Here is a 144,179-nt window from a genome sequence, read left to right as displayed (position 1 = left end):
GAACAGGATAAATGCACTTCATCCATTGGGATAGACTTTTGACAAGCAGCGCAGGTGTTTGCCATCAAGTGTGTACTCAGCAGCAGAGTTAAATGGTAGAGTTCAGTTGCATAGAAAAGGGATAAAACCACTTGCTGCAGCAGCTACTGCAAGACAAACGCCTAATTCGAATGCAATTCACAGAAGACACTAACCTGCGAAAGCGTCCAAAAATATTTAGGCGAGCATGCTGCACAGAGCCGTAACTGCTGCTGCACAGTGATGTTGGACCAGGAATGCCGCCTCCTTTTGCCGGAATTCGAGCGGGTGATCTTCGCAGAAGATCAACGCAGTTGATCCACGATCCACGCAGGATAGCGCTTAATGGCTCTCGTGCAAAGGAGACGAGTGAACTGGCCATGTCAGGCGGTACTCGGCCCGGTAAGCTGGAATGGTCAGTAGTTAGGGACCACTGAAACCGCGGCACCAGCCGTCCAACAGAAAGCTTGGTTCCATGCGAAAGCGTCCAAACATGTTTAGGCGAGCGTGCTGCGTAGAGCCGCTACTGCTGCTGCAAAGTGGTCGAGATATATTGGCTGGCGTGGACAATCTGGCACGTTGCCAACGGAGCGAAGTGTGAGGCGACTGGCTTGCCCTTGCTAATCAGATCACAAAAAGCAGCGCATGGGTGACGCGTGGGCGCGATTCTCAGCAGCCGCCGTAGAGAGACCTCCACTCATGCAGCGCTTTGTTTCCATACAGACGCGCGCTACTCTGGCGCCATCTGGTAACCATTATCGCTGCAAAGACCCTCTTGTCGGCACTACGTTTTTCTTCTCACTTCCCCATACTCTCCTCCTCCATTTTCCTCCTCGCGCTCTCCTCGCTATCGCCGTGCTTCATCTCCCGCTGCGCTCCACGTTCATTTTCTTCCTTCGCTGTGCTCGTTCGCTCGGTTCGGAAGGACAACAACAATGCTTGCCGCAGGAACGGGCGTCTAAACGCTGCGCTCTAAAAAGCCGTTCCTAGACTTAAGCGTAACGAAGCTTCTTCAGGACTGGGCAGAGCATGATGTAAGGAATGCACAACAATTTAGGATCACATTAGAGGACAAAGAAATCCCAATTGAACACCTCATAGTTACCTTTTGCAGAATCGCACTGGCCGAGCAAATTCAAATGGGTTGTGTTAAAATACACATTCAACCGGTTTTGAATGTGAAAAGTTCGGTCTAAATTTTCAAAGTTGCCGAGGCCTTTTCAGCTGTGCGAAATGTAGTGCGTACGACCACCCTGTAGACAATCATGATTGTCTACAGCCTTCAGCCAAGAAAACTGTCACTACGGGCCCCGGGCATACACTCGGTCTTGTCATCCATAGAATAAGAACAAGTAGAATGCATAACTCATAACTCTTAAGGAGAAAGAGACGATTTCCTTCAAAGAGTTACACAAACATGTCACTGCAAGAGGCAGTAGCACAAAGGCCACCGGTGGCGAGAATGTTCTAGAATGTTCCGCCATTCTAGAAAACGGTCAGTAGACCTCCAGGGCTGCAGGCCCTAGGGTCTGCAACCCTGCTCGAGAAGCAGTGCTCGAAATACTCACGAGTGCACTCCGCAAGAGCTATCCATCGCCTTATGGGAGGCGTTCGACATATCTGCCAGCACATCGGCGTCTGAGGCGCCGAAGTTACGGCGTACCTTGACGTGTCAGTTCACAACGCACAATAAATAATTTGTTAGATCTCATGCTACACATAACACATCTTCTTTACATACTAATTATGGCCGCATAGATATTACCACGGATTGTGAGAGCCACGCCCCGCGGTAGCTCTATAGCTATGCCCTTTCGCGGCTGAGCAAGAGGTTGGGGGTTCGATCCCTGCAGTGGCAGCCGCATTGCGGTGGGGGCAGAATTCAAATACACTGGTGTAGTGTGCATTGGGCGAAAGTCAAAAGGTTCAAAGGCAGTCAAAATTATTCCGGAACGCTCAAGCACGGTGTCCCTGATATTCAGATCGTGGCTTTGTTCAAACCATAGAAATGGTATGGTATGGTAAAGCTTTATTGAGATAGGGTTGGCTCATCGGCCTAATAATGATAATGGAGTTGGGGAATTGCAAGATGAGGACAGGGCCAGCCACTATTGAATGCTTTCCCGCATAGTTACAGAAAGCGGATAATTCCCGTTTCCGCAGCAAAGGGGAACCGCACTCTCAGGACACTGTCGTCTCTGCAGAGGGACGGATCCACTCCTTGAAGCTGGCCACTTGCCCCGGTGCTTTCGTCGGAGAACGGCATACTTTGGACACTTCCACAGCAAGTGCCTGATGGTTGGCGCAGCTGCCGTTTTACACGCTGGGCAACTTGTCTGTATAGCTGCATGGTAGCTCCTCCGTAGTGTTGCCCGGAAGGCGTCTTCTTTCCTTGTGTGCACGCCATAAAAATAAACTTTTTCATGGGGGAGACGTGGCAAAAAGCTTATTGACGTTGAAGTAAATCCCGTTAAATTACAAAAAAGGCGTTCTGGGTGCAGAAAAGCCATCTTACTTCAAAACCAGAAAGACTCTCGGACAGTGTGTTACATATCGAAAAGACCGCGACAATGCTGCTGCCTCGTGCAGCAATGGTTGTCGACAAGACTAGCTTCTTAATATTTAGCACTTCGTACCACCTCGAGGGAGTGTCAGTACGAGCGATTCTCTTCAGCAAGTTGGTTAACCTTTGCTCCGTTGTCATAGCACCACGTTATTAGCTTAGTAAAACACAATTCTATAGCCTAATCTAACAGCTCCCGGAAACTTACAATATCGTGGTCCACTTAAATCCTCGCAATAGTCTCTCAGAAAGCTACCATAACAACACCAGAGGTTGGCTGATAGAAAATTTACTTATAACCTTTGCGGAACTCCTATTTCATGAGATGTAGCCAACCTGTTACAATGTTCATCATAATTCCTAGTTATTGTTAGACAGCGATTGGGTCGGCTGCTCTTCTTAATTGCCCACAAAAGAAAGCCACCCAGAATTCTTTTGGGATTTCAACTAGCATTAAACTTAACAGAATATATGATTCTTCTCCACGTTTCCCTTGATGGAAACTAGCATCAACTAATTGGACAATAGTACAAAATAACTCTACTTGGCACGAGATTTGATCATGGAGGTCAATATTGATAGCGTAAGAGGGTATGTTGTCGCTTTTATTATCGACGCACCAGAGAAATGCATTCTACAAGCGATTCGCCATTGAAGTAAAATGCATGTCAACCAGAGATGTGCTGTCGAAATAATATAAAGCATGCGGCATACTGCATCGATTGCAAAATGCAGAATACTGGTCTCATAGAATTTAATCACATGAAATCACAAGGAAGGCGGATACGATGGTAGGCAAGGAGATTAAGCTGCGAGAGTTTTTTCTCAGGTTTAAATTCCTACACGCAGCAGACGAATATATGAAATAGGATGCGGAGGCGCACCTTATCAAGTCAAATGAAATTTTGTTTTCCAGTAAAACCCCTACGCGGTCACTTTCCGGTGAAAGCTGCACAATCCATCCGTTGCTTTTGGTGAATGGCAAAAGGAGCAGTTTGGAAGACTAGGCAGATGCCCTTGGGGAACACTTTGAGCTTGTGTCTGGATCTGCACACTATTCGGAATCATTTGTAAATTCAAAGACATAGCAGAACATAAGACACTGGGCCATGAGTGCCCTCAGAACTAACCGCTTAATCGCCCTTTTAACCTGTACGAACTGAGAGCTTACTTGAAACTTCGTAAGAGCTGTGCACCGGGAGCTCAGAAAATTATGTACACTATAGATCAAGAACCTCCCCACCACAACGCGAATGACACTGCTAGCACTTTTAATTGCCATATGGGCATCCGGGTATTTCTGATTTATAAATTAAAATAAGCTATACTTGCCCAGCCTTGAATCAACGTAGATTCATTCTCGGTGAGATGTCACCGCCCGGTTATAAATTGCTTTCGCAAGCTGGTCAAAGAAACGATCAATTGCCGTCTTTTACATGTCCTTCAGACAAACAATATATGATCTATATCACAATACGCGTGACACCGACTGTGTCACGCGTATTGAGGCAAACATTCCTTATGTATTTGTCAATAAGCAGTTCTCCGTATTTATTGATACAGGAAGGGATACCGCGTGGCCCGACAGAATTCTGTGATGTCTGTGGAGAATGGGTATCCGGGAGAGCATATATAACGTTATAGAAAGCTACTTGTCCAAACGTGCCTTCGGGTAAAAAAAATAAAAAAGACAGTTCGTTGTGAAGGGAAATTTCACTTTCGCAGAAAACTGACGTATCTCACGAAGTGTGCTTAGCTGTGCTTTTTTGTAGTGACGATGAACTCACTGCGTACATAATTACCACCACCAATTTCCTGTTCTGTCTACGTAGATGATGTACAGATAAGCACAAATATACATACAGCATTGGGCAGTGACATATAGTGTCTTATTACTGGATTCATTTCGTCTTCTCAGTCTGACAGGCTCCATCCGTAAAACAAAGGAACAATTATTAATGCTTCAACAACCTAATGGGGCGTTGCACGGTGGACGCAATCTGAGTGATGATCACGCATGTAGAGCACGAACGACAATGTGGAAAAATTACTCCCCTTACTACAACCGAGCTACACTTCATTAAAACACATTTAGAAAACTGGTCGCCGATAACAAAAGCTCAACAAACTGATGTTTTCCTCGGTTTACTGAGAATAGCGTAGACATATGGGACCTATACTTTGTGAAGCTCTTATGTGTGGCATTTGTGGCAAGAGGCTGACCGTCCTCGACGCCTTGCTATAGTGTCGGGAAGCAGAAAGGGAAAGAGAAAAGTACTTCGCACTGGGGATGCAGACACCACGGCCCATTTCGCCCAGGATTATTCCTAAGCTCAAGAGCAATAGCCGACACAAATTGGTCGCTCAATTCTCAAGTGATGTGGGCGCTTTGCAAGTTATCCGCTCACGCAATTCGTAGCGCAGCCTTTCATCGAAAGCGGTTGCTGTGGCAGTAGCATTGGTAAAGCACACACCTACGCTCTTGCGCTTGAGGGCCCTGCTGAGACGGTGCTAGAGAAAAGAAATCTAACTACAATAATTGTTTTCTTCTAAAAGTTGGCACCATATATGAACGAATTTATTTAACATTATAACAGTCCTCACCGTAGCTATTGCCATGCTTTTATTACATATTGCGTAGGCAATTTACGCCGACGGCTCTAGCCATTAGTAGAGCCATATTACAACCGCATTTCATATTCCATTAACAACTCATCATCATTGTTTGGCGCTCCTTGGCCATTAGATCTACTAACAAATCAATCAATTCAACCATATGGACGAAATTCATCGACAGTATTAATTAACTAATTGAAGCTAAATTAATTTGTTGATCAATGGAGAAAGAACTCATTGATATTATAAGCATGCGCTTTTAAAGTAGGTGTTGGTGGATGTCGCAAAGTTTAAACAGCGGGGAACCTAAACGAAAGCCAATTCTTGCGAAAGGAACGGCCTTTTGCAACGCCAAGATAAGGATGACGCGCGCATTCAAGTCTCATCTTTCAAGTTTCTAAGTGCATTGCGCACTTCGGTCATGGTGATTTTCTAATTTTCAAATGCTGCTGTCTGGCAGTCAACTGTTTGCAAGCGCTTATGAATGCCAAATACTGTGGAGGAAACAAGCTATTGCAAAAGTTTAAAACGAGTGCTTGCCTCTCACATGCCAGCTTGAACCGCTTTTATTCGAAGGCAGCGCTAGATAGATTGTTTTATTGGGTTAAGAAATTTACTAAGAGCAGCATTATCATCAGTACCGGAATTGGGGTCGAATCCACCGAACAAGAAAGCCGGCAGATCCCACGCCCTGTGGGAATCGATGTTATGCGAAGCAGTGTGCGGGGAGCCTACCAAGTTAACGAAATGACCATGAAAGCCCCAAGATGTAGCCGGCTGTTTCCTGACCTACATGAAACGCATGACATTCATGTCATGACCTATCACTTATGTTCGTCATACACGCGTGTCATACTATGCCAATGTTGGTAGATACCAAGTTAACAAAACGACCATGAGAGCATCAAGACAAAGGCGGCTGTTCCATGACCTACATGACACACATGTTATTATATTCATGTCATGACCTATCATTTATGTTCGTCATGCACTCTTGTCATACAATGCCAATTTTGCTGCCTACCAAGTTAACGAAATGACGATGAGCGCACAATACGTAGGCTATATACATAGATAGATAGATAGATAGATAGATAGATATAGATAGATAGATAGATAGATAGATACTCTGAAAGTGGCGAATGTTCAACAAGAAATGTTTCGCATTTAACAAACCACGCAACGGCACGCAACGGAACTTGATCCCGAAACATTATGCGCTCTACTAATGGCTAGAGCCGTCGGCGTAAATTGCCTACGCAATATGTAATAAAAGCATGGCCCTATTAGGTGTTAGTGTGAAGAAGTCACTATATCTCAATGGTTGAGTGGCTATAAAGTGCCAGTAGCTACTGGCACTTGATCCCGAAACATTACGCTCTACTAATGGCTAGAGCCGTCGGCGTAAATTGCCTACGCAATATGTAATAAAAGCATGGCAATAGCTACGGTGAGGAATGTTATAATGTTAAATAAATGCGTTCATATATGGTGCCAACTTTTAGAAGAAAACAATTATTGTAGTTAGATTTCTTTTCTCTAGCACCGTCTCAGCAGGGCCCTCAAGCGCAAGAGCGTAGGTGTGTGCTTTACCAATGCTACTGCCACAGCAACCGCTTTCGATGAAAGGCTGCGCTACGAATTGCGTGAGCGGATAACTTGCAAAGCGCCCACATCACTTAAGAATTGAGCGACCAATTTGTGTCGGCTATTGCTCTTGAGCTTAGGAATAATCCTGGGCGAAATGGGCCGTGGTGTCTGCATCCCCAGTGCGAAGTACTTTTCTCTTTCCCTTTCTGCTTCCCGACACTATAGCAAGGCGTCGAGGACGGTCAGCCTCTTGCCACAAATGCCACACATAAGAGCTTCACAAGGTATAGGTCCCATATGTCTACGCTATTCTCAGTAAACCGAGGAAAACATCAGTTTGTTGAGCTTCTGTTATCGGTGACCAGTTTTCTAAATGTGTTTTAATGAAGTGTAGCTCGGTTGTAGTAAGGGGAGTAATTTTTCCACATTGTCGTTCGTGCTCTACATGCGTGATCATCACTCAGATTGCGTCCACCGTGCAACGCCCCATTAACATGTGCAATATACACGATAAAGCCATCTCTAGGACCACATGTAGAGCAGACTTGAAGCATTGTAGGCATAATAAAAATTTAGATTTTGCGAAAATGTTATGCCAAACACGCCACATCCCCAATCCATTTCGGTGCCGTGGTGTTTCGGTGGTCGTGGGTTGTGCCTTTCGTTATGACGTTGCAGCCGATTTATGAGGGCTTATGCGCTTCACGTCTCGAAACACACGCTAATAAGCAGTCAAAGAGTTGATAAGTATGCCAAGGAGTGACGATGAGTCATATGGATCTCATCACGGTTGATAATGGTTCGATACGGATGGACAAGGTGCAAAAGAGCGATTAGGGCTTATAATTGTCGGCGAGATTCTGACAACGTTAGCACCAATAAGGGTTTATAAAGGTCGGATCAAGTCCGACAAGGCTGATAGGACCGACAAAAGTTTATAAGGGTAGGATGATGTCCTATAAGGTTGATATGGGCAGATAAGGGTTGATAAATATCTGATCAATTGCGATAAGATTGATACAGACCGATAATGGGTGATAATGCTCGAAACGAGTCCGATAAGGTTGATAACAGCTGACAGCGGTCGGATCTAGTCCGATAAGGATGATAACGACCGATAAGGATTGATAAGGGCTTATACTGGTCGGATCAAGCTTCATAACATTGATAACGACACCGGGCTTCATGGAGATGAGCAAGTGGCACAATGCTTAGGCATATTTAGACAACTCCCACAGGAGTTTCTGCGTGAATGTATCTTTTGCCTGTGTTGCCGCCGAACCTTGTGTAATGAGATTGCATGCCTGAAGCAAATGGTGTCGTACTTTCTGGAACTTGTGCAAGCACCAGTGATTACGCTGGAACGTTCAACCACCCATCATATATTTTGACGATCGGCGAGTGTGCTCGCCGGTATTATTGTGTTGAGTGTTACTGTATTGCTGGGCACAGACTCGCCCTGTAAACAGTTAGTTTCGTAACTTTCGTTGTGCCACTGTAGTTGTTCACAGTCACTGCAATGTGACAGTATTTGACTAGCAGTTGTGACTAGGCGCACCTTGCCGACACGTTTTCACTGTGTATATTGTTTTATGTCTTGATTATGTTGATAGAGATTTTTTGTTGATCCTTGTTATAATTCAGACAATTTTTTCTGTTGGTTTCGGTTGGAGTATTTTACTTTTGTTGTGCCCTTGGTTTGTTTCTAGCTTTACTTCTGGTAGATGATCCTGCTATCACTGTTTGATCTGTTCGTAAATTATTTAAACTGCCTTTCGATGCCGGCCGGCCGAGTTACTTAAAGTGTTGTGCCCCTTTTGTGTTATACCTCATATACTGACTCCGAATAAAATTACTTGATAGTGAATTCTTCTGTATGTCTTACCCGTTTTATCATCTGCGCTGTTTCGCCATAATGAAACTATGCTCATACTACCTTTCTGACGATCACAGTGATTGGGACACTGCTTTGCCGTATGTCATCGCCTACAAATACTCGCGTTACGACTATGATGGGAATCTGCCATTTTTCTTGTTTTTCGCCTTAGCCGCCTTCCGTCCTTCAGCACACTGCTTTCGTCTAAACAAGCGTCAAACTCTTTTTACGCTCATGCTTTGGCCGCACTGTCACGGCACGTATGGCAGTCCGGATTGAGCTCTCTTCATCGCAGGACACACAAAATTCCTTTATGATCGTCTACAGGAGGACGCAATTACTTTCCTACTCGCTTCCTCGTCCTGTTCTGGCACCAGTCTCGTCGTGTCCCTGTCGCGCTTAGTCGGCTCCTATAGCGTCTTTACTCAAACAACCGCTGTCACCTATGAAATATCTCCAGTCACGCCTCAGTCACCTACAGCCACAAGGAAAATTTGGAAAAGCTTTCCCGCCTAAAGCCATGACATTGTACAGCGTTTTCTCAGCCATAGCAGGCACCGCGACAGTTCCTGCTATGCCGTTACACTAACGCCCTATTAGGTGTTAGTGTGAAGAAGTCATTATATCTCAATGGTTGAGTGGCTCTAAAGTGCCAGTAGCTACTGGCACTTGATCCCGAAACATTATGCGCTCCGGGCAAAAATGTTGGCCTCGCGTCTGCACAGTAGAGCGCTGTTTTTCTGAAATATTAATTTTCACTGCATTTACTGCGCTTGCACTGCTTTAGCTTACCTGTGGATGCTCACTTTGTTCACATCTCTATTGGAAAGCTACATAAGTAATATCCAGTATCGCTTGTATATACAGAGCTGTCACATACTCACTGTCATCATTGTGCCGATATATATATATATATATATATATATATATATATGTCTTGGGAGTCATGGTTGTAATAGCAGATGCATGAAGCACGTGTCTTAATGACTCTACGTAAGGACAGGCTCACAGAATATTCCCGTATCCTCTTTCTTTCTCTCTAGGGCATCGTGGGTGCCATCGCATGAAAAAAGACTGCAAGAAGGTCTCCATGATATTCTTTTCCGAAAGCGTATTAGCGCCGATTTAACCACCTCCATTTTTCAAGGCTTCGCAATTTTTGACACGAAGCTGACTGACATTGACTCGTACTCCCAACGTCACACCACCGACATGGTACGAAAATTTGAGCATTACGAGACTATTTTGTCACAGCTTCAGCAAACCAGTAAACCAATTACTAATGAAGGACGGTGCATGCCTTATAACATAGCGACATAGTGATAGAGTCAGCCCACAAGACTTTGCAATAATAAACTTAAAAGTGTGGTGCTGTAGACGCCTGGTTATATTCAGTTATCACCACGCAGCATCAACAATCATGTTCAAAGGATGCACTATGAAATTGCTTCATAAGTAACAGCAACGCAAACCACACAGCAGGAGGAAGCCGCAAGAACGGTGGAATTCGGTGCTGTGTTTGTTGTTGCGCCTTTCTACGTCCCTGGTTTTTTGCCTATATATATATATATATATATATATATTGTTAACTAGCCCAGTTTATCATTTTTGTATGTAAAATTGCATGTCAGTGGCGCATGCCAGTGGGTATGCCTTTAAGTAAACCGCAACTTGGGGCACGGCGTATTCGCAACTGGGCAAGTGCCACTGGGTATGTTTCCGAATAGACAACTTGGGTCACTGGTTATATGCAACGGAGTGTGTGCCACAATGTGGGTGCCCGAACAAGCCAGTAGAACAAGTGGCAAGAATCGAATAAGTCATTAACCAAAGCAGAGTGTGCAAATAGAAACAAAGTGAACAAACATGGACCAGAGCATGCTGTGAGCGAGGAGTGCTGAGCTACAAAGCAGAGAAGGCGAAGCCGCTACAGAAAATGGAAGAAGTCGGCTACAGAGAAGCCGGCAGCACAAGCAGCCGAGCGTAAAGAAAGAAGTAAATAAAATGAAACCACACCGTTCGTTGAGAGAGAAGAGTTGCGCTACATTGTAGTGAAGTTGGAGAACTGGAATGACAATTCAGCGAACAGCAAATAAAGCTTGGATTATGAACGATTCCCGCATACGCATGGTATCCGCCTATCTTTTTTTCTTGGCGTCATGTTGTTGGCTCGTGTGTTGCCGTGTGAGCCGAAAACACCAGTCAGTTTCCATGGCCAAGACAAGTCATGACATGACGTCACATCCTTAGTGACGTTTCTTCGGCTATGTGGTCCTCGTAGCGTGAACCATATTTGCGGCTATGGTAGAGCCAGTGACGCACCGGCACGAGACAACGCCGCGGGGCGGGAGGATACACAAACTGCAAAGAAGAAGAGAAAAACAGTTATTTGTACAAGGGTGGAGCATCTTCCTCATAGGGTGCACGAAGCCCTTAGTTCAGGGCCCTACTGGCTCGCGTCAATCTGCATGCACAACTACCATATCTTATCTGCAAGAGCCGCCGTCGGTACTTCCGCAGAGACGAGATTTGCCTATGAGTGCACGTTCAAATATGCCGCACTAGTGCCATACATATCATGAGTCACGAATAATTTGAGAACGCTTATTCTAAACGTGGAGATTTGTTACGAACATGTATCACACCTCCTAAGTGTAGGTATATAGCGCACTTTCATTACGCGAATAGCAAGCGTGTAAATGACGTTCTTGGTTTATTTTTACAAGCGTATATAAGCGTGCTTTTTAACGTGCATATGAAATGCTCTTTCCGTACTTAGAAAAATAAGCATATATGGAGAATAAGCGCAATAAGGCCCTACAAACTCCACCACTCTAAGGCGTCTCAATGCATATACTTTGTAATGAAGAGAAGCAGACAGACAATCGGCCTTCCGCCAGAACGCCTCGTTTACTTCTGCTTCCTCTTCCTCGCTCGCGGTCCGAGCGCTCCAGCCCCAGTGCACATCTTTGTCTTAACACTCGGCCACGCTGCGGACCTAAAAAAAAAGAATCGACAGTTCATTTTAAAATTGGCAGTTCAGTTCAAGCGCCGAAACCTTTTCTTGAGGCGTGACACGTGCACGGCGAAGTTGTTTCTTTTACGCCTATCGAGGCTAGCACCTGGAATTGCGGTGCTCACCCGCCAGGTGTTCTCTCCTATGCGTTCAGTAATCCTGAAGGGCCCGTGAAACCTCGGTAGTAACTTCTTGCGCATCCTTGCCCGGTGCGCTGACTCCCCTTTGTACCCACACCTCGCCACCGACGTTATGCACCGGAGCAGGTCGATGTCGGCGGTCAGTGTCGTTTCTGCATTTCTTGCGCTTGTGAAGCTCTTCTGAGCACTGCTGTTCTAATCTTTTTAAAGGCGGACGCTCGGTCCGCGGAGCTGGCGATGGTAACTGGAGTGTCTAGGCTAAGGACCGCTTTCAGCTGGGGCACCTTCCCGTAGACGGCTTCATATGGCGTTGTCCCGGCCGATGTCCGGACATGAATGTCGAGCATTCCCACTGGAATAGCGCTGCCTCCGAGTCCGTAGAGCGGAGGTGGCGTCCATGGGCGGATGGTGTCAGGAGCATGACGTTGGTGTAGCGCCGTCCTCGCAGCACCGGTATCTACAAGCGCCAGCAGGTCGCCTATCCCTTCCACAAAGACCGGTAAGACGGGAGATTGGCAGGCCTGATAATGGATCCGGGTTTTAGTCGACTGAGGGCAGTCCTTGGCATTGTGGCCAATACGACCGCAAGAGAAGTCGCCGCGCCGTGTAGAGGCGCTCGGTGAAGGTCCAGCCTCCGGCATACCCACAGCAATACGAGGGCGAGTGCTCTGCTGCAGTTCGGCTGCCTTTCGAGCGAACACATAGGGTGACGTTTCCGCAGGCTGAGTAGAGAGGATGGCTGCATGCGTAGAGTCGAGCAACCCGTCGACCACATGCTGGCGAGCAGCAGGAGAAAGCCAGGTGATGCCACAGTCCTCGAGAAGCTTCGCCTTTTCATAGACGCCGCTTCGGTTGGTGCTTGTCGGCGTGAGCGCATGCGCATGAAGCGATCGTCATAAGCAGAAGGGAGCCGGCTGAAAGCAGTCACTAAAGCCGCACTCCATTCGGCACAGGAAGGTTAGGCAGAGCCGTCGTATCTGTGCCACGCCTTGGCGGCATCACGAAACCAGCTTTCGGCGAGTGACATCGTCACGTCTTCCGGCCAGGCGTGTCTACGGGCCAATGAATTAATTGCGTGTACCCACAACGTTGGATCGTCCTCGAAGGCACGAAACTCTGGAACTTCCAGGGGTGATGGTAAAGGAAGTGCGCTACGCGCAAAGGCTGTAGTGACAGATACCGTGACGTCTTCCAGGCGCTTGGACAGCGCTGCTATGGCCTGTGTGAACGTAGTGATATCGCTGCAGGCCGCAGTCGAGGGGTTACGGACAGCGTCCACCGACGATGCAGTAGGCGCTGGAGTCGTGGCAGCGGAATCCACGTCCAAGGGAGCGTGTACGGCGTCCCTTGGCGGCAAAGTGGTTTGCATAGACACGGGACGTGACTCCATGACCTGAGTAGTCGGGACGAGAGGCACGGTACCGACGAGATGCGAGGCCGAGGAACCGTGGGCGCCGCGTCCGAGTGAGGCGGCCGGCGCTGGAGCAGGCGCCGCAAAATGCCGGAGGACGCGCCCGCTCCGCAGCACGGTGGCCGAGGACGGGTCGTCGAGCAGAGGTTCGTTGAGCGGCTGCGCCATTGAAATGAAGAGAAGCAGACAGACAATCGGCCTTCCGCCAGAACGCCTCGTTTACTTCTGCTTCCTCTTCCTCGCTCGCGGTCCGAGCGCTCCAGCCCCAGTGCGCATCTTTGTCTTCACAACTTGTAAATTAACACTGGCGTTATGCGTAGCATCAGGTCTGCCGGCCGGTATTCAGGCATAGTTGGTAAACTATGGATATAAAGTGGCAGCCTGAGACAAAATGAGCGGAATCCTTTATTAAAAATGACACTTTCATTACGGGCGAATTTTCTGTGCTGTAAGTATTAAAAACTGTAACAAACAGTTATTCCTTTCTACATGAAATTCATTCTGACATGTTATCGCACCTACAGAAAGTTTTATTAGTGGTCTGGTCGGGTAGCGGTCTGTACTTCTGTTGAGAATTCTCGTAGCTCGAGGGTATCTCACTGGTCCGAGGCGATGTCAGTGTGATGACTGTGATGAACCAAACACTGCCAGGAATATTAGTTGGGGAATTCAAATATTTATTCAACATGGAATTTTTTTTACGTTTCATTGCAATGATGTGAAATGCCCTGCGTAGCAAAGCAAAATGTTATTCAACACAATAAATTGAGCGGTTTCGTGCTGTCTGCTTCAACATAACAGTACAGTGTTAAGGTTAAATTTATGTTTGAGTATTACTTGCAGATTTTCCGTTCAGAAGGCACTCGAGCGTTGCCGTACGGTTGGAAATTCCTGCAAACGTACGCCATACGAGACACTACAGATGTGCAGACGTACAAGCTATTTTTCTCGCACCTTACCAGGTAAGGCTATTTTTCACGCCTCAGAGCTCACCTCTATAGGCTTTCCATTATGGTTATGGTATTCGGTCACCTTTTAAATGCGAAGTATTTTTGGCGAACATTTGCCACAATGACAGTATCTATCTATCTATCTAGCCGCCTACGTCTTGGTGCTCTCATGGTCGTATCGTTAACTTGATATTTACCAAAATTGGCATACTATGACAAGCGTTTATGACGAACATAAATGACAGGACATGACATGAATATCATGACATGTTTGTCATCTAGGCCACGCAACAGCTGCCTACGTCTTGGTGCTTTCATGATCGTTTCGTCAACTTGGTAGGTACCGAAATTGGCATAGTATGACAACAGTGTATGACGAACAGAAATTATAGGTTATGACATCATTGTCATGACATGCGTGTCATGTAGGTCATTCAACAGCCGCCTAAAATGACAATGACCCAGCGAAAAAGCATTAACACTCAGAAAGCACTGAAATGGTTTCGGACGTGGGTACTAAGTGAAGTCAACACTAAAGGATGGTGGTAGAACCCACAGTCATGACCATGACTCAACAAAAATGACAATGACTCAGCGAAAAAATATTAACATTCGAAAACCACTGAAATGGGTTCTGACGTAGGTACTAAGTGAAGGAAACACTCAAGGATGGTGGTAGAAGTCACAGTCATGAGCATGACTGGGCAAAAATGGCAATGATTCAGCAGAAAAACATTAACGCTCAAAAACCACTAAAATGGGTTTGAACGTGGGTACTAAGTGAATGAAACACTAAAAGATGGTAGTAGAAGCCATAGTCATGAGCATGACTGCCCAAAAATGACAAGTACTCAGCGAATAAAACATTAACACTCAAAAGCCACTGAAATGGGTTCGGTCTCGGGTACTAAGTGAAGGAAACACTAAAGGATGGTGGTAGAAGTGATAGTCATGAGCATGACTAAGCAAAACTGACAATGACTCAGGAAAAAAGGTTAACACTTGGAAACCACTGAAATGGGTTCGGGCGTGGGTACTAAGTGAAGTCAACACTAAAGGATGGTGGTAGAAGTGATAGTCATGAGCATAACTAAGCAAAATTGACAATGACTCAGGAAAAAAGGTTAACACTAAAAACCCAATGGAATGCGTTCGGATGTGGTATTAGGTGAGAGAACAGGCTAAAGGTCAATGGTTGAAGTAATAGTCAAGAGCATGGCTTCCTAGGCGTTGCAAAAGGGACTCCTGAGGAATCATGACGTGAATGTCATGACATGTGTGTCATGTAGGTCATGAAAAAGCGGCCTACATCCTGGTGTTTTCATGGTCGTTTCGTTCACTTGGCAGGCTCCCCGCACACTGCTTCGCATAACATCGATTCCCAGAGGAAGTGGGATCTGTCGGCTTTTATAATAATGTGATTAAAATGCATACCGTTTGAAAAATACTGGAGCCGTCGAAATTTTTTTTTTTTGCTATCCAAGAATGGGGTAAGCCGGGGGGGGGGGGGGGCATATTTCCCGACGGTGTTACACCCGTGTCACACGTACACTTCTGACCGCGATTGGGGCCCATCCGGATCGAGCTCCATCCGGAACCATTGTTGCTACGCGAGCATTTGCGATCGCGATCTTGCGGGATCCGGATCTGGACAATCGCAATCCGCGAATGGCGATTAGGCCGCTTGAGCGCGACCGCAGGCTGACGTGTGCGCCCTCAGCGCACTAGTCTGAAAACGCTTAAAGCAAAAAGTGAAGACAGCTGACTAACAAAAAACAAAGCGTTTAAAACATTTTATCATCAGTAGTAAGCTGTAAAATTGAAATATTGTCCAAATTTTACTATATTTTGCAAATGTGAATTTGTAGCCCAAAGCATTATTATGATGGCTAGATGGGTAGGCGTGCCGACCGAGCGTAGTTCACCACTTCTCCGCATCATGACGCAGAAGTGGCGCTGCGGACAGTATAAATGTTCAGCTGCGAGTAACGTCGGCTGCGCTGTGTAGACGAGCAGCGTGTTTAACAGTGTTGCTGCCTCTGGCTTTACCTTTGATGTACGCGTTATATTAGCCTTCTAAGCAGTGGAGGCGAAGTCAAAATGAAGAACTTGTTATTGTCGTCTAATCAGAAAACACGAAATGCTGAAGACAATTTTCTATCTGGGCGATTCGTCACATTTACGGGTATAAACGCGGCGCTCTAGCCCATTGCATTAGACGTAGGTGCATTTTTCCATTCATAAAACAATACTGCAATGATTTTATATTGCATATGGAAACGTGTGTACGCGATATTTAGCGAGTTGTTATGTTTCAATTTCGAGAAATCCAGTTATTGTGTTTTATCGCTTGGTATATGGCAGCATTTATACATGGCGGTACCGTTATGGCATGGCGGCAGTTTGTTGACTTCCACAAGGAGGCAGCTGACTTCCTCTGCAGATATAATAAGCATTCGTTGCACCACCACAAAAACATTTGCTCGCACATTTGATCACACACTTCCCGAGGATGACTTTAGCGAGCGTGATGCTGTTTCCGTTTTTCACGCAAACGGAAAACGCGGCAGCCGTTATACCTTCCACTGATGCCGGGTCCAGCGGCCGTGAGGCAGAACACACGGGCTTTCGATCTCAGCAAGCGTAGGTGTAGAAAACTGAAGGTTGTCGCCATGTGTGCAGGCTTCATTAACATCTCGTTCCTGAGATCTCTCCGCATTCACAGAAGAGCTTGCGGTCTTATGTTGTGATCGCATTTCAAAGAATTCTACGTTTTCATTTTTGGGGCATCACTTTAGAGAGGTAGGCGGAAGCACCTGGCAGAATTGATGATGCTGTGTCGATGGTAAGCCGTGGACGCTCCCTTGGAATCAGGACAACCTCTCCGTGCGCTGAATGAAATGCTCTTGAAAGTGTCGATCGCACAGAACTTGTCTCAAACGCAGTTGCTTGTCCACTCGATGGAAGCCCAGTTCCCATTTCCTAAAAAGTTCAGAGTCTTTTGGGCACCGAAAACAAGGCTAGTTGGGCCAGTTTGTGAGAGATTTAGAAATCGCTTGCAGTTCAGAGTGAAGCAGTAAGAGTCCTTGGTGGTCTTCTTTGGTGGAGCAATACTGCCGCTGATCTCGTCGGTAATTTTTTCAACCAGAAACATTCCAAATCTCTTAGGAACTTTCAAACAGAAAGAAAGACCCGGAGTTCTTCACCTTTTAAGCTGACACGAACAGACGACATACTATTTCAATACGAGCTTTATTTTTTGTGCGCCGTCTGCCACCTGTAACAGATGACGCGCGCTGCGTAACCGGTATACTGCCCGCAGCGCCAATTGTGCGTCATGACGCGGAGAAGCGGTGAAGTGCGCTCCAGATGCGCTGGTCGGCACGCCTACCCCTTTTTAGACACCGTAGCATTAGGCAGTTCTGCGAGTTACCGACGATAATCAGACGATAACAACATGATCCGGATCGTTGGACCGTGTAGCAGCAACCATTGTCGATCGCGATCAAGAAATCCAATCCGGATCGGCCCCAATAGCGATCAGAACTGTACCTGTGACACTGGTAATACAACAGGCATAACACAACACGGCTGTAAGCTACTCTTAATATTAGCACCCCCGCGTGTCAGCCTATTTATGTCATTCTGTCAGACTTCTGGCAAAGAAAGAGTGAGCGAACAAACTCTGCTGTGCGTCGGCATTTTGGTATTGATAAGACGTGGCCATAACGCTTGCAAATGCGTACTGGTTTGTAAAGATGCAAATCCTTGGTTTTGCAGTTTTATTGTTTACTGCGTGAAAAAAAGCAGCTTAACGTTAATTTTCATTTTTTTTCGTCGCACGCACGGCTCTTTCAGCCCGACTTCATGGGTCACTATATTGACGCCGTCATTTTTTAACGCGATAGCGTTAAAGGGTTACGGACACAAAAACTGGCGGGTGGTTTTTTTTTTTTTTGCGTCGGAACAAAAGCTGAGCTGTCGAAAATGACGAATACAACAAGCTGATTTGAAAAAAAGAATGCGAAAGAGCTTTTTTGCGATTTTCTGTTGCACCTTGCGTCCAAGCGGCCGCCGGCAGAAGCTGAACTTTGACGTTATTACACACACGCATGGCCAAGGTCGGCCACAGCCTCCGTAGTCTTTCGGGGGTGTCGGTCCCTTGCAGCGTTTATCCCCATCGGCGATTTTCGCACGTGGTCCGTCTGAATCATTATCGCCGTCGGCGCTCCACGCAGGTGGTGCGTCTTACATGTGCCTTCCCGCGTTCGTCGCGGCAGACGTAAATGCCCAGACATTGCTGCGCCCAAGGCTGTTATAACAGCATCGTCGGTCGTGACAGGCGGTCGCACACGTTTTCTAGAGATGAAAAGGTCCGTAAACTTTGGATACGTGCCTGTCTGCCATCACGCCTAGCCTGGAGACCTCTAAAAATGACTTCATTTGCGCGGACCACTTCGTCCACTTCATGCGACCAGCCCGGTTGGGCTGATACGCCTCGGCAATGCCTAAAGCCTGACGCTGTGCCCTCGGTCTTCTCACGAAAACGCAAGGCAGAAAGGATCACCGGCGCGTTTGAAAAGCGGAGGCGAAAAGAGGTCGGTACTGTTTTCGCTCAATTGTAGCCTTCTTGTGCAGTTACTCACGCGGGCGGCATAAACTACTATTCAGTCATCCACGCAGTGTGGAAGTACCCCGCAGCTGCCGCGCCTGCGTGAGCTCTTGAAAAAGCAAGTGTAGAGTGGAAATTACAAATAATTCTTGCACAAGTGTCTGGTGCAGAGCGAAATTTTCAGGCTAAGGTTCGCGAAAAGCTGACCGGCACGTCCACGGCCTCCTGCTCTTCTTCGTCGCTTGACGCAGAAGGCTCATAACCGTAAGCGGTGATATTTCTTGCTAAGTTGGAATGGTCCTCGTCTTCAGACGTGTACTCATCGCTGGCAGAGACACAAGAACTCGAATCCATGCTCGCGATGGCGGCGTCGGCGCGCTTCGAATGACCGCGGCCGGCCGGCTAGCTATCCGACGAGGGTGTCGTGACGTCACACGCTTCCAACTTGCGCGGGTCGGGTGGCGTGGCGCGGCTCACGAAAGCGCCAAAAATAAAGCCATCGGCTGAAAAAATGAGCTAAGGAACGGACTTCTATTCCGTGTAATCGCACACTGAGGATTCAGTTTCAGCATTTTCGTAAAATTTTCAGATTCTGTGTCCGTATCCCTTAAGGGCCCCGTGTTGCAGAAAATCCGGCGTCGGTGTTGGTGTCGGTGCCAACGTCGTGGCTGAGAAATTCATCCCCAACCACACAGGCCCTCCGAATATATTTAGGTACATGTATATACCACGCCTTCTTATATGACGTGCGGTATATGCGGGCTATATTGCCACACCATTCTATCACTAATGTTGCTCATACCTTGTCTTACATTCTTGACAAAGCTATTCCTCGGAATTTTTAGAATGACAATTCACAAACAAATGTAATGAAACAAAACATCCACAGCGCATACCTTTTGTGTTGAATCTCCTCAGACTGAAATATTAAAAATGCGAAAGAAAAACGGAAACCTGAAAATGATTAGTTTTTTGGCGTGATTATGCACTATGTCCGGGATCAGCCAACGCAAGAGGCCGCGTTTCTACTAGAAAGCGCGCCTTCGTGCATAGCGTTCGCCGCCAGTGTTTCCCGGTAACCATTACGGTTGAATAAGCTGCAGTTGTCGCGAAGCATGAGAAGCAGTCAGGGATCTCTGAATGCTATCGCGTTCCACTCTTAAAAGCGAAGCTTTAGCGTCTTCCAATTTTTTTCAAGCGAAGCTTCTTATAAGGCACAAATTTCGGCGGCGTCTGTTTACGCAAAAAAAAAAAAATCACCGCATATCCGCGACGTGAATGATGATGAGTGGGCGAAGCACCGGGGGATCGGTCGGGTAAACCAGAGCTACGGACGAGAGAAAAAGAGGGCGCGCGGCTGGAACGAACGCTCTTGTGCACCGCAGTGCCCCTAGATACGGACGAGAGAGAGAGAGAGAGCGTCGGGAATGAACGCCCCTGTGCACCCCAGCACCCCTAGCTACGAACGAGAGAGAGTGAGAGAGAGAGCGTCGCGAACGAGAGAGAAAGAGAGCACGCGTCGGGAACGAACGCCCTTGTGCACCGCAGCGCCCCTATGGATTGAGAAAACGTTATTTCCGGAAAAGGCATGTGCGGACGATTCCGTGTTAGATGGCCACCGACCCATGGTTGAAGGCAGTGGCGCACCGACGGGGGGGGGGGGGGTTGTAACCCCTCCGCTGAGGCCGAGTTAACCCCCCTTTTGTTTAACCCCTTTTGTTTCCTTGCGCCTTTCAGTATTGCAACGAAAATGTCAGACACGCAATCGTCTGCACACTCGCAAACTTGCACAAAACGTGCATTTTTTGACAATTTCCCGTGAAGAAATTGAAATTAGTGCTGTTTACATGGTAATGGCAAACTAAGGCAAACTGGCCACACCCCCCCCCCTCCTGGCAGAGATCCTGGGTGCGCTACTGGTTGACGGCAACCTGGGTGGCCACCTCCACGACGCTGGTCTGTACGACCGGGTCTGAGCTGGCCAACATGGCATCCCACTGCTCGAGAGAAGGATCAGGCATAATATCCACCGATGGCGACAACATGCTACATTCCCATATGATGTGGTCAAAGGTTGCCAGTTCCTGGCACCATCTGCATTCCGGCTTAATCTGCTACGGGTATATTTTGTTCAACACGTATGGATTCGGAAAAGATCTAGTCTGCAACCTTATCCATATGAAAACCTGCGCCTTAGTCATCTTCTTGTCTGGGGGCGGGTAAAGCCTCCGCTCCAGTTTATAAGGGTTTGTAATGTCCTGAAAGGACACCAGCCCATCTCTCGTGGACCTCCCTGGAACGAACAGCCCACCTGCTCGGCTGACAAAACCTCGAGCATTTATGTGAGCCGCCTCGTTACCAGGATTCCCAGAGTGTGCTGGTACCCAGACAATTTCCACCTCCCTAGTCCCTCGTCTCGTGGCCCGATTCAGCAATCGTGCTGCCGTGACAGATATTCTGCCCCTTGCCAAATTACGGATGGCTGTTTTTCCATCGCTGAGAATCAGGTCAGATTCAGTACTAGTTATAGCTAGTAGCTATCGCCGCTTCCTCTGCAGTTTCCGAGGAGCGGGTTTTGACTTTGACCGATCCAGAGGCGGCCGAGCATCTCCGTCTGTCCACCGCCGCAATCACAAATGCGTTCTTGTCCTTGTATTCCGCGACGTCTAAATAGACTGCCCCGATGTCCTTCCCGTCGTACATAACATGTAAAGCTCTAGCTCTTGCTTTCCTGCGTTCCTCATGATGTATCGGATTCATAATCTTGGGCAAAGGCTTTATGTATACGGTCTTGTGGTGTTCCCGCCGCACCTGAGTTTTCATGTCCCCGGCAGGAGCCTCAACCCCAATGCCGATCCTCTCCAATATGTCCCTGCCCGATTTCGTTTTCGAAAGCCTAGCGAGCTGCATCACCAAGTGTGCCTCCCGTAGTTCTTCCAGGGTGTTATTCACTCCTAATCTCAGCAGCCTTTCGGTAGGCGCATTGTTAGACAGCCCAAGGGCCGCCTTATACGCCTGCCTAATCATAGCATCCACATTGCCTTTTTCTGTCGCGTCCAATTTCATATAAGGCGTCGCATAAACTATCCTACTGAGCACAAACGCCTGTACTAGCTTACACAATTCCTTCACCCCTCTTTTGCGATTGACGATTCTCCTGATTAGTCTCACGGTAGCGTTGACCGTATTCTTAAGCCTTTCCAAGGCCTCGCTATTCCTCCTGTTAGTCTGCAGACACAGACCTAGGATCCTAATCGTTCGGGCCTCAGCGACCGGCATACCCCCGACCTTCACCTCTAGCGGCGGTGGCGGAACATAGTGCCTCGCATGTAGTCCTCTTGGTTTGTACCTAACCACAGAAAGGTCAGACTTGGGCTGAGAGGATGCGAGTCCTGCCTCCTCCGCTCGTTCTTCCGCAATATCCACTGCTCGTTGCAGTGTATCCTCCAGTTGTCCGTCACTACCCCTGATAACCCATATAGTAATATCGTCCGCATAGAATATGCGTTTTAGTACCGATATCTCTTCCAGCCGCGGCGGTATCGTAATTAAGGCGAGGTTAAACAGGAACGGCGAAAGAACCGACGCCTGCGGTGTCCCTCTGGCCCCCAAGGGGAAGGAATCCGATTTCACTTCTCCGATCACAATCTCCGCAGTCCTGCCCTCCAAAAATGATCTGATGTAGCGGAAGATTCTACCCCCTGGTCCTATGTCCGATAGGTTCCTCAATATTGCCTCATGGGCAACATTGTCAAAAGCTTCATTTAGGTCGTCCCCCAAGATAGCCTCGGTGCCCGTACGGTACCGAGGATCAATCACGGCCGTTTTCATCTGTATCATGACGTCCAGCGTAGACAAATTGGCCCTGAAGCCAAGCGTCGTAGCAGGCAGAAACTCCTTGTCCTCCGCATACCCCTGAAGCCTGTTGAGGACCAATTTGCCCACGCAGGATGTGAGCGAGATGGGGTGCTGATTCTCAATACAGAGCTTCCTCCCTGGCTTAGGAATAAATATAATCCTAGCATGCATCCACTGTGCCGGGATCTCTGCGGCCGCCCAGTACTTGTTCATCAATTCGGTGAGCACCCCCACCGACTTGAAATCCAGGTTTCTTAGCATTTTATTAGTAACCCCGTCCGGACCCGCGGCCGACGTAGTACGGAGCTGCCCCAGGGCAAACTCCACCTCCGCCACCGTAAAGTCCTCATCTAGTACCGAATTTTCCTCTCCCGAGTAATGCGGCAAGCAATCGCCTGCCCCGCCGTTTATGTAACGATCCCGGAGTTCCTGCATAAGTTCTCCAATCGTGCCTTGATATTGATGCACTAATCTAGCTATTTGTCCCCTTTGCGCCGACTTAGTTACCGCCGGATCTAAAAGGTGCCTCAACAATTGACATGTCCTTTTGCATCCAAATTGACCATTCATCCGATCACAAATCTGCCCCCACTGCTTTCACTGCCAGTCCAACGTGTCAGTTTCGATTTCTCGTTCTAGCTTGGCCATCCTCCTACGGAGGATCCCATTATGTTTTTGTTTCCTCCACCTCTTCAGGAGACTCGCGTTTGATTCCCACATGTGTAACAATCTAGAGTCCGCCGTAAAGCCCTCCTCCTCCATCGGAACCTCTTCCGTGGTACCCTTTACATCCTGCTTGAGCGCCTCAACCCAGGCTTTCAGGTTCTCGATTTCCGCATTCGCAGTGTCTGCCCTGGTTTTCCGCAATCTGTCCCAATCCGTCACTCTAGGTCCATTTACCTTGTCGTTATGCTTCGCAGCACTAAACACCGTGGACAGGATATAGTGATCACTCCCCAGTGTCTGTCCCGTGTTTACCCACTTTGCAGCCCGGATACCTTTCAGAAATTTGAGGTCTGGAGAGGTATCAATGCTCACGCTGTTGCCTATCCTCGTATGACCTTGTGGGTTGTTCAAGAGCGTCCAACGCAGGTCCTGGGCCACCTGCCAAAGCCGATTGCCCTTTGGGATGGCTCGGATGTAACCCCACTCCGGATGCGGCGCATTGAAATCCCCCGCCACTATAAGCTGAGCTCTAGCCGCTAGCCGATGGGTCTTCATTAGGAGCTGTGGCAAGACGAACCCCTTATCTTTTGGAGAACTATAAACATTAAGTACAAAGAGACTCTTATCTTCCTTTGGTTTTGGCACAATCTCTAGCAGGACGTAGTCCTCTCTGCTGATATCTATGGTATGCTGAATTGCCATGCTGTTGCGATGGACTATCACGGCCGTGAAGACGCCCAATACACCCCCTGGATCAATCCCTGGCGGTGTAAATGCCTTAAATCCCGGTAATTCCATAGAGCCACTAGCCTCTTGCAAAGCTATAATGTCCGGTTTACTATCCAGATTTTGTATGTGCTACTGTAGGTTCCCCGCTTGCGACGGAAGCCCCTGCAGTTTCACTGCCAAACCTGAATTTGTTGGCGCGGGGCCATGATGAGGCACTAAGATAACATCGGCGCTTGGCCGAATACGGCAGGCAGTCGTGTCTCCAATAAAGTATGGAGCTGCCGAAACATGCCCATAACCTGGGTTTAGAAAGCCCGAGATTTGTTGGTGAAGGCGTCGAAACGCCTCTCAATTTTGTCTAGTCTGGCTTCGATATTCCCGACCCGAGCCTCCAACCTATCCCGTCTGTCCTCCAGTTTCCCTACTCTGTCCACAAGGACAGTCACATCCGCCTTAAGAGTAGTGACTTTAAACACCGGCTGTGGCGTGTCCGCCGTCGACGTCTCTGCCACCCTCTTTGCATTAGTTCCCTCATCCGCCGGCGGCGGCCTTTTGACCGGCTCCCGATTCTCCACTTCCATAGCTGTGCTCTCCTGCACGCGAGAACCCTCCGCCTGCGCCACTTTTTGTGGGGCCTGCACCACCGGTGCCTGTACCCCTTGAACTTTGCCGCTTTTAAGCGCGCGTTCTATCTCTGCCATTCTGGCTTCCATCTTTTTAATAGTATAGCCCTGCTGCTGCATCTGCCTTTTCAGCTCCCTCTCTCGAGCAGTCTCATTCGGGGCGCCCGTGTTTGGCCAGCTCAAATTTTTTGTCGTGTCGCTTGCACTGTTTGCACTCCTTTCATGACTGGAACCTTGTCCTCTTGCTTTGCCACCCCCGGCTCCTGGCAGTGGCGGGAAGGAACCCGACCGGTCCCTGCTCTTGTTTCCGTCTCTCGCACCGCTCGATGACCGCTCCGTGAGCCTCGAGCGCTGCTCCTCCCTGCCGTGGCTCTTGTCTTCGCTGCTCTGCTGCCGGCCCGGGGCTGCTTGCTGGCTAGACGAAACTTGCTTTTCCGAGTCCCCGTGTTGTGCGCCCCATGGCACACAATGCAGTCCGGTGTGCACGTCAGCGAGCCTATTTCAGGTGGTGCAGTATGGTCCTTCCCGCAACGGCGACATAGATTAGTCTGCGGACGATGGCACACGTCCGCTCGATGTCCCACTTGTCTCCAGTTGTAGCAGGTCCCTACTAATTCTCTATACGGAATCACAGCGTACAGACAGTTCCCGTAAGTGACTTGGCAGGAAGCACATTTCTCCCCAAACGTGATCTGAATGCCTTCGACTTGCCCAAAGGTCTCGCGTCCAGAATTTCCATGCCTTCATTCTTCTTCAGGAATCCTGTCCGAATTTCTTCCACCGGGCATCCGTCGTAAGCATTGTATATGACTCCCCGCACGGAGTTATCTATCGCCGACACGTACAACGAAACCGGAAGGTCGCGACTGCCCAGCTTAAGCGTTTTTACACTCGCATATGCCCCACTGCAGTTGTGGCGTGGAGTAGAGGTGGAACACCCGACTTCAAATCTGAAGGTCGTAAGTTCGAATCCTGCTCCATTCCACTACATTTTCAGGCATGGAGTGGTGCCTGACACTGGCAAAGAAAAAAATACATATTGCCGAGAGCTAGTGGGGCTATACTAGTTCAGGTGCAACCAAACTAGGCAGGCCCATTAAGCTTCATCAAAGTCACTCCCTCACCAGAACAGGAATTGGCCTCCCTGGTGCAGTATTCGGCCACTACCTCCCTGATGACTCCGACAATTAACCCATGGCCCTCAGTCCCCAGTGGCTGCGGAGCACCTGACCAAGGCGGCGGTCAGACCTGCGACGTGGCAGAGGGTGCTAAGAATCTCTGGGTCCGAACAGGCTGCCAATGGAAACTGAACCTGGAGTGAGGCTAGCTTAGCAGGACTATTTGATATTATCGGGCATTGCCTGGGACATTATTGGCCTCAGTGAGGTTAGAAGAACTGGTGAAGCTTACACAGTGCTGAATAACGGCCACGTCCTCTGCTACAGAGGTCTTCCAGATAAGAGAGAATCCGGGGTAGGATTTCTAGTCCATAACAACATAGCGGGCAACATTATTGAAGTTTACAGCAATAAGTGAGAGGGTAGCAGTCGTCATAATAAAGCTGAATAGGAGGTACAAAATGAAGGTAGTACAAGCCTACGCCTCAACTTCCAGTCACGATGATGAAGAGATAGAACAGTTTTATGAAGATGTGGAATTAGCAATGAGAAAGGTGCAAACTTAGTATACTGAAGTCATGGGCGACTTCAATGCAAAAGTGGGGATAATGCAGGTTGGCGAGCAAGCAACTGGAAACTACGGCATCGATTCTAGGAATGCAAGAGGAGAGATGTTGGTAGAATTCGCGGAAAGGAATAGGCTCCGAATAATGAAGACATTCTTCAGGAAGCGCACCAACAGGAAGTGGACCTGGAAAAGCCCTAATGGAGAAACAAGGAATGAAATAGATTTCATGCTCTCTGCCGATCCAAGCATAGTGCAGAATGTAGAGGTGTTAGGTAAGGTAAAGTGCAGTGACCATAGGTTAGTGAGGTCTAGGATTTCTCTCAATTTGAAGAGAGAAAGAGTTCAATTAGTCAAGAGGAAACAGGCCAACCTAGACGCAGTAAGGGTGAAAGCCGACCAATTCAGGCTGGTGCTCGCAAACAAATATGCAGCTTTAGAACAGGGAGATGAAGATAACATAGAGCTAATGAATGAAACCTTAACTAGGCTGATCTCAAAAGCAGAAATTGAAGTGGGAGGTAAGGCACCAAAGCAACCTGTAGGCAAGCTCTCCCAAGAAACAAAGGACCTAATAAAGAAACGACAAAACATGAAAGTGTCCAACTCAAGAGATCAGATAGAATTCGCTGAACCATCAAAACTGATCAAGAAGAAGAAAGTAAGGGATATTCGAAATTATAACGTGGGAAAAATTGAGGAAGCCGTAAAATATGGACGCAGCATGAAATCAGTAAGAAGAAAACTAGGCATACGACAAGGCAAGATGTATGCACTGAAAGATAAGCATGGTAATATCATCAGCAATTTCGATGACATAGTAAAAGCAGCAGAAGAATTCTATACTGACCTGTACAGTAGCCAAAACAGCCAAGCTACTTTCATTCGAAATAGTGATGAACCGGATACAGAAGCTCTTTCTATAACTAGCGATGAAGTTAGAAGGGCCTTGAAAGACATAACCAGGGGAAAAGCGCCTGGAGAAGATGGAATAACAGTAGATTTGATCAAAGATGGAGGAGATATCATGCTTGAAAAGCTTGCGGCCCTTTATACGCAATGCCTCACAACTTCAAGTGTACCAGAGAGCTGGAAGAACGCCAACATTATACTTATCCATAAGAAGGGAGACGTTAAAGAATTGAAGAATTACAGACCCATTAGCTTGCTTTCAGTATTGTATAAAATATTCACCAAGATAATTTCCAATAGAATCAGGACAACACTTGACTTCAGTCAACCAAGAGAACAGGCTGGCTTCAGGAAGGGATATTCTACGATGGACCATATCCATGCCATCAATCAGGTAATCGAGAAATCTGCGGAGTACAATCAACCTCTCTATATGGCTTTCATAGATTATGAAAAGGCATTCGATTCAGTAGACGTACCAGCAGTCATAGAGGCATTGCGTAATCAAGGAGTAGAGGAGGCATACGTGAATATCTTAGCAAATATCTACAAGTATTCCACAGCTACCTTGGTTCTGCACAAGAAAAGTAGAAAGATACCTATCAAGAAAGGGGTCAGGCAAGGAGACACAATCTCTCCAATGCTGTTCACTACATGCTTAAAAGAAGTATTCAAGCTCTTAGACTGGGAAGGATGAGAGTGAGGATCGACGGCGAATATCTCAGCAACCTTCGGTTTGCAGATGACATTGTCCTATTGAGCAACAATGGAGAGGAATTACAACAAATGATTGAGGACCTTCATCGAGAAAGTGCAAGAATTGGGTTGAAGATGAATATGCAGAAGACAAAGATAATGTTCAATAGCCTGGCAAGGGAACAAGAATTCAGGATCGCCAGTCGGCCTCTAGAGTCTGTAAAGGAGTACGTTTATCTAGGTCAATTACTCACAGGGGACCCTGATCATGAGAAAGAAATTTACAGAAGAATAAAATTGGGTTGGAGTGCATACGGCAGGCATTGCCAAATCCTGACTGGGAGCTTACCACTGTCGTTGAAAAGAAAAGTGTACAATCATTGCATTCTACCGGTGCTAACATATGGGGCAGGAACTTGGAGGTTAACAAAGAAGCTCGAGAACAAGTTAAGGGCCGCACAAAGAGAGATGGAACGAAAAATCTTAGGAGTAACGTTAAGAGACAGGAAGAGAGCGGTGTGGATCAGAGAACAAACGGGGGTAGACGATATTCTAGTTGACATTAAGCGGAAGAAATGGAGCTGGGCAGGCCATGTAATGCGTAGGATGGATAACCGGTGGACCATTAGGGTTACAGAATGGATACCAAGAGAAGGGAAGCGCAGTCGATGACGGCAGAAAGTCAGGTGGGATGATGAGGTTAGGAAATTCGCAGGCGCAAGTTGGAATACGCTAGCGCAAGACAGGGGTAATTGGAGATCCCAGGGAGAGGCCTTCGTACTGCAGTGGACATAAATATAGGCTGATGATGACGATGATGCCCCACTGCGATTTATACACGGCGTGCTCACCGTCAACGTGTTGTTCGGCTCGTTAACCCGCAGCAGGTCCTCTTCCGCTGCAGTCGCACTCGTCAGCTTCGCTGCCGCTCTCATTGCAGATCCTAGTTTCATCGGTGTCACCACATTCAAGTCCCAATTCTTGGGTCTGCACACAACCTTGAAATCCTTGGCCGGCATCTTTAGAAACGGTCGCCGTTTCTTCCGCACTGGCGCTTTCCCCCGCTTGACTTGCTCCGCTCCGTGCGCCTTGCGTCCGTCGCTGGCCGCATGCGTGTCGCGAGGCGTACTCTCGGTGTGGTCGCCGTATAGAAACTTCTTGAATTGGTCTTGCGGCTTGAAAACCAAGGCCCATTCTCTCACCTCGAACTCTTCGGGCGTTATAGACTGTCCCTCAACCGAGTACTCCAACATCTTCAGCCTCACAAAGGCCCACAACCACCAAGTACGGCCCCGAAGCCCGGCGTCGTCGGCTCGGCCTAGAGGTTAGTCCTATCTTGTAGCCGCGGGGTTCAGTGGAAAAACCGTGGAAAGACGCCTAAAAAGGGGGTAAACTTGCCGACCTTTGGTGTCCGCAGGTGCAGGGCAACTTCCTGCAGATGAGTGAACCAAAACAAATCCAAGGTAGAGCACGATCCGCCGAAAAACGGTCGCAAGGCGGGAGCCCATGCGAAGCACGTCCGCACAGCGTCTCACCGTGGCAAGCGACCTTACACCGTGGTTGTCCGCAGCGCCCCTAGCTACGGACGAGAGAGAGAGAGAGAGCGCGTCGGGAACGAGAGAAAAAAAAATGTCACAGTTTCGCCCTAAGGGCGAAGCAATGAATGCGATAGCAACACAGCAATGTCATACGAAGTAAGGTGAGCGGCTTTGGCAGCAATATGAATTGTAGTAAACATGAGCTGATTAAGTAAGCAGGTGTGCTGCGGCGTAAGTAGACCGACATGAAGAGAAACTCGATGACCACGAGAAGGCGCGTGTGAAACGGTGGTGTTGATGAGAAGCGCTTCGCGTGGGCAGCGCGTGCGAAGGAACACACCTGTAGCGCTGCACTGCTGATCCGGGCAGCATTGCATGTGTAGCGTGCGTTGGAAAATGTGACCCGACTATTACTAACTGAATGAATAAGCGTGGTGTGAGCGCGCACAAACAAACGCGAATAGATCACACTGAATGACTGCAGACAGCGACTGTCAAAACGCTGGGAGCAAGCATACGCCGCTGCGGGCGAAGGTATGTGCGGTCTATCGCTTCAACGGAAACTGAGCGGCGAATGGACGGCGCATAAAGGTCAGAACCGTGTGGAGATAAGAGACGGTGCGGACGAGCGACGAGCGCGGTTGTTGGCGGAGTAGAAGTGCGCCCCCCCCCCCCCCCCGCTCTTTCTGGCGCTGGCTTCCTGCTTCCTTGCTTGCGCGTGGGAGATTGAGTGCGTTCGCTCTCCGTGATAGCGCGCGTCCCCGCACGCTTCCGCTCGGGCATACGGCGCGCGGCGAAGATTTTATCTATAGGGAACCTCACGACGACGGCGACGCCGACGGCAGAAATCCGGTTGAAGTGTCCATATAATTGCTATCGCAATAAAAGAGAGCACAGCTGCGCCTCTAGCGGGAGCGGCGAGTACTAGCGTGGGTACAACGGCGCGAAGGTGGACAAGGCTCGACCCTAAGGAGCTTCTCCCCTAAAAATATCGCCAGCAGCACTGGCTCGAGTGTCGTCGCCTTCTTCTGCCGCAGGCTCGTTGGCGCCTCTCAGTTTGCACTCGTGCTCGTGCTCAACACGCGCTCGTGCCACTGCTCCCGTGTTCGTCGTCGTCGTCTGCTTCCACAGTTGGCTGCGTTGCCGCTATCATTCCAGATTAGAATTTCACTTCTCTTCGGTCGTCGTAATGGGGAGGCCGCGTTTACGGGGGTATGAGTCATTGCTTTTTTTTTCAATCAATAGAAGTTTAACAAATGCGAAGCATTTCTTGGCGAACATTTGCCACATTGACAGTATCTATCTAGCCGCCTACGTCTTGGTGCTCTCATGGTCGTATCGTTAACTTGATATTTACCAAAATTGTCATAGTATGAGAAGATTGTATGATGAACATAAATAATTGGTTATGACATGAATATCATGATTAGTGTGTCATGTAGGTCATGAAACAGCTGCCTACGTCTTGGTGCTCTCATGGTGGTTTCGTTAACTTGGTATGTACCAAAATTGGCATAGTATGACAACAGTGTATGACGAACATAAATGATAGTTCATGACATGAATTTCATGACATGCGTGTCATGTAGGTCATGAAGCAGCCGCCTAAAATGACAATGACCCAGCGAAAAAGCCATTAACACTCAAAAGCCACTGAAATGGGTTCAGACGTGGGTACTAAGGGAAGGAAACACTAAATGATGATGATAGAAGTCATGAGCATGACTCAGCAAAATGACAATGACCCAGCAAAAAAGTTAACACTCAAAAACTACCTAAATCCGTTCTGACATGGTTACTAAGTGCAGAAATACTAAAGAATTATGGTAGAAGTCATAGTCATGAGCATGACTCAGCAAAAAAGAAGAACACTCAAAAACCACTGAAGTGGGTTCGCACGTGGGTAATAAGCGGGGGAAACACTAAAGGATGGTGGTAGACGCAATAGTCATGACCATGACTCAGCAAAAATGATTGACACAGCGAAAGAAGATTAACACTCAAAAATTGATGTAATTAGTTCAGATTAAAGGAGAAACCGAGACATCCACCCAAATGTAGCAATTGCTACAATGGAAACCCAACCGGGTTCCTCGAAAGAAAGCCTCGCAGTTGAAGAAAAATTCGTCCTGGTCCGGGACTCGAACCCGGGACCACCGCCTTTCCGGGGCAGCCGCCCTACCATCCGAGCTAACCAGGCGGCTAGCAGATGGCAGGGTGAAGTCGAATTTGTCGACAACTCGAAGCAAAGGCAAGTGTATTCGTCCGACTGCGACAACTGCGAGGCTTTCTTTCGAGGTACCTGGTTGGGTTTCCATTGTAGCAATTGCTACATTTGGGTGGATGTATCGGTTTCCCTTTAATTACTTATCTCCACCTAGCGGATTTCCGCTGAACTATTACGTCAATTAGTTCAGATGTGGTACTAAGTGAAGGAAAAGCCTAAAGATTGATGGTCGAAGTCATAGTTATGGGCATGATCCAGAAAAAAAATGACAATGACTCACCGAAAAGACATTCACACTCAAAAACCACTCAAATGGGTTGCGACGTGGGTAGTAAGTAAAGGAAATACTAAAGGATTATGGTACAAGTGAGTAATGAGCACGACTCAGCAAAAAAGGTTAACACCCAAAAACCACCGAAATTAATTTTGACGTGCTTACTAAGTGAAGGAATCACTAAATGATGACAGTAAAAGTCATTGTCATGATCATGACTTGTCGAAAATGACCATGACTCAGCCAAAAACAATTAACACTCAAAAACCACAGAAATACGTTCTGACGTGGTTACTAAGAGCAGAAAACACTAAAGGATGATGGTAGAAGTCATAGTCATGAGCCTGACTCAGCAAAAAAGCCTGACTCTGCAAAAGAAAATTAACACCCAAAAACCAATGTAATTTGTTCGGTTGTGGTACTAAGTTAAGGAAAAGGCTGAAGATTGATGTCATAGTCATGAGCATGACTAAAGCTTTATCCTTATGGTCTCTTAGGCCTAGCTAAAGGGACTCCTCAGGACTCAAGACATGAATGTCATGACATGCGTGTTATGTAGGTCATGAAACAGCCGCCTAAGTGTTTGTGCTCTCATTGTCGTTTCGTTAACTTGGTAGGCTCCCCGCACACTGCGTTGCGTAACTTTGATTCCCACAGGGCGTAGGATCTGCCGGGTTTTTTTTTTTGTTGAATGTTTTATGTTTTTTTATGAACAGAAACTGTATATGTATACAGCGATTATATGGACCGATAGCCTAAAATGGTTAGTGGCCGGTCCAATACAATGTGCAACAAAGAATGTACCGAACAGCATTGAGGAAACAAAAAGAAAAAAGCCGGCAGATCCCATGCCCTGTGGGAATCGATGTCACGCGAAGCAGTAGCAGGAAACTACAAATTTCTTGCTAGTATTCTGGTGCAGTCAAGTAGATATTAATATCCTTTTCGTGATCGTTACCCTAGGTAGAGGTGTTCAACAGATCCGACTTGCCGTATTGTCTCTTTGCATACTGAATGATTTCAAGGTGCCTATTACGAAGGCAACAGTCCGTTCATCTATAGATTGTGATTCAAATATCTACTAGGAGGAAGAAGAAGCCGACTAGTGCGGTCGTGCAAACATCGGCTCCCGCTTCGATCAATGTTTTTGTGCCGAAATTTTTGTGCCAACCCTGAGAACCTGGTGTCGATCGACGCGTCTTATCGCAAGGATTACGTAGATGCCATTTTTTGCCGGTGGGTCCATTTTTCGGCTCGTTGCAAACTGTTTTGTGCGTGCCACGTAGAAAAGGTGCTAGCCCCTAACTCGCGCTGTAGGCCTTGGCCTCACGCGCACGACGGAGTGTAGGCATGGCCTCCACCTTAGCTGTTGAAGGCATGGATATCACCTCGGAAAAAGATAGCGGATGGACGACAGCCATCACTCGCCGAAGGAGATGTGCATTAGCCGCTGGCGGAAAATCCGTTGCTATTAAGGATACCAACCATGGCGGGAAAGGTAGTCGCCACACGGCCACCTCGCAGAACGTGCTTAAGCGCGTCGCTACCGCCTCTAGGATCCGGATGCTACCGAGGGATCACATCAAGATAATTGTACGCCCACGCGGCGGCCTCGACATTAAAAAGATCAGCATGGTACATCTCTCCAGAGCGCTGGCCATGGCGGCAGCGTTAGCACCGGAAGACACGGCGGAGGACACGTACTGTCCGAACGGCTGTCAAAACATTTTGGTGGTGTCGACTCCGCGGGAAGAAAACGCAAGAGCTTACGCCAAGGTACGCAAGATCCATACGAAGGATGGACCCTTCGAAGTGGCGGCCTACACAGCAGCAGGAGAAGATACATGCAAGGGTGTTGTTCGCGGTATCGACCTGGACATTAGCGACGCGGAACTGAAAACTCTTTTCGTCAATCATCGAAATCCGCACCTCGTCGAGGTACGTCGGATCAAGCAAACTACAACGGTGGTGGTACTTTTGGGGGGATGTCATGATGTGCGCTTAGTCGTCATCGACAGATGATCAAGGAGTTGCAAATTTACGGCGCCGCGTGAGCTGTGTGTGCAATGAAGACGACGACGACGACTTGCGATGTGGCTTTGGCGCGAGCGCGCTGAGCGGCGCAAGAAAAAAAAAGGAATCTGAAGAAGAAGAAGAAGTTCGGAAGAGACACGTCAGCGGGGTGGTTCGAGAATGGCAGCTGGGGTGCGGAGGTGTACGCGCGTAGGGCCAGAAGGACCCGAGCGTACAAGGCCTTCACCCAACCGCATCGATGTTTCCCCGATGCCCTGGTGTCTACCGGGCACGTCTTAAGCAGGGACCGTTCGAGGAAGGCTGCTGGGGTGCGGAGGTACGGGCTTGATGGGCTCCTGGACCCGGGCTCACAGAGGCCTCCACCCAGACGCAAAGCGCTTTCCCGGCGACCTGTGGCGTCTCTCTTGGTTTGCGAAGACGGGGCGGCGTTGCTACGACCAGACAGCTGCACGGCTCGGCCGTCCTCGAGCGTCTGTGAGTGTCGCTCCTATACCTTGTCAGCCAGACCATTTCGAGCAGGAACTTAACACCGGTGAACTTTCTTTCACGACTTGAGTGAGCAGAACCGGACTTTGCATAGCCTTCGCGTCCACCGCGTTCAGCTTGAGAGCGTTGTGCTGAACCTCGCGCTGTTTGTTGCGTGCAGAGGGTTGCACTTTAGGTTGGTTATCATAGTATCAGCCAACTCACGCTTAGATTCAGTGAATTAATATCTTGTCCCTGCTCTGTATTGTTTGATGTTGTTTTTTATATAAAGTGTGGTTTTTGTGCTTGTTAATTTGCAGCTGGCTTTGTTTCTTTCTGCCCCGAGGCAACACCTCGGCCGGTTAAATAAGACACGAACCTAATTCGTTACAAATGGCGTCCGCGACAAGACAAAGCCAGCTGTAAATGAAAGATTGTAATTGCAAAGCAAATACTCGTACCTGCGTCAGTATGAATGCCGTTGAGTTGACCCAAATAGGACTCAGGTTGGGACTCACGGGAGAGGAACTCAAAAGATGGGTTCAGAAGGAGCTGATAGCAGTCGAGGAACAGGTGATAGCAATCGAGGAAGAACGAATTGCTCTAGAATTGTTTACAAAAGAGGTGAAAGAGAAAGAGGAGGTGGTGGCGCAACTGCGGTTAAAGTTGCATGAAGTGTTGTTGCGCAAGAAGTTCGCGCAAGTTAATGCTAGGAGCGAAGCTGCTGCATTGTGTTTTGAGTCCAGGGACGCTCAAGGTGACAAAAATGATGTGAAAGGGTCGATAGCTATAACGGAGCTAGCCTGCTTGGAACAAAATGTTCCATTACTTACAGAAGTCACTGGTTCAGACCCAATGCTTCTAGATACCTTTTTATGGGATAGTAGTGAGAACGGAAAAAGTACAATGGGCTCTGTAACAACACTATCTACACCAGGCATTGATGACAACCACTCAGTTACTTCAACGAAAGTGGACGCTTCAGCAGCATCTGATGCAGATAAAGATCTCCAGACATCTAGTCTCGTCAATGCAGAAAAGAAGGTATTGTCGAGAAATGACTTCCTGAAATCCGACAATGTGGTTGCTAATTCGGCCGGTCCATGGCCAGAGCACAGTCTCTTTGAAGAAGACAAAATGATTGGGACTAACATTGTAGGGAACGACAATAGTGTGAGCAACACTAGACGTGGTCTTATGGCCAAGGGCAATCCTGCATCAGTGGCTGTTACTAGATCAATAGTGGATCTTCATTCCCTTGTTCGTAAAGCCCATGGTACTTCTCCTGTTGACTATTCCCATTATTTCAATGATATGACTCAGCTATATCGCAGTAATGTGATAACCGTTTTCTGCAATAGAGTACCTGATGCAAAGAGTGCAGCTGTTCCATACATTGAGCTGAGACAATCTCTTAAAGAGATTACTAGGCATCCCTTCCAGTCTCGCATGAGAGTATACGGACTACAGGTGCCATTTGATAATGGCTAGGCGGCTTACACAATTTTCAGTCGCGACATTTGTGTTTGGTGTGCCATATTATATGTGTGTTTTTCGCGCCCAAGTTTGATTTAACATGGTGTTATGAAGTGTGTAGTGTAATTAGATGTGTGCAGTGAGTGTATCGTTACTTGAGATAGGACTCTAGGAACTATCATCAGCATTCCAGCGAGGGCTGACTGCTGACGTTATGGACTTGTGAACCCCTTAAACATGTCACGCACACATGTACAGCGTTTTTTCTGCCGAAAAATCTTCGAAAAGGGGGGCTTATGTCATGATGTGCGCTTAGTCGTCATCGACAGATGATCAAGGAGTTGCAAATTTACGGCGCCGCGTGAGCTGTGTGTGCAATGAAGACGACGACGACGACTTGCGATGTGGCTTTGGCGCGAGCGCGCTGAGCGGCGCAAGAAAAAAGAAAAGAATCTGAAGAAGAAGAAGAAGTTCGGAAGAGACACGTCAGCGGGGTGGTTCGAGAATGGCAGCTGGGGTGCGGAGGTGTACGCGCGTAGGGCCAGAAGGACCCGAGCGTACAAGGCCTTCACCCAACCGCATCGATGTTTCCCCGATGCCCTGGTGTCTACCGGGCACGTCTTAAGCAGGGACCGTTCGAGGAAGGCTGCTGGGGTGCGGAGGTACGGGCTTGATGGGCTCCTGGACCCGGGCTCACAGAGGCCTCCACCCAGACGCAAAGCGCTTTCCCGGCGACCTGTGGCGTCTCTCTTGGTTTGCGAAGACGGGGCGGCGTTGCTACGACCAGACAGCTGCACGGCTCGGCCGTCCTCGAGCGTCTGTGAGTGTCGCTCCTATACCTTGTCAGCCAGACCATTTCGAGCAGGAACTTAACACCGGTGAACTTTCTTTCACGACTTGAGTGAGCAGAACCGGACTTTGCATAGCCTTCGCGTCCACCGCGTTCAGCTTGAGAGCGTTGTGCTGAACCTCGCGCTGTTTGTTGCGTGCAGAGGGTTGCACTTTAGGTTGGTTATCATAGTATCAGCCAACTCACGCTTAGATTCAGTGAATTAATATCTTGTCCCTGCTCTGTATTGTTTGATGTTGTTTTTTTATATAAAGTGTGGTTTTTGTGCTTGTTAATTTGCAGCTGGCTTTGTTTCTTTCTGCCCCGAGGCAACACCTCGGCCGGTTAAATAAGACACGAACCTAATTCGTTACAGGGGACAAAGAGTGCCAAACCACGTCATTTGTGGTAACGTACTCATGCCCTGTAATCTCTACCGACGACAGATAGATGTGTGCTACGGCTGTGGTAAAACCGGACATAGATATGACGTGTGTCCCAATCCGGCAAGTGTTAGAAAATGTAGGGGTTGTGGAATAACTTCCCCACCTGAAGATCATCAATGTGATCCCCAGTGTGCCATTTGCGGTGGTGCACACCCAACTGGGGACCGAAAGTGCAGTCAAAGGTTCCAGATGCCTTATATCGTGAGATGAAGGCGTCGAAAGCGTCAACGACAGCAAGAGCGCTACACAGGGGGCCGACGACATTGACGACAGCGACGATTCCCAGCGCAAAGGGGTGATGCGAAAAAATGACGCCAACTTGCGCTCTCGCACGAGAGGGCGCTCCCGCTCCAGGGGGCGTTCTCGATCCAGAGGACAACCCAGCTCCGGAGAATCTTCTGGTGTCGACTCGAAACCACGAGGGCCTGGGACAAGATCGAGGTCCCGTTCACAGTCAACCCCAAGAGCAACCTGGGCCGACCGAGTCAAATATGGAGGCCCTGGGAAACCAGGACAACCGACAAGGACAAGGTCTAGAAGTACTAACGGTAGGGCACAGCCGGAACGTGAGTCAAATCGAGCCCTGGGAAACGAGCCCTGGAAAACCAGGACAACCGACAAGGACAAGGTCTAGAAGTACTAACGGTAGGGCACAGCCGGAACGTGAGTCAAATCGAGCCCTGGGAAACGAGCCCTGGAAAACCAGGACAACCGACAAGGACAAGGTCTAGAAGTACTAACGGTAGGGCACAGCCGGAACGTGAGTCAAATCGAGCCTGGGAAACGAGCCCTGGAAACCAGGACAACCGACAAGGACAAGGTCTAGAAGTACTAACGGTAGGCACAGAGGAACGTGATTCAAATCGAGCCCTGGGAACGAGCCCTGGAAAACCAGGACAACCGACAAGGACAAGGTCTAGAAGTACTAACGGTAGGGCACAGCCGGAACGTGAGTCAAATCCACGAATATTTGCATTAGAATGCGAAAATCGGAAATTGAGGCAAGAACTGTCTGAGACACCCCATAGTCAGATGGAGACGACGGCTCCAAAACCCTTGGCCGGCAACCCCAAACGTAAAGCCCCCCACCCTGATCCCATTAGCGAAACGGAGGAGGAGGAAGATTTAGAAACCACTGAGGCAGAGGAGATGGAAGAGGGTGAGGCACCCCCCAAACTAAAAAAAAGTCAGAATAGCCGCAAGGTTAGCAACATAGACAAGACTCTGGCGGAAATCATGGAGCTATTTGCATTAGAATGCGAAAATCGGAAATTGAGGCAAGAACTGTCTGAGACACCCCATAGTCAGATGGAGACGACGGCTCCAAAACCCTTGGCCGGCAACCCCAAACGTAAAGCCCCCCACCCTGATCCCATTAGCGAAACGGAGGAGGAGGAAGATTTAGAAACCACTGAGGCAGAGGAGATGGAAGAGGGTGAGGCACCCCCCAAACTAAAAAAAAAGTCAGAATAGCCGCAAGGTTAGCAACAATAGACAAGACTCTGGCGAAAATCATGGAGCTCATCACTAATCTAGATGCTAGAGTGGGTCAACTAGAAAGGCCCAAAGTTAAGGCAAAGGCAAACGCAGCGGCTGCATCGGCAGTCCATCGGAGGCACAAACGGTTGCCCGAGCGCGGACTCTAGGCGTTCGGGTTAATGAACCGGTGGTATCATAATGGCTACAAATAACAGCAATAACATTAAAATCTGGCAGTGGAATTGTGCGAGTTTCCGAAGGCGCAAGGCTCCCCTGCAGCAGCTCATTAGATCGGCCAAAGTTAAGCCACACGTTATTCTCTTACAAGAAACACTAGCTAAGGAGGATATCTCTCTACCGGGTTACAACTCCGAAACCTTGATCATTCCAGGGGGTCGGGGAATAGCGACTTTGGTTAGAAAGTATACTTCCTATGAAACTCACGAGCTTCCCAAGTACAAGGTTGGTCTAGAAGCACAGATGATTGAACTCATACTGAAGAACAAAAAGCAGCGAACGTGTTTATAGCTAACGTTTATAGCTCTCCGGCAGATAGGAAAAGAGATTTTAAGACCCTCTTGACCCGCATTTCCAATAAGGCGGATACAGCCCCACTCGTAGTGGTTGGGGACTTCAACGTTCCCAACAAAGAATGGGGCTATGGTCATCAGAGCGTGAAGGGCAGTAATTTAGCAACATCGGCCAGTGAGTTAAAATTTGCTCTTATTACAGATGCTAACTTCCCCACGAGAACTGGTACCTCCACTACCAGAGATACAACACCGGATCTAACATTCCTTCGGGGAATTGAAGGCTCGTGGGACAATCTGCAGGAGAATTTAGGAAGTGATCATTACATAATTGAGGTCATCTTACAGACGCAACCACCACCACTAAGGAAATATGAGTACGTGGACTGGGATCTCTTTCGTAAGTTGCGTAAGGAAACCAGTATAGATGGCGAATCTTATGAAGCGCTTTTAGATCAACTAAAGGTAACGATTAAAAAAGCTGCTAAAGCAGTCTCAACAGAAATCGAAGTCCCGAAAATGGACTCCAAGCTAGCTCACATGCTGGAGGCAAAGAATTCCCTTCTAACCAGATGGAAGAATCACAGACTTCATAGAAGACTTAGAGCCAAGATCGCCCAAGTTAATCGTGATATTGAAACCTACGCGGCTCAACTCTCACGTCAACAATGGGACGAATCTTGTTTGGAAACAGACGGCAGATTGCGCAGAGGAGGAAAATGGAATCTATTGAAGAGCCTCCCTAATGACAAGCTCTCCAGAGGTACCACAAACCTCGCCGTAAACAGACTCGTCAATAAGCAGGTAACTATAGGGCGGACAGCAAGAGAGGTCGTAAACGACCTCGCACACATGTACCTGCCACTTAAAAATGAATATGAGAACGAAGAAGAAATAAGCGCACCTTACTCCGGAATATCGCAACTGGACTTAGACAGTGAGTTCACTGCAGCTGAGATAAGGCACGTACTCTTTAATTTAAATGGCAGATCTGCCCCGGGTCCGGATGGCATCACAAATAAGCTTTTGCGAAACCTGGACGATGATGCCATAGACATAATCACGGTCAAAATTAACAGTCACTGGAGATCCGGCACGGTCCCATCGGAATGGAGGGAGGCCACGATGACGTTTATACCAAAACCTGGCAAACCACTAACAAAGGAGAACCTCAGGCCCATATCACTTACATCATGTATTGGCAAGATAGCCGAACATGCTATTCATAACAGGATAGTACAGTAGCGCACCCAGGATCTCTGCCAGGGGGGGGGGGGGTTGACAGTTTGCCAATACCATCTAAACAGCACTAATTTCGATTTCTTCACGGGAAATTGTTAGAAAATGCGCTTTTTGCGAGTGTGCAGACGATTGCGCGTCTTACATCTTAGTTGCAGTACTGACATGCGTAAGGAAAGAAAAGGGGTTAAACAAAAGGGGTGTATAAGTCGGCCTCAGGGGGGGGGGGGGTTACAACCCCCGAATCCCCCCCCCGTCGGTGCGCCACTGGGATAGTAGAACACAGAAAACCAGGAGCTTTTCAGGCACAATCTCATAGGTTTTCGGAAGGCATTATCCACAGAAGATGCCATGCTCATGATCAAACGTGCTATTATCGACGACCCTATCAGGGACGTAAGGGGCCTCCTGGGTCTGGATCTTATCAAAGCATTTGATACGGTGGCACATAAACATATCCTGCATGAAATCTCAACCTTGAACCTGGAAGCAAATTTTACAATTATGTGAGGTCCTTTCTAGCTAATCGGACAGCTCGGGTCAAACTCGGGACAGTCACAGGCGGTCCATACAATTTAGGCAACAGTGGCACACCATAAGGTTCGGTATTGTCCCCATTCCTCTTTAACATTGCCATGCACAGGCTCTCTGAGGAATTGGCCAAAATCCCGAGCTTGGGGCACGTCATATACGCTGACGATATCACAGTGTGGGTCCCCAGGGGGTCACTCGCTGCACTAGAGCAGACACTACAGGCAGCCGTAGACACCACAGAATCCTTCCTTAAGGGCACCGGACTCAGGCTATCACCTAGTAAATCTGAGTTGCTGCTGTTTAGACAGGGGATACAGGGTGTTAGGAACCTTGCGCCTTTAGAAACTCTGCCGATTAAAATCACAGACAACACAGGACGGGTCATACCAAGAGTGGACAAAATTAAAATTCTGGGTCTTCTCATTGACGCAAACAGCTGTAATGCTACGGCTCTAAACCGTCTCACAGGGCAGGCCAACAGTACTTTAAGGCTCCTTGGCAGGGTCTCAAATCGAAATGCATGTCTCAAGGAGGACAATCTCATCAGAGCATATCAGGCATTCTTCATCAATCATGTAACGTACATTGCATCATACCTGAACTGGGGGAAAGGAGAGAAGGCTAAGCTGAACGCACTTATACGCTCCGGACTCAAAAGGGCTCTGGGGCTCCCGCACGGAACGAGTACCGAACTCCTCAACAAGTTAGGACTTCACAACACTATAGATGAGCTCATTGAGGCGCATTGGATGTCACAAATTGCAAGACTATCCAACACTAAGTCAGGGCGCAAAATTCTAGATGAAGTCGGAATTCTGCCTCGTGGAGGAGACGTCTCTAAATTCAAACTACCCAAGGAGGTGGCGACATAATTACTTGTCGACCCCATACCTAGAAATATTCATCCTGTCCACAACAAGGGCAGAAGGGACGCCAGGGCCAAATGCATTCTGGCTAAATTGCACCAACAGCAAAGCTCAGCTATTTTTGTCGGTGCAACTATTTAAGGATCGGGCAACCACTACGCTATTGCCGTGGTCCATGAGAATGGTAAATTAATAAGCGCGGCGTCACTAAGAACGAGCTGAATTCGTGCCGCCGAAGAAGCAAGCATAGCACTTGCAATTACAATGAGGAGAAGCTCCACGATTTTCTCCGATACCCGTACAGCTATTAGGAACTACTCCGCCGGCTTCGTCTCAGTGGAAGCACACAAGTTACTTATACACAGTGTTAATACTCATAATTACCAGCAACCGGATAGCTCACACTTAGTCTGGTTTCCGGGTCATCAGGGCCGCTCGGTCAACCCCAATGCCTGCAATCATAACGAGCAAGCTCACTCTGCTGTGCGAGATCTCACATGCCGCGCATCAGATTGGGAACTGCTCCAGGATGACTGCAGCTCCTACAAAGACCCACTTAGCACTTTTCACGAAATCACCTCAGACTATAGGGACGGCAGGTCGTTTTTTCCTCCCCCCCCCCTCATCAGAAGCTGAACAGAGCTCAGGCAGTCACATTAAGAATGCTTCAAACTAAATGTTATCCTGCACCTTTTGTGCTTAACAAAATTGACCAGGAGTTTCCCGCGGAATGTAAAAGTTGTGAACACACTCCGTGTCTATTTGATCATATGTTCTGGCTGTGCCCCAACCAAGGGGCTTCGGACTTGAACAGTGAGGAGGACTGGAGTCGACGCATATCCAGCGAAGTCCTCCAAGATCAACTCCTGGCCATCCGGAGAGCTCACGACATCGGGAAAGCCTTTGGCCTACCGGTGCCTACGAGGGCGGAGCCACTGACTTAGCCTGAGGGCTTTTGCCCTCGGGCCCTAGTTTCTCTGGACCAAAGTAAAGTTCTCGCCATGCCATGCCAAAAAAAAATGTCACAGTTTCGCCCTAAGGGCGAAGCAATGAATGCGATAGCAACACAGCAATGTGACACGAAGTAAGGTGAGCGGCTTTGGTAGTAAACATGAGCTGATTAAGTAAGCAGGTGTGCTGCGGCGTAAGTAGACCGACATGAAGAGAGACTCGATGAACACGAGAAGGCGCGTGTGAAACGGTGGTGTTGATGAGAAGCGCTTCGCGTGGGCAGCGCGTGCGGCGGAACACACCCGTAGCGCTGCACTGCTGATCCGGGCAGCATTGCATGTGTAGCGTGCGTTGGAAAATGTGACCCGACTATTACTAACTGAATGAACAAGCGTGGTGCGAGCGCGCACAAACAAACGTGAATAGATCACACTGAATGACTGCAGACAACGACTGTCAAAACGCTGGCAGCAAGCATACGCCGCTGCGGGCGAAGGTACGTGTGGTCTATCGCTTCAACGGAAACTGAGCGGCGAATGCACGGCGCATAAAGGTCCGAGCCGTGTGGAGATAAGAGACGGTGCGGACGAGCGACGAGCGCGGTTGTTGGCGGAGTAGAAGTGCGCCCCCCCCCCCCCCGCTCTTTCTGGCGCTGGCTTCCTGCTTCCTTGCTTGCGCGTGGGAGATTGAGTGCGTTCGCTCTCCGTGATAGCGCGCGTCCCCGCACGCTTCCGCTCGGGCATACGGCGCGCGGCGAAGATTTTATCTATAGGGAACCTCACGGCGACGGCGACGGCAGAAATTCGGTTGAAGTGCCCATATAATTGCTATCGCAATAATATCTACTACCACGCTGTGTGTCCTTCCTTCTACCTTCAACGTGTTCTTGTCCCGCTGTAGAGACGCCTAGATGGAGCCGAGCAGAGTGGTTGGCTCTGCATGAAGCTCCGCGATTTTCCATCTTTTGACCACGTTTTCCTATGATGTGCTGAATTTCATGTGGGATACGCGATTCGGGAACATCTAAGGACTCTGCGGACACCACTGTTACTGGTGAGCTCTTGGGCTTTTCGTAAATACGGGACCAGGTGCCCGCCACACGTGTGCGGATTGCTAGCACTTAGCCCGATAACGGCGTCGGCTGCTGCGTGGGAGACGGCGGGCGCGCTGCCGTGACAGATGGCGACGGCGGGCGCTCTGCCGTGACAGATGGCGACGCCAGGCTGCAGCCGGAGCAGCGACGCCGACGGCGGCGAACGCTACAACGGACGCGCCTGAACCAAGCAACACTCAAGCTACAAGCTCGCTCGAACGACTAAAAGCACAAGCCGCACTCTCGGACTTGGACCGGGAACAAATGGAGTGCCAAGACACCGACGAAGGGGATGACATCATCCCATACGACACCGATACGCCTACCACACGCATCGAGCAAGACGAGGACAAATTAGGAGACTGGCTAACGGTGTTAACCATTCGCCAGAAGAAGGCTCTCGCAAGAGCTGGAAGGAACACCGTGGGAGTAGCGGGTGGCTATGACTCGTCGAGTCAGCACCTCGGACCACCCAAGAAACCGCCGTTGAAGAAAATAATTACGCTATCTTCCCGTAGGGGAACTCTGAGTAGTATGCGAAGCAGCCATGGGGTCGACTCAAGCTCCCATTAGTTTTCAGTTCGTCGTTTTCGTTAGGTTGAGGTACGTAGCTACCGTCTTCCCGAGCCCGAAGTTCGGGATCAGCCTGTCGCCGCTGCCGTTTCGTGGCAGCGGCTCGAGCCCTCTTCTCCGCGGCGCTGTCCACGGCGCTGCCACTGGCGTTGACGCTGGCGCTGTCCGTGGCACTCATCGCGGCGTTGCGGGAGGAGAATGAGAGGAGCGTAGCGCGCGCGCGCGTCATTATACCGCGAGCTACAGTGGCGCCCCGCAGCGGAGTATGCAGCGCCTACCGTCGCGCCTCTAACGTAAGCTGCTTCGCATTATCGCGCGCGGAGCCGCAGGTGTTGCCATTCGTTGCGCAATCCGGAGAGAAGAGCAGTGCCGGAGAGAGGAGGAATGCCGAGAGGAGAGGAGACAAGGAGAGGAGGGGGAGGAGGATGCGCATGCGCAGTGCGGGTGTGGTCGCCGCACGGCGGATGGATGGAGGGAGGGAGGGAGGGAGTGACATAGCCCCGACCATAAGCTGCTTCGCATCTAAAAGTCACGAGCCAACAGACTACCTCCGTTACCAAAGGAAGACTTCAAAATAATAGTCCGACCACATGAAGGGCTACCAATCGAACAGTTGCCGGCACCGCATATCTCCGAAGCGGTCATCACGGCCACGCAAACGAAGGTGAGAGGGGAACACTTCCTTCTACTACTAAAGCCAGGATCAAACATCTTTACATATCTACCCACAAACAAGAGGTAGCAGATATAGTCAGGAAGATAACGACGCTCGTTATCAACGGCAAACAATACGCAGTAAAGGCTTACGTGATGGCCGGAGAAGACACAAAGAAAGGCGTCGTGCGCGGATTGACACCGCACACGAGTCCGGAAACACTCCGAGCCAACCTGCGCATCAGAACGCAAGGAGTGGAGATACTACAAGCGCGCATGCTCGGGCAATTAAAGACAGCGGTTATAACTTTCTATGGCCCCATGATACCACGCTTTGTTTACTACATGGGAGGAGAAATGCCCTGTTACCCATTCAAGAATACCGTACAATTCTGCAAAGCGTGCATACAAACAGGCCGCCGGACGGACGTGTGCTCTCAACCTCATACCTCAGTATGCAACAGATGCGGCACTAAAGAGCCAGAGCCGGAGCACGAATGTAAACCAACGTGCACCATTTGTGGAGAGGAGCATCTTGCCGGCTCGAATGATTGCAAGAAAAAATTCAAAAAGCCGCAGCAGAACAAAACCCCAAGGAAATCATCATCCAGAATATCCACAGCTCCGGGCAAGGAGTCTACACCAAGGCCACGCTTGTACGACACGGACGACACGAAAGACGAGGACTGGCCACCTTTAAGGCGACAGGAAGACCTACAAGCGGCATCGCCACGGCGAGAGCGATCTGGATCAAGAGAGCGACGAAGAAGACGAGATAAGGGCTCTAACTCTTCAGACCACCCCACTTCCCAACGCCAACCCACTGATACAGGGTCGAGACAAAGTTCTTCCACTCCAACAAGGAGGAAAGAACCCACCAACAACAAGGTGAGCTGGGCGGGGATGGTTTCTACCACGGCTCCCATAACATCCAACCCAGAATACCAAAAAATCGTATTCGAAAACAAACAACTCAAGCTAAGTTTAGAAGAACTTAGACTTGAAATCACCGCACTTAAAAGCCAACTCACAACTAAGGCAGTACAAGTAAAGCCCACATATGCGTCAACAAGAACACACGAAAGCGACGCCCTCTATGGACAAAACACTACAACTCCTAGTACAACAGATGCAAAGCATCCTAAACCTCCAACAACAATTATACGCTGATTTACAGGGACTTCAAGGATACGTAGAAGAAACGCTAGCCCGGCAAAGGCCAATAAGTAAAAGAGTGAATTGCAACCCCAACGCACCGTCGGCGAGAAAAGCCAAGAATGGTATAATCTCGGACTCGATGGACGTGGAAAGTGTGATCAACAATGTCTAGTAAATTGCCCAGAACCGCAGACACCGCTGAGATATGGCTCTTTCCAAAGAAGAGTGGCAGCGCTACAGATATACATCGATTCGGCCATCAGCAACCTGATATTATATGCCTCCAAGAAATAGGGAAGGGGACAGTCAAGCTGATGGATTACTACACAGTTACGAATCAGCAATACCCGCGGGTTGCTACATTAGTGCACAAATGGATAGCGGTGAGCGCACACTGAGCCCCTCAATGCACAACAGAGCATGAAATCATTGAAATACACACAACGAAGAAAGGAGAGCAAACACCTTCATTTGCAACATATACAGCCCTCCCAAGGAACGTCGACCAGAGTTTGCGGACATTCTTGAATACGCACTCGGCCACCTAGAAGTAAAAGACAAATTTGTACTCCTAGGCGACTTCAACGCTCCCCACACAAATTGGGGATACCGACGAGGTACGCCCAAAGGCAGAAGCCTGGTAGAAATTACAGACAAATATGATCTAGACCTAGCAACCCTCCCACTAACACGCACTAGACTAGGAAATAGCACGTGCGGGGACACCTACCCCGACCTAACCTTTCCGCTAAACATAGCGGGTGGACAATGGATGAATTTACACGAAAATCTGGGTAGTGACCACTATGTTATTAGCTATTCAATGACCACACCCCGGCTAAAACGCGCACCAAAACAGGCCAAAGTCACAAACTGGACGGTGTACAGAAAATATCCAATGTTCACAACACCCCCCAACACTGCCGAGGACTTGGCAAAGAAACTCAAAGTCGCAGACAAAGCCACAAAAAGAAACATATAAATTAACGCGAAAACCGCTGCAGTCGACCCACACCTGCTGCACCTGTGGGAGGGACGGCGCAGCTTAACCAAGCGATGGAAAAACCAGAGACTGAACAGAAAACTTAGGGCAAGAATTCCAACCGTAACGGAACAAGCAAATGAGCATGCCAGACAGCTGCAAGCGGAAAATTGGCTTCAATTTTGCGATTCATTAAGAGGGACGCTATCCACCGCTAAAACATGGGCTATGTTACGTAGTATGATAGACCCGGACTCTACAAAAACGGCAACGAGAACAATACGCACCCTAGTATGTGAATACAAAAGTAACACCGTTACACTGATCCAAGCCCTCAGGGACAAGTACATCATAACAGGGGGTGGTAGCGTCGGATCTCTCAAAGGGCCGACAAATGATCCTCTAGAGTCGCCCGTTACGGTTGCGGAACTATATGCAGCGGTAAAGGACATCAGACGAAACACAGCAGCCGGAGAGGACGGCATCTCCAACGCAATGCTGCGCAACCTCAGCAATGATCAACTCGTACGACTAGTCGACTACTTCAACAAGGACATATGGGAAACTGGTACGATTCCACAGCAATGGAAGGAAGCAACCATAGTCCTTATCTCTAAACCGGGAAAACAGAAAACTATTCAAAACCTGAGGCCAATCTCACTTACGTCATGTCTCGGGAAGCTGTTTGAAAAAGTGATACTCACGAGGTTAACCGGTTATATCGAAAGACAGAACCTCCTGTCGCTGTACACGTATGGCTTCCGCAAACATCTTGCGACACAGGATGTCCTTCTCAAACTCAGAGACGAAGTTATCAACATCGTGGCGACTGGAGAAGAAAGCATAGTGGTGGCGTTAGGCCTAAAGAGCGCATTCGACAATATATCTCATAAACTAATCATGGAGGGACTAGAAAAAATGACGTGTGGAAAGAAAACTTTTTACTACGTCAAATCCTTCCTAACTAGCAGGACTACCACGATAGGATTGGAAGATATACGATCACCCATGCTAAACCTCCCCAACAAAGGAACTCCATAGGGAGCTATACTCTCGCCATTATTCTTTAACATTGGCATGAACAATTTAGCAAGATGGTTACATCAAATCCAAGACCTCAAATTCGCGCTCTATGTGGATGATATCACCTTATGGATGCACAAAGGCTCGTTAGGCCACAAAGAAAGCACCCTGCAAGAAACCATCAACACTGTCCAACACTTCGTGGCAGAATACGGCATACGAACTTTTCTGTGCACCAGAAAAGTTCGAATGGACCAGAGTCCATGGACGAAACTACCGTAACAGGCCGAAACTGCACCTCCAACTAGAAAACAGCATGCTTCCAGAAAAGAACAAGATTCGTGTCTTGGGCCTCTGGAAGCAAAGCAACAGGCGAGCTGATCACACTATCGTGACCCTGAAAACGACAATGAAGCAAATAGCAAGACTAATCAGAAGAATCACAAAGAAGGGCTCAGGCCTTCACGAAAGCGAAACAATACGACTCGTTCAAGCTTTTATCATCAGCAGGATAACATACGCTCTACACTATCAAAACTTCAATCGTACAGAAACAAATATGGTGGATCAGATTATACGGGGCGCGTAGAAAGCGGCACTAGGATTACCGGTGAACACCTCAAATGAAAGACTACACGACACAGGAGTTTACAACACCTTTGAACAGCTCAAGGCAGCAGTTCTGATAAATCAGATGGAGCGCCTATGTCTCACAGAAGCAGGACAACTACTGACTGAACTAATATACCCGGTGAGACCCAATATTGCAGTGACCAAATCCACCAGATCCGAAGCCACATCAGGAAGCAAATACAAGCCACACCGATACCAAAGTATATGAATCCCGAATACCACAAAGGCAGAAGACAAGCCCCAGCCAAGCAACTTATCAAAAGCTTTGGGAACAATCAAGAAGTGCAATACACAGACGCCGCTCGGACCACCAGAGGACACGTAATAGTAGCAGTTCGCAACACACAGCAAAAAAGAGCCGATATAACGGCTTCAATAAGAACAACTTGCACAGCCACTGCCGAAGCCTCAGTGATCGCGATGGCAATCAAACACAGCGACAGCGCCGGGCACTCGGCACTGGTTATCTCCGACTCTCAAGCGGCATGCAGAATGTACACGCAAGGCAGATTTCCACGAATCGAGCTAAGAATCGTAGGCGACGCACTCCCAGAACAACATGCAATCATATGGTTTCCAGGACACGAGGGCATCCCAGGCAACCTAGCTCGAGAACTCACAAACCGAGCAGGGAACCACAGCCCTTGCCAAGATAGCCCAATTACGACCCGAGACATCCTCGAGAACCAACGTCGCACAAAAGAGCGCCTGCCCCCCCCCCCCCCCGCATCGGCAACTGGGAGTACAAGAAGCCCCCACATACAAAAGAATACAAACACACACCTATCCCCACTTAGGAAGAGCACACCACATGAATCCCACACTGCATGCCGGCGCTTGTCCATGGTGTGGTGCATGGCCTTCACTGCCACATGTGACGTGGGAATGCACGAATAGACCACGGGAAGCAAACTCGCGTCACATACTTACCTACAGTAAGAAGCCGTGGGAGATGCTCCTCGCCCAGCCGGAGCTGGAGGCTAAAAGGGGCCTCTTGGACCAGGCGCAGAGGGTAGCAAGGATCACTGGTGTCCTGGACTAAGGACCCGCCCACCAGCACCCTTTCACCCAACCCCTTCCCTTATTCCTCTTTTCCCCTCCCTCGATAAATAATAAAGTTTTTCCATCCATCCATCCATCCCACTGTACCATCAAATTGTATGTACGTACGTGCCCTCGTGAAGCTCTGAACTTTGATGGGACTAATGGTTCTTTGCTTTTATTTATTTTGCAGAGAGGCGACTACTGTAGGTTATCGGGTACTCTTCAACAGCGAGGCCGCCGATCACGTGGAGCCTGGCCCACCTCCCCCATCTAACGTACGTATTTTCTGGAAATATTCTTCGAATTTTTGCCGCGCAATCTAGGTCAATCACCTGGAAGCTTTGTACGTGCACTTATGAGACAAGACTTTTTTATTTCTTTATTTATGCGTACTGCATGATGAACAACATGCTGAATATGTAAGATAATAACAGAAATTTTGGTTACTATACTTACGAACAGTAAATACAAATTGTCTGTAACACAGAATTATTATGAGCTTGATACATGCCAAAGTTTATGTCTGCTGTGATATTAAATAAAGAGTCAACTCAAGTAAGACGGATAGCTCTGATAACTTGTTCCAGTATGTTATGTCGGCTGCAAACAAAGAATACTTGTACGAGGTAATGTGACCACCTTACTGTGTCCCGTGCGGAGCGAATGCCTTGCGAGTTCGGGTAGGTAAGCAGAAATACTTATTTTCAAGTGGCCAGGAAAGAGTTCATCAATAAACTTCAACCTGTATAAAACTCGACGATCAGCCAGTACCCGAAGTTAAGCTTTCAGAGTTTACTGCCTAACCCTAATCCACCTGGAATAATCTGAGAGGACGAAGTGTAATCGATGCATTCTTTATGTTTGTCGGGTAAATATTTGTGATACGTACTCCGAACTATATCAGACGCTTCTAAGGTGGGTCGTACGTGAGATTTCTATGCTTTGAACTTAAGAGGAGGTGTTGCTGTGCGCCGCATTTCTTTCTGTAGTGATAATTTACCTTGGGCTTTGCGACAATCTTCATTATTGTGGTGTTCCTAACATAAGTTATTTAGTAAGTTATACTGCTTTGGGTTTAAAAATGCCAGCTTTGTATCTTAACATCTTGTAATTCGCTGACACCAGGAAGTTAGCAGAGCCAAACAAATTAATTGTGGAGCAAGGAAGAAGAAGGAAAACCAAGAAGGAGACAGGATAGGGTGCCAAATCCTGTCTGTTGGGTGTTGGCGCCCAACCTGTCTCCTTCTTGGTTTGTCTTCTTTTTCCTTGCGCCACAATTCATTTGTTTAGCCATGCGCTAGCTCGCTCAACGCACTACCTTGCTAAAGCTAGTAGAGCAACTTGTGAAATATGCGTAATGAAGCGGGAAAAAACGAAAGAAAGCGCACTAATAAATAATGCGTCGCTTTCTCTAATTTCTAACGGGGTTCTCCTGCAAAGTTTTAGTGCAACAAATATTGACTCAAGACAGAAATATTTAAAATATTTACGGCAACGCCACAACAGACGAGTATACTCACACACGCTGCAATCATGGTGGGTAATATACGTTCATTCTTTTATTTGCCTACTCTAGAAATTACCAAGTTTCAAGCTTACAACCCCTGAAACTAAGCTGCAGACTAGTGTCTCCAGATTTAATTATCATTGTTGAACGCGAAAATCATTTAACAAACACCGTCTTCATGTTTATTTTTCTCATCACTTGTGTTATTTTCTCGAGACACCAACACGCAGAATTTTAAAATTGTCTTCTGGTCTTAGGAATCGCATGAAGAGAGAACATTAATATTGCAGGCGCATAGGTGGCAATTTGCAGGCGATTCCAAAAAATTTTAATTGGAGACAAAGAATTTCACTGCAATATCACTGTAATAGTTTATGCGAGTGTACATCTATATAAATCAATTACTCTCAGGGAATCCTGATCACGAGAAGAAAATTTACAAAACAAAAATGAGTTGGAGCGCATACGGGAGGCCCTACCAAATCCTGATCGGGAGCTACCAGTGTCATTGAAAATAAACGTGTACAATCATTGCACCCTACCGGGGCTAAAATATTGGACAGAAAGCTGGAGGTTAACAAAGATGCTCGAGTACAAGAACCGGGCAAAGAGCGATGGAACGAAAATTGTTAGGCCTAACGGTAAGAGACATGAAGATAGCGGTGTGAATCACAGAGCAAACGCGAATAGCCGTTATTCTAATCGACCTTTAGAGGGAAAAAATGGAGCTGGGCAGGCCATGTAACACGTAGCACAGATAACCGGTCGACTAGGAATGGGTCCTAAGGGCAGGGACGCGCAGTCGATGAAGGCAGAAAATTAAGTGGGGTGATGAAATTAGGAAATTTGCAGGCGCAAGTTGCATCGCAAGACAGGAATAATTGGAGATCACTAGGAGAGGCCTGCGTCCTGCAATGGCCATAAATATAGGGTGATGAGACCCTCGGTAGTGACCACAATATAATAGAAATGCATCTAATAACACCGCGAACAAAAATCAAAGAACGTAAAATACGAATGAGGGGTTAGGACAAGTTCCGACAATGGCACAAGCAAGAAAGCACCAAGGAAGCCTACGAAGGCGCCTTGAAACCAGAAACTCTGCAGGAATGGATCCGACAAATTCAAACAGACTTCCGTGCGACAATGAAAATCATCGACACGTCACCAGAACATCCCGATGTCGAGAGACACCTAATACACATTTTGGAGGCTCGCCATTGCCTGCAAAAAAGGTGGAAAAAGCAAAAACACAATCGCAAGCTAAGGCAACGGATATCCGCCTTAACAGCCCAGGCGGAAAGTTACGCAACCCAACTAAGGCTAAACACTTTGAAGAACTTATGCAATCAAATGCAAGGTACCTTGGGCACCGCCAAAACGTGGGTACTGCTTAGAAATCTCATAGACTCCAATCAAACGAAAGCAGCGAGCAGCAAATCCCTTCAAGAAATCTTGAGACAGACAGCTGGGAATTACGCTGCCATAATAAAGGAGCTAAAGGACACTTACATAGGTACAGGCCCCAGACCAGCTTACATAAATTATCCGCATGTAGAGCCTTCTAAATCAGACAAAGACATCACACAACATGAAGATAGAGCGGCACTGCATCGAATAGTACACAACACCGGCCCGGGAGCAAACGGAATACAGTACCGGCTTTTAAAAACCTCGACAACAGATCGATGAAAGAACTTGCGGATTATTTTTAATGCCACTGGCTAAGGGGCACGCTGCCGCAAAAGTGGCGGCAGGCCGATATTACAATGGTGCCAAAACCAGGCAAGCAGCCCTCTCTAAACCAACTGAGACCCATCTCGCTCACATCATGCATAGGAAAGTTATTCGAAAACGTCGTCCTGGCTAGGCTAGAGCGGTATCTCGAAAAACACGCTTTATGGCCACACACAATGTTCGGTTTCCGACCGATACTATCCACTGAATACGTCCTGCTCCGAATTATTTAAATATTTGACCATATCAGCACCAAACAAACCAAAGCCATCCTTGCATTAGACCTGAAAGGCGCGTTCGTAGGCAACCAAATGTGGCAGACGATTATACAATTACGCCCGGGCGTTTCTTAAACATCGAACTGCAACAATAGATGTAGGAAATATACGTTCGGACTTCATCCCTCTTGTGGTAAAAGGCACGCCACAAGGGTCAGTGCTTTCCCCCGTGCTCTGGGCAGACTACCTGCACTACTAGATGTCATAACGGGAATTATGGACGCGCTTTATGCTGATGATGTCACCATCTGGGCCACCAGTGGCTCATAAGGTGAAATACAGGACTCACTACAAGCAGCAGCTGATGTAACCCAGCAATAGGCACGAGTAGCGGGACCTACATGCGCAGCTCAAAAGTCAGAACTGCTTATAGTAAAAAAAAATAAACTTCAAAGGGAACATCACCTACCGCCTGACATCACGGTGGCTATCGAGGGTGAACCTGTAAAAAAGTCACAGTTTCGCCCTAAGGGCGAAGCAATGAATGCGATAGCAACACAGCGATGTCATACGAAGTAAGGTGAGCGGCTTTGGTAGCAACAACACGCAGAACTGTTGTCGACGCCATCGGCGTTTTGCCCGCGTTAGCTCAAAATGCGTGCGGCGTTGGTGACTGTTGCTGGAGCCTCTGATATAAATAGGCACTTGGTGCCGCAGCTAAACGTCGCCTCCCTTCCCTCCCCCTCCCCCACGGCCTCTCGCGCGTCTGAAGAAGGCGCGTTTGCTCTACATATATGGTGATTGTAAAGGAGAAAAGAGACGCCTACTTCTGCAGCCATTAAGCGGGCACGGCGCAGAACGCGCGTTTGTTCTCCGCCGTGCGTTCACTCCCCGTGAAAGACGCGCCCCTCGCACCCTTTCACTCGCACATACAGCGTTCGGCGCGTTGGCGCTGAGCCGTGCTCCCTCAAGGGCTGCAGAAGATAGCGCCAACCTTTCCCTTTCCCTCAAGAACCACTTATCATCATCATCGGCGATGATAAGTAGTTCTTGAGGGAAAGGGAAAGGTTGGCGCTATCTTCTGCAGCCCTTGAGGCTGGTCAGTGTGGTTTCGCCACAACGACCACGCATCTGCGTTTCCAGCACCACCGCGCTGAATTTAACTACCACTTCGAGTTTTTTTTTTTTTTGCGCAGGTAAGGCGTGCAGCGCCTTAGACATTTTCACGTTGCCCCATCTATTCACGAAATTAAATATTTAGGTATCACTGCTGCACAATTTAAGCTGGTTAGCTGGTTATTTATGTATTACATCTTTCGTAACGTTAATGCGACATGAAATCGAAAGGATGAAAATACCAGGTACACCGGTGAGCCAAAGTATACAGACCACAGGGTCGCCGAAAAAAACTCATTTTCTTCGTAATTAACATGCATAAAGTGGAATTGACCAGTACACGTTGAAGCTCGCAATGCCAAGATTGGACTGCAGTCCTCAATTTCAAGTTGCATTCGCAGGCAGTTGAAAAAAAATCAGCTTTATCGCGCAATCCCTAGTCCGTATACTTTTGCTCACGGGTGTACATTTATGCAATAACAATGTTTATTTACAACGAAATAAAGAATGATCCCGGAAGCGACGGGAGCAGCCGGTGAGAACTCCGAATAGCTACTGTCTAGTGCGCTTCGGCTTTTCTTCGCCGTTGCTTGGTCCCTTTCACACCATTTCCTTTTGTTCCTGGGCTTCGGTGTCGTCTTCGTCACGTACTGTGGTAAATTCGGAAGAATCGTGGGAACAGCGTTTTCTGATAGCAGTGGCAATTGTCACGAGGAATTCGCACCTCTTTTCATTCTATATTTATAAGGTGCACAGGTCCCTAATTATGAATCGCGGTTCGAAGTGTAAATCACAGACTCGCAAGATTCATCCAGTGTCTTATCTGCGCGGTTGAGGTTCCTCTCCCATTCCTTTCGCCGTTCTTCATCACGTGGAACGCTGAGCAAAGACGCCTTTGGTGCATCTTTCACATGACTGTAGGCAGATCTGCACTCGGGTTCAAAGCAGTATTTTCGACGGCGGCTAGCCATTCTCCCTCACTAAGAGTGCACATTGAGCAAAGCTCTTCTGCAGCCCTTGAGGAGCACGGCTCAGCGCCAAATCATCATCATCATCGACGATTTCATCTCCAAATGACGTCATACGGAACCTCACGGCGACGGCGACGGCAGAAATCTGCTTTTTAGTGTCCATATAATTGCTATCGCAATAATAAATTAAACAAATTACGGTTACTAGGACTCCACGTTCAAGCCAATGCGAAGGCGACATATACGCGGACGCTACTGAAGAAACAGATTAATCAGGTAGTGCACATGATCCCGAGGATCACCAACCGCCGCCGCGGCCTAAAAGAATCCGACGTCATGTGCATCACACACGCTTTAATCGCAAGCCGCATTACCGATAACGCCCTTACTACTGACTCACCCAAAATCAAACAAACCAGATAGACAGCCTCATACCCACAGCGGTGAAAGTGGCAATAGGCCTTTCTATCTACACCTCAACAGTCAGACTATTACAGCTTGATCTGCGCAACACCACGGCCAAATTAATCGAAGCTCAGAAAGTTAATCAGATCGAACGACTGAAACGTACATCGACTGCAAGGCACTTACTTAGGCAATTAAGATACCAAACATCAGAGTTTGCACCAGGCGAGCACCTGTCAATGGCACCAAACATCCGAGAAAACATTACACTGGCCCCCATACGTCGGAATATGCACCCCGAACACCATAAAGGCAGGCGCGTTGCACGTGCAATGGCATTGCACCACCAAGCATACGACAACGACCTCGACACCTTCTATACAGACGCCGCGTGCTGCCCCGACATTACAGCTAAAGTGGTAGCGGTAGCCGACTGGAGGGGCGAAGCAGTATTATTAGCCACAATACGCACTGACAACTGCACGGAAGCGGAAGAATGTGCCATAGCCCTCGCCATCAACGCTCAACCCCCAGATAAGATCATATATATTCTTACAGATTCCCGGCAAGCATGTCGAAACGGCGCACAAGGGGGATTTTCCCGATGGCTCATCAAATGCTACCGAAGAAGCAACTTGTTTCACTAGTTCACCTAGTCTGGTCACCTGGGCATGCGTCTCTCCCTGGCAATGAGCGCGTTCATGCGACAGCCCGAGGCCTAACGCTCCAGGCACCGGTGGAAGGCCAGTCCAACCCAGACAAAGTGCAAACGATACCACTTACATACATGCATATACTACAACACCACAGACTATCCTATAGAACATTCTCCCCACCACACACGAAACTAAATCATGCAACCGCTTGGCGCCAGCTCCAAACTAATACGTTCTCCAGCCTTGATCTCCGCCGCACTTTTTACCCTACCCATTACGCCGACGAATGTCCTTTCTGTGAAGGGCACCCAAACCTCTACCATTCTACGTGGGAATTCTCTAAACCACCCGGCCTACCTAGAATACCCAACGCCTCCCCATCCCAGTGGGAAGCCACTCTTTCCAGCACACCCTGGGACGATCAGCGATACCTGATCAACAGGGCCATTAGAATAGCAGCAGCAAATGGGGCCCTGGACTGAGGACTCCACCTTCTTGGACTTCATTACAAAAAAAAAACAAATAAAGTTTTCTGCTACTACTACTACTACGCAGCTCACGTTCGCAGAATAGCTCCTCGAAAAGAACGTTAGATTTATTATGTACACACGGCATAAGCAGTTGCCGTGTTCGTGATAGCTTCTCTAGAGAAATATCAGTGGTCGATGTCACCTTCGTCGCCTTGGACAGCGGTTTTATTGACGGGCTTCTATTTTTGTTGCATATTTTTTTTCTAACGATCACCTCCAAAGTCGATGCTAAAATGTCTGACAGCTCAGCAGGGAACTGTGATGAGCTTACATACCTGTATTTTGCGCCTATGTAGGGCAAGGGGGATAAATGCAGGTATTTATGGGCCGATTGTGGCAAGTGCTTAAAGAATACCATTTACCCATGGAGGAAGGAAACCCCAGGAGAGGCCCTGGCCAGCACGAACGTATTGGAGAAGGTGTGGCGGAAGTCACGTGCTGTTTTTCGCACAGGATCACTGGGACGGGTACACCAAATGTCAACGTTGCTATGGCAACCGCGCTCCTGAAGCATTCGCTGCTACTCTCGGTCTCTGAAAAGTAAGATAAGATTTTCCGCCGGTGTATTTCCCGCAGCACCTTTTGTTCACTAGAAAAGCTGACTGTGGAGTGTTGTGTGTAAGCTTGAAAGTTGGGTTTTCGGTCTGTGAGTGTGAGTGTCAACCAGCAACAGATACACTCAAGCAATCACGGCGCGGGTATTCGTGGTCTTCTTCATCGTGCCACGAAAAAACACAGGAGCGCGTCTGCTTCACTAAAACTGCTACAGAAGTTTTGTAGGCTTTGTTTTGACGCGCGTCGGCAGCACGCACTTCCGGTGGCTCGTAACGATGCAAGTTCAAAGTTCGCGCCCATCTGCTCCGGCGAGCTGCAGAACCCCTGATTGGAGGCCTCAAAGAGAGGTGGCACAGCAACATGGCTGCACTTCCGGCTTCAAAAAAGTGACGTCAGGGCCTCTCCTGTTTCGTTTCCTTCCTCCATGCATTTACCTATGAAAATATTGACGCGAAGTAAGCTGCCCACTACAGGACCGATCGTCACAAGTCAGCTGCCCACTACAGGCACAAGATCGCCAGAGAGAAGACGTCGAAGGGCGCAGGTGTGCGCGCGTTCTCTTGAGTGTCGGCCATCATTAAAGAAGTCTGTTCTCTTTCGGCAAGTTCGTATTATCTTCGTGACATTTTACTGGTGGAGGTGCTGGGTATATGATACCATTGCTGGAGACGCAGCGTGCCCCTGACTCATCCCCAGTGAGTAGTCCGGGAGAGATTACTCCTGTGCACGTACGCACCAGCCGCCGTCTTCAAGGGCTCCAACCTGAGCACAGTCTGTTGCCCGATCGTATCCGGACGATGAACCTGAGCCCACAGCCTCCTGTTGCTGCGGCTGTTTCGCCGGCGCAGATCATCTTCAACCAGCCACAGACGCCGATTGCGTTCCACGGAGATGCTACTGAAGACGTGGAAGATTGGCTAGACCATTTCGAGCGGGTCGCCGAATGCAACGGATGGAACGAAGACCGCAAGTTGCGCAACGTGTACTTCGCGCTCCAAGACTCCGCGAGGACGTGGTTCCATAACCATGAAACGACATTGACTTCGTGGCACGAATTTCGACAGCAGCTGGTCGCCACATATTCAAACATGAACAGGAAGGAGCCAGCGGAGCTAGCAATACAGGCAAGATTCCAAGCCCCGAACGAGAGCGTCACCACGTATACTGAAGACATGGCTCGTCTGTTCAGACGTGCGGATGCCTCAATGGCCGAAGACAAGAAGGTGCGACATTTGTTGCGAGGTGTGAAGCAAGAGATCTTTGCTGGACTTATTCGGAATCCGCCCACAACACTTGCAGACTTCCTTGCTGAAGCGACAGCAATGGAAAGGACCCTTCGACAGCGTACCAGACAATACAACCGCAACGTGATGGAACTTTCACACAGCCCCTCTATCATGACCTCGGAAAACCACCTCGAGGACTTACGCGAATCGATCAGGGCTGTGCTAAGAGAAGAGCTCCACAAAATGCAGGTAACCGACGCGCCGACAGCCCGAATTTCTGTGGCGGAGATAGTGCGTGACGAGATTAGGCAAGCCGTCCAAGCTCCTGAACGCTACGAGGTACCACAACAGCGGGAGCCAGTCCGAATGACTTAGGCGGACGCCGTACGACGACCGTCGCTGTACGGCCCTTCAAACGTCATGCGCCCCTCCGAACAGACTGAAGTAGTGTTCAGGCGTCGCAGTCCACCATCCATCGAGGAGTCGAGGCCCAGAAAAAGCGACGTTTGGCGGGCTCCTGACCTCAGGCCACTATGTTTTCATTGCGGAGAGGCTGGCCACGTCTACAGGATGTGCCCCTATCGACGCGTGGGCCTCCGCAGGTTCCCTGCAGGTGCACCTCGTCCACGACCTGGTCAGCGCCCGATGGAGATAAAGAACTTCATCGCGAGTCGCGACAATTCATTCGAGCAGCGAAGGCACGAGCCCCGTTCTGCATCGCCTGCTCGATACCGATCGCCAAGTCCTTCATTTCATCGAGACGCTCGTAGGCGTCGTTCACCCAGCCCTGCAAACCCGGAAAACTGAGTCCAGCGACCTCCGGAGGTGAGGCCGCTGACGCCGAGCGCATCGAATATCCTCCATCACGACGACAACGACGACGAAGCACCGACGTTCAGTCACACTCCAGTGCCCAAAGGCAAGTGGTAACGTCAGACATACTGTTTACCATAGACGACGAAGAAGTTACCGCTTTAATTGACACTGGTGCGGACAGCTCGATTATGAGCAGAGAGCTTGCGTCAAAGTTAAAGAAAGTTTTTACGCAGTGGACTGGGTCACATGTCCGTACTCCTGGAGGGCATCTATTAATTCCCGTGGGCAGATGCACCGCTCGGGTAAATATTCGTGGATTTACGTACGTCGGGGTCTTCATTATTCTGCCCAGCTGCTCGAGGGACTTGATACTCGGCATGGACTTTCTTCAGGCGAATGGAGCCATAATTAACCTGGAAAAATCGAGCGTGACGTTCTCTACGGCAAAATCCATAGCAAGCGACGCTGGCGACGAGAATCCCACCGAAAACGCCTTGCGCATCGTCGAAGACAGCATAACGGTACCGCCAAGAAGCAGCCTACTAACCCTGGTAACGTGCGACGCATTCGACGGCTATGAGAGCATCGCCAAGGCAAACATTCCGTTAATACTTGAGCGGAACATCTGCATTGCACGGGGCCTCGTTTAGCTTCAGCACAGACGCTCATTAGTCCTGCTGACAAACTTCAACAACGAATATCAGCACTTACCGCAAGGCACAGCTGTCGCCTTCCTCCATGAAATTGCTGCCTTCACTGATGTCGCCTCGCTAGAAACCGCTTCCCCTAATTCATCGAAGGAGGTCAACCTGAGCGATCGCATTCAGAGTAACTCCTGCTTATCGGAACGACAGAAACAGCAGCTACTGGACCTTGTCAATGAATTCTCTGGCTGTTTATCTACCGAGTCTAAAGTATGGCGCACCTCCGTTACGAAGCATCGCATTCCTACGGACGAGTCAGCACGCCCCGTTCGTCAGCATCCTTACCGCGTGGCGCCTACGGAAAGGGAGGTGATAAAGCGCCAGGTTCAAGAAATGTTAGATGATGACGTGATTCAGCCGTCCATAAGTCCATGGGCGTCACCAGTCGTTTTAGTTAAAAAGAAGGACAACACACTACGCTTCTGCGTAAACTACAGACGGCTTAATAGTGTCACCAAACGCGACGTTTATCCTCTGCCACGGATCGATGACGCTCTGGACCGTCTACGCCACGCCCAATTTTTTCACCTCGTCGGATCTTAAGTCTGGGTGCTATCAGATCGAAGTAGATGAGCGTGACCGCGAAAAAACGGCATTTGTGACTCCTGATGGATTATATGAATTTAAAGTCCCCCCATTCGGTCTGTGTTCCGCACCCAGGGGCGGATCCAGGTTTTTTCTGAGGGGGAGGGGGGGGTCAGCTTCTGTCAATGATGATGATGAAGATGATGATAGTAGTCTTTCTTATTTACCGAAATTTGCCGTTTTTCCTCACGATAAACCCGCGTTTTATACGGCTAAAGCAACACCTGTAGCCCTCTGTGGTGGCTCAGTGAGCTCAGGCGTTGAGCGCGAGATCGCGGGATCAAATACCGATGGAGGCGAAATGCAAAAACGCCCGTGTTCTTGCGTTGTAATGCAGGTTAAAGAACCCCAGGTGGTCAAAATTAATCCGGAGCCTTCCACTACGTCGTGCCTGATAATCAGAACTGGTTTTGGCACGTAAAACCCCAGAAAGAGGAAGAAGACCTGTAGCGAAGCCAGGAATCGGTTTCTCCGAGCTTATAGGAAAAGGACGTTACCCAATACAGCCATGTGCTTGGCGGCTGCGCCTGATAATACAGGGTGTTAAAAACTAAGCTTTATGGTTTTCTTAAAGTTAGGCACTGGGAGGCATGCGAAGACCACCTGTGCAAATAAGTTATGCGGCTAAGGGGGCACAAAGTGAGATAATAATTATCGCTGTGAGCAGCCCAATTAACTAAAATTGAACAATTATTTTTGTTGACTACCGTAAGTGGGTATGTTTGTATCGAAAACTTAGAGACCGTCCAGTTTCTACACAGTATCAGTCGGAAGAATTATTCTAGCATGTCCGTGCTCCGAGATATCAGACTCCAAATTTCAATTGTCGTACTGCGCCGAATAATCGAGAATAAAGACGCGACAATTCTCATGAATTCCCGTGAATGATCATGAAGCTCAGTGACCACTTCTGTGGAGGGATGGCGGTGCCATCTTCTCTCTTGAGTCGTGGTGGTGTGCTGACTAGAGGAACGTTCTTGAATACGGGCGTAACGGTCCGCTCCAACGCAGCAACCAATACGCGGGTTGTTTACGATATGCGAATCACCGTGTATGAAGACTCACGACGCCACCTACAAGAATAACGATGTGGCGCAGTAGGCGAGAGCGCGAGCCAGCGTCTTCATGTTTTGTTTCCCACGCGACGTCATCCTTTTACACAAGGGGGGCATCTGCTCCCGTTTCTCTAACCACGCGACGCCATCCTAGGCCCGCGCGCTGGCGTTGGCCGCTGACGTCACGCTCCCCCACTTCGCAGTCGCGGCTCGAGGCTTCGCCCCGCTCCGCGAGAACGCCCACTCAGATAAACGGACCCGGTGGGCTTGAGCCTCCTATTCTTCATGTACGACAATAAAACTGCGAAGTTACAATGAAAAACTTGTAGCGTACGAACGGTACTGTGCACGTACTGGATATTGTCAACGTGTAACTGTGATCACAATGAGTGCTACAGTCAAAAAAAGTTGCCTATGTGTAGTTCTTAGTTTAGCTGTTACTTGTTATTATTTATATATGAACACTTCAGCAAGACATCTCTTCCATTAAGCAGGTTGATCGCGGAACCGATGACGGCCAATGAGGAAACCGTTGACACCTCAAGGGGAAACTAAGTTAATCAGGTGCGAAGGCGCTCGAGCGGACCTCGGCGTGTTTGGCAAAAGGGACGTCCCCTCGTTCATTCGACGCCACCGACGGGACGAGTAAGGCACGGCAGGCGCCAAGAGGTCCAAGGTGTTCATGAGAAAAAATAACTACGGCAACTTCGCGACACCACACTCCTACGGAATACAACTAAGCTTGTGAGCGAGCTAGCTTTACTTCTACATGGCTGATACCACTGGTACTCGCGAAAAATACTTTTGAAGAATGCTGGTGGCCATATTTTTTTTCTTGCGACAGGGTCATCCCCCTGTCAGCGAGGGGGCGCTGCAGAAATCTGAGGGGGGGGGGGGGTCAGGACATCCGGCATCCCCCCTGGATCCGCGCCTGTCCGCACCTGCCACATTTCAGCAGATGATGGACACTGTTCTCCTTGGACTGAAATGGCAGACGTGCTTAGTCTACTTAGACGACCTTGTGGTGTTTTCCAGAACATTTGATGAACATCTTGAACGACTCAAGAATGTACTCCTCGCAATCAGCAAAGCAAATCTGACTATCAAGCCTGAGAAATGTCATTTTGGCTTTCAGGAGCTAATGTTTCTCGGACACGTAGTCAGCCCCCGCGGTGTTCGGCCAGACCCCGAGAAGCTAGCTGTAGTCGCTGAGTTCCCGCGTCCAACAGACAAGAAGGCAGTTCAGCGATTCTTTGGTCTCTGCGCCTACTACCGTCGTTTTGTCGGAGGATTTTCAAGGATCGCCGAACCATTAACGAGACTAACACGCCAGGATGTACCCTTCGAGTGGACGGAAGAGCAACAGGAAGCCTTTACAGAATTGCGGAAGCGACTGCAAATAGCCCCCGTACTCGCACATTTCGACGACAAGGCTGACACCGAAATCCACACAGACGCCAACAACGTGAGGCTCGGCGTTATAGTCGTTCAGTGGCAAGACGGCGCCGAACGAGTACTAGCCTACGCGAGCCGCAGTCTCACAAAGGCGGAGGTGAACTATTCCACGACTGAAAAGGAGTGTCTAGCTGTCGTTTGGGACATCGGCAAGTTCCGACCCTACCTTTACGGCCGCCCTTTTCGCGTAGTAAGTGACCACCACTCACTGTGTTGGCTTGCGAGTCTTAGGGACCCTTCAGACCACGTCGCTCGTTGGAGCCTCCGCCTTCAGGAGTACGACGTCACAGTGGTATATCGATCCGGACAGAAGCACGGCGACGCTGACTGCCTCTCACGTGCACCTATACCTTGGAAGCCATGTGACGCAGAGCAAGATTTCCCGTTTCTTGGTGTAGTGGACACTGTCGAGATGGCTGACCTCCAACGTGCAGACAGTACATTGCTTCCCCTCATCAGATACCTTCAGGGAGCCGACGTTGTTGTCCCACGACCGATGTCACGAGGTCTGACTTCTTACTGCCTCCGGAACGACGTGCTCTACAAAAAAAAAACTTCGAAATCAGCCAAGAAACGTTCCTTCTTGTCGTCCCGGTTTCGCTGCGCGAAGAAGTACTGCAGGCGTGTCATGACGACCCGTGTGCCGGACACTTAGGCTTCGCCAGGACGTTAGCGCGCATACGCCAGAAGTATTACTGGCCACAACTATTCTCGTCTGTTCAGCGCTACGTGAGAAGCTGCCGTGATTGTCAACGGCGCAAGGTTCCACCTTTCAAACCTGCTGGTCTTCTGCAACCCCTGGACCCTCCTCCAGCACCGTTTCAACAGGTGGGAATGGACCTCCTCGGCCCGTTTCCTACGTCGTCCACAGGAATCAAATGGATAGTCGTCGCAACGGACTACCTAACGAGGTACGCAGAAACCAAGGCTGTGCCCCGCGGAACCGCTACAGAAGTCGCGATGTTTTTTGTCCATGAAATCGTACTACGTCATGGGGCCCCTTCCATCTTAATAACCGATCGAGGAACTGCGTTTACTGCTGACTCAATGCAAGAGATTGTCACGCTGACTCACACTAATCATCAGAAAACCAGGGCCTATCACCCACAAACTAATGGACTAACCGAGCGCCTCAACAGAAGTATGGCCGATATGATCTCGATGTACGTTGACGTAGAGCACAAGTTATGGGACCAAATTCTACCATACGTGACATTCGCATACTATACGGCTGTGCAGGAAACGACCCGATTCACACCATTCGAACTGGTTTATGGGCGCTGCGTAACAACACCTTTAGACGCCATGCTCCCGGTAGACAACGGAACAACAAGAAGTGACAACGCTGACGACATCATCCAGAAAGCCGAAGAAGCTCGACAGCTTGCTGGCAACCGCATCCTCAACCAGCAGAGTGCCGACGCCCGCCGTTACAACAGTGGCCGAAGGAACATCCAGTACGAACCCCGTGATTATGTTTGGGTGTGGACACCCGTCCGTCATCAGGGGCTGTCAGAAAAATTAGTGCGCAGATACTTTGGCCCGTACAAGATCGTCAGGCGACTCAGCGACGTGAACTACGAGATCTTCCCGCAGAGTACTACTATGAGCTCGAGCCGACGGCGAGCACGAGCCGAGATTGTGCACGTATTACGTATGAAGCCGTACTACGCCCGCGAAGAAGTGCCCCTCTGATCAACTCTCTCCCACGCCCTCTGTCGCCCTTTACCCAATCCAAACGGCGACCGGGACGGTCGCTTTTCACGTGGGGAGTAACGACGCGAAGTAAGCTGCCCACTATAGGCACCGATCGTCACAAGTCAGCTACCCACTACAGGCACAAGATCGCCAGAGAGAAGACGACGAAGGGCGCAGGTGTGCGCGCGTTCTCTTGAGTGTCAGCCATCATTAAAGAAGGCTGTTCTCTTTCGGCGAGTTCGTATTAATTATCTTCGTGACAATATCAACTACTTTAACTAAGCTGCCACGCAATGCTGTAGTATTCCATAAAAGCAGCAATTTTATAGAAGTGCTATAGGTACCGTTCTAGTAACGCACGCAAACATGCACACTGTTATTGTGGTCGAATGCGCTATAAATGTAGCGTCGTTCTTTTACGCTGCACTGTTCAGTACATCGCATACATTCTCGAGCATTCCGTATAAGGCTGTTTTTGTCCAAGCAGTCGCTGTTGCTGCTTTTACCTATGGTTTCTTTTAAATAAAAAAGTACACCTGAAAGATTGAGTTTTCTGAGTTTTCGCTTGTGCACGTGTCTTGAAATTTTATTTGTCTTAAAAGCACTCGCCTTGCAGACGTGAGATTGGGGCAAGTCTGACACATTGAATCGTAACTTCTGTACTGCCCCGTCTTTCGTTATTTATTAGTCTCTACGTCAAGTGCAGAGGCAGTTTCAAGTCATGCTTGATGCGTTAATATAATATGGTGTAGACGAGCGTTGTTCCACTTTATTGATATTAACACTGCACAGGAGCATTCTGGGTCGATGATGCTTCTTTCGGATACAACATGCCGTATGTGAGTTAAATACCCGCGGATCTCCACTTGAATTGTACGCATTGGTAGCGATAACTCTTCTGTTTACGTGTAGTGTTTCTTGTATCCACCTTCAACAGCAATGTGTTCGTTGAAGGTGAGAAGTACTAGATACCGGTGTGACTGAATCGTAAAATCCAGAAATGCGGTAAATGCTAGCTGTCAGTGTGGTCCTGGGTACAGCTGCCATCATTTCCCATCGGAACACTACTGCTCTGTCAGTGAAATTCGCGGATATATGTTTGACTTGATTCGAGCAAGTTCCCTCAAGCAACGGAATTAATAAGACTTAGCAAAATAATGATAACCTGCAAATGTTCTGCTTTCTGCGAGGGTTGTAGTTAATCGGAAAATTTATTTGTTGCTTTTTTATTTCAGGCTGCAAAATTTAACAAACCATATATCAGTGAGTACTGGCGAGAACAAGACGCCTGCATTGTTATTTCATCGTTTATGGAGATTATGGGCAAGAGAATATCTAGAGCAATGGTAAGTGTAGCCATAATAAAAGCGAACGTTTCTGTTTCGTACTACCGTCGCAATCTTGTATGCATGTTTGTAGAAAGGAACCGTTAGAAACTATTTTCTTGAGAAGTACAATGATTTCTCAGGCATCACTTTAACTTATCTATTGCATCTGTGTTTTTTTTGGGGGGGTGGGGGGGGGCAATAAAATTTGTTGCATCAATCGTGTAAGGCGCATGAGCTCAAATAATTTCTCGAATCAAACAAGTCAGTCGGGAAGACTTGACGGTACTTCCACTACAAGCACTGTGACCGCGTCAACTACACAGAGCACATTAGACAACCAAATCATAGAAGCAAAACTGCATATTCGCGCATACAGGTCCTATATAGTCATAATTCATGTGGCGAAAATGGCTTTCAAAACTTAATGTTGAAACGTACATCGGCTCCTCAGAGCTTTTCACGCCCATGCGAAGGTTGTGAGTTCGACTCGCGCCAGCCACAAGATGTTTCCTCTCCAGCCGCCACCACCTTTCCTTCGTAGGCTCTATAATGCGCACATAACGTTACGTCACATCGGGCTCCGATTTTCTATTTAGCTTTGTGATCCGGTAAGGATTGCGTTCCTTGTGATCTGCACCTGTTCCCTCGCTTGGACATAATTATAATAACAATAATAACAACAATAATAATAATAAATAGCTTTAGTGCAAAAAATACCTACACAAAGGTACGTACACACAAAGCCCCGAGCACAAGCCTGCCTGATGAGGCAGAGGCTTGTGCTCGGGGCTAGGCACCCCCAGCGGTCGACGTTCAAATTAAAAGCAATTACATATTGCCAAGGTAACAAAGATGAACCTTAAGATAAATAGAAGACACATTCGCAAAGAAATGAAGCGCACTTATAACAGTCTACTGACATGATACTGAACAGAGCAATAAATACAAGTACGTGCAAAATTTTCATTTGGTACAATAGTTGTGCATCTCTAACCCATGATTTTAGAAAAGCTTTGCCCCAGCAAAAGAAACGATGCCACTGGGTGGCTTTATTTTATTAAAATAATCTGCAACGCAAACATCTTGTTTTTTTTTCATCATAAGTATACACACGAGATATTATTAATCGCTTCATCATCGCAGTGACCGCTGTTTTACATTTTTCTCTGTGAATAGGGTATATAAAAACATTTGGCCATGATATCCTAAACGAAATAGTTTTTTGGGGATACAAAATCACATTGCATTATACTGTCACTGATCAGTTAAGTTGCCAACAAGTTAAGGACTGCGCAAAGACCGATGGCACAAAAAATTGTTATGCCTAACGTTAAGAGACAGGAAGAGAGCGGTGTGGATCAGAGAGCAAACGGGGATTATCGATGTTCTAGTTGACATCGAGGGGAAAAATGGAGCTGGGCAAGCCATGTAATGCGTAGGATAGATGACCGGTGAACCATTAGAGTTACAGAATGGATACAAAGATAAGGGAGGCGCCGTCGAGGACGGCAGTAAACTAGGTGGCGTGATGAAGTTTAAAATTTGCAGGCGGAAGTTGGAATCAGCTAGCGCAAGACAGGGGTAATTGGAGATCGCACGGAGAGACCTTCGTCCTGCAATCGATATAAATCTTCTTTCTGTGGTTTTACTTGCAAAAACCAGTTCTGATTATGAGGCACGCCGTAGTGGAGGGCTCCGGATTAATTTTGACCACCTGGGGTTCTTTAACATGCACTATAATGCAAGTACACGGGCGCTTTCGCATTTCGCCTCCATCGAAATGATTAAGCACTACCAAGTGATGATGATGAGATGATGATGATTAGGCACTACCACGTCATACACAGCATTTTCCGGAAGTTATTGATTACTGATGTATTAGCTATTGATTGGCTATCGATTGGCTATCGTTGACTGACTAAGCTTTAGAAGACCCAACCATGCGTAGCTAGACTTCACCAGGCTCAGCTTCGCTAGTTCACAGGGATATGTGCCATTGCACATGGATCCTTTCTGGACTACCGCCTGATCGGCCCACATTTTAAGCCCGCATGCTGAGAAAGACCAAGACGGCCGTGATCACGTTCTGCTCTCACGTAGTACCTCGATACGTCTACTACTACGGAGGGGAGACCGAGTGCCACCCCTACAAGCCCACAAAACAAATCTGCTACGTGTGCCAGCACATGGGACACTGATCGGACGTTTGTCCTCCCCGAAAATCAAGATATGTCTCGCTTGCGGTACGCACGACCCCTCGGACGACCACGTGTGCTCTCTCAAGTGTGTCATCTGCGGCGACGCCCATGCCACGGGATCTCGCGAGTGCAAGCAAAGGCTCAAAAACAACAGCGCTACCGCCAAAAAGCACCCTCCGCCCGGAAGGAGGAAAGAAGACGACGACAATGATGGAGGAAGGCCTAGGCAAAGTCGCCTGCGGTGGTTCCGCTCGAAGTCCTCGGCGAGCCGTTCAAGGTCCCGGTCCAGGTGCCAGTCTCAGTCCAGGTCCAGGTCCCGATTCCGCTCGGAGTGGCCAAAGCCAGGAGATAAGCAAGGGCAGCGGCAGCCTTCTACCTCGTCATCCACGCCGAAGCAGAAGAACCAATCGGGCAAGAAGAACCAAGCCAACAACAACATGAGCCGGAATCAGTATAGTACCTCCTCCGCTCAGAATACCAGTGACAATAGTAAATGCTCCCCATAATGCGCGCGCATCAGGTAAGAAAATAAAAAAGTCTAAGATCAAGTTCACGATCTAAATCAACGCATTGAACGCTTAGAAGCGATGCTAAGCCAAACAAACAGCAACACACCGGCAGGGCCGCAAAGCGAAACAATAGGCTACCAGCCCGCCACCTCCATTTCTCCCCCCTCAAAAACCAATACGCCCTCCTCGCTCCCCGGTGCGGTCTCGGCAACAGCAGGCCAGTCAAGTGTAGTCACCCTGGAAGGCATTTATGCTACGATGCAACAGGTGCTTTACCAGACGGGCGAATGAAATAATAAAGTCAAGGAGCACACACTACGCAGTGAAGACCTTGAACGAAGAATACGCACGGTTGAGTTTGGCTCGCGCAAGCGGGTCGACGACGAGAGCAGCAACCCACGCATCAATGCGTACAGGCGCATAAACAACATGGGTGACGTCAGCGACGCCGACAACTGCGACGGTGGCGGCATGAACGTCAGCAATGGCTAACACCACTGGCAGCGCGCACTAGCACCTCGAGATCTGGCAGTGGAATTGACGCTCTTTTAACAAGAAGGCAAGTTCGCTCCAGCTCTTCATCCAAAATAACCCAGAACCTTGCACCACTTTTTGTTCACCAGAACCTTGCACCACGTGGAGGGCCTGCGCGGTTGGGGTGGTTGGGGATGATTTTCTCCGCCACTCACCGACATCAAACGCCGACACCGGTTGCCGACGCAGGATTTTCTGCGACACAGGGCCCTTTAAAAGCCGGCATCAGCATAAGCGAAACGGCTCATAAATTCCCATTGGCTCCGATGTCACGTCACGTAGGCGCCTCGACGGAGCAGAGCGGGCGAAAGGAAACACCTGCCACGCTGGAGTGCTACGTTTTGGGTGAGGATAGACGACATCGCTGCGACGGCACGTCACCCTTGCTCTTGGAAGCCTGTCTTATCCGCAAGTTCCTTGTCCGCGCAAGCTCTCACCTGCATTATAACTTCACCTCGGTAATCGCTATAATGAAATGAATGCATAAAAAATTAAATAAGTTCGAAAGGACCAACGTTGGCGGTAGCGTGTTTTGACCCTACGACCCACCGCTTAGAAGTCGAGCGTCTTACCCACTGGACTAAGCCAGAGTTGTTGCGCTAATAAGCACGAGGTCGTGGGATAAAATCCCGCCCACGGCGGCCGCGTTTCGATGTGGGCGAAATGCAGGAGCACCCGTGTACTTAGAGTTAGGTGCACGTTAAAGAACCCCAGGTGGTCACACTTTTGCGCAGTATTTTCTCATCAAAACGGATGAGTACGCAGCGTGGTCAAGTGGCATTATTTCTTCTAAATTTCTGTCGCAGCCGAATCTAAGCAGGCTCCTCCGTCGTAAAGGGATTAAGTAAAAAAAAATTGCAGTTCCGCCCAAAGAGCGGAGCACTGACGGCAATAGGAAGGTTTAGTGATGCGCTTGAACTTCTCGGGCGGTGTTCCAATTATACGCGAATACAATTAACGGCGACGCGACATACGCGGTTGAGCTAAAATTTCTGGCACCTTAAAAGCTTTAACACGCTGTATAGGGCCTATAGAATTTCATCACACAGGGCCCACTACGCTGCCTATAAAGGGCCGCGCCAGTAAAATTACACGACTTCCAGGTTTTAACACTGATATTGTTTTGCATTTCTATTATAGAATAGTCTGAGAAGATTTAGAATACACAACATGCATTGTTAATGTCATGTTTCATGACTTGTTTGTGGGCTGCCATTCAAAATATTCTGAGCACTAAGTCAAGAATGCAAGACCTGGTATGGGCAACTTTAGTGATTGAATAGCGTAGCAGGATAACCCACATATAAGGCATGGATAATCGCATAGTATACATCTACCTAAATACAGGCGGAGCCCCACGGCTACGCCGACGCCCACGCTGACGACGACAGTTCGCTTCGAGAGTCCATAGAATAGCTGTAGCAATAATAACAATGGAAGCTACCAAGGATGCTTACGCCTAATGCATTTCCTTTGGCCCTGTAGGAGTGTTACGAAACTTTTGAAACGAAGCCCTAGGGGGTGAGGTGCGCTGCAGTACAAAAAATTGGAGAACGCTTAAGCGTCGCTTTTAAGAGTGGAATGCGATAGCATTCAAAGATCCCTGACTGCTTCTCACGGTTCCCGATGACTGCAGCTTATGCAACCGTAATGGTTACTGGCAAACACTGGCGGCGAACGCTATGCACGTAGGCGAGCTTTCTGGTAGAAACGAGACCTCTTGCGTGGGCCGATCCCGGAGATAGTGCACAACCCCGCCAAGGAAATTACATCATTTTCAAGTTTCCGTGTTTGTTTCGCACTTTTAGTATTTCAGTCTCAGAAGATGTAACATAAAAGGCGTGCGCTGTGGGTGTTTTGTTTCATGACATATGTTTGTGGATTGGCATTCTCAAAAGTCCGAGGAATAGCTTTGCCAAGAATGCAAGACAAGGTATGAGCAACATTATTGATAGAACGGTGTGGCAATATACCCCTAATTGGAGCTTAGCAGCTTTTTGTGCTTGTCCTAGCATTCTTCTGTTCATGTACAAAAGAAATGCTGAAATAAATTGACTTGACTTGACATATACCGCATGCCATATAAGAAGGCGTGGCATATACCTGTACCTAAATATATTCGGAGGGCCTGCGTGGTTGGGGATGATTTTCTCGGCCGCGTACGCCGACAGCGACGCCGGATTTTTTTTTTCAGAATAGCTTACAAGCCCCATGAGGAGCATTGAGTAAGGGGGCATCATTGCAAGACAGCTTTACACATCAATACCAAGACTCGAGGACCACAAAAATCAGTAGAAATCATCGTCGCAAAACAGTGTTACAAATGAAGGTGTGGTAGCATACACAACATCTGTTAAATTTTATCACAATTTTATTTTATCATATTGCTCGGGCACATATCGAACATCATGTAATAAAATGTGTAGTTCAAAGTATGAAAGAGAAAAACAGTACTAACAATACGCAGATAAACAGAAATAACAGTTTATGATAGTTTACAATATACCGGATGAATTTTATCAAGCACATTGTTCGTGCACATAATTGACACCGCGTAAGAAAATTTTACTTTAAAGCATGTAAGAGAAACAAAAATCAGCGTGACTTTACATAGAAATAGAGAGCATGGCATACGAAATTACGCATTTTTAGGACAGAAACTGCAAGTTCAGAAGTTTCCTAAATTTATCTCTGTCCTTTTGCATGACAGTGCTGTCGGGGAGGGAATTCGACAAGCGTATGGCTCGTGGCAAAGCCGAAAAATTAAATGCATCTGTGTTTCCGTAGATGCGAGTGAAACTTAAATCATTATTCAGTCGTCGTGATATGCAACTTGCACGTTCCAGCAGCAAAGACTATGGCTTCATTTGATGAACGTATTTATGGAACAAGGACAGCAGTGCCACGTCACGGTGACTACTTAGTGCAGGAAGCGAAAGGTCAAGTTTGATTCGAGTTATGCTTGATTGCCTATTGTAATTGCCGGAAATGAATCGACTAACTCGGTTTTGGATGGCTTCTAACATGCAGATTAGGTACTCGTGATGAGCAGACCATATCGGGGATGCGAACTCGAGCTGTGGACGGACAACGTCAGGAAGGCTAATTTGCAGATGTCAGATGGAAAACTACGTAGGTTGCGACGAATGTACCCTAGTGTTTTTGAACCATTAGCGCATATGGTTGTTATATGAGAGGCCCAGGAAAGATTTGGTGCGAGATTAACGCCTAGATATTTGTACAGTGAAGCTTCAGATACTAGATCCACATTTATATAATAAGAAAAAATTTAGTTAACGTGTTTGCGTTTGAAAGTCATTACCTTGCATTTAAATAAGTTAAGTGTCATTTGCCAGGAATAAGGTGGTCCTCAAAGCTGGTAAGTGGTCGGTAACATACATTCATCGGCGAAAATTCGTGTGCAGGAAGAGATATTATTGGGTAGGTCGTTGATATATATTATAAAAAGCAATGGTCCTAATACACTGCCCTGTGATACACCAGAATTCACGCAGGTGAGGGGTGAAGTAAAATTCTCCACAACTGTAAATTGTTGACGATTAGTTAGTAAGTCAGGGATCCAAGATATCGTTAAACATTCCAATTTGAGAGTAGATAATTTCGAAATTAAATGGCAGTGGGCTACACGGTCGAAAGCCTTGGAAAAGTCGAGAAAGATTCAATTTGTTTGAAGGTTAAGGTCCATGTGGCAATGTACGTCATTGGAGAACTCTAGTAACTGTGTCTCGCATCATAAACGTTTGCTGAAGCCCCCATGATGGTTGGTGAAGAAAAAATTATTTGATTCAAGATGTTCGTATATGTGAGACGCTATAATGTGCTCGATCATTTTTTGCATATGCTCGTTAATGAAATTGGACGGCAGTTTTCAGGCGAATTCGTGTTGCCACTTTTGTACACAGGTACCACTTTAGCAATTTTCCAATCGGAGGGGAGCTGGCCCAATGACAATGACTGACGGAAAATATGGTACAAAATTTTACCTTCTTTTCTTCCCTTCAGGAAGAAATGTGAAAATTCTTTTTACCCTTCTTCATGATGCCTCCCGACCAGACGGGCTTCCGTCAAAACCTCGACTTCATAATTTTACTAGATACCGAAATTGTATTTTTTAAACTTTAGAGTTAATATTATTGACGCCTGAAGGGCTAGACATTTTAAGGCTATTAATGAGGCATGCGATACCATCTTCAGTAATAACGATGAGCTTCATGTACTGACAGTCGAGATCAGTCACTTCAGGAATGACTGAAATGTCTTCATTTGTGAATATGGACGAAAAAAGAACGTGTTATAGACTGCGGGACATTCGTTATCAGCAAGCGGAACTTGATTCTCACCGTCTAACGCAATATGGTGCGAACCGAGATCAGGTGATATTGCCTGCGAAAACTATTTTGGGTTGCACTGAAGAAGGGAGGGTAGATCGTGGGAATAATATTTATCTTGAGCTACACTTACAGATGAGCAGTAAGCTTTCAAACATAGGTTATAGCTGTCCCAAGCCGTGGGAGAGCGTGTACGCTTCGCGTTTTGTGCAACCTTTTCTTCTTATTTCTTAGTCATCGAAGATAATGGGTGAACCATTGGTTCCTTTTATCACTTGTTATTTTTATTAGCGGCATAAGCGTTTCTACTAAGGCGCATAGATTTTGCTTGAAAAGAAGCCAGTTTTCGTTTACTGACCGAGCGGACAACACAGGTAACAAAGTATGAAAAATAAACGTCTCAAGTTCCTCGTTGATGTTGTTGTAGTCGCTTTGGTTATAGTCACGGATAGTTTTCTTACTTACGCTTCTAAGCTGAAAGGGGACATTAAGAGTAAGTTGAAGCAACTTATGGTCACTAAAGCCTTCTAAGTAAGTCACTTCACCAAATGTTTCAGGGACACTAGTAAAAACTAAGTCTAAAATGTTAGTGCCGCAGGCAGTTTGTGTAACCATTTGGAATAAATTGTAATGTAACGTTAAAGAACAAAACTCAGATGACCACCGACAGGATGATGTTAGTTTATTCCGATCAATCGGTGGAAAATTGAAGTCTCCAAGGAGATAAATGATATCAGCCTGACGGGTGTTAATTGCGTTTGTAATGCTATTGCGCAGTTCAACAATAAAGCACTGATTCGAATCGGGAGGACGATAACAGCCTCCGATTAGCACTTCGTGGTTATGGGTTAGGCATTCTGCCCATACTATTTCAATAAAAGAATTGGTGTTAATAACATGCGATTTAATTGTTATTTTGAGGCCCAAGAATACGCCACCACCTCTTTTTCCAGTGCGGTCACATCTGTATATGTTAAAAGAATTATCGCCGAGGAAGATTTCATTATCGGCTATTTTGGGATGTAGCCATGTTTCAGTGAGAATAACCATAACAGAATTGCAGTCGTCAAGAAACGAGCCAACATTGTCGCGCTTAGGTAGCAGGCTTCGAATTTTTGCGAACGATAGTGATAATGATGGTACGGTTGCAGCTGACTCTGACCTTCGACAGTTCGGATTAAGCGGTGTGGTTTGTAGCTATCTGCTACAAAGAACTACAGCTTTACGGGTGTTGTCAAAAACATAAATTGCATCCTCAATGTGCAGTCTATCAGTAGAATGGCTAAAAGGCTTGGCTTTAGCCTTAGCCAATGCAATCAACTACCTTCTTGCCTCCCGTGTAGTTGGTGAAAAATCTTCGCGGATAGAGAAGCTAGACCCTTTAAGTTTTCGTGCAGAAGACAGAATGCTTCCCTTGTCTTTAACGAAAGTCATTTTAGCTATAACAGGCATTTTCTTGTCTTCCGCATACTTCCCTAAACTGTGAGCTCTTTGAAACTGAGCAGTCGACATTTCGATGCCCATTTTTTCGGAGCAGAATTTGATAACCTCTTGTTCTGAAGCAGCCCAGTTTTCTTTACCTTCGTCTTCTAATCCAAAGTAGACCAGGTTAGATCACCTCATTCGGTTTTCCGCATCGTCGCAACTAGAAGTTATTTTATTCAGTCGATCAGATACGTCTAGCATTGTTTCAGTGCACAATTCACAATTCAAAATCGGCGGCCGGTTAAGACGGGAGAGTTGTCTCGAACGTCGCTATATTTGTTTTAAGTAGTGTAATTTCTTTCATGGCTGCAGCGCGTTCTTCTTTCGCGTATGTTAAGTGATCGCACAGAGCCTTTTCAATAGCTTGATGATTCCTTATGGTTTCCAATGCAGCCTGCCTGCCCCTCTTGGGAATTTTTAAAGTCGGCCAGCATAGCTTTGACTCTATCTTCTAGCTTACTGATTCTATCCAAGGCGGCAGCAAAGGCATCTGCTTCAGCCTTGGACATAGGTCCGGGATTCTATTCAACGTCGCCCGCGAGGACAAGTAAGAGCTCAAACAAGGCAAAACACATTTTCGATAAAATTCCAAATGACCGTTTAAACGCGTCAGTCCGCTCTGTCGGGCGCGACACCACTATAACACTAGTCTTGACACTAGTCTAATCACTAGTCTTAACAGAAGCAGCACCTTCAAGCTAACTAACCTGCAATAACGGCAATCGTGAGGAAGGCTTACTTGATGTGGTGTCGTGCCCGCAGCGAACGACGGCTGGATGGCCCTTAAATCCCCTGCCGGCAGTGTCGATTGTAGTCGTAGTGGCTCCGGGTTGCCAGACGAGCAGTCTCACGGTGTCCAAGCTTGGCGTTGCGTTGGTCGCCACTTAACAGGCAGGAAGTGGGCCAATTTCGCGGTGCTGGTAGGGCCCCGGAATTCCGTAGCAGAAAGCCCTATGTCATGACCATCTGCAATAACCGCAATCGTGAGGAAGGCATACTTGATGTGGTGTCGTGCCTGCAGCGAACGACGGCTGGATGGCCCTTAAATCCCCCGCCGGCAGTGTCGATTGTAGTCGTAGTGGCTCCGGGTTGCCAGACGAGCAGTCTCGCGGTGTTCAAGCTTGGCGTTGCGTTCGTCGCCACCTAACAGGCAGGAAGTGGGCCAATTTCGCGGTGCTGGTAGGGCCCCGGAATTCCGTAGCAGAAAGCCCATGTCATGACCATCTGCAATAACCGCAATCGTGAGGAAGGCATACTTGATGTGGTGTCGTGCCCGCAGCGAACGACGGCTGGCTGGCCCTTAAATCCCCCGCCGGCAGTGTCGATTGTAGTCGTAGTGGCTCCGGGTTGCCAGACGAGCAGTCTCACGGTGTCCAAGCTTGGCGTTGCGTTGGTCGCCACTTAACAGGCAGGAAGTGGGCCAATTTCGCGGTGCTGGTAGGGCCCCGGAATTCCGTAGCAGAAAGCCCATGTCATGACCATCTGCAATAACCACAATCGTGAGGAAGGCATACTTGATGTGGTGTCGTGCCCTGCAGCGAACGACGGCTGGATGGCCCTTAAATCCCCCGCCGGCAGTGTCGATTGTAGTCGTAGTGGCTCCGGGTTGCCAGACGAGCAGTCTCACGGTGTCCAAGCTTGGCGTTGCGTTGGTCGCCACTTAACAGGCAGGAAGTGGGCCAATTTCGCGGTGCTGGTAGGGCCCCGGAATTCCGGAGCAGAAAGCCCTTTAAAATCATGACCAGCTGCAATAACGGCAATCGTGAGGAAGGCTTACTTGATGTGGTGTCGTGCCCGCAGCGAACGACGGCTGGCTGGCCCTTAAATCCCCCGCCGGCAGTGTCGATTGTAGTCGTAGTGGCTCCGGGTTGCCAGACGAGCAGTCTCACGGTGTCCAAGCTTGGCGTTGCGTTGGTCGCCACTAACAGGCAGGAAGTGGGCCAATTTCGCGGTGCTGGTAGGGCCCCGGAATTCCGTAGCAGAAAGCCCATGTCATGACCATCTGCAATAACCACAATCATGAGGAAGGCATACTTGATGTGGTGTCGTGCCTGCAGCGAACGACGGCTGGATGGCCCTTAAATCCCCCGCCGGCAGTGTCGATTGTAGTCGTAGTGGCTCCGGGATGCCAGACGAGCAGTCTCATGGTGTCCAAGCTTGGCGTTGCCTTCGTCGCCACCTAACAGGCAGGAAGTGGGCCAATTTCGCGGTGCTGGTAGGGCCCCAGAATTCTGGAGCAGAAAGCCCTTTAAAATCATGACCAGCTGCAATAACGGTAATCATGAGGAAGGCATACTTGATGTGGTGTCGTGCCCGCAGCGAACGATGACTGGATGGCCCTTAAATCCCCCGCCGGCAGTGTCGATTGTAGTCGTAGTGGCTCCGGGATGCCAGACGAGCAGTCTCATGGTGTCCAAGCTTGGCGTTGCCTTCGTCGCCACTTAACAGGCAGGAAGTGGGCCAATTTCGCGGTGCTGGTAGGGCCCCGGAATTCCGTAGCAGAAAGCCCATGTCATGACCATCTGCAATAACCACAATCGTGAGGAAGGCATACTTGATGTGGTGTCGTGCCCGCAGCGAACGACGGCTGGATGGCCCTTAAATCCCCCGCCGGCAGTGTCGATTGTAGTCGTAGTGGCTCCGGGATGCCAGACGAGCAGTCTCATGGTGTCCAAGCTTGGCGTTGCCTTCGTCGCCACCTAACAGGCAGGAAGTGGGCCAATTTCGCGGTGCTGGTAGGGCCCCGGAATTCCTGGAGCAGAAAGCCCTTTAATCATGACCAGCTGCAATAACGGTAATCATGAGGAAGGCATACTTGATGTGGTGTCGTGCCCGCAGCGAACGATGACTGGCTGGCCCTTAAATCCCCCGCCGGCAGTGTCGATTGTAGTCGTAGTGGCTCCGGGTTGCCAGACGAGCAGTCTCGCGGTGTTCAAGCTTGGCGTTGCGTTCGTCGCACCTAACAGGCAGGAAGTGGGCCAATTTCGCGGTGCTGGTAGGGCCCCAGAATTCTGGAGCAGAAAGCCCTTTAAAATCATGACCATCTGCAATAACCGCAATCGTGAGGAAGGCATACTTGATGTGGTGTCGTGCCTGCAGCGAACGACGGCTGGATGGCCCTTAAATCCCCCGCCGGCAGTGTCGATTGTAGTCGTAGTGGCTCCGGGATGCCAGACGAGCAGTCTCATGGTGTCCAAGCTTGGCGTTGCCTTCGTCGCCACCTAACAGGCAGGAAGTGGGCCAATTTCGCGGTGCTGGTAGGGCCCCAGAATTCTGGAGCAGAAAGCCCTTTAAAATCATGACCATCTGCAATAACCACAATCGTGAGGAAGGCATACTTGATGTGGTGTCGTGCCTGCAGCGAACGACGGCTGGATGGCCCTTAAATCCCCCGCCGGCAGTGTCGATTGTAGTCGTAGTGGCTCCGGGATGCCAGACGAGCAGTCTCATGGTGTCCAAGCTTGGCGTTGCGTTCGGTCGCCACTAACAGGCAGGAAGTGGGCCAATTTCGCGGTTCTGGTAGGGCCCCGGAATTCCGTAGCAGAAAGCCCATGTCATGACCATCTGCAATAACCACAATCGTGAGGAAGGCATACTTGATGTGGTGTCGTGCCTGCAGCGAACGACGGCTGGATGGCCCTTAAATCCCCCGCCGGCAGTGTCGATTGTAGTCGTAGTGGCTCCGGGATGCCAGACGAGCAGTCTCATGGTGTCCAAGCTTGGCGTTGCCTTCGTCGCCACCTAACAGGCAGGAAGTGGGCCAATTTCGCGGTGCTGGTAGGGCCCCAGAATTCTGGAGCAGAAAGCCCTTTAAAATCATGACCAGCTGCAATAACGGTAATCATGAGGAAGGCATACTTGATGTGGTGTCGTGCCCGCAGCGAACGATGACTGGCTGGCCCTTAAATCCCCCGCCGGCAGTGTCGATTGTAGTCGTAGTGGCTCCGGGTTGCCAGACGAGCAGTCTCGCGGTGTTCAAGCTTGGCGTTGAGTTTGTCGTCACCTAACAGGCAGGAAGTGGGCCAATTTCGCGGTTCTGGTAGGGCCCCGGAATTCCGTAGCAGAAAGCCTATGTCATGACCATCTGCAATAACCGCAATCGTGAGAAAGGCATACTTGATGTGGTGTCGTGCACCAGCAACACGGGGCCCTTAACTTGCCTTAACGCTATCGCGTTAAAAGAAAAGCAAAAGAGGACGGAGAGAACACTCAGAGAGGGCTGATCACAGCAGTAGCAGAGTGAATGAGTAGAAGTGCTTCGTTTACTTTTCATTTCTTTAGTATGTATGCGGCAATGGTAAGTGCACTCTATCAATGGCAAATGAGTTCTTCGAATACTCGCAAGGTGGAGATTTTGTAGCTTCGTGCTAGCTTCGGGTGGAGGACAATTTTCGTTTACCTGTATACGCAAAAGAAACATCGCCTTTTTAAACGCTGCAGTTACATATCCTTACAGGGTCAGCATAGGCGCAGATAGTTTAATGCTTTTATGTTACGCCTTTCATATGGTATTTCTGTTATAATTTTTGCAGTACAAGAAATATGAAGACTTCACATATATTCCGAAAGTGTTTTTGGAGGGAGGAAGTAGTCATGAAACGGGATTTCACCAGTACACGCTGTTGACTGGCGCGAATGAAGGCAGGACACTGCGTTTCCTAAGTGGGGACCAACTTTTGAGAAAGGCAAGTACAAAAAGAGTATTTTCCGTCGTGCGAGAGCCGAGTTTGTGTACCGTTTTTTCTTAGCGTCAAACGGCTTTTAGAGAACCGTTAGACAATATTTCCGGACATGTATTTTATGCATTTACGGTATTCATGATTATCCGATACTTCCGATTCTCTGACCTAACGGTTGCCACTCTTCAAGGAGCAGTACACTTTGACCTACATATATTGAAGCTCTCTTGTACGTTTATCTAGAAGAAGTGAACAGAGTTGCATGGATCGTGTGAATACAAATGCAAATGCGCTCAAGCATAATTTAAGGGCTGTTGTATATAGTAGTCACTGTGTGGTACAGCGATGAGCTGGAAACGCCATCAGAATATTTGAATAAAGAATCAAATTGTGTATTGCGTGAACTTTTGCGCCCGATACGCAAACTGCGCGCAGTGCACACTTTGAGGTCATGCATCAGTTTTACCGCCCGGTGCGCATTTTCAACATCACAGTTAGAAAGCTCATGGCAAGCAAGGCCAATGGTCGTCAAATGTCAGTCCTCAAGTTCGTCTGATATTCTGTAAATTCGTGAGAAAACACTAGTGCTGGTATAAATTTGACGTTGTACAATATTTTTGTGGTCGTGAATGCAAGCAATCGGAATAGAAACGCTTTTCTCGCCATTGAATGCACCACATTATTTCTAGCCGTTTATGTGAACTTGACGGTAATGTTCACACTCGCATGCACGCACGCACGCACTGACGCGCACACATGCAAGCACACACGAACACACACAAAGTTGGAGCTTTCCATCGCTCATAGCGCTGCGGATGATATGGGGTTTATTGGCGTTTAATCCCAGTCGCGTTAAGTCCAGCGCACAGAGCGCCCGAGCAGTTCCAGCCAAATGCCAGCGCGAGGAAACCAGCGACACCGATCTAACACATCGACGCTTGTGCTATCTTCGTCATTACAATGGCCCCACGAGAGAACACTAGCCATCCTGGTGGCTCACGGTGACGACACGATAGAGGGATCATAATACGGCTTAAGCCGGCTGACGTGCACGGTCTCGCGACCACGACGCCGCAGATCGTCAGACAGCGTCAGAGGTTCGATCACATAGTTCACAGCAGATGTAAAGGCGACGACCCGGTAGGGTCCATGGTATTGAGCCAGCAGCTTAGACGAAAGACCGGGAACGTCAGACGGCATCCACAACCAAATGAGGGAGCCGATACGGAAACTGGTAGTGCTCAGGTCGGTGTCATGTCGATTCCGCTGGTGATCTTGACCTTCCATCGTGAAGGTACGGGCAAGTTCGCGGCATTCTTCAGCGTACCTGGCTACTTCTGATATGGGTCGATATTCAGAGGCGTCAGGTTGGTGTGGCAATACTGTATCGAGCTTGCACGATTGTTCTGGTCTATACAATAAAAAGAATGGCGAGAACCCTGTGGTCGCTTGAGTCGCGGTATTGTAAGCGTAGGTTACAAAAGGGAGAACCATGTCCTAGTTGTAGTGGTCTCACGCAACGTATGTAGTGAGCATGTCGCCAAGAGTGCGATTGAAGCGCTCAGTTAATCCATTGGTTTGAGGATGGTATGCGGTTGCTGTACGCTGGACGACGTGGCACTCGGCAAGCAGGGTTTCAACCACTTGGGAAAGAAAACACGTCCTCTGTCAATGAGGAGTTCTCGAGGAGCGCCATGTCGAAGCACGAAATTGCGCAGGATGAAGAAAGCAACCTCGCGTGCTGTAGCGGCAGGAAGGGCGGCTGTCTCAGCATATCGGGTGAGATGGTCAACACCAACGATTATCCATCGGCTTCCAGACGTAGTGCACGGGAGTTGGCTGTAAAGGTCGATGCCGACCCGATCGAAAGGCCGCGCAGGGCAAGGTATAGGCTGAAGAGCGCCAGTCGAGCATTGCGGAGGAATCTTGCGTTGTTGGCATGCTTCGCAAGCACGGATATATACTTGAGGACAAAGCTGTACATACCGCGCCAGTAGAAGCGTTGGCGCAACCTTGCGCAAGTTTTCAGCACGCCTGCGTGAGTACTCAGTGGGTCAGCATGAACAGCAGCGCAGATGTCGGAGTGCATGTCATGAGGTATTACGAGAAGCTACTTGTGACCATCCGGTATATAGTTGTGGCGGTGGAGCAGGTTGTCTCGCACGGTAAAATGAGAGGCTTGACGGCGGAGCGCGTGGAAGGGCGGATTGGCGGTAGAATCCGACAGAAGGTCGAGAAGGGCAACAATCCACGAATCCTTCCGTTGCTCCGAATGCATGGACTCGACGTTGAGCGCTGAGGTAGCGGCGTACTGTGCCGAGAGAGACGCTGAATCGTGGGGTAGAGGAGAGCGAGAAAGGGCGTCCGCGTCGGAGTGCTGGCGGCCAGACCTGTACACCACTTGGATATCATACTCTTGTAACCGGAGGGCCCACCGTCCGAGGCGCCCCGAGGGATCTTTCAATGTCGACAACCAGCAAAGGGCGTGGTGGTCCGTGATGGCGTAAAACGGGCGGCCATAATGGTAGGGTCAGAACTTGGCAAGAGCCCAGACTATAGCCAGGCACTCTTTCTTAGTGGTTGAATAGTTGGTCTGGGCCTTTGGGGGGGGGGGGGGGGGTTCGGCTCGCGTAGGCGACAACATACTCGTTATAGCCAGGCTTCCGTTGCGCGAGCACCGTACCAAGGCCTATGCCGCTTGCATCAGTGTGTACCTCCGTATGCGCCCGTGGATTGTAGTGCCGGAGAATCGGAGCATATGTGAGCAGCTGGCGTAGCGTTTGGATTGCGTCATCACATTCAGGAGACCAGTTGGACATGTCGGCGCAAATGGTGACAAGTCGCGTCAAAGGCGCGATAACGGTCACGAAATTGCGCACAAAGCGACGAAAATAAGAACAATTGCCGAAGAAGCTCCGGAGGGTTTTCAGTGACGTCGGCTTAGGGAAGTCGGCAAAAGCTCGAAGTTTCGCAGGATCAGGGAGGACGCCGTCTGTGAACACAACGCGGCCTAAGATAGTCAAGGTGCGAGCTGCAAAGCGACACTTTTTGATATTCAGCTGAAGACCAGAGTACTTAAGACATGTCAAAACTTGGTGGAGACGTGAGAGGTGCGTCGAGAAGTCTGAAGAAAACACGACGATGTCATCACAGTAGCATAGACAAATATTCCATTTGAGACCGCGAAATATGTTATCCATCATGCACTCGAAAGTTGCTGGCGTATTGCAGAGCCCGAATGGCATGACGTTAAAATCATATAGCCCATCAGGGGTGACAAATGCTGTCTTCGGTCAATCGCATGCGGCCATGGGAACCTGCCAGTTGCCAGATCATAGGTCCAATGACGAGAAGTACTCAGCGCCTTGTAAACAATCGAGTGCATTGTCAATTCGGGGAAAAGGGCAGACTTCCTTCCGTTCGACATTGTTTAGGCGACGGTAATCGACACAGAATCGAATCAAATTTTTTTGCGCACTAGCACAACTAGAGAAGACTACGGCCTCTGGGATGGTTGAACGACGCCACGCTCGAGCATGTCATTCACTTGGACGTTGATTATACGACGCTCCACCGCTGAAACGCTGTAGGGGCGTTGTCTGAGGGGAGGCTTGGACCCGGTGTCAATGTGGTTGGAAACACAGTTCGTACGACCCAAGGCGTGTTCCGTACAGTCGAGCGAAGAGCGGAAAGTATCTTGTAGAGACAGGAGTTGCTTGCGGTACTCGAGGGAAAGGTTGGCGTCAACGCACGAATTAAAGACTTCGGTAGCCAATCGGGAGCTTTTCGGAAACGGTGTCATGGCGTCGAGCGAAAGACCAGAAGAGGAGCAAGGCACGTCCAAACACTCAGACATGTCAATAGGCTCGACACAGCCAAGGCACTCGTCGCGAAGCAGAGTCAGCGGGTATGCGAACGGCAGCGCGGTTCTGTGTGTGCGAGCGCGAAATGCCCCCTACCCCCCCCCCCCCCCCTGCCTATCTGCGCCGTTGTCTGCGCCGGTGGCTTTGACCATTGATGCACTTAAACTTACACCCCGCTTCACCGTCGGAAACCTGATTCCCGGGCATCGGGATGAGCCTGGGAGTAGACAGTTTTTCACAGTACACTGTACTAACACGGCTATGCTCAGAAAGGAAGGGCAACAAAATAGGGTCGGCCCGGTCGGGCAATCGTGGCGCCGACATGCAAGATGGGAAGCACGGGTAGAAGACATGTGCACGCTCCAGTCTGTTCACAGCCATGACTTCTGGATGAAATATCGCACCGGGCACAGCTTTCGACCTGCTCGACGTTTCTCACGCTAAACTTTACTGCCATTTCACTTTTCCTGCGAGATGAATTTTTGTTCGTGCTTACATTCGAGATTCATTTCGATAGCTTGGACTTAAGATCGGACCCTCCTCGGAGAGGCGAATCGAACCATGGGGAAATGTGCCAAGCATGCGAGAAAGTATAAAAATTGAGGGAGCAAGACCCCGAGCTCAAAGGCGGGTCCTGGTGCTTTTACTTATACATGGTTTGCCCTTAACGTCACAGACGCAGGTACTCATTGTGCTAATATCGAAACATGTTTGCCACGATGACATCAGTGCACCACGTCACTTGAACGTCACACACCGTGTTTGCTTAGCATGTGAGACGTCACGCTGCTGCCTCGAAGACGCGGGTTTGATTCCTGCCACGGTGACCGCATTTCAATCGAGGCGAAATGCAGGAACACCCGTGTACTTAGATTTAGGTGCACGTTAAAGAACACCAAATGGTCAGAATTAGTCCGGAGTCCCCCACTGCGCCATGCCACCCAATCATATCGTGGTTTTGATACGTAGACCCCCAGCACATCAACACAATTTGCTTTTTCACAGTAACCGGTTTTCACAGGATTACCACTGTTCTCGATTTGTTGTCTTTTACCATTTCGAGCGAGTTACGTTCGGGACTTGCTCGTCGCCGAAAACGACTGCGCGCTTCTTACACTGGCGTGCCGTTTTGCGCAGCAATCTTTTAAAGCTTCGTTTACACCGATACAGGCAGCGAGTGGCGCATCTGTTGTCTGTCACTTTTTTAACGCGTGTTCTTGCCGTGCTAGAGACCTAAGATGGCGGCCAGGTTTATGTAAATGGACACTATATAGAGCATGCACCAGCTAATCCGGGCCCAGCTAATTGAAAAAAAACAACAACTAGAAAACAAGACAGGATGGTGAGACAAATCACGCGAGATATCATAGCGGCAACGATTGGTTTTGGCGCATAAATAGACAAGCCATGGGCGCGTCGCAGACCACTGGACAACTGAACTTGTTCTACGCTTTAGGCAGAGGTCACTTGAGAGGTCGATGATGGTGAACAATATTCTGCGTTCACGACAGCTAAACGCGGAGTTCGTAGTTAATATTACTGCAAATAAATAAAAATAATCACTTAGCACCACGGCGTGTCTGGGAGGAAGAAGAAGAGGCCGAGGAGTGCGGACGTGTTTATGTCGGCTCCGGCTTTCTCAAATGTTTTCGTTGGTTTTTTCTGTGATTATAGCTACCTAAATTCTTCACCGAACGATTCGTGAAGTTCTCCGGACTCTGTGGACACCTCGTTTTAAGGTGGCACGGACAATTCGACCGTGACCGATGAATCATCTCAAGCCCCAAGTAACCGGCCCCGCTCTCGGGCGAGGCAGCCTGTTAAAGCTCAAGTTTTGAACGCGGGCCGCATGCCACCCCTTCCGACGGAGGATATCAAGATTGTAATCCGCCCCAAGGGCGCCCTTCATATAGCCAAGATCGGCAGTCCTGTGGTGACCGCAGCCATTCTCCAGGCAGTCAAACTCACGGACGAAGAAAGCTTAGAAGACACTGTCTGCCCGAATACGCAACAAAACATTGTTGTCGTCAGCACACCTCACTCGGACCATGCAGACCGGTACGCTCGCATCAGCTCTATCCAAGTGAATGGCGTCACCCACGAGGTGAATGCCTACGAAACTGCAGCTGAGCACACGACGAAGGGGGTCATCCGTGGGATCCCACTCACGGAGACCCCCCAGCAGATCCACAACAAAATTGTCACTGCCCGAAACCCGACAGCCTTGGCAGCCAAGCGCATCGCCTCTACTACAACGGTGATCATCGCTTTTGACGGACCAGATGTGCCTTTTCAGGTGCGCTACGGCTCCACGTTACTCCCATGTTTGCTATATCGGAAGCAAATTGACATTTGCTATCAGTGTGGCCGCCTCGGACACCGTATGGACGTTTGTCCCTACCCAAATAACAAGATATGCCGGGGCTGCGGTGCCCGCAACCCCCCGCCGACCACAACTGTAACCCTAGGTGCTCCCTCTGTGGTGGTCCTCATCTCACCGCAGACAAAAGCTGTGCCGCTCGTTATAAAACCCCGTATGTCATTCGCAAGCGTATCGGGGAACGACGAGCAACCAGCCAAGCCTCCTATCAACAAGCCGGCCCCTCCACCCTCAACACCAGAACCAGGTCACGCTCCCGAACACCGTCAAGGGGGAGCCGTTCCCGCTCGAGAACTCCATCTCGATCCAGGCAACAACGCTCAAGATCCCGGTCTGCATCGGCATCACGCATCGCATCTACCAACAAGAGCAAGGTGAGCTTCGCAGAGGCCCTCAAGGGCACCTCACGAGAGGGTCGTAAAATCACCAACACACATGCCCCATCCCCTCCTCCCTCACCAGATAACTCAGAAATAGCCCACCTTAAGCGCGAGAACGCCATCCTACGTGATCTCCTAACTAAACTCACGCAGGAGGTTAGACACCTCAAACAATCCCAAACACCAGCCCCTACACCTATCGCTCAGAACGCCCCTGCCCCTAGTCAAGAGGCCCCTACAACTCCCGCCCCCAAGAAGAGAGCCCTGCAAGATGGAGCCACGGGCCAGGTCCGCTCTGAAGTGAAAGACATGCTCACCTCACTTGAAACAACTGTGAGCACTTTCCAACTGGGCTCCATCCAGCACGTACTCATTGGTATTGTCCAATGAGTTACAAACCTGGAAAATCATATTCTCGCGCCTCCTAGCCAATCCGCCCCCGCCTGCGACCCTTCCGGGACGCCGATGGCGACATCCACCATCTCTCATCATGGCTCACACTAATCAAGGCACCCTCATTTGGCAGTGGAACTGCCGAGGCTTTCACCAGAAACAACCGGTACTTAATCAATACCTACGCCAACATACCCGCCGCCCGGATGCTATCCTACTTCAAGAAACAAATTACGCCCCCACCACGCTCCCTGGTTATCAAAACCTTTCATACCACCCACCATCTTCACCGGGTCTCCACCTTAGTACGGCGTCGTATCCCTGTTATTCAACATAATCTGCATAGTCCTCCCATCGAACACCTATTCCTCGAATTAATTCCCAATCGCAAACGGAAAGAATGCATCTTCCTTCTGAACATTTACAATAGCCCCAAGGACAAAGCAAAGTGTCGCTTCCTCAACCTCTTTAAGAAGGCTCTTCACATAGCTGAAACGCACCCCCTCCTAATCGGCGGCGATTTCAACCTCGCCCATGCAGGCTGGGGTTACGTTCGCACGGAAGCTGCAGCTCGCAACCTCTGGCAAGATTACCACGACTTAGGCCTCACCCTTATCACGGATCCCTTCTTTCCCACACGCCTCGGTACCTCCACTACCCGGGACTCTACCCCCGACCTCACCTTCATCAAACATATTGACACGTACACATGTTTATCTTTCACCGGTGGCCGCTTTCAACATTGGCTGACAAATGTTAAACGTTATCGCTCGGCGCAGGACGCGCCTGCATTGGAAGCTTCTCGGACGTTATCAATGCTTCTATCCGTCGTCTGTGGTCACCGACGCCCATGTAATCTGATTGTATGAGCGACGCGAATTGTCTAGAACTTTCTGGAAGACACGCGGGCATCAGGGATTAATCTGGAACCTTCGATGACTCAGGTATAAAAGCCGACGCGTTTCGCCGCTGATCAGATTTCGACGATCGCCGACTGTGTTCGCCGCTATCGTTGTGCTTCAAGTGTAACTTGCTTTTGTGGGCACAGGTTCGCCCAATAAAGAATCAGTTTCGTCATTCCCAGTTTTACGACTGTTTGCTTCATCGTCACTACTACGTGACATCTGGTGGAGGTGCTTTTATGTCCTTGTACCGGACCCCCCCGTCCAGCCGTGAGCCAAGCCCACACCGTCTAGACGACGTCGACGCCTACCCCGACCAGCGAGCTAGTCGCAGGCTACTGAACCTGCCACCGGAGTACGAACCCCTACCTGAGAAGACCAAGAGGACAAAAGTCATGACCTCGGCAGCAGCTACCATGACAGCCCCTGTGCCAACATCTGCGGTCGTGATGCAACAATCCAGGGAGCCGCCGACTTTCCGCGGTTCGCCATGTGAAGACGCCGAAAGCTGGCTGGAGGCATACGACCGGGTCGCTACGTTCAACAAGTGGGACTGCGACGAAAAACTGCGCCATGTTTACTTCTCTCTTGAAGATGGCGCCAGAACCTGGTTCGAGAATAGGGAACGTTCACTAACAACCTGGGACCTCTTCCGAGCCGCCTTCCTGGACACCTTCACGAGCGTCGTCCGTAAAGAAAGAGCTGCAGCCTTGCTGGAAAACCGTGTACAGCTCCCGAATGAGGGCATCGGTATGTACACTGAAGAAATGACTCGATTGTTCCGGCACGCCGATCCAGCTATGCCCGAAGACAAGAAAGTTCGCTTGCTCATGCGGGGAGTTAAGCAGGAGCTATTCGCCGGACTGGTACGGAATCCACCAACAACAGTCCAAGACTTTCTCTCGGAGGCTACGACGATCGAGAAAGCACTGGACATGCGCAACCGGCAATACAATCGCCGTTCGACGCCACACTACGCCGAAGTCCAAGGACTTTCCGACGACCTACGAGACACCATCAGGGCGATAGTACGCGAAGAGCTGCGGAAGTTGCTACCGTCGTCGCAGCCTCAAGTTGCTTCCATCGCCGATATCGTGCGGGAGGAAATCCAGCAATCGCTAGGACTTCCCGAATCGCCGCAACCCCAGCCGGAAGCGATGACATACGCCGCCGTCGCCCGTCGTCAAGGCCCCCCTCCGCGCTCGCGCCAGGGCCCCGTAACGCCGCAATTCCGTCGCCCAGCGCCGCCGCCGCAGCCAGCACGCCCGCCCGTCGCCCAGCACAGCTACCCGAGAAAAACGGACATTTGGCGCGCCCCCGACCACCGGCCGCTCTGCTATCACTGCGGGGAAGCCGGCCATGTCTACCGCCGATGCCCATACCGCGAGATGGGCCTACGAGGGTTCGCCGTCAACGCGCCACGTCCACAGCTTGGCGAGCGACCACGTGACATCGCCGACTACCTCGCCGGAGCTCAGTGGCAACCACGACGACCCTCACGCTCGCCGTCACCAGGCCGCTACATCTCGCCCCATCACCGTCAGTACACCGGTCCCACTCGGGGCCGATCTCCCAGTCCTTACCCGGGAAACTAAAGGCAGCAACCGATGGAGGTGCGGTTGCTGTACGACGCAATACCGAAGATCCTCCGCCGCCGACGAAGAAGATTCGCGAATCACCACGACGAGGTATCAGCACACCGCCTGGCAAGAGCCCTAACGACAACACTTCGCCGCCGAAAGAAGACCTACCGACGCGACGTAGCAGCAGCGGAGCAAGCCGACGCAGCCGTGATCCGACGCCACGACTTAACCGCAACGCCAGACGACGGTCTACCGACTTAGACGTGCTAATCGATGGTCATCACGTCACTGCTCTCGTCGACACTGGAGCCGACTATTCCGTCTTCAGTGGCCCGTTCGCCGCCAAGTTGAAGAAGGTGAAGACTGCCTGGCAAGGACCCGATATCCGTACAGCGGGAGGCCACCTAATAACGCCGGCTGGAATCTGCACAGCACGAGTCACTGTGAACAACCGCACTTACCCGGCGAGCTTCGTAATCCTGCAGCACTGCTCCAGGGATGTCATCCTAGGCATGGACTTTCTAAACCAACACGGTGCAGTCATCGACTTAAGGTCCAAGTCGGTAACGCTTTCAACGCACAACGCGATACCACCGGATACAGACATCAGTTACCATGCCTTGAATGTGCTAGAAGAACAAGTCACCGTTCCGCCTCGCTCCAGCGTAATGATTTCCGTCGGTACCGAAGTGCCTGCAGACATGGAGGGCGTCATCGAGGGCGATCATCACTTACTGCTCGACCGTGAAATTTGCGTCGCTAGAGGCATAGCTGAGCTACGTGCAGGGAAAGCAAGGGTGATGCTCACGAACTTCAGCCCCGAATACAAGCACATTAACAAAGGCACCACGGTCGCCTACATCGACGAAATAGTACAAGCCAGCAGTGCTTTCGCCTTCACGGATTCCAGTGCACCTGCAACGACGACTATAGTACCTGAACCAACTTTCGACGTCAATCATAACCTTCCCAGGCATAGGAAAGAACAACTAAAAGCTCTGCTCCTGCAATACAAGGACTGCTTCTCGTCGTCGTCAAAAGTTCGTACAAACCCCTGTCGCCAAGCACCGCATCATAACCGACGAAAATGTCCGCCCACTCCGTCAGAGCCCGTACCGAGTTTCGGCGCGCGAACGCGAGGCCATAAGGCAACAAGTCGACGAAATGCTACGCGACGACATCATCCAGCCGTCCAAGAGTCGGTGGGCGTCCCCCGTGGTGTTAGTGAAGAAGAAGGATGGAACCCTACGTTTCTGCGTCGATTATCGTCGCCTCAATAAGATCACGAAGAAGGACGTATACCCCCTCCCACGGATTGACGACGCCTTGGATCGACTCTACAACGCAAAGTATTTTTCGTCGATGGACCTCAAAACCGGCTACTGGCAAATCGAAGTCGACGAGAGGGACCGGGAGAAGACTGCCTTTATAACACCAGACGGACTGTTCGAGTTCAAGGTCATGCCGTTTGGTCTTTGCTCGGCACCTGCGACTTTCCAACGCGTCATGGATACAGTACTGGCAGGCTTGAAGTGGCAGACTTGCCTCGTGTATTTGGACGACGTCGTTGTGTTTGCCTCAAGCTTCGAAGAACACCTGCGGCGCCTTGAAACAGTTCTTCAAGCTATCAAGACCTCCGGACTCACGTTGAAGCCAGAAAAGTGCCGCTTCGCATACGAGGAGCTCTTGTTTTTGGGCCATGTCATCAACAAGTCTGGAGTGTGCCCTGACCCACAGAAAACGGCGGCCATCACTGACTTTCCTCCGCCCGCCGACAAGAAGGCAGTGCGTAGATTTCTTGGCCTGTGCGCCTATTACAGGCGCTTCGTCAAGGATTTTTCACGGATCGCCGAGCCACTGACGTACCTCACGAAGGCCGACGTCGAGTTCAAGTGGGAGACGCCGCAAATCGAAGCATTTGAAGAACTGAAGCGACGCCTACAATCGCCGCCCATCCTTGCGCATTTCGACGAAAACGCCGATACCGAAGTCCACACCGACGCAAGCAGCGTAGGACTCGGCGCCGTGCTTGTGCAGAGGACTGACGGACTAGAAAGGGTTGTAAGTTACGCTAGCCGGTCGCTATCGAAGGCGGAATCAAATTATTCCACAACAGAAAAGGAGTGCCTCGCCATCATCTGGGCTACATCAAAGTTTCGCCCCTACCTCTATGGCAGGCCCTTCAAAGTTGTGAATGACCACCACGCCTTGTGTTGGCTAGCTAACTTGAAGGATCCTTCAGGTCGCCTCGCACGATGGAGTCTGAGACTTCAAGCATTCGACATCACCGTCGTTTACAAGTCCGGGCGAAAGCACTCTGACGCCGACTGCTTGTCTCGCGCCCCCGTCGAACCCCCGCCACAGGATGACCAGGATGACGACACTTTCTTGGGACCCATCAGTGCCGACGAATTCGCCGAACAACAGCGAGCCGACCCGGAACTAAGGAACCTTGTAGATTACCTGGAAGGCAAGACCGTCACTGTGCCGAAGGTGTTCAGGCGAGGATTGGCGTCGTTTTTCTTGCAAAACGACATTCTCCTAAAGAAGAACTTCTCGCCTCTCCGAGCCAACTACCTCCTCGTGGTACCCTCAGCATTGCGTCCAGAGGTTCTGCAAGCTCTCCATGACGACCCAACGGCTGGACACCTAGGTTTTTCCCGCACGCTCGCGAGGATACAAGAAAAATACTACTGGCCTCGCCTCTCTGCCGACGTCGCCCATTACGTAAGGACATGCCGAGACTGTCAGCGACGCAAAACACCGCCGACAAGGCCAGCCGGACTTCTACAGCCGATCGAGCCACCTCGCCGACCGTTCCAGCAGATTGGGATGGACTTACTGGGGCCTTTTCCGACGTCGACGTCCGGGAATAAATGGATCGTCGTAGCTACGGACTACCTCACCCGCTACGCCGAAACAAAAGCCTTGCCCAAAGGCAGTGCTGCCGAGGTAGCCCGATTCTTCGTTGAGAACATCCTCCTGCGTCACGGTGCCCCAGAAGTCCTCATCACCGACAGAGGTACTGCCTTTACGGCAGAACTAACTCAAGCCATCCTGCGATACAGCCACACAAGCCATCGCCGGACCACCGCCTACCACCCGCAGACGAATGGCCTCACCGAGCGCCTAAATAAGACCATCGCCGACATGCTGGCAATGTACGTCGACGTCGAACACAAGACGTGGGATGCCATCCTTCCGTACGTGACCTTCGCATACAACACGGCCGTGCAAGAAACGACGCACATGGCGCCGTTCAACCTGGTCTACGGAAGGAACCCGGCAACGACGCTTGACGCCTTGCTACCGGACGTCACCGACGAAGAAAATCTCGACGTTGCCACCTATTTGCAGCGTGCCGAAGAAGGTCGACAGCTCGCCCGACTGCGCATCAAGAACCAGCAGAGGACCGACAGCCGACACTACAACCTTCGACGACGCTACGTCGAGTACCAGCCCGGTGACCGTGTTTGGGTCTGGACTCCGATACGCCGACGAGGACTTAGCGAGAAGCTGTTACGTCGCTATTTCGGACCATATAAGATCACCCGACGTATTGGCGCACTGGACTATGAGGTCGTGCCAGACGGCATTTCGCAATCACAGCGGCGCCGGGCACGACCTGAAGTCATCCACGTGGTGCGTCTTAAGCCTTTCTACGCCCGCTGACAAACTTAGGTACTTTGTTACGTTGTTATTGTTTTTTGTTATTTTGTTTATTACGCATGGTTTTGTTTTCGCTTTCGTGTTTGTAGCATCGGGACGATGCTTTTTAAGGGGAGGGTATTGACACGTACACATGTTTATCTTTCACCGGTGGCCGCTTTCAACATTGGCTGACAAATGTTAAACGTTATCGCTCGGCGCAGGACGCGCCTGCATTGGAAGCTTCTCGGACGTTATCAATGCTTCTATCCGTCGTCTGTGGTCACCGACGCCCATGTAATCTGATTGTATGAGCGACGCGAATTGTCTAGAACTTTCTGGAAGACACGCGGGCATCAGGGATTAATCTGGAACCTTCGATGACTCAGGTATAAAAGCCGACGCGTTTCGCCGCTGATCAGATTTCGACGATCGCCGACTGTGTTCGCCGCTATCGTTGTGCTTCAAGTGTAACTTGCTTTTGTGGGCACAGGTTCGCCCAATAAAGAATCAGTTTCGTCATTCCCAGTTTTACGACTGTTTGCTTCATCGTCACTACTACGTGACAATATCAACAATGCACAATGGACCAATATATAGCAAGACCTGGGCAGCGACCATTATATCCTTGCTATATCTTTACCCCAACTCGCTGCCATCCCAGCCCCCACTAAAGAATTCGCCATTACCGACTGGGATGCTTTTCGTAAGATACGCATTGGTGCTGCCTCAGCAGAAGGCATTGCCGACATCAACACCTGGATGCAAGCGCTACGCACTGACGTTCAAACGGCTACTCGGGTGGTGACTACAGATGCCCCAGTTGAACGCATGGATAGCCGCCTCGCCCATCTTCTGGAGGCTAAGGCCTCCATCCTAGCTCGATGGAAGGGGCAGCGCCTAAACCGTCGCCTCAGAAGTAAGATCTCTGAAGTCAATACAGCCATCGAGGAGCATTGTGAAACCCTCAGCCGGCAACAGTGGACTGAGCTGTGTAACACGATGGATGGACAACTTCATCGCCCATCTACGTGGAAACTCCTCAGACACCTGCTTGACAATACTACCACCCGCACTGCCCAACAGGATCGGCTGCAGAAACTCCTTTATACGGAGACCCTTAAGCAAGGTCCACAACGAGTGCTTGACTACCTGTGCACCAGATATATCTCCAGGGGACAAGTCAGTCCACACATAAATTACATCGGTAATCCCAACCCTACACTAGACGCCGATTTCAGCGCATCTGAAATACATGCTGCACTTCGCAAGCTTAACGGTCGTTCTGCTCCAGGCCCAGACGGGGTCACAAACAAAACCCTTCGTAATCTCGATGACGAGTGCGTGTCCCATCTAACTGACTACATCAACGATTGCTGGCGCAATGGTGCCATCCCAGCTGCCTGGAAGACTGCCAACGTTATCCTAATCCCAAAGCCAGGCAAACCATCTAGCCTGAACAACCTAAGGCCTATCTCACTCACTTCATGCGTAGGCAAAGTGATCGAACACGCCTTCTTAACACGCATCAACACACACCTCGAAGACAACTCTATCTATCCCCACACCATCATTGGATTTCGCCCTCACCTTTCTAGTCAAGAAGCTATGTTGCAGCTCAAACATCAAGTACGAAACGACCGTTCCCGTAACACGAAAGCCATCCTCGGACTCGACCTCACTCAAGCCTTTGACAGCATTTCCCATGAAGCTATCCTTGACCAGGTCTCCCACCTCCACCTGGGAGAGCGATCCTACAATTACATCCGTGACTTCCTCTGCAATCGCACAGCCACCCTCTCGGCTGGTGATTTACGATCAGACCAGCTTCCCCTTGGCAGCAAAGGCACCCCGCAAGGTTCAGTTATCTCTCCCATGCTTTTTAACTTACTCATGATTGGCCTTGCCCAGCAACTACAACGAGTCGACAATATCAACCATACCATCTACGCCGATGACATCACCATCTGGGCGTACCGAGGCAGCGATGGTCAAGTGGAGTCAGCCCTACAAACGGCGATTGACACGGTGGAAGTCTATCTCCAAGGGACCGGACTGCGCTGTTCACCGGCTAAATCGGAGCTTCTTCTCTACAAGCCCATTCAGCGGGGACGCCCTCCAAAACACCAATCTGAGCACCGACCCTGTGACTCTATCACCTTACGCCTTCAAGATGGCAGTCCTATACCACACGTCCCTAGTATCCGGGTCTTCGGTCTCACCATCTCTACCAACGGCTCCAATGCTTTGGCTCTCAACAAGATCTGCGCCCAATCTCAAAACACCCTACGGCTTATTAAACGCATCTCCAACCGACGAGGGGGACTCAAAGAAGAAAGCCTTCTCCGCCTCGTGCAGTCCTTCGTCATATGCCACATCACCTACGTTGCTGCGTACCTCAACTGGTACCGGGCTGAACAAAACAAGCTCGACACCCTCATAAGAGGGGTCTACAAGCAAGCACTTGGCCTCCCGCATTACACCAGTACTGAACTCTTCAACCAACTAGGAGTTCACAACACCCTTGCCGAACTCATTGAAGCACAACAACGCTCTCAGCTTGAACGGCTCACCCTTACTGAAACGGGACGCTTTATTCTATCTACGCTTGGCTTTACTTACCATCAGCAGCAGGGACCCAAACAATCGATCCCGACTGACATCCGTAGCTGGATCCACGCATACCCTATTCCTAGAAATATGCACCCTGAATATACCAGGGCCCGGCGCCAAGCTCGGGCCGGAGCAATCATAAAAGCCTTTGCTCGTGTACCTGGCGTTACATTTGTTGATGCAGCCCGATATTCCCATGGCACACGATTTTTGGCCGTCGCCACACGCGATTGAGTCCTACACCACGCCTCCAGCGTCACTACCCCCACTGCCGAAACGGCTGAAGAAGTGGCCATCGCCCTGGCCGCTCTAGATCCCACCTGTCACACCATCGTGTGTGACTCTCGCTCAGCCGTCACTAACTTCAGCAAAGGCCGTATTTCTCCTCAAGCTCTTCGTATCCTCCGCCAGGCACCACACTCTAAAGAAAGCATGATCTCCCTGACATGGATCCCGGCCCACGCGGGCACTGTCCACCCACACCTCCCCAACCTCAACGAGGTCACCCACTCCATTGCGCGAGGACTAGTCAACCGCGCCGGAGACACTAGAGACGAGTTGGACACCAGGGACAGTCTGACTACTTACAACGATCTCGTTAAGGCATTTTACCTTAGTCGCCGAACCTTCCCCCTACCTCACCCCAAGTTCAGCCGGGCACAGGCTACAACCCTGCGTCTGCTACAAACAAATACGTACCCTTCACCCGCCCGCCTCCACGTTATATTCCCTGAAGTTTACAATACCCCCAACTGCCGGTGCTGCGGCACTCACCCGGCTACGCTTCCGCATATGCTGTGGGAGTTCCCAGCACAGTACACACACATTAACACCACGACCCTCTCGTCGAGCTTGCGTGAGGCTCTGCGGAGCTCCGCCCTCGGCGACCAAACCTGGGCGACCCAGCACGCCCGTGAGGCGGCGGCGAGGCAAGCCCTCGACGTCCCCTCATGGGAGGCTTAGGCCCGGCCATCTTAAAGTGCTGGTTCCGCAATAAATGTTTATTCCTCCTCCTCCTTAGCACCACCTTACATAAAATAAAAGCACTGTGATTTCGTCCTCCGCAGCGATTCGCTGAAACTTGAGAGCTTCCGGGGCCAACCAAAAAGTCTTCTGTGTGCAAGCATGATGTCGCTGTTGTTGAGGTCAAGGGTCGACCGTCACGGCGGCACGGTCATTTTGTTGCGACGGGTTATGCAAAAAAGGATTGCCGTAGTCGAATGTGAAAATGTTTACACAGATAAAACTGCAAATAAAAAAGCTATATTTGGCTACCTAGTTTTTTGCTCTTCTTTGTGTTTGGCGACATTTGGGCTACAATTTCTCTAGCTTTGGGCTACGCCGCCTCGTCCGACCTGGCAACACTGCCTGTAACTGGTGGTTGATGCGCCGTGGAAAAAGTGCGCGCACTAACTCCTCTGCACGGTGTTTGAGGGCGCTGCTTTTTGGTGCGCGAGGACAGTTAGTGACGTGATATCTTTCACTTTTCTCGGGACTTCTTCATCAGCGGTAAAAAAATAAACGGGCACAAAGTACCAGGCTGAAGAGATGCGAGACCGAAGTTTTGTTTTCAATTTTTGCAAATTCTTCACTGATATCACGCCATTCATGAGCAGCAATAAAAATGCTAGTTGCAATTAACAAATAAAATCGCAGCTACAAAAATACTATTGGCGGTTGCTCCACTCAACTGTAAACAGTATGCTTTTGTTTACTTTTGCGCAGATTGGCCCTTCTCTTTTTGAAAAAACGCGAGGCTTGATATCTAGGACACCCTGCATGTGGATATGTTCTTTATTATGTTATTGTAGCTCTTTTCTTATTTTTCAGATGAATATTTTCCTGGACAAAGTAAAGTACATGAAGTGCGTGATATTTGAAGATGTAGGCGACGACATGACTGATACTACCGTGAACATCGGTGGCGATATTGCACGCCTTCCGCCCAACGTGTGGCTTAATGCCATCCACGTTTCACTGGAGCAGCACTTTGGTCAGCAGTCTCGTCATGTTTAGACATTAGACGCTTCGCAACAGTTGTATCGCGGAAGATGTTGGTATTTCGGAAGTAATAAATTTGAGAGAAACTTTCTTTTACCAAGTTATACATTAGCCTAGTTTATTTAAATATTCGAAGTGTTGTCGAAGTATGAAGCTTCTAGGCAGCATCACATTGGCTGGGCCAGGAATTTATTCCATTCAGATAATATACGGTATGTTTTTTTTTGTTTTTTTTTGCAAATGTGCATTTCTTTTTAGTGGAGATCCTTTCTTTTTCTCACAAAACGAAGTGCTCGACTCTCGGAAGCATCGTGAGCGCACCATGTGGCCACATTTTTTCAGAATGGTCTCACTCCTGAAGCCCCGCAAGATCCAATAACTTTTAAGCTACGCGCCCTTTCAAAAAGTGCGGTAGGGAAACTTCTTTTGGACTGAAAATGTCGTATGTGTCCGTGCAAGATTTTTTAATTGTAATGGGTTCCATCGGGCTCTACTTCCTGACACATAAAATTCAAGTTCTGTAGTCACTTGTCGGCTAGTATCAAATTATTCTGGGCCTCGCTGGTCATCCCTGGCGCTTGCGCCACTAAACCTCATATGTCATCATCGTCATCTTAAAATTATGCAGCATATGCAGGGCAAGTTTATAGCGTGCTAAAGATTAGGAGCTGTAACACCTTACAAAGTAACTGCTAAACATTTAGTACATGGTAGTTACTTCAGGTGATCACTTTATTTTGCTTGACTGAATATTGAAATGTATTCTAATTTTCTTGTGAAGAGAGCATTTTAACGCGACAGCGTTAAAGGCCCCGCGTCGCAGAAAATCCGGCATCGGTGTCGGCGTAAGCATCGGCGTCCATGGCATTGTTGCAAAATATGCTGTGATATCGTTCTTCGCCTAATGAAATCGCTCTGATATTGTACTTCGCCCAATTACATCGTCTAATGAAATCTCTTTAGCACTTGTCAAATAATATTTTTTTGAATTTGAGTCATTGAGTATTCATGCTGCTCCCTGGGATCACTACTGTATTTATACTGTTTCTTGGGATTTATTTTTGTTTATAGCTGTTGGTATGCAGTAAGCTTTTGTGCATTACTGACTTACATTTTCTTGTTATATTGCTGAGTGTATTGTAAGTTTAGAGATGTATACATTTTGTTAAAGCATTAGAGTCTTTTCAGCTGTCTTGATCGATTGTGAACATGTTCTTTGCCGCTGTTATATGTATACGATTTGTTTTTATTGTCACGTAGTAGTGACGCTGTAGAAAACAGTCGTAAAACTATGTATGACGAAACTGATTCATTATTGGGCGAACATGTGCCCACAAAAGCAAGCTACACTCAAAGCACAACGATAGCGGCGAACACAGTCGGCGATCGTCGAAAATCTGATCAGCGGCGAAACGCGTCGGCTTATATACCTGAGTCATCGAAGGTTCCAGATTAATCCCTGATGCCAGCGGGTCTTCCAGAAAGTTCTAGACAATTCGCGTTGGTCATACAATCAGATAACATAAGCGTCGGTGAAAACAGGCAGCGGAAAGAAGCATCGATAACGTTCTAGAAACTTCCTATACAGGCGCGTCCTGCGCCGAGCGATAACGTTTAACATTTGTTAGCCGGTAGAAAGCGGCCGCCGGTGAAAGATAAACATGTATACGTGTCAATACCCTCCCCTTAAAAAGCATCGTCCCGATGCTACAAACACGAAAGCGAAAACAAAACCACGCGTAATAAACAAAAAAAACAATAACAAAATAACAAAGTACCCAACGTCGTCAGCGCGCGTAGAAAGGCTTAAGACGCACCACATGGATGACTTCAGGTCGTGCCCGGCGCCGCTGTGATTGCGAAATGCCGTCTGGCACGACCTCATAGTCCAGTGCGCCAATACGTCGGATTATCTTATATGGTCTGAAATAGCGACGCAACGGTTTCTCGCTAAGTCATCGTCGGCGTATCGGAGTCCAGACCCAAACACGGTCGCCAGGCTGGTACTCGACGTAGCGTCGTCGAAGATTGTAGTGTCGGCTGTCGGTCCTCTGCTGGTTCTTGATGCGCAGGCGGGCGAGCTGTCGACCTTCTTCGGCACGCTGCAAATAAGTGGCAACGTCGAGATTTTCTTCGTCAGCGACGTCCGGTAGCATGGCGTCAAGCGTCGTTGCCGGGTTCCTTCCGTAGACCAGGTTGAACGGCGCCATGTGCGTCGTTTCTTGCACGGCCGTGTTGTATGCGAAGGTCACGTACGGAAGGATGGCATCCCACGTCTTGAGTTCGACGTCGATGTACATTGCCAGCATGTCGGAGATGGTCTTATTTAGGCGCTCGGTGAGGCCATTCGTCTGCGGGTGGTAGGCGGTGGTGCGGCGATGGCTTGTCTGGCTGTATCGCAGGATGGCTTGAGTTAGTTCTGCCGTAAAGGCCGTGCCTCTGTCAGTGATGAGGACTTCTGGGGCACCGTGACGCAGGAGGATATTCTCAACGAAGAATCGGGCTACCTCGGCGGCACTGCCTTTGGGCAAGGCTTTTGTTTCGGCGTAGCGGGTGAGGTAGTCCGTAGCGACGACGATCCATTTATTCCCGGACGTCGACGTCGGAAAAGGCCCCAGTAAGTCCATCCCGATCTGCTGGAACGGTCGGCGAGGTGTCTAGATTGGCTGTAGAATTCCGGCTGGTCTGGTCGGCGGTGTTTTGCGTCGCTGACAGTCTCGGCATGTCCTTACGCAATGGGCGACGTCGGCAGAGAGGCGAGGCCAGTAGTATTTTTCTTGTATCCTCGCGAGAGTGCGGGAAAAACCGAGATGTCCAGCCGTTGGGTCGTCATGGAGAGCTTTCAGAACCTCTGGACGCAATGCTGAGGGTACCACGAGGAGGTAGTTGGCTCGGAGAGGCGAGAAGTTCTTCTTTAGGAGAATGTCGTTTTGCAAGAAGAACGACGCCAATCCTCGCCTGAACACCTTCGGCACAATGACGGTCTTGCCTTCCAGGTAGTCTACAAGGCTCCTTAGTTCCGGGTCGGCTCGCTGTTGTTCGGCGAATTCGTCGGCACTGATGGGTCCCAAGACAGCGTCGTCATCCTGGTCGTCTTGTGGTGGCGGTTCGACGGGGGCGCGAGACAAACAACCGGCGTCAGCGTGCTTTCGCCCGGATTTGTAAACGACGGTGATGTCGAATGCTTGAAGTATCAGGCTCCATCGTGCGAGGCGACCTGACGGATCCTTCAAGTTAGCTAGCCAACACAAGGCGTGGTGGTCGCTCACAACTTTAAAGGGCCTGCCATAGAGGTAGGGGCGAAACTTTGATGTAGCCCAGATGATGGCGAGGCACTACTTTTCTGTTGTGGAATAATTTGATTCCGCCTTCGATAGCGACCGGCTAGCGTAACTTACAACCCTTTCTAGTCCGTCAGTCCTCTGCACAAGCACGGCGCCGAGTCCTACGCTGCTTGCGTCGGTGTGGACTTCGGTATCGGCATTTTCGTCGAAATGCGCAAGTATTGGCGGCGATTCCAGGCGTCGCTTCAGTTCTTCAAATGCTTCGACTTGCGGCGTCTCCCACTTGAACTCGACGTCGGCCTTCGTGAGATACGTCAGTGGCTCAGCGATCCGTGAAAAATTCTTGACGAAGCGCCTGTAATAGGCGCACAGTCCAAGAAATCTACGCACTGCCTTCTTGTCAGCGGGAGGAGGAAAGTTGGAGATGGCCACAGTTTCCTGAGGGTCGGGGCGCACTCCAGACTTGTTGATGACGTGGCCCAAAAAGAAGAGCTCCTCATATGCGAAGCGGCACTTTTCTGGCTTCAACGTGAGTCCGGAGGTCTTGATTGCTTGAATAACTGTTTCAAGGCGCCGCAGGTGTCCTTCGAAGCTTGAGGCAAACACAACGACGTCGTCCAAACAGACGAGGCAAGTCTGCCACTTCAAGCCTGCCAGTACTGTATCCATGACACGTTGGAAAGTGGCAGGCGCCGAGCAAAGACCAAACGGCATGACCTTGAACTCGAACAGTCCGTCTGGTGTTATAAAGGCCGTCTTCTCCCGGTCCCTCTCGTCGACTTCGATTTGCCAGTAGCCGGTTTTGAGGTCCATCGACGAAAAATACTTTGCGTTGTAGAGTCGATCCAAGGCGTCGTCAATCCGTGGGAGGGGGTATACGTCCTTCTTCGTGATTTTGTTGAGGCGACGATAATCGACGCAGAAACGTAGGGTTCCATCCTTCTTCTTCACTAACACAATGGGGGACGCCCACGGACTCTTGGACGGCTGGATGATGTCGTCGCGTAGCATTTCGTCGACTTGTTGCCTTATGGCCTCGCGTTCGCGCGCCGAAACTCGGTACGGGCTCTGACGGAGTGGCCGGACATTTTCGTCGGTTATGATGCGGTGCTAGGCGACAGGGGTTTGTCGAACTTTTGACGACGACGAGAAGCAGTCCTCGTATTGCAGGAGCAGAGCCTTTAGTTGTTCTTTCTTATGCCTGGGAAGGTTCTGATTGACGTCGAAAGTTGGTTCGGGTACTATAGTCGTCGTTGTAGGTGCACTGGAATCCGTGAAGGCGAAAGCACTGCTGGCTTGTACTATTTCGTCGATGTAGGCGACCGTGGTGCGTTTGTTAATGTACTTGTATTCGGGGCTCAAGTTCGTGAGCATCACCCTTGCTTTCCCTGCACGTAGCTCAGCTATGCCTCTAGCGACGCAAATTTCACGGTCGAGCAGTAAGAGATGATTGACCTCGATGACGCCCTCCATGTCTGCAGGCACTTCGGTGCCGACGGAAATCATTACGCTGGAGCGAGGAGGAACGTAGACTTGTTCTTCAAGCACATTCAAGGCATGGTAACTTATGCTTGTATGCGGTGGTATCGCGTTGTGCGTTGAAAGCGTTATCGACTTGGACCTTAAGTCGATGACTGCACCGTGTTGATTTAGAAAGTCCATGCCTAGGATGACATCCCTGGAGCAGTGCTGCAGGATTACGTAGCTCGCCGGGTAAGTGCAGTTGTTTACCGTGACTCGCGCTGTGCAGATTCCAATCGGCGTTATTAGGTGGCCTCCCGCTGTCCGGATATCGGGTCCTTGCCAGGCTGTTTTCACCTTCTTCAACTTGGCGGCGAACGGGCCACTGAAGACGGAATAGTCGGCTCCAATGTCAACGAGAGCGGTGACGTTATGGCCATCGATGAGCACGTCTAGATCGGTAGACCGGCGTCTGGCTTTGCGGTTAATTCATGGCGTCGGATCACGGCTGCGTCGGCTTGCTCTGCTGCTGCTACGTCGCGTCGGAAGGTCTTCTTTCGGCGGCGAAGTGCTGTCAAGGCTGTTGCTAGGCGGCGTGCTATCTCGTCGTGATGAATCGCGAATCGTCGTCGTCGGCGGCGTCGGAGGATCTTCGGCATCGCGTCGTACAGCAACCGCACCTCCATCGGTTGCTGCCTTTAGTTTCCCGGGTAAGGGCTGGGAGATCGGCCCCGGGTGGGACCGTTGTACTGACGGCGACGCGGCGAGATGTAGCGGCCTCGTGACGGCGAGCGTGAGGATGGTCGTGGTTGCCACTGGGCTCCGGCGAGGTAGTCGGCGATGTCGCGCGGTCGTTCACCTCGATCGGGACGCGGCGCGTTGACGGGGAACAATCGTAGGCCCATCTCGCGGTATGGGCATCGGCGGTAGACATGGCCGGCTTCCCCGCAGTGATAGCAGAGCGGGCGGATAGCAGAGCGGGAGCGGGGGGCGCGCCAAATGTCCGTCTTTCTCGGGTATCTGCGCTGGACGACGGACGGGCATGCTGGCGGCGGCGGTGGTGGACGTCGGAACTGCGGCGTTACGGGTCCCTGGCGCGAGCGCGGAGGGGGGCCTTGACGACGGGCGACGGCGGCGTAGGTCAGCGCTTCCGGCTGGGGTTGCGGCTGCACATCGGGAACTCCAAATGAGCGCTTAACTTCTTCTTTGACGATGTCGGCGATAGATGCCACTTGAGGCTGCGACTTGGGGAAGAACTTCTGCAGTTCCTCGCGAACGACCGCTCGATGGTCTCGCGCTGGTCGTCGCTGCCAAGTGCTTGAACGTCGATGTTGTTCGCGGCCAGTGGTCGGCGGTTATATTGCCTTATCCGCATGTCGAGCGTCTTCTCAATGGTTGTGGCCTCGGAAATAAATTCAGCAACAGTCTTAGGCGGGTTGCGTATCAGTCCCGCAAAGAGCTCTTGCTTGACACCCCTCATCAAGAAGCGAACTTTTTTCTCTTCTGGCATGTCAGGGTCGGCGTGCTTGAACAGGCGAGTCATCTCCTCCGTAAAAATCGGAATGTTCTTGTTGGGCAGCTGTACCCGGGCTTCAAGGAGAATTTCGGCCCTTTCCTTGTGCACAACGCTTGTAAAGGTCTGCAGGAAGCCGTGGCGGAACAGGTCCCACGTCGTCAAGATCGACTCCCGATTCTCGAACCACGTCCTGGCAGCATCTTCCAATGAGAAGACGTGGCGCAGCTTGTCGTCGCTGTTCCAGTTGTTAAATACAGCGACCCTTTCATACATCTCCAGCCAGCTTTCCGGATCCTCAAATGTTGATCCGCGGAACGTCGGTGGCTCTCGGGTGTGATGTAACACGATCGGTGTAGGCGACACTGAGGCTGTCATGGTTGATGCCGTCGTCGTGAACGTGCACTTCCTGGTCTTCTCGGGAAGAAGTCCGTACTCCGGGGGTTGGTTTTGTAGCCTTAGGCTAGCTCGATACTCCGGGACAACGTTGGTACTCTCTTCGGGGTTCGGGCTTGGATCACGGCTTTTCGGAGGCGTCCGCTGCATGGACACAAAAGCACCTCCACCAGATGTCACGTAGTAGTGACGCTGTAGAAAACAGTCGTAAAACTGTGTATGACGGAACTGATTCATTATTGGACGAACATGTGCCCACAAAAGCAAGCTACACTCAAAGCACAACGATAGCGGCGAACACAGTCGGCGATCGTCGAAAATCTGATCAGCGGCGAAACGCGTCGGCTTATATACCTGAGTCATCGAAGGTTCCAGATTAATCCCTGATGCCCGCGGGTCTTCCAGAAAGTTCTAGACAATTCGCGTTGGTCATACAATCAGATAACATAAGCGTCGGTGAAAACAGGCAACGGAAAGAAGCATCGATAACGTTCTAGAAACTTCCTATACAGGCGCGTCCTGCGCCGAGCGATAACGTTTAACATTTGTTAGCCGGTAGAAAGCGGCCGCCGGTGAAAGAGAAACATGTATACGTGTCATTGTGATGCTCGTGCTTGCTACCACTCTGTATGCCTTGTAATTTTCTTTCGTCCCCTCCCCTCCCTGTAATGCCATGAGGCGCTGTGGGCACAACTTATATAAAAAACATGAAAAACGAAGCAAATAATGTGAACAGGACGATATCTTTCGACATACATAAAGCAGAAGAGCAACGTGCAGCCTTCGTCGCTATATCTGCGCATTAGTGAGGACAAACAGGTTGTCCTCAAGTCCCCTTTCTCGTTTGAAACCACTCTGTAGCTCACGTAACCACCTTTTTAGATACAGCCCAGGCACTAATCCAGTCCTTGAATACCTCAGCGAAGAGTCTTTATATCGTGCTTGTGACTGTGACAGGCCATATTACCCCCGCGTTTCGGGACAAGAGAGACTGCCTCGTCGCCAGTCGTAGTCGTACGGTATGGTCGCTCCCGCAACTATATCACTAAACACGTCAGCCAGCTGCTGTTTTTATTCTGCACCGAAGGACTTTAGCAAACAGGATGGTAAGTTATCTCTCTCTGTGACCGTGTGTGCGCGGAGTCGGGACAGGGCACGATCAAAGGCAATTCGACTTAATTTCCACTTTGAGCCCCCGTCGTCGGGAAGACCTGACTTAGTCTCTTCATCGCCAGGTTGAGGGTCACTGTCACACCCAATCAGTCCGTACATGGTATCCAGGTGCCTCGTCATGGTTTTCCAGTCGGTTGCAGGCCTGCCAGTGACGTAGTCAATGATGAGCCGCTTATAAGCTGCTCATTTATGTCCAAAATTTCGGGGTCGCATTTCCGCTGTCGGCCTTTAGGCTTTGCAAGAACAGCACACTGGAGTTGGCGAGTTTCACCTTTGGGAGAGCGCGCATCTCGTGTTTGAGCTGGAGATAGCGCTTCCACGTTATGTCGTGCTGCACCTTCTCCTTATATGAAAAAAGCCGACAGATCCCACGCCTTGTGGGAGTCGATGTTATGGGAAACAGTGTGCGGGGAGCCTACCAAGTTAATGAAACAACCATAGGAGCATCTAGGCGTAAGCGTCTGTTTCATTACCTACATGACACGCATGTAATGACATTGATGTCATGACCTGACATGAAAATGATAAATCATTACAGATCATTTATGTACAAACCCATTCCAGGGGTTTTTGAGTGTTAATCATTTTTAGCTGAGTCATTGTCAGTTTCGCTGTGTCATGCCTATGACAATGACTTCTACCATCATCCTTTAGTGTTTCCTCGACTTAGTGCCCACGTATGAACCCATTCTAGGTGTTTTACAGCGTAAGCTCTTATGGGCTCATTCAAATAGCCGTTCCGGTTCGCGATGTCGCCGCCGTCGGCGTTCGACGACCCCACCCTCCGCCAGTATGGTGGCGCCATCTAGTTAAGGTGCCTGCAAACGCAGCCTGCGCAGGCGCAGACGACGAGATGCGATTCAGACAAGGTGCGCAATCAACGCGATTCCGATGCAAGATGTGCGCCACGTATTCTGGATACCTCTTCCAGCGGCCGTGCCTCTTCTGTACACGTTATGGGGTCTCTTCGCAAGGTACGAACCGCTGCTGAAGAAGCGAATCGTAGAGCTACGTGCACGGCTACAACCAGGCATCATCGGGTTCAGCAGACTGCTGTGCAGTGAGCATTACAAGCCACAGCTCGCCGTCGACGTCGGGCGGACACTTCAGATCGTTCTCGTCAAAACGAGGCAAACGACTGTTGCGAAGACCCTGGTGTGCCTGGTGCCGAAATTGGAGCTACTCTTGAGCCGCTCCATCAGCTTACGCTGTGACTGTGCTGCGTGTGCCGCACAGGCCTGTGACTTTTTTTGAGTGCTAACTAATTTTCGCTGAATCGTTGTCATTTTTGCTGAATCATGCTCATGACTATGACTTCTATCATCATCCTTTAATGTTTTCTTCACTTAGTGCCCACGTCCGAATCCATTGAAGTGGTTTCTGAGTGTTAATCATTTTCGCTAAGTCATTGCCATTTTAGTTCTCGCTTATTTGGTGGACGACGCGTTCCCAAAGGTACTGTTTTTTGACGATGTCTGCAATATTCGTTCGGTTGAGGTCCCACAACGTTGGAAACCCTTCCACAAGGTGAAGAAAGTAAAACGCAGCCCTTCCCACAAATACATTGTTGAAGCGCACCAATCAAAAGCGTGCGCCAGCAAGCAAAGATCTGATGCAGACTTCCGTGGCTCTGCCATTGAGGAAGAGAAAAGTGTACAGGTTACCAGACACAGGGTGTTTGTAGGCTAAACATTAAGCGTTATCCTGCCAAAATACGGATGTAAAAAACAGCTTGGCATCACCCATCTGAGATTCCCTCAAACTACACGAATCGCTGATGTGAATTTGTGTGACGCACCGCCCGGCGCGGCAAATCCGGATTCGGTACGTCGTCTGGATACACTATTAGCAACTGCGCCAGAGAAGGCTTCGTGATGCCCACAGTGTACAACATGTCCTTTTCGCCCCGCGATATAGATGCTTCCTCGCTTCGATAGGCCTTATCACAATATCCAGCGCACGTCTCCTGTGAATTATCTCATCGAACCACTCACACAATCTACTGAAATCCGTCGTCGTGGACGTCACATTGTTCCCGTAGATCGCTTAAAGAAATACTATGAGCCGCTCCTGTTACTGCTGCTTGAGGCTTCAGGATGGCTGCTTTTTCTCCCCGGGGTGATTGCTATGAATAAGACGAACCCCCCCCCCCCCAACTGAATATAACGAGCACAACCAACAGCAGCAGCATCGTCAGGGGTTTTCACGGAAGAAGACTCTGAAGTTACGATTCATAGCGCTGCCCGAAGTGACTGCTATAGCCGCCTGTTCCATGCCAATAAACCTCATGTTACAAGCAAGAAGTGAGTTGACGTCGTGTTTAGTGCATGCAACATGTTTCAGAGTGTGTCTGCACTTACGTTACGTGAGCAACGAAAAGTGGATAAATACAACAAACGTGTTTCGCGCAAAGTTAAGCACGTCACTTGCTTTATTACCTGCCGGAAAGGCGTTGTGTGTGGTATTCTCATGATAGGCGGCGCAATCTCTAATAACAGACGGATAAATGCGTCAAGAGCGCCTTAACCGGCACAAAAACTTATTGAAGGAATACCTGCTTCCAATTTGTCTCGGCATTGTCGAGAGTGCGGGAGCTCCACAAGGTTGACCGATACCAGAATTTTAGAAAAACACGCGGACTAACTAGTGAGGTAGCTTGTCAAAACATTCTACATACACCAAAAACACGTGTGCGAGAAAGCTTCTGTGACTTTGCACTATTCGGTAGATTTCTTGAGGCCTACACACTTAGAACTGTAGGGAGTGTAGCCAGAGCATAAAACCTATGTTACTCTCGCTAGAGTTACTTACTCCGTGAAAAGCCGGTGAGGAGTTAGCTGCGAGACTTGCTCTCACCGTGAAGGCAAGGTGAAATAACCTGCGAGCTCCCTTCCAGTCAGGTGGAGCTCCCGGCTCATTCAACTCCTCTGCCAACGTAACGTAAGTGGGGTCGGACACTCTGTCCTTGGCAGGCAGAGCTATCGATCGATATTTACCGCTTCAGGTGATCACTGCGCGCACAAGACACACTCTTGCCTGTACAGAAGTATTTATATCTATATATAATCATATCAGAAAAAGCCAACAGACCACGACACCAAAAAGAACATTGGGGTCTGACTTGTGCTTACTTACTGAATTAAAGAACTGATAAATTCAGGGTAATGAAAGTGGATGAAAAACAACTTGCCGCAGGTGGCGAACCATCCCACGTCTTGGCATTACGCGTACGATGCGCTATGTATATGTGACCATTGAAGAACGCGATGGCTGGAGAAGCAGACGACGAAGTGTGCGACCTTCAGAATAAAAGTATGGCCTCTCAGCCACGGCACATCTCTTGCTTGTACTTCACACGACGTTTTCATTTCGACCATCCTACTAGAGGCGGATGTATTGTAATATTTGCTTCAACTAAATTTTGCGACATAACAGAGTTATAATTCGTGTTAATGGCCCCAGACAGCGAAATACTTGCGGTAGAAACAATTTTGCCTCAATGTAGACCTTTCACAGTCGTAAATGATAGCTTTCCTGTGGGGGCCCAGGACATACGCTCCTTAGATTCAATGGTAGCAAGCTGCGGAAAAGCTATAATCTTATCTGGTGATTTCTATTCATACCATGTATCAAGGGGATACAGATCGTACCAGTGCGTTAAACCACGCGATAGTAGATATTGGGCTGTCCTGCATGAACACTGGAGCAGTTACGTTTCTCCGAGGACAGTTTCACTGTTTTAGGCCTCACGTTCTCTGTAACAAATATTGCCGTATCAGCATGGTCAACAATTGACTACGTCACAAACAGTGACCACCCGTCTGTTGTTTCTGAAGTGGTAGGCCTGCTAACCTCTCCGGAGCGTCATTAGAGAAGTTTTATTAATTTTACTCGCTTTAAGACATGTTTGAAAGCAGCGTTTAATTCAACGAGACATATGAGTTGGAATCTAAAGGCTGATAGTTTATGCTTGGTATTGGAGGATTCTCCAAAACTATCTGAATTTGTAATGCGTTCGATTAAAAGCAATAGACCTAGTAAATGGTGCAATAACGACTGCACTAGAGAATATAGGCGGAGGAAAGCTGCATGGAAAAAGCTTCTACACAACCAGTGTCCGACAAATTGGAATGATTACAAATACTTAGCGGCCGGCTTTAAACGTATGGTTTCTAAAGCGAAGACGAGTATAACATTAGGCATTTTAATTTCTTCTGCCAAACACGCAACAGAGGGGCATTGTTCCGCTTTCTGAAATAACGGAAGATGAATTAACAATCAATTATTGCAGACTCACTTGTTCTCCCACCGAATAACATTACTGACATCTTGGAACAAATTGACAAAGGCCTTGAGAGCCGCTTTTTATCTTGCCTCCCTAGTCGGCCTTTATTGCTTGGTTCTGAGGAGGTGTCATTACCCGAATTGGCCTCAGTGGTTGTAAGTTTGCCCGCTGCTGAACTTGGTCCGGGTGAGGTTACAACCGCAATGATAAACATTTTGTACAGGGAGTATCATGATGACATATTGGCTCTGGTTAATCATTTTATAGAGAAGGCTTGGATACCATTGCAATGGAAACTCGCTAAAGTAATATTATTACTCAAAAATCAAAGCCTATTCATTGGCCTATTTCACTGCCGTCTAACCTTGTTAAGCTAATCAAAAGAAAATTACATGTCCGCATCATGAAGTTCATGAACACCAGAGAACTTCTGAGCCCTTTCCGAATTGGTTTTAGACCAAGCTTGTCCATCTGTCACCCAGGGGTCACCCAGGGAAGCCTTTACTAATGAGTCTGCACACTCATTCAAAGGCAAACATTTGTGCCCAAGCACCCAATTTAAGCCAAGCAAACACAAATGAGACTTAGCCAAACAATATAACGCTTGCAAAATTTTTGAGTCACTACGCGTTCTAAGCGATGAACATAGAGTGAGTCGGGGATAATACCTACTGATGAATGAGAGGGGTTCAATTTCCGCAGTGCCAAAACCAGAGCTAAGAATTCAGCTGTGTACAGAGGAATAAAATCAGGAAAGTCTAAGCGAATAGGGCCAATCTAGCGAATGAGAAAAGCCGGCTGATCCCACCTGGGGTGGATTCAGGGCCGGCTCCCTGGCGGGAGGGGGACTCATCAAGACATCCAGGTAAGAAAAGGGGGGGGGGGCTCACTGCATGGTTATATTGTGAGCACCGAAGTGCTGGCATTCTCTGGAGGCGGGGCAGGTCCCGCCCCCCCCCCCTCCGCATCCGCTAGTGGATCCCACGCCCTGTAGGAATCGCTGTTATGCGAAGCAGTCTACGGGGAGGGGAGCCTGCCAAGTTAACGAAACGACCATGCGACCACCAAGACGTAGGCTGCTGTTTCAAGACCTACATGACACACGTCATGATATTCATGTCATGACCTATCTTTTATGTTCGTCATACACTTTTGTCATACTATGCCCCTTTTGGTACATACCAAGTTATCGAAACGATCAAGAAAGCACCACGACGTAGGCGGCTAGATAGATAGATAGATACTCTGAAAGGGGCAAATGTTCCGGCCATATCACCCACAGACAAATGGTCCCGTCGAACGCACTAGCAGAACTTTGACGAACATGCTTTCGATGTAAGTGGATTCCAGGCACAAAAATTGGGATGACATCTTACCTTTTATGACATACGCTTACAACACCGCAAAGCATAAAACTACAGGTTACAGCCCTTTCTATCTTCTTTATGTTAGATCACCCCGCAGCTTCCTTGACACCATTCTACCTTTTACTCCTCATACGGACTCTTCTATTGCCCAGACTCCGCCGCACTGAGGAAGCACGCCGCATAGCTCAGCTCCATACGTTGGCATCCCAGGACCACTCCAAGATCCGCTACGATTGACGACATAAGAATGTGTCATACGACAAAGGGGACATTGCATGGCTTTGGAGACCACTTCGCAAGCGCGGCCTGTGCCAGAAGTTTCTGGCTCGTTACACCGGGCCTTTCGTCATCACCGATCGCCTAAGTGATGTAACCTACTCGACTGCTCGTCTCGTGTCCAATGGCTGCCGGTCTAAGAAGGCGCAGCTTGTTCACGATGCTCGCCTGAAACGCTGTCATCCACGTGACTCCGAGTGGACGTAACAGTTACTCGCCCAGCGGGCTTCGTCTGAGAAGGGAGGAGTGCTGCACTAAAGCTACGGCAAGGACGGAAGAAGAGGAGAACGAAGTGCACTTGGCTTGGTAGCGGCTCGGTGTCGGCGCGGCCCCTTTTCACCAATTCATCTTTTAAATAAACGCACCCCATCGTAACAATATTGAAAAACAGGTGAGACGTTTTAAAACGGCCCCTTGAGGTACACGCTGGGTCTGTCTAAACCTTCTAGAAGCGATACCATTCCTAACACAGAAGAACTCCCTCCCCCTCAAGAACTCGGCTGTCCATCTTATAAAGTAATCTCGAAAATCTAGTGCATTAATTCTATCCAACAATATTTAATATACGACACTGTCATAAGACCAATGCAGTGCATTCGCCGTGGCGAAGTGCAAGATGAATTCGACTCACTATGTCTGCATGCGCACACCAGATGGACAAGCTTGGTCTAAAACCAATTCGGAAAGGGCTCAGCAGTTCTCTGGTGTTCACGAACTTCAGGATGCGGACATGTAATTTTCTTTCGATTAGCTTAACATGGTTAGACGGCAATGAAATAGAAGAGTCCGTATGAGGAGTAAAAGGTAGAATGGTGTCAAGGAAGCTGCGAGGTGATCTAACATAAAGAAGATAGAAAGGGCTGTAGCCTGTAGTTTCATGCTTTGCGGTGTTGTAGGCGTATGTCATAAAAGTCAAGATGTCATCCCAATTTTTGTGCCTGGAATCCACGTACATCGAAAGCATGTTCGTCAATATTCTGTTAGTACGTTCGACGAGACCATTTGTCTGTGGGTGATACGGGGCCGCGTGGTGAAACTGGCAAGCACAGAGACGCAACAGCTCTTCGACTACTTCGGCCACGAACTGGGGACCGCGATCGCTCTCAATAACACGAGGGGGTCCATGACGGAGTATAACGGAGGACAGGAGGAAGCTCGAAACATCAAGAGCCGTGGCCGTTGGCATCGCTGCGGCTTCAGCATAATGCGTCAGGTGGTCGACGCAGACTATAATCCAACGGTTGTCGTTTGTTGAGCGCGAGAATGGGCCGAGAAGATCCACTCCAACCATTTCGAAAGGAGATGATGGTGGCGCTACAGGGTGAAGGAGTCCGACCGGAGCAGTATTAGGACGCTTGAATTGCTGGCAATTGTTACAGCTGACCACATATTTTTCTATATCCCGTCGCATACTGGTCCAGTAGAATCTGCCCTGAGTGCGGTGGTATGTTCTGGTGAAACCCAGGTGCCTATCGAGCAAGGCGGCCAGACCGGTCGCGGAGACCCACTAACCAACACAGTGAATGGTAGTCAGTAACGATCGTGAAGCGGCGCCCGTAGAGATATGGCCGGAACTTCTGGACTGCAAAGACGACGGCGAGACACTCTTGCTCAGTGCACGCTGTAATTTTGTTGGACCTTGCTCAACGAACGGCTGGCGAATGCAATGGCATGCTCGGCGTCACCAAAACGCTGCACAACGACGGCGCCGAGGCCGATTCCACTCGCGTCGGTGTGCAATTCTGTTGAGGCAGAGGGGTCAAAATGGCGAAGTATGGGTCCGGAAGAGAGCAGGAACTTCTGTTGACGAAACGAGGAATAGCAATCTGCTGTCCAGATGAAAGGGTTATCCTTGCGCAGAAATGAAGTCAGGGGGTAGGCAGTATCGGCAAAGTTGGGCACAAACCGTCGAAAGTACGAGCAAAGACCCAAGAACTTCCTCAGCTCGTGCTGTGACTGCAGTTGTTAAAAGCCGCTAACTGCAGCGACCTACTGTGGGTCCGGTCGCACCCCGTGCTTGTCCACTAGATGTTCAAGTACTAGCGCCTCTCGTTGGCCAAAGTGACATTTCTTGGAATTGAGTCTAAGGACAGCCTGTTCAAGGCACGTCAAAACAATGTCCAGCCGATCGTTGTGCTCTGCAAAATTGCGGCCAAAAATGACGACGTCATCAATATAACACAAACACATCTACCATTTCAGGCCGCACAGTACCGTGTCCATAAACCTTTCAAATGTTGCAGGCGCGTTTTACAAACCAAACGGCATAACGTTGAATTCAAACAAGCCGTCTGGGGTCACAAAAGCGGTTTTCTCTTTGTCAGCTGAATGCATGGGTATCTGCCAATAGCCTTATCTGAGGTCCACAGATGAAAATTAGGACGCGGAATGAAGGCAATCGACAACGTCATTGATCCGGGGAAGTGGCTACACATCCTTTTTCGTTACAGAATTGAGACGCTGGTAGTCGACACAAAACCTCCAGGACCCATCTTTCTTTTTCACGAGGATGACCGGCGCAGCCCATGGGCTAGAGGATTCTTGGATGATGCCCTCGGCTAGCATTTCGTCGACCTGTTCAGCGATGATCTTGCGCTTTGACGTGGACACGCGGTAAGTAAGGCCTGTCGGCCTTATCCCACGGCCTTATGGGATGCACGGAGCCCGTGTCGATCCTGTGGCGAACCCGCGTAGCTGGAACGCGTACTTTGCTAGCGTTCTGCTCGAAATTAAATAAAGACGCATGCTTGCTAAGGACGCTGACAAGGGCTTGAAGCTTCTCTGAAGACAGTGACTTGTTTATCATTTTTAGAAAAGGCAACGAGTCTTCAGGGACAACGGGGCCAGCCCCGTGCTCTCGGGATTCGTGTGACTTGTCATCAGCTAAACCGCCTATGTGGAGGCTGGTATCCACTTCAAAAGAGGCAAGTCGCATATCCCTGGGTAGCACAACTGACTGGGAGGCTAAATTTGACACCCACACCCACAATGTCGTTGTTCCTTAGGCCACAGAGAGGACACATCGAGGTACGAGCACATTTTCTTGACAACCACCGAAGGCACAGGCTCAACAATTGCATCAAATGTATTGGCGTCGACACCGGAAGCAGCAACTCGAACTCAGGATAACGAACGTGCCGGACGACAGCATCTTCAATGACGGCGAGAGTGCATGAACAGGGAGCAAGTTGGTCGGCAAGAGGAGAGAGGAAAAGCTCGCCAGTACCGCAGTCAACAGTGGCAACACACTCTTGTAGGAAATCGAGGCGAAGAATTAAGTTGTGAGTGGATTAAGCAAGCACTGCAAATTTGGCTTGATACACGTTATCTGAGAAATAAACGTTCGCGATGCACACTCCAATAGGTCGGAGCAACTCTCCACTCACAGCACGAAATGCATTAGCGTTATCCCAGAGAAACATCATTTTACGGCCTAGTTGGGTTTTGAAATCCAGGCCGATAACGGAGACACTCGCTCCTGTGTCCACTAAGGCAAACGTAGCAACATTGTCCACTAAAACACTAATCTTGTTATGACACATGGCGACGGGCGGAGGCATAGGGGCGCGTAGCTGATGATGACTGGCGACCTCACCTCCATTGGTCACGCCGCCTAGTTTCCCGGCGGTGGTGACGTCAGACGTCGTCGCGGAGATGGAGACCTGCTCAGGCGTGAAGGCGGTGGCGTCAATCTCCGCACAGAAGCTGGTGAGTCGCTACGGTAATTCGCCTAGTGGTTTGTCCTTCCATCGGAGTCAGAAGGCCAGCGTGTCCCGTCACCGTGCCGATTGCTGCGCCGATAAAAAGTGCACGGTCGCTCATACGACGGTGGTGACGTGCGAAGGCGATGAGGACAAAATCTGCCGACGTATCCGCTAATACCGCATTGGAAGCAGATGGGACGCTCACGGGACGCACTGAAGTTGTCATTCGCTGAATAACTGGCACGGCCATCCCACTCTTGAGAAATTGCAGGTGCTCTGGGTGAGTAACCACCGTGGAACTGATAACTGGGATGCGCGTTCATAGTAGGGTTTGACGCTCTTGAACGAGGATCGAAGTTGTAGGCATCTGCGGAGACGGCGGTGATAGACGTCTCACCGAAGTCCCAGTGATCAAAGGGCTCTCGAATCCACGGAGTCGTGAGGGAAGCCGCCTCACGTCGGTCAAGCTCTTCGCGCACCACTTGCCGAATAACTTACGCAAGGTCGGATGAAGCTGGGACCACGTCAACACTGGCGACGTTAGTTACGTTCGCCAGGCGGCCGAACTTCGGTGTGATACGCCGAGCTCTCAAGGCTTCAAACGTGCGGCAGTGCCGAATGACGTCACTGACGGAGTCGATACTGTCTTTTCCGTTAAGGAACTGGTACACGTCCTCGTCGATCCCTTTTAGAAGATGACCAACTTTGTCCTCTTCTGTCATCTGTGAGTCCAGGGCCTTGCACAATTTCAGCACTTCCTCGATGTACGTCGTGCATGTTTCGCCGGAAACTTGAGCTAGCTGCATTAGGGTTTGTTCTGCACGCTTCTTTTTAGCTGCCGGATCTCCGAAGCACTTCTTGATTTCATATACGAACCGTTCCCACGTCGTCATGCTTTCTTTGTGGTTTTCAAACCACACGGACGCGGTTCTCTCGAGGAAGAAGGCAACGTTGTTAAGCTGGGCGGTGGCATTCCAGCCATTGAACCGACTTGCGTGTTGGTAAAAGCAGAGCCATCCATCCACGTCTTTCCCCGGCTTTTCCGCCGAAGGTTTGCGGTTCGATGTAGGGCTGCCATTGGGAGCTGGAAGAAGGCGGCGGGTTGTCGCCGTCGGAAGCCATCTCTGGTGGCAGACCGGCAATTCGGCGATTTCGGTGAAGCTCCACAGATTGCGCTTCTGCTGGCGGTTCGTCGTCGTTGTTCGGGGACGCCGTTGTTTTACCCCGCACCTCCACCAAAACTGTTACGATGGGGTGCGTGTATTTAACCGATGAATTGATGAAAAGGGACCGCGCCGACACGGAGCCGCTATCAATCCGAGTGCACTTCGTTCTCCTCTTCCTCCGTCCTTGCCGTAGCTTTAGCGTAACAATATATTACTTAGTGATATACCTTGTCATGTTGACGTAAATACACTCGTTTACGCAGCTGATATTGCATCTTTTGCTCCTGCAGACGACATTCAACCTCTTTACAGACATTGCAAGCTTATCTTAACACACTTGAACAAGGACTGGAAGGAATTCACTTCTCTCTCAACGTTTACAAGAGTGCGATGCTGGTCTTTCCGCTAAGGCGTCCAGTGCATCGAACTCTGTTATCAGAACAAATTCATCCCCCAAGTTAATAAACCACGTACATTAGGGTGATTTATGACAGTAAACTCAATTGGCGACTGCAGATTCAGTATGTTGGTTAAAAACGTGGGCCGTGCTCTCGGAATATCACGACGGCTGAGCAACAATAGGTCGGGAATGCGAAGAGACATACTACTAATGATATTGATGCGCGCGGGCGCCCAGACGAAGAAGACGAATTGCGCTTTGCTCTCGAGCTGTCGGCTGAACTGGCCAGCGCTGCAGCTATCCTGTGTAAATATATTTTGTAAATAGTCTCCAGTACTCAATCCTTCGTTCGCGTAACATTTTGGTGGAGCGTGCCGTTCCCCGTCCTCGCCACGGAGCTCCGCAGCGGCCGCACCGTCCAGCTTTCCACCATGGCTCCCGCTGACGAGACCTCATCTGCTCCTACTACTCCGACTCCAACCACAACGTACGTCACGGTTGTCACTCCCCGCGATCCTGGCATATTCTCCGGCCAAGATAATGTCGACGTTGATGACTGGCTCGGCATGTATGAGCTTGTTAGCCGCAACAACCACTGGGACCCTACCATTATGCTCGCGAACGTCCTCTTCTACTTGGACGGAACACCTCGTGTCTGGTTCCGGACACACGAGGAGGAGATCTCTAGCTGGGATGCTTTCAAGGAGAAGCTCCGCGACCTTTTTGGAAATCCGACCGGTCGGCAGCTGGCTGCACAGAAAGAGCTTGCTACTCGAGTGCAGTCTTCTACTGAATCGTATGTCTCGTACATACAGGACGTGCTCGCTCTTTGCCGAAAAGTCGACGCGAACATGGTCGAAGTTGACAAGGTAGGCCACGTTCTCAAAGGGGTCGCGGACGATGCGTTCAACTTGTTGATATTCAACAATGTGTCCACCATCGACGTCATTATCAAGGAATGCCGCCGCTTTGAGCTCGCCAAAAGCCGCCGCGTCATTCCGCCGTATTCGAGCTACTTCTCCCCGTCTCCGCGCCCATATGCCGACCCTCGCCGCTACTCGCCTCGCCGTATGCCTTCTACCGCTGACGTATCCATCGATGACAGTCGTCCCGCTCGCTCACCGTCACCTCTGCGCCGTCGGTCCCCGTCGCCCCAGCCACGCCGCTATTCGTCGCCGACCAATTATGGGTCTTCCCGGACGGAAAACTAGACCATGCAGCTCCTGGGGGTAGCGCTGCATTATCTTCGTCGTGTCAAAATCCCCCATTGACGCTCCCAACGAACCAGAACTTACTTGATGTCCACGTCGACGGTGTCCCTTTGACGGCGTTAATAGATACTGGAGCCCAGGTGTCCATAATGAGTAATAACCTCCGTCGTCGATTGAAAAAGGTTCTCACGCCTGCTACTACACGAGCTGTACGCGTCGCCGATGGCAGCACTGTTGCCGTCACTGGAATGTGTACTTCCCGGATCAGTATCGCCGACCGCCACATTCCAGTTCTTTTTACAGTGCTGACCAATTGTCCCCATGACCTAATCTTCGGACTAGACTTCCTTACGGCGCATTCAGCTTTGATCGACTGTTCTACCGGTACCCTTTGCCTCGAACTTCCTCTACTCGCGCATATTCGTGCTGAACTGCCGAACAACTTTAGTCCGACCGCCTTCGTCCGCCTGCCGCCTAAAACCTTGACTTTCGTCGAATTGCTATCATCTTTCCCTCTGCCCGATGGTGATTACGTCGCTACTCCTGTTCCTGATGTCCTTTTGCTGCGCGATATCACTGTGCCCCACTCCGTCGTAACCGTCGTCGATAACCGGACATGCCTTCCCGTCGTCAATTTTGGACTAACAAAGCAAGTTCTACCCCAAGGCATATCGGTTGCAACGCTGCGCGCTATAGGAGATGACCACGTCACGGCGTTTTCCGTAGACGGCTGTTCCGAGTCTTCACCATGTCCACAGGATGCTATTTGCCGTGACGAAACCTTTAGTCCCATGATTGCTGCGGACCTATTGCCTGAGCAAGCAGCAGCTCTGTGTCGCCTTTTGGTTTCGTACCAAGACATCTTCGACCTCAACAATCGACAGTTGGGCCAGACTTCAAATGTTAAGCACCACATAAATACTGGTGATGCCAGTCCTATTCATCGCCGGCCATATCGAGTTTCTCTTTCAGAGCGTAAGGTTATTCAAGATGAAGTGCACAAGATGCTTGCCAAAGGCATTGTTGAACCCTCGTCGAGCCCTTGGGCGTCGCCCGTTGTGCTTGTTAAAAAGAAAGATGGCACGTGGCGCTTCTGCGTAGATTATCGTCATCTAAACCGAATTACTAAAAAAGACGTCTGTCCCTTGCCTCGCATTGACGATGCCCTCGATTGTCTCCACGGTGCCAACTACTTCTCATCAATAGACCTTCGGTCTGGTTATTGGCAAATTTCTGTGGATGAAAGGGACCGAGAGAAGACCGCATTTGTCACCCCTGATGGTCTTTATCAATTCAAAGTTATGCCATTCGGTCTGTGCAACGCCCCAGCCACATTCGAGCGTATGATGGACTCTTTGCTTCAAGGGTTCAAATGGACAACATGCCTTTGCTACCTAGACGACGTGCTCGTATTTTCACCTACGTTTGAGACACACCTCGAGCGCTTATCAGCTGTTCTTCAAGTCTTTCGCGAGGCTGGGCTCCAACTAAATTCCTCGAAGTGTCACTTTGGTCGTCGGCAGATTACAGTGCTGGGCCACCTCGTCGACGCTTCCGGTATTCAACCAGACCCGGAGAAAATTCTTGCTGTCACGTCTTTTCCTGTACCTCAGTCTGTCAAAGACGTCCGAAGTTTTGTAGGACTCTGCTCCTACTTCCGACGGTTCATTAAAGACTTCGCAGCGATTGCCCGACCACTTACGGATCTTCTGAAGAAGGACGTGCCGTTTACCTGGGGTCCCGCTCAAACTGCCGCGTTTTCCCACCTGACCAACATTCTCACCACGCCGCCTATTCTGGCCCACTTTGACCCGTCCTGCCCTACAGAGGTCCGTACCGATGCCAGTGGTCACGGTATCGGAGCCGTCTTAGCCCAACGCCAACAGGGACGCGATCGTGTTATCGCCTACGCTAGCCGCCTCCTCACAGCAGCGGAGCGCAACTATTCGATTACAGAGCGTGAATGCCTGGCCCTCGTCTGGGCGGTTTCTAAATTCCGCCCGTACTTGTATGGCACGCATTTCTCTGTAATCACGGACCACCACGCGCTCTGCTGGCTTTCCTCACTCAAGGATCCTACCGGCCGGCTTGGTCGCTGGGCTCTGCGGCTACAAGAATTTTCCTATGCGGTAGTCTACAAGTCGGGCCGCCTACATCAAGACGCAGACTGCTTATCACGCTATCCAGTGGACGAACCACCCGCCGACCCTGACACCGATGCCGACGCTTGCGTTTTCTCGGTTTCTCGGCTGCCACAAGTCGCCGACGAGCAACGCCGTGATGCCACCTTGCGCGCCATCATTGATCGTTTGGAATCTTCGCCTTCTGATTCGTCCCTTCATTTGTTTGTTCTCCGGGATGGTGTATTATACCGCCACAACGTCCGCCCCGACGGTCCTGCCCTACTCCTCGTCATTCCTCGGCACCTCCGGTCAGCTGTTCTCCAAGAACTTCATGACTTTCCAACGGCAGGTCACCTCGGCGTCTCCCGCACCTACGACCGGATTCGCCGACGCTTCTTTTGGCCAGGCCTCGCCCGCTCCGTACGGAAATACGTTGCGGCGTGTGATAAATGCCAGCGGCGGAAAACACCATCGACGCTCCCTGCCGGGTGCCTTCAACCACTCGACATTCCTTTGGAGCCGTTCTTTCGCGTTGGCTTGGACTTACTTGGCCCTTTCCCTCTATCAACGTCTGGCAACAAGTGGGTCGCTGTGGCGACAGATTACGCCACGCGCTACGCCATCACCAGAGCGCTTCCAACAAGCTGTGCCACAGATGTCGCCGATTTTCTTTTACGCGACGTGATTCTGCAGCATGGAGCTCCACACCAACTGCTCACTGACCGTGGTCGGACATTCCTTTCAAAAGTCATCGCCGACATACTGCAGTCCTGCTCAACCAGGCACAAGCTGACTACGTCTTACCATCCACAGACCAATGGTCTCTCGGAGCGTCTCCATCGAACCCTGACAGACATGCTTGCAAAGTATGTCTCGTCTGACCATACTGATTGGGACCTCGTCCTACCGTATGTCACATTTGCATATAACTCTTCGCGCCACGACACTGCCGGCTATTCCCCGTTCTTTCTGTTGTTTGGCCGAGAACCCACATTGCCACTGGACACATCCCTTCCAACCGCCGCAGCAGAGACCAGCGAATATGCACTTGACGCCATCACCAGGGCTGCCCAAGCTCGCGAAATTGCCCGCGCTCGCCTCCTGACCTCCCAAGCGAACCAGCGGCGTTTGTACGATCGACATCACAGAGACGTTCACTTTTCGCCTGGATCTCTGGTACTCCTGTGGTCACCGACTCGTCACGTTGGCCTGTCTGAAAACTCCTGTCTCGGTACACAGGCCCATATCGAGTGCTGCGTGCCGTGACTCCAGTTACGTATGAAATCGCCCCAGTCAGTACCAGTGCCCCATCTGCCCCGACTTCCACTGACGTTGTGCATGTCGCACGCCTAAAACCATATTACCCTCCATTACCCACTGACATTTAGATGCACCGGGACGGTGCTTCTGCCGCCGGGGATAATGATACATGCATATTGCGTGTTTCTTATGGACGATGCGCGCGGGCGCCCAGACGAAGAAGACGAATTGCGCTTTGCTCTCGAGCTGTCGGCTGAACTGGCCAGCGCTGCAGCTATCCTGTGTAAATATATTTTGTAAATAGTCTCCAGTACTCAATCCTTCGTTCGCGTAACAATATACAGCATGCATGTCAGGCTAGTATTAAAATTTGGGTGTGTTCTGTTCTCGGGAAGTGCCGCTTACGAAATTCGTCCCCTTGCCGTAATACTACCGGATGCGCTCCGCCTCTGTCTTGAATGGATGGATGGAAAAAACTTCAATGAGTCCTGCAGATCGTGACTCATCACGAAGCAGGCCGCTCCCACGTAGGAACCGACAAGCCAAGCTTCTCGGCCGCATCGCAGGCCTGCTGGACAGCCCAGAGTTGGTCAGCCAGAAGCGGACTGCGGAGAGCCGCATTCCACCTGGCTTCCTCGTTCCTGTTGATAGAGCGTGATCGGGCACACTGCCAGAGCATGTGTTCTAACATGGCTATCGCGCCACACTTGCGGCAAGAAGCATCAGTATAAGTATCAGGGCAGATCTTATGTAAAAGGAAGGGATTGGCCCCCCCAAATTCGTAGCGAACGCTATGCTGTAGCTGTAAACGTGAGTGCCACCATTAATGGCTAAGTCTCGACTACTAACAGTCCAAACCTTTCTGCGACTGCATGACTCACCTTTCAGAAGACACCAGAGAGTGTTCATTAGTCAGCGCACTTTATTTTTTAATGTCCACTGGCCCCATTTTCATACGCCACAGACAGTTTTTGCGGAGGCACTACTCGAGCCATTTCAATGCTAAGCTCTATACGATAACTGCAGCAAAAGTCTACTACCTTCTCTCTAGAAATTATTTTTGAGAACATGTACCTAAATAATGCTAAACTTTTTCTTCACGAATTATCAATGCCTTGCTGGATGATTGCAATTCAGAAGCAATTCAGAAGAATGTAAAAAAAAGATTAGTGCGGCACAAAGGAACCGCTACTTTATTTGGGTGGTCAACACGTGATGAAAAGTAGGCAGGTTCTGAGATGAATTCCTGTCGAAGTACTTGATTATGAAAAAAAAATTTTATGAAAAAGCAGGAGACGGGAAATCCGTCTTCTCATTACCAGGTCTGGAAGTTGAAGAGTGGATTTCATCAAGGTGACACTGGCAGTACGAGCATAATTATTGAGTATAAATCGAGCTGAACGGTTCTGGACCGATTCTAAGGTGTCAATTAGCGTTGATTGAGCGGGATCCCATGCGGCTGAAGCGTACTCGAGCTTTGGACGGATTAATGTTTGATATAGCTGTAGTTTAAGGTGTGCTGGTGCTTGGCGAAAGTTTCGGCGAAGGTAACCAAGAGTACGACAAGCATTGTTAGTAATGTAGTTAATGTGAGAGTGCCATGATAAATCATTGGATATGTAAACACCAAGGTACTTGTAAGTACTAACCTGCTCCAATTTAGTTCCATTCAAGGTGTAGGTAAAAGGTTCAGAAGTGTTAGAAAGACGCGAGATTGCCATACTTTTACATTTATTTACGTTAAGAATCATAAGCCATGTACTACACCAGTCAGAGACGCCATTAAGGTCGGCTTGAAGAAGGTAGTTATCTTTTTCGTTAGTTATTCTACGGTACAGGACACAGTCATCTGCAAACAGTTTTATGGATGACTTGATGTTATGCGGAAGGTCATTGATATATATTAAAAAGAGCAAAGGACCTAAAACTGATCCTTGTGGAACGCCAGATTTAACTGCGCAGGGATGTGAGGAACAATCATTAGCTGTTACGTACTGAGTGCGGTTAGTCAGAAAGCATTCTATCCATTTGAGGATATTGGGGTCGATGTTTAGCGTGCTGAGCTTAAGTAGTAATAGTTGGTGCGACACTTTAACAAAGGCTTTTGCGAAATCTAAAAACATACAATCAACCGGAATTTTATTATCTAGCGCTAAGATGACATCATGCGTAAAAGACAGAAGCTGAGTTTCGCACGAGTGGTGCTTACGAAAGCCGTGTTGGAACCTGCTGAAGAATGAGTTGGTTTCAAGAAATGTTATAAGGTTAGAATAGATTACATGTTCAAGCATCTTACAGGGGATACTTGTTAACGAAATTGGTCGGTAGTTTAAGGCAGAGTGTTGGTTACCGGATTTAAAGACGGGAATCACCTTCCCCACCTTCCAATCAGGTGGCAAAGTGGAGCACTGAAGAGACTGCATGAAAATGTGTGACAAAATTATGGAAGAGTACACTTCAGTGTTTTTCAGAAATTTCGCGTTTATCTCATCGGTGCCGCAGGCAGACGACAGCTTAAGTTTCCGGATTAAGTTAATGACTCCTTCAAATTCAATCTCGAGAAAATCCATTGGAAAAAACCCGCGGTCGCATAGCTGCGGCACAGAAATTGCTCTTGAATCAGAAAAAACATTGCGAAAAAACATTGTTAAGAACGGAACAGCATTCTTCGTTGCGCAGTGCACGCCCATCGTAATCAGTAAGTGTTATTACAGTGTCTTTCATTGGTTTAACGCTTTTCCAAAACTTGGATGGGTCAGTAGACAACAGCGAGGGAAGCGTATTGTTGAGATAGTCACTCCTGGCGTTTTTGATAGAAGTGCGATATGCGGAATGAGCTTCGCGATAAGCGTGCCAACGAAAAACACTGCTGCCGAGCTTTGCAGACCGGAAGAGGCGCTTTTTCTTATTAAGAAGCCTTTTTAGGTTTGTTGTAAACCATGGCGCTCGCTGCTTTTTGGATATAACTTGTAGTGAAACAAGTAGAGAGTGGAATCACCTTCCTCCCTCCATCGCTGCCACTGAGGACCAAGCATTGTTCAAGTCTGCAGTTACCGAACACTTACTGGTGTAGCTGCAAACTTATGTTGTTGTTTTCCTGTGAATTCCTTTTATTGTTTTGTTTTTTTATTTTCATTGTACCCACCCCCTCTGTAACGCCCTCTCGGTCTTGAGGGTATACTAATAAATAAATAAAGAAATATGCATTGCAGGGTTCAATGCATTCTGTGCCAAGCTGAAGTCACACGTGAAAAATGACTGTCATCATCATCATCAGCCTATATTTATGTCCACTGCAGGACGAAGGCCTCTCTCTGCGATCTCCCATTAACCCTGTCTTGCAATAGGTAATTCCAATCTGCGCCTGCGAATTTTCTAACTTCATCACCCCACCTAGTTTTCTGCCGTCCTAGACTGCGCTTCCCTTCTTTTCGTATCCATTCTGTAGCTCTAATGGTCCATCGGTTATCAATCCTACGTATTACATGGCCTGCCCAGCTTCATTTTTTCCGCTTAATGTCAACTAGAATATCGGTTATCCCCGTTCTCTGATCCACACCGCTCTCTTGACTGTATATCTTATCGAAGAAAATAGTAAAACAGATGATGTTCTCATTTTAACAGCCGAGCTGTTTCAGTCGGGCGCATTGTGTCTGCTGAATCCAAAAAAAGTATGCCGATCCTGGTAGCAGTGTAGAAAGGGTCCAAGCGCAATGGCACATACACCTGTGAACTAGCGAAGCTGAGCCTGGATAAGTCTAGCTAAGAATGGTGGGGACTACTTAAACTAAGTCAGTCATCGATAGGCAATTGATAGCCTATCGTCTAGTCGATAAGCTAGTCGATAATTGCTCAATAACCAATAAATTCCGGAAACTTCTGTAGGTGACTTGGTAGTGCTTAGCCTAGCCCAAATACGTGGCCAATATCTTGCGATCGAAAATCAAAAGGCAATATATAGCTAATCGATAATCAATCAATTATAAATAAACTACGGGGAATGCTGGGAATGACTTGGTAGTACTTAGCCTAGCCCAAAAGCCAGGACTAGTTAGGTGCCCATCAGGTCCGCAGTCTCTTTAGCATTGCGCCGGCAGTGTAACGCTATTTTTATTTTCCACAAAAACAAACATTGTTTCCGCGTAAGGAAAAATAAATTATACAAAGAACCACTCCTCAAACCATTTCCATGTTACCGCTTTTGCGATTGCACTATTACCAGTGTCGATACTATTGCATTATTTTAGCGCTAAGGCCAGTTACTTTTGTGCTTCCATGCATAAAACAGCGTTTTCCTCAAAAAGTTAACTGGAACGCCAATTCATTTCGTCGGACACTTTGAAAATTAATATCTCGAAACTGGTTCAGTCCTGAGAATTCATTCCAAGTGGATACGCCTTACGAACGCAGCGGCTACAATTCGTAGATTGAAAGATGTGCCGTAAAATGAAATTAAAAAGTTAATTAGCGTAATTATGTTAAATATTCAATTACGCGTTTTGACCATTCGTTAGGCCAGCCGCGTCAGAATTAGCTTGGAACTACATCAAACAATTATCCTCCTTAGAGCGTCGTCACATTAATGCGAACACAAAAAATCCTGAGATATGTTCAATTCCATACTTCAGAACACTCTATAAGCATCAGTCGTTGAAACATAACCTACCATTCACTTTGAACAAATACAAAAATGTCGATAATTTCAGTAAGAAAGAACTCAGCCCATACGTTGGTAGCTTGTAATATATCTGATGTGATTATTATTCTGCCTTCGTGTATGGCTCTGAGTATATAATGTACATCCTGTTTCGTTTTATTAGCAAATGTTAATCTTGTAAAATTCAGTCTCATGCTATGTTGTATAGCTGGTGTTGCCTTGTTTTGTATAGCCAGTATTGCTATTCTATACTTTATATAGGCTGATGATGATGATGATGATTGCTATTGTAGTGTGGTTTAAAATGCATTCTGTTAAAACTTTTCCTAATTCTCTTAACTCGCCGCGACGGAAATATTCTGTTTTTCCGTTCATAGCTATTTCGTCCGTGAAGAATTCCAGCGACAGCTGGAAATATATGTGAATTATTGTACATGTGCGCACACTGTTTGCTGACGTACTATTGCCTTGCCTGGTGTTTTGGGTCACGTCAAGCAACGTATGTAGCTTTTAGTCCAAACTGACCGTCAAGCATGTAAATTGGAGAATAAATTGATTTCGTTTGATTGGTTTCGTCGGACACTTTGAAAATTATTATCTCGAAACTGGTTCAGTCCTGAGAATTCGTTCCAAGTGGATACGCCTGCGAACTCAGCGGCTTTAATTCGTAGATTGAAAGATGTGCCGTAAAATAATTAATGAAAAAGTTAATTCAGATTCAGATTCAGATTTTTATTAGTACCAAAAAAGTTGTTAGAACATCAATAATATACAGACTTAATTAGCGTAATTATGTTAATTCTTCAATTAGGCGTTCTGCTTTCTCTTGCAAGTATTGACCGCCTCATCGAGTAGTTTAGATCAAGGATTATTATATTATTACAGTAAATGTAGCCGCATTAGTAGAAGAGGAGGAGTGTTAGCGGAGAAGACGAAGAAGAGAACTCTTCTTGCTCGTCGGAGGCTCACCCTGAGGCCTGTTCAATAAACACCGTTTGTCGCGCGTCGTAACAGTTTTTGGTGGAAGGTGCTGGGTACTTCAAGTAACGACGGACCCGGAGCCATTTATTCTTCGCCGGAGTCGTCGCCTCGCCGGACTACCCCCTGCGCCTGTTAACATGACCAACGAAGGAGAAGCTCGGGGACCGATACCTGCCGCTCCGGGATCAATGCCTGCTGGTACGTGGCGCTACTACCGAGAACCTCGGGTTTTCGCCGGGAGAGCAGGTGAAGATGTAGAAGAATGGCTCAGACATTACCAACGGGTAAGCAAGTCCAACGGCTGGAACACCACCGACCAACTAACCAACGTTATCTTCGCTCTCAGTGACACTGCTCTGATGTGGTTTGAGAACCACGAAGAATTATTAACAACGTGGGAACGTTTCGTTCATGACCTAAAGGAATGCTTTGGCGACTCGGACGCAAAAAAGAAACGCGCAGAGCATACCCTGGCACAGAGAACACAGCTACCAGGGGAGACTTGCACTGCCTACATCGAAGAGATCTTGAAATTGTGCAAGCAAGCCAACGCAAGAATGTCCGAGGAAGACAAGGTCGGGCACCTGCTCAAGGGCATAGCAGAGGATGTCTACAATTTTCTGATCGGCAAGGACAGTCTCGCTTCAGTGTCTGATGTCATGAAGCACTGCCGTACGTTCGAGGCGCTGAAGATGCGCCGAATAACGCCAAAGTTTGGCCGATTGGCCAATGTTACCACTGTGGCCAGCATCGATATGAGCTCTTCATTTGACTTGGCGTCGACCATACGACAGATCGTCCGCGAAGAGCTAGACAGGCACACCGAGACGACACGTCGCCTGCCTGATGTCTCTGATGCCTCCTTTTCGCAAGCCCCGGCGACTTCACCACCTTTGAATGGATGGCAACCGTCTGTCAGCGTCGCGAATGTGTCAGAGTACCGACACGCACCGGCATCGAGAAGCCACTACTCTTCGGATACCCGATTTGAACCACACCCTCGTTACGCACGTTCCTCGGGACGCCCCACCACTGGCAATGCTCCGCGTTACGACCCAGTCATTCGTCCTAGGCGTGCAGACGTGTCCGACAGCTCTGAAGACTACCGCAGAAGCCGTCCGCTTCCGACATGCTACGTATGCGGCGTCCTTGGCCATATATCCCGTTTTTGTCCTCAACGCCAAAGGTATCCGTACGATCAACTTGCTGCCCCAGCCCCCAACGCCCAATGGCCTTCTATGGCGCAATCGCCTTCTAGCAGCAACTTTTGGCAAGGAAGCTTACGGAACCGCTCACCTGCCTCCGATCGTAGCGTGACGCCACCTCCTGTTCCTCGATTGCACCGGTCTCCTTCACCACGGCGTCGTGCAAGATCACCACCGCCGGAAAACTAGAGAGCGCGGCCAATGGAGGTGAGGTCGCTGGAGATTCGCTGCTGAAAGATATGCCTCCACCTGTGTTTATGTTGAAGAACAAAGTGAAAGTCCTCGTTGATGGTGTGTCTACATTGGCGTTAGTGGACACCGGTGCTGTTGTCTCTGTGATGAGTCTCGCTTTCCAAAGGTTATTAGGACGCAAAGTGGTATTTCAATGGAACCAAGTGGCAACATTTTGTGGCGTGAGCGGGGATTCGTTGCGGCCTGTTGGTTTTTGCACTGCACAAGTGTCATTGGGTGGTAGAGTTTTCACGACTGAATTTACAATCCTCCCCCGTTCCTCACATGATGTTATATTAGGTATTGATTTTCTGCAGATGTGCGGTGCCACCGTTGATTGCCGAACAGGGGAGATGTTTGTGAGTGGTGACATTTCTTACGAGCTCATGCAGGATACTCCAAACGAGGATGGTGCATTTCATGCCTGTGAGGACACTCTCGTGCCTGCTTTGTCAGCTGTGTGTGTGCCGGTGGGCTGCGCTACTACCACTCATCGGGCCTTCGACGCCACAGTAGAGCCGGCGTATTTACCGTGCACGAAGAAGAACATTTTTCTGCCACATTGTCTTGTGTCTGTTGCTCAGCGGCGCTCCAAATTATGGGTTGTCAACCCTTCAGGCGAAAACGCAGTGGTACCTGCTGGCATGAAGCTTGCTTCCTTCAAAGAGCACAGATCGACGCCCGTCGCCGTGCTCACAGATGCTCCACATACACGAGTTGACATCTGCTCGGAGGACTCGAAGATTCTGCCAATGATCAGCAAGTCGATCAGCATGGACGAGCGCCGTACATTAGTGAACGTCCTGACTAAACACTTAAGCATCTTCGACTTCGCCCAGGGCGATAACGCGCCGTCCATTCCTGCGTCTCGAACCAAGCACAGAATTAACACGGGGTCGGCGCAGCCTGTTCGACAGAAACCCTATAGAGTGTCACCGTCAGAGCGCCAGATTATCGACGAACAGGTTCACGAAATGCTACAGAAAGGAGTAATTCAGGAGTCATCTAGTCCGTGGGCTGCTCCAGTTATACTGGTGAAAAAGAAAGACGATACTTGGAGATTTTGTGTGGACTACCGCCGTCTCAATTCCATTACCAAGAAAGACGTTTACCCTCTTCCAAGGATTGATGACGCATTGGATTGCCTTCATTCAGCATCCTACTTTTCTTCTGTAGATTTGCGATCGGGTTACTGGCAAATCCCAATGCACCCGGCGGATAAAGAAAAAACGGCCTTTATAACCCCGGATGGCCTTTTTGAGTTCAACGTCATGCCGTTTGGGCTTTGCAATGCACCCGCGACTTTCGAAAGATTTATGGACACAATTCTTCGAGGCCTCAAATGGCATATTTGCATGTGTTACCTAGACGACGTTGTCATCTTTGGAAGCACTTTTGAAGAGCACAAGAGGCGCCTGGAAGTCGTCTTAGACTGCATCGAAAACGCCGGCCTAGTACTCAATTCTAAGAAATGTCACTTCGGTGAGCGGCAGACATTGGTGCTTGGCCATCTTGTAGACAAGTATGGTATCAGGCCTGATCCACAAAAGACAGCAGCTGTTGAAGCGTTTAAGCCTCCTCGGTCTGTTAAAGAGCTTCGTAGTTTCCTAGGCCTCTGCTCTTATTTCCGCCGATTTATACCTGCTTTTGCCGATGTCGCCTATCCCCTGACTTGTCTTCTGCATAAGGACGCCGTCTTTGAGTGGACTCACGAGTGTGACGCATCTTTTCGTCAACTGAAGTTCTTACTGACGACGGGTCCCATCCTTCGGCATTTCGACCCAGCTGCACCAACAGAGATCCACACCGATGCGAGTGGCGTGGGGGTCGGGGGAGTCCTCGTTCAGCGATGCGGCCGGAACGAGCATGTCATTGCTTATGCGAGTCGTACGTTAAGTAAGCCTGAACGCAATTACACCGTTACGGAGCAGGAATGCCTAGCGGTCATTTTTGCTGTGCAACGTTTTCGCTCGTACGTGTATGGACGCCCATTCACAATCGTCACAGATCATCATTCGTTGTGTTGGCTTGTCAATCTTCGTGATCCCTCTGGTCGACTCGCACGCTGGGCTCTACGTCTTCAGGAGTACAACTTCACAGTTTCATATAAGAGTGGTCGCCTACACGCTGATGCTGACTGCCTTTCGCGAATGCCGCTAAACACCACTCTTTGTGATGCCGATAACTTTGATCACTTGATTGCTTCTTTGGCACCTGCATTCCCTGATAAAGAGACCTTCGAGAAGGAGCAGCGAGAAGACTTCAGCTTAGAGCCACTTTTCAACGCGCATGACTCCACAACAAGCCGTGGATTTTGTGTTCGTGATGGCCTCCTCTACAAGAGGAATTTCGCAACCACTGGTGCCTGCTTCCTTCTTGTAGTTCCGGAGAAGCTACGCTACTCTATTCTGCAGGTTATGCACGACGATCCTACCTCCGGACATCTCGGAGCAGCGCGTACATTTCATCGTGCCCAAGAACGGTTTTACTGGCCCCGAATGCGTCGGTCGACTGAAATGTATGTGGCCAGTTGCGCTCAGTGTCAGGCCCACAAACACCTAACTACGACGCCAGCCGGCCTCCTACAACCAGTGACGCCTCCGAGCTCTCCTTTCGAGCAAGTTGGAATTGATCTCATGGGTCCCTTTCCCCGCTCATCGAAAGGGAACCGTTGGATCATCGTATGTGCCGACCATCTGACCCGGTACTGCGAGACAGCTGCTTTGCCATCTGCCACCGCCAGCCAAGTTTCCTTTTTCCTCCTGCATTCGATCATTCTCCGTCACGGCCCTCCTCGAGTAATCATCAGTGACCGCGGCCGCCAGTTTACTGCAGATGTCGTGGAAGAGCTTCTTCGATTATGCGCTTCCAGCTTTCGCCACTCGACACCGTATCACCCGCAAACAAATGGGCTGACCGAGCGTACCAACCGCACACTGGTGAACATGTTGTCCATGTACGTCGCATCGGACCATAAAAACTGGGACGACATTTTGCCATTCATTACATACGCTTTTAACACAGCAAAGCACGAGACTACTGGCTACAGCCCGTTTTTCCTACTCTACGCTCGTCCGCCGCGTCACACACTGGACACCATATTTTCTTTCTCCACCCACGACGATCTCACCATCGCCGAGACTCTGTGTCTCGCTGAAGAAGCTCGACGCTTGGCCCGCGTACGTACTCTGGCTTCGCAAGAGCGGTCAAAAGCACGGTACGACAGGCACCATCGGGATGTCACCTATTCTCCAGGGGATCTAGTCTGGCTATGGTGTCCGGTGCGCAAACGTGGCCTGTGTCAGAAACTTCTTGCCAACTATACTGGCCCGTACGTTATTGTTGACCAACTCAGTGAAGTGAATTATCGACTGGCGCGTCTCACCGCAACTGGACGGCGCTCCGCCAAGACTGAGGTTGTGCATGTCGCTCGTCTCAAGCCCTTCACACCGAGAACTTAGCTGACTTGCCCGGCGGGCTTCGTCTAGGAGGGGAGGAATATTACAGTAAATGTAGCCGCATTAGTAGAAGAGGAGGAGTGTTAGCGGAGAAGACGAAGAAGAGAACTCTTCTTGCTCGTCGGAGGCTCACCCTGAGGCCTGTTCAATAAACACCGTTTGTCGCGCGTCGTAACAATATAATTGTGCAATCTGCAACAGGCAATTTTTAAAAATTTGGTTCAGCTAAAATAAAACACCCTGTATATTTGCGTACTAAATGACATCATAGAACCATATCGTACAAATCAAGGTAAGTGCATGGGCACCAGCGGAAAAATAGCAGCACAGGCAATGGGCCGGATTACTGATGTTCCCGTGGGAGAAACAAAGATTTCGGCCTTTTATTGCTTATATGCTGCAGCTGATTAAACCTCGAGAGCGTGAGGCTGAAAGATACGGTACAATCTGTAAGTGAAGAAAGATTTTTTTCTCTTACAGGCCGGGCCTGGTCATGCACACGCGGGCCCTAGCTAAGCTTAGTAATGAACGCCCGGGCCCGGGCCGGGCCCGGGCTCAATAGCACGGGCCCGGATCGGGCCCGGGCTTGGAACCACGGGCCCGGGCCGGGCCCGGGCTGGTTGGTCTCGGTCATGTACGCCCGGGCCCGGGCCGAGCTCGGGCTCCGTATTACGGGCCCGGGCTGGGCTAGGGCCTTGTAAAGCGGGCCTGGGTTGGGCTCGGGCCGAAAAATCCGGCCCGTGCAGTGCTCTATTTCAGAGTATCTATCTATCTATCTAGCCGCCTACGTCGTGGTGCTTTCTTGGTCGTTTCGATAACTTGGCATGTACCAAAACGGGCATTGTATGACCAAAGTGTATGACGAACATAAAAGATAGGTCATGACATGAATATCATGACGTGTGTCATGTAGGTCTTGAAACAGCAGCCTACATCTTGGTGCTCGCATGGTCGTATCGTTAACTTGGCAGGCTCCCCTCCCCGTACACTGCTTCGCATAACAGCGATTCCTACAGGGCGTGGGATCCACTATCGGATCCGGAGGGGGGGGCGGGACCTGCCCCGCCTCCAGAGAATGCCAGCATTTCGGTGCTCACAATATAACCATGCAGTGAGCCGCCCCCCCCCCCCCTTTTCTTTCCTGGATGTCTTGATGAGTCCCCCTCCCGCCAGGGAGCCGGCCCTGAATCCACCCCAGGTGGGATCAGCCGGCTTTTCTCATTCGCTAGATTGGCCCTATTCGCTTAGACTTTCCTGATTTTATTCCTCTGTACACAGCTGAATTCTTAGCTCTGGTTTTGGCACTGCGGAAATTGAACCCCTCTCATTCATCAGTAGGTATTATCACCGACTCACTCTCTCTATGTTCATCGCTTACAACGCGTAGTGACTCAAAAATTTTGCAAGCGTTATATTGTTTGGCTAAGTCTCATTTGTGTTTGCTTGGCTTAAATTGGGTGCTTGGGCACAAAGGTTTGCTTTTGAATGAGTATGCAGACTCATTAGTAAAGGCTTCCCTGGGTGAGCCTTTAGTACCTGCCGTTCCCGCAACCGCCTATATTACTGCCTCTGGGTTTAGGGGATTAACAGTGATTAATGGTACATATAAATCTAGTATGGCTTCGCATTCTGACTACCACGATCTACCACAATTCTGACTACCCCCCTTGGAGTCGTAAGTTCTACCTAGCACGCTAATGAGAGATTACACTAACGAGACTACGCTGCCGCAACCCGACACAAAATTTCTGTAAACAAAGGGCTGGTTTGGCGGCATCTCCTTTGTGTACGCGTATACTGTGCGGCGAACCAAAAACTATTAACGCGGTAGCGTTTAGGGCCCCGCGTCGCAGAAAATCCGGCGTCGGCAACCGGAGTTTGATCGCGGGTGGCGGAGAAAATCATCTAACCACATCGACCGCGCAGGCCCTCCACGTTGTGCAAGCTTTTCGTGAACAAAAATTGAATTTCTCACAGTGAAATCTGTCAGAAAAATGGTAAAGTACGACTTTACCATTCGCCGTCGGATTCGCCGTCGGATGGTTTACCAATCGGCGTTGGATTGTAATTTGAATGTACGAGAAAACCTAATCCTGCTACAAGGACACTCAAACACAAACCCCTTTCCCAGCATTTCTACCAGACCTGCGCGCATCGGGGCAATAGCAAACAATTAATAAAATAATAAAAAAGGCACTGGGGCCTACACATTTTAATATAAGACCACTTATATTGCCCGTGGAAAAACGTCTTTGCAGCAATGTATTTCACTTTAAAGATGAAGCCGTCTTTACGAGGATCAGTGTAAGCTTGGTCTTTGTAAGTTGGCTTTCCCACGTTCAGTGTTGCAGTGAATTAAGCCTACTTGCCGTATGCGAACGATGCGATGCGAATGGGTCCCGATAACGCTATCGCGTTCTACTCTTAAAGGCGAAGCTTAAGCGTCCTCCAATTTTGATCACTTTCTTCTTGCTTGACGACGATTCTCGTCAGTAATAAAAAGGGTGCTTGAGGACCCTTTAAATAAGCTTGGCCTCAGCATGAACGCCCCGTCTTGCTTTCGTTTGGAGCTTCCACATTGGGGTACAGCCACCAGAATGTTTTCACTGCAATGTGAAACTATATCGTTGATTCGAATCGGCTACCTTCCTAAAACAGTCAATTATAATAATGAATTAGAACACAGAACAGAATTCATCTTCCTTTTTTCTTTCTTAATTTTTTCTAAACTTTTTTCATCCATTTTCTCCAAACCGCCCAATTCTTGGCCGATCCCCCACGGTGGGTATGTGCCATTTGTACATAGGATCATCATCTCCATCATCTTGCTTGTGATATTACAAAAGTCGACAGTATCAAGCTCATCAACCTGCCATGGCTACCACGAAGCCTCCTCTCAACATTCCTAAGTAGAAAGGAACTCCAGAAGACGTCCCCGTCGACAAGTGGCTCCGCTCCGTCTGTTCGAAATGAAGGCGGTTCGAAGGCGCCGAAATGAATGTGGAGGCAGCGCGATTGGGTCAATCAATTCAACCAGTACATCGAAGGGGAAGCCTTCAAGTGGTACCTGACAGAGATATTCGGCAACAGCGATTCCTGGGAACTAGCGCTAGCCAGTCCGCCTAGTGCAAGCGCGTCTTTCACCTCATCATCGGAGTAGCTCGCCGCTGCCCAAAATTCGAGACATCCATGAAACGGGTGAGAGAACTTTTCTTTACTCGAACTCTCAGTACAATGTCATCACTTCTCTTCAGTAGACCGCAGCTCTCAACTTTGGCATCTAGCCTGCGCGTTCAACGAAACGAATGTAGATACTGCTCAGCTGCCGGTTTCCCCCGACAGTTTCGTTGGCACGATAATGCCCGCGCCGCAGCAACGTGTCTGCTCTTGAGACTGCATCGGGAAACGGGAAAAGCGACCCTGAGTTTCACTAATAGACTTCAAAGCTGTCATCAACGAAAAACTATTGACTGCAACTCTCGATACAGGAGTAACGATTACTTGTATCAGTGAGGCGGTGTACACAAAGCTCCGACTTCACTTGATGAGAGACTCTAGCATCACAGTTAAACAAGTTAGATCAAGCATTCGAACTTTGGGCCGCGTAATTAATCAGTTGCAGATTGGAAACAGCACAAATAAACTGGATGCACACGTGATGCAAGGCATGAGAACGCATGTATTTCTTGGCCCAGACGGTGCCTCGTACTTGACTCTCCGTAAACATGGAAAGCAAACAGATACACAAGCACGTGACACATTGAACGCACACGATCAGAGCCATGAGGAGAGCACTAAAGCCTCTCTAATGAAGACCCTGAAAAAGAAATATCTGTCAAAACGGAAACATGCTATGCTCGAATGCCTTTTAAATTAAATAAATATGAAGATGTCTTCTCTAAATCCCAGACGGATATTGGATGCATCTCTACTGAGGAACACAGGATCGCACTTAAAAATGCAGTTCTAGTTCATCGAGCATCATACAGATATTCACAAGCAGAAAAGGCAGAAATAGAAAAACAAGTTGAGATCCTTGTTTAGCAAGGCGTTGTGAGGCCTTCGTTGTCCCCCTACGCCGCAGCGGTCATTCTAGCGGAAAAGAAAGGCGAGGGACGTACTCGCTTATGTATTCAATACGGAAAGCTGAACTCCGTAGCGGTGCCCAACTATCAGCCAATTCCACCGATTGATGATGTCCTTGACCACTTGGGAAATGCAAAGTTTTTTACTACATGGGATGTAACTTCAGGATACTGGCATGTCCGAATGCATCCTGACGACATTCAGAAAACTGCATTTGTCAGGACTACTGGCCATTATAAACAGCTGGTGATGCTGTTCGGGTTAAAGAACGCTCCTGCTACATTCGAAATAGCCATGAAGTCAATAATAGCGAAACATCGGCTCAATGATGAATGATGTGATTAACTACTTTGACGATGTTGTATATTCAGAGAGCTTTCACGACCATCTGCGACATCTCGAGGAATTACTGAAAGCTTTTAAGGCCGGGAATGTAAAACTGAAATGCAAAAAGTACCAATTTGCCAAGTCCAGCATCAAGTATTTGGGCCACAACATTTCACTAGGAAATGTGAGATCTAAGCAAAGCCACGTTGTTGCGATACTGAATTTTCCAACACCCGAACGAGAGAAAGACCTCGACCGTTTTCTCAGCACCGTAAACACTTATCGTCAATACATCCCTCATTTCAGCGATATCGCTCTTCCCCTGACAAAACTGCTCGGCAGAGACACTAAATGGACGTGGAGAGACATATACAGGAATTAGGGACATTTCGTAGTTTCCTTTTAGATGCGAAGCAGCTTAGGGTCGGGGCTATGTCACTCCCTCCCTCCATCCATCCATCCATTCATCCGCCATGCGACGTCCACACCCCTACTGCGCATGCGCATCCTCCTCCTCTCCTCTCCTTGTCTCATCTCCTCTCCTTTCGGCATTCATGTGCATCCTCCTCCCCCTCCTCTCCTTGTCTCATCTCCTCTCCGGCATTCCTCTTCTCTCCGACGCTCCTCTCCTCTCCGGATTGCGCAACGAATGGCAACACCTGCGACTCCGCGCGCGATAATACGAAGCAGCTTAGTTTAGAGGCGTGACGGTAGGTGCCCCAGAGGCACCAGCAACAGTCACCAACGCCGTGCGCGTTCGGTGCGAACGCGGGCAAAACGCCGACGGCGTCGACAACAGTTCGCGTTGCTGGTGCTGCTGCATGTCCAAGTTTATACAGCTGATAAAACTACCTTGAGTCGACCCCATGGCTGCTTCGCATACTACTCAGGGTTCCCCTACGGGAAGATGGCGTCATTTATTCGCCACCACGTGGCGTATCAACCTTAAAGAATTCAAAATTCCCGCTATGACTAAGACTTAGAGATTGACTCCAACCAAATAAGGAAATTTAAGGAAGTTGTTTTGGTGTTGTTGACCTAGAGCGGGGGGTCCTTTCTTCCCTTCGTCGCGTATGCAAAGCCATGAACATACAAAGACGGAAGGATGCCCTTCACGTGGTTTATTGACCCTTTTCGCGATGATCCCGTGGGCGCTGCCATGTTTGATCACGTGGTGACGCGTCCATTGCTTGCCTCAACTGCCTCCGTTGCCTCCTTGTTTACAATGGAAGTGTATGGCGGCAGCGCGGCTTAGAAAAACCTGTTTTCGGAGATATCGTAGACGGTGACTAGGTGGACTACACGAAGCTTTGATCACAGCTTCAGAGAACAAGCAAAAGCGCTTACGGAGCTGATTAAGCTATGTCCAAACAGCGCAATCAGCGTATATTGTGCTTGTTCTTAAAGCGGGGCTAAATATGTATTCCAAGCTTTCCTATTATGAATTCAATCAGGATTAGTGTGTTTTGCTCTTTATTGTTTATTCGGCAAATATTTTAAAGCAGTGGCTTGTAAGTTTCTGACCCAGTGAAGTTCCTCGGTGCGGCCACTCTCTGATTATTAATCGCTCGCGGGTGTGCTCAGTTCCGATGGATTGGTTCTTGCTGCGCACAACCCTTGAAACGTAGCTGTTTTGTACATTGTAACACCCTGTAGCAAATATATATTACAGCTAGTAACTCGCTTACTCTTGTGGACCGTCACGAAACATTCAGCTTCGACCATTCGTGCGCCATAGGTGTAGTCCGTCCTTTATTTTGCGTATACAGTGCGCATCTATTCAAATATGCGCCCATTCACTTATTCTTGATGCGCCGGCGATAGAGTGGGGGTAAGTTTTCCTGCCATTTGGGACAGATGCGTATACGGACGTGCGCGAAACTTACTATGCCAGGAAGCGGCGCTACTCCCTTTGTCATTGTTTAATGAGTGGTACTCACTCTTGCCGACGTTCTGGGGACGAAGCCCTTTCTTTGAAGGTTAGCAATACAAGGCCGGCGGATGAAAAAATTTCTGTATCCTCGAGGAAAGCCGTACATCACGAAGTGCCGGTAACACGTTCGGACAGTTTCAGCAGCGGTCCGCGAACTTCGCCACACAGATTCATTCCATTCCTTAACATGCCAGTCACTATTTTTGCAGCCAACTACTGCACACATCTTCAATCCACATGATTGAATCTAGCATGATTGGAGCACAGTGTGTTAGTGAAAACTCAGTTCCATTTCCGACAGCTGATCGCACAGAAGCAAGGTAGAAGCGGTAATAGTTTCGTATTCGTGCGCGGTCGCTGAGGAGAGGTATGGCGCGCCGCCGTGAGCGCCATCTCGTCTCTCTAAAACAAACTGCTCCACGAAAAGGGTCAATATTACCCGCCGTCTTCTGAATGTGCCATGACTCCAGTAGTAGCCTTTTTCGCCAGTTTGTCTCTGTTTGAAGGATTTGGGTTTCTTGGAAAGAAATCTTGTGGTCGGCGTCTTCGGAATGTTCGACGACGGCGCTGCGTATTCGGTTGAATGTTCTGACGTCATTTTCATGTTGTCTGATTCTTTTAGATTTTTGGTGTCCCCGATGTACGACGCCGGACACTCGGCACAGCTGATTTTATAGACGACTCCTTGAGCTTTTTTATAGTGGACGGTCTTTTGGTTTAGGAATGAGGATATTCAAAGTGTTCATCGGTTTATGCGCGACCCCCTTTGAGACCTTCTTTTTTTTTCAATATTAGGCTGAGTGCTTCGCTGGTACCTTTGACGTATGGGATGGACACTCGTTTCTGTGGCCGAGGGGAAGTAAACGGTTGGAGGCCTCGTAGTTTTTTTTTTCTTTTTTGTTGTCGGGTTGTTTTTTGAATGAATTCTGTTGTATAGACCTTCCTTTTGAGTTCATTGAGAACCGTTCTTCTTTCTTTATTTTGATCTGATTCCAATGTGCAATGAGTTTCGACTCTTTTCAATAAAGAATTTACGACCGATGCCTTGTGGTTTGACGGATGGTTGGATGCGAAGTGTAGGTAGCGGCCTGTGTGGGTTGGTTTTCGGTAGACTGAGAATTTTAGATTGCCGTTGGTTCGTGTTACTTGTACATCTAGGAATGGTAGCGATCCGTTTTGTTCGCGCTCCAACGTGAACTGTATATCCGGGTCTGTGGAATCTAAGTGGCTTTGCAGGTTTTCGACTTCCGACTCCTTCACGATACAGAACCAATCATGCATGTACCTGAAGAAAACTTTTGGCTTCGGGGAAAAAGTACTCAGAGCTCTGTCTTCAATATTTTCCATAGGTTAGGTTAGCTATGGTGACGGAAATTGAGGCCCCCATGGGAGTTCCTTTCACCTGCTTGTAGTAGCTGCCTCGGAAGGTGAAGTAGGTATTTGACAGGCATAGCTCGAGAAGGTGGCAGACCTCGTCTACACTCAAAGGGGTTCTCTCGTCGAGTGTGTCGTCGCGTTCCAGGGTATCCCTTGTTGCGGATATAGCTATGTGAATGGGTACTCTGGTGAACAAAGAGATCACATCAAAAGAGACCAGGGATTCATCATCTTCGAGGCGCACATTTAATATGAGCTTGATGAAGTTTTCGGGGTTGCGCATGTGGGATGCTGTCCTTCCGGTGAGGGGTGATATAATCTGCTGCAAGTATGTGGATAGTGATCGAAGTGGGGAGCACGAAAAGTCTACGATTGGCCGTAAGGGGATTCCGGGTTTATGGAGTTTTGGCAAGCCGTAAAAGGCTGCTTCCTGCACATTAATTTTACATAAAGATTTCGAGAATTTGGGTGGTTTGGAAAAATTTCGACCAGCGTCCTATTCAGTACTGATTGGTTCCTTGTGGTGGGGTCCTTTTTTAATTTTTCGTAGTCTTGGCTGTTAAGGAGGGTGGACGCCTTTTCCTCGTAGTCCTGCATGTTCAACACGACGGTTGAGTTGCCCTTGTCCGCTGGTAGAATTACAATGCCCTTATCTTCTTTCGGTAATCGCTGCGCTCTTATTTCGTCAGACGACAAGTTTCTTTCTTTTCGGCGGTTGTTATTGCCCCTTATTATGCCTATTGCATTTAATCTGAGCGGTTCCCGCACTTTAGGGTCCAGCTGCTGGATGCCGCTCTCGAGGGCGGCGACAATCTTGGGCAGGGGGAGGTTATCTGTGGTGACGTTGAATTTATGACCTTTTGCCAGGACTGAAGTCTCTTCTGTTGTGAGCTTTCTCGATGATAAATTCGTTACTGTGTGCCTGTCCAACACTCCTGATTTTTCGGCTTGCTTGATTAAAGAAGAGAGTTTTTTCTTCTGCGTTTCGCGGTGTTTCTTTTCCTCTGAAGACGCAATGGCCTTCGCAAACGAATCAATTGATGCAAAAAGATGGGGTACCTTGTGTTCGAGCTGTCTTCTGGTGGAGAACGCGTCGACTTCTTTCCTCCTAATCACTGTGTGGCACTCATGTATCCGCGCTGTCACCAGTCCTTGCTGAGCCTTGTTGATGATGTCCCGGCCTTCCGCTGTGTTGATAGGTTGGCGTAGCTGGAGACTTCGTGGAACGATGTTTTGGTCTTTGCATTTCCGGGTGAAGTCTAAGTGGGTCTTGAAGGTGGAGATGCCTTTCAGGGCTTCGATATAGTTCTTTGCAAGTTGCACTGTCTCTTGCCCGAAGTCTGCACGTGTAGACTTGAAGCTAAACATTTCGACAGAATTACCTGTCTGGTTGGGAAAATTGATTAAGACTTAGATATTTGGTTGGAGTCAGTCTCTAAGTCTTAATCAATTTTCCCAACCAGACAGGTAATTCTGTCGAAATGTTTAGCTTCCCGCTATGACGTATGCTATGACGCACAACTAAAGAAAGCGTGACACCCACCGACGATGGACGACATCCCGAGCCCTTAAAGAGCTCGTGGTCCGCGGCTCTTCGATGACGTTTTGCCTGGGCTTCGAAAGCCCTCACGCTAGAATCAGCACGTCGACGACGAGACCTTTCCCGAGCGCGTTAATTCTGGATGGATTTCCATGAAATTCCTTCAAAATTAAATCTGTCCATTACATAAAACATTGAATGACTCATACCCCCTTACGCAATGACTCATACCGCCGTAAACGCAGCCTCTTCATTACAACGACAGAAGACAAGTGACATTCTACGCTGATATGATTAGCGGCAACGCAGCCAGCTGTGGAAGCAGACTACGACGAACGCGGGAGAAGTGGCACGAGCCCGTGCCGAACGCGTTTGCATATAAACCCCGCTTTTAAAGGAGCACATGATTACCTGACAGTGGCCGAATGCATTCTTTCGTCGGCTCTAGGGTACGCCGGACGCTGGAATCATGAGATCCCTTCGAGCGGTGTCAGCGGCCCTTGCTGGCCGCGGAAACAGGATGAACGCAAGTGAGGACTGCGACTACGAAGTTATTCTGCCACAGCTACCTACAGGACGTGTAGTTAATAACACCGTGTTCTTGCATGGGGACATACGTGTGAAGCCCTTTCGGGTTGAAGATTTCCGGGACGCAATTGATCAAGCTGGTATGCTATCCGAAGTGGTAGCCTTAGGATCTTATCAGATCAACCGCGTGTATGCCGTGACTCTGAACAGCGCGTAAGCAACGAAGCGGGTGGTTGACTTGAAAAAGCAACAAGTCAAAAGGCGATGGTGTTTAATTATAGACCCACGAGACCACCAGGTCAGACTTAGGCTACACTGGCTTCTGCACAGGGTGGACGACGAGGATGTGCGGACAGCTTTGGCGGCTTTAGGCAAGGTCACCGAGATTACCCGAGAGCGTTGGCGAGTGCAACGTGTGAGTGAAAAGGGGTCCACAACACATTCAGTGCTCCTAAAGCTCAAGCCTGGCATGAAGGTAGATGACCTGCCTCATCAAATAAGGGTTCGCGGTGAACTGGCTGTTGTGGTGGCATCGGGGCGCCCGATGCAATGCTTGCGCTGCCGAGACGCTGGCCATGTACGCCGTGATTGCAAAGTGCCTCGTTGCTCGCGGTGCAGGCGGTTTGGACACACCGGCGCACAGTGCGTTTTCTCCTACGCCACAACGACGGGTCTGTGCGCTGAAGGTGAATCGTCAGAGCAGATTATGGACATCGTTGAAGCAGATGAAGCAGCCCAAGGTACCAGTGAACCAGAAACGCTGGCAGCGTCCAACAGCGAGCGGCAATCGACGCTCGACTGGGCGTCAGGCGAACAACACGATAGGCCTTCAGTGGGTTCAGCCGTAGTAGCGAAAGACGTAGAAGAAGTAAAAGAAGCCACCAATGCTCCGGAAATGAAAGAGGTTTTGGAACTTGCGAAAACACAGAACGCACCTGCAGTGAACGTCGCGCGGTTGACCAGCGTTGGTGCCGCAGCGAAGCGCGGCCATGTCCAGACAGACGCGTCAGCCAGCCGCCGCGAAGAGCCACCAGCACAGGCGCTCCAGGGTCGGAGGAGTAGCCTTAGACCAGGGCCCAATGTGGTGGACAGAAATTCTTGTGACAAGCCCCCTCTGAATGAAAGCGAGGCTGTTCAATGGGACGGCTCCGGAGGCGTCTAGCGTGGCGCTAGACGTGAAAGGTAAGCGTCATGCTCCGGGGCCTACCTCCAGTTGAGATCAGACATGGCTTCCAAAACGTCCCTGTGTTTATCTGCTTTGAAAATACGAGGATTGGCTGCTAAAAGAAAACAGAGTCAAATATATACCTTGATGACTGATCAGGACCTGGATGTGTTAGCCATCCAGGAAACAAAAATAGCAGGGGAGGAAAATACCGCGAGCATGGTGCAGCGTTTCACGTCGCGGTATTATATATTTATTTCAGCAATACTGCTAGTCCGGAAAGGCTGTGAGCAGGAGTGGGTTACAAAAAATCTCCAAAACATAATACAGACAACACATAATTTCCATAATGTCGCGTGCGCATAAAAATATAGCTTCACTGGCTTCGTGTACAAATACAATGTTTATGTCACATCGGGAAACATACAGGGTAAAAACATACGCATACAAGGCAACAAAAGAAATCTTTACTTCTAGGCAAAAATAAACCAAAAGAACTTATGCCTTCTGACTAGTTAATTCGTCGACAGAAGAGCCTTCAGTGCTGTAACGAAAACAGCCGAAGACGAGCATTCCACAACGTCGGCGGGAATTCCATTCTTGCACGGATCGCGGAAAGAACGAGTTTTTAAAGATGTCAGTTTGACAATGTTTTTTGGAGTGGTGAGAGCGTGTGGTTCGTTTGGTTACAGGCTGGATAAAATCGTCCTCTTTTATTCCTATTTTATTGTGATAAAGTAGATACAGATAGCGTAACCGATCAGCATGGCGCCGGGACTATAACGAATGCAGTTCAGCCTTTTTCACCAAGCCATTAGCAGATGCGCGCCAGCTGTAGGTACTGTAAACAGCTGGCGTTGTGTATACCGTAGTCAGCCATGCAAATGGTGCGTCAGCTGGATGTGTGCTTTTTGTTAAAAAAAACTGTCGTCATTGGTTATGCAGGAAACTGTTTCGTCTCCAACAGGAAGGCTGGTTCTATGTGA

This window comes from Dermacentor silvarum, chromosome 4 (assembly GCF_013339745.2).
Source record: "Dermacentor silvarum isolate Dsil-2018 chromosome 4, BIME_Dsil_1.4, whole genome shotgun sequence".
Lineage (NCBI taxonomy): Eukaryota > Metazoa > Arthropoda > Arachnida > Ixodida > Ixodidae > Dermacentor > Dermacentor silvarum.
This window is presented reverse-complemented; position numbering follows the sequence as displayed.